At 35.2% G+C, this 144,179-nt stretch overlaps 1 protein-coding gene across 1 annotated transcript; it reads right to left on the bottom strand.

The window, feature by feature from the left end:
* Positions 1 to 49,222: 49,222 nt before the first annotated feature.
* On the bottom strand, positions 49,223 to 112,020 carry ZNF804A (zinc finger protein 804A). Its single transcript, XM_087869452.1, has 4 exons — positions 111,982 to 112,020; positions 106,285 to 106,428; positions 55,109 to 55,239; positions 49,223 to 52,859 (listed from the first exon to the last, which is right to left on the bottom strand). The coding sequence occupies exons 1-4, from the start codon at positions 112,018 to 112,020 to the stop codon at positions 49,655 to 49,657; spliced, it is 3,519 nt and encodes a 1,172-aa protein (XP_087725578.1). The 3' UTR covers positions 49,223 to 49,654.
* Positions 112,021 to 144,179: the final 32,159 nt, after the last annotated feature.

Raw genomic sequence — 144,179 nt, 5'->3', positions numbered from 1 at the left:
TTGATTCTTTGCTTAGTTTTTGCCAGGGTGTTCTGTCTATTTCTGATAGTGGAGTGTTGAGGTCCCCTACTATTAATGTATTTTTATTTATATGTCTCTTTATTCTGGTTAAGAGTTGGCTTGTGTATCTTGCTGCTCCCCTGTTGGGGGCATATATATTTATAATTGTCATATCCACTTGTTGAATACTTCCCTTAAGAATAATATAGTGCCCTTCTGCATCTCTAACTATAGTCTGTAGTTTAAAATCCAATTTATCTGATATGAGAATTGCTACCCCAGCTTTCTTTTGAGGTCCATTTGCGTGAAAGATGGTACTCCATCCCCTTACTCTCAGTCTGAATGCATCTTTGGGTTTGAAATGAGTCTCTTGTAGACAGCAAATGGATGGGTCATTTCTTTTTATCCAATCTGCAACCCTGTGGCGCTTTATGGGATGGTTCAAACCATTTACATTAAGACTGAGTACTGAGAGATATGATTTTAATGTTGCCATGTTGCCAGTAAAGTCTTTTTTGTATTGGCTGTGACTTTCTGTTCTGTATCACTCTTGGGGCCTTTTTACTTTTATAGAACCCCCCGTAATATCTCCTGTAGGGCTGGTTTCGTGGTTACAAAATTGGCTAGTGACTGGCGATTCTGAAATGTCTTTATTTCTCCATCAATTCTGAATGACAGCCTTGCTGGATAAAGGATCCTTGGCTGCATGTTTTTCTCTGAAAGAGCTTTAAATACGCTCCCCCAACCCTTTCTCTCATTCCAGGTCTGTGTAGACAGGTCTGACGTAATTCTGATGCTTTTGCCTTGGTACGTGAGAAATTTCTTTGCCCTGGCTGCTTTCAATACTGTATCCTTGCATCTAATATTTGCGAATTGCACTATGACGTGACGTGGCGTAGGTTTGTCATGGTTGAGCTTGGGAGGGGTCCTCTCTGCCTCTTGGACACGAATGTTTGTTTCCCTTGCTAGATTAGGGAAGTTTTCAGCTACAATTTGTTCAAATATCTCTTCTAGACCTCTGTTTTTCTCCACCCCCTCGGGGATGCCAATGATTCTAACATTGGATCGTTTCATTGAGTCAGTAATCTCCCGTAACCTACATTCGTGGTCGTGGATTTTTTTAAGACCATCTTCTATTTTCATTTTTTCCTCTATTAACCCATCCTCCAATTCACTAACCCGTTCCTCTGCTTCTGCGACCCTGGCCGTCAGAGCCTCTAGTTTTGCCTGCATTTGGCTCATAGAATTTTTAATTTCTGTCAGGTTCGCTCTCATTTCTGTCCTTAGGGATTCTATATTCTCAGTAACCTTTTCGTTAATAGTTTTTTCAATTCTACTCATCATTTTGACCATCGTTACTCTGAATTCCATTTCTGATAATTTGGTTACATCCATATCCGTTATTTCTGTGGCAGAGGCCACAGAATCACTGTCTTTTCTTTGCTGGGGGGGGCTTCTCCTTCTTGTCATTCTGATGAAGAGAGGTTACGGGGTTTCCAGAGCCCAAATTATTGACTGGGTCCCAGGCCGTGCCCCTTGTTTTATAGGGATCTTAGGGATGTGGGCTTCTTCTTTAAAGATTTTATTTATTTATTTATTTATGTGGCAGCCAACCAGCGAGAGAGGGAACAGAAGCAGGGGAGTGGGAGAGGAAGAAGCAGGCTCCCAGCGGAGGAGCCCGATGACGGACTCCTTTCCGGAACGCCGGGATCACGCCCTAATCCGAAGGCAGGCGCTCAATGACTGCGCCACCCAGGCGCCCGGGTTGTGGGCTTCTTGATTTTTCAGCCTGCCTTCTGGGGGAGGGGCCTGCCGCGCCGATACTCAGGCAGCCATGTTTGGGTAGAGTCTCCGTGTCCCCTGCGAGGGGGGATGGGGTTGGGCACTCTCTGAGCCGGTATTTCCAGGCTTTTGTTCTCTGGCGGCTTTCCCTGGCGGTTTGCTGTGCCTCTTCTGAGAGTCAGAGCAGCAGCGGCCAAATTTCAGCCTCTGTCACAGAACAGAGGGATTGCGGCCCGTTCTCTACTAATGTTCTGGCCACTTTAACTCTGTTTCTGTTGGTGCTGCTCAACCCTGCAGCGTCCCGGGATGTGCGCCCCACACCCGGCGTCCCAGCCCTCACTTCCAGGGCCGGCGCGTCTCTGTCCTTTGTGTTTCTAATGCCGCCAGCCGCCAGCCGCCCCGCGCCCGCTCCCGGATCTCCCGGTCTCAGTCTGGATCCAGTGAGCGCACCGGGATTCCGGTGTTCCGCGAGATGCCTGGTGGCGCGCGCACCCGGCTCACGGTCTCAGTCTGCTGTTTTGCGGGTGCCGTCCGCGAGCCCCGCCCGCTCTCCCGTGCAAGTGGCTGCTGCTTCCCGGCGCCCGAACACAGCGGCTCCCTCCCCCTTCTGTTTATCTTCCGATATCTGTGCACAGTTTCATGGCTCCCCGCTTCGTACCTCAATACTCAGCACTGGGGATGTTCATTTGTAGAGATCCAGATGCGTCTTCCTGCGTCTCGGGCTGGTTCCGTGGTTGTTTAGGCTGGTCTGGTACCTATCCAGCTCGACTCGGAGGACTGGCTGAAAACGGTGTCTCCTACTCCTCCGCCATCTTAACTCCCTCTTCAATATCCCCATATACTTTTAATCGGAAGTTCCCTTTCTTATTCAACCTGTCCGTTACCAACCTGGATCTCCCTGCCTCCCTCCCTGAAGTTGCAGTTTCAGACTTCGCTTGGGACGTTCCCAAGTGTGCAAACCAACAAATTCTCACAATCACGTTATAGGTCGGTTTTCTGCACAGTCTGCCTTGCGGTTGCGAGACAAACACCTCGCTGCTCCAGAGAAGCCTTGTGACTTTCCCGTTCTGCTCTGAACTCCTGGATGGCTGACCAAATCCTGTTTGCTTGTTTGTTTGTTTGTTTGTGGTTTCTTTCAGGGAATCAATAGCAGTTAGTAAAAAACTTCTATCTTTCTTATAATTTAATCTCCTCTTGTAGCTTTCAAAGGTTAGAGATTCTAAATAAGACCATGCATCCTCTTTTACCCGCCCTGTTTCAAATCACCATGCCAGAGAATATTACTGTCTCCTTACTACTGATAACAGTGTCTTTGGTTTTAATCTGGCTGAAAAGTGATCAAATTCCAGAACTCATTCCTGAGGCTTTGTTTCCTAGGACCACAAATGGTATCACCTGTCTTATATATGGTTTCCCCAGAAACAGAACCTGAGACGAAAAGGTAAGTGTTGGTAGTTATACAATAAAATATCGTAGAAATATTGATAGAGAATAATACATAGATTTGAATTATTAGATAGAATTGATATAGAAAGGCAAAAAATTTAGCAAAGAGTACATTATCAATCAAGTTACAGTATTTAGGAAGTAGTATGGAACAAACAGGTCAACATTCTACCAAGTGAGAGCGGAGCTGCCGAATTATGTACCAGCTCTGTCACTCACTGGTCAGGCTGATGGGGAAGCGTCTCTGTTTCCCCAATTTTTGGCTTATAGTTCACACAGGTAGTGCATTCGCCTTTGACAAGAGAAAGCCCTTATGCAAGAAGGTACAGGTCCTGACAATTGATAGACAAGCAGGCCCACGAAATTCAAAATAAAATAAACACTGTAAGTGTTTAGGAGATATGGATGGGCACCAGTACCTGTCATATTTACCTTAAAATATCATGTTGTGTATTCAACATAGTATCTGTCTATCTTTGATTACTTGGAAAGGTAAAACATGTATTTGCAATGATCAATAAGAAAGCACGATAACCACTTTTGGTAGAGTCTCTGGGACCCTTACTCGTGGCGGATGGTGCAGCGCCTACATAATGCTGAACACAGCACTGGCACGAAATAAACGCTAAAAGGAGCTAACGGGGCAGGAAGATGTACGTTACAGTTTCGATACAAGTATCAATAGGAATATGGGACAGCCGAACTCCCGTCAGCCGGGTTACTTAGGGAGTGTTTCATTCATGAAGGGGAAGTGTGGACAGTACATCACGACAGGCATTTTTTTCTAAATGAATTTCTTACTATTGGTTATATATACATGGTCATGAATTTTGATTTTTAAACTTTGATTATATATGCAGCATACCCACTAAACTTTAGTAAATCAAATAAATGTGGAAACTTTGGTCCAATAACTATGAGTTACTTATTTTGTGTTGAACCAACATCTTCATCATATATCTTGCTGGTTCTATGATCGTAATTGCCGGGAATGGCCAGCAATCTCTGTACCGACAGATGAAAGATGACTCCAAACCTTGCTGTGAAAGAGAGAAGAAGGCAAGGTGGTCAACGCTTGGAGACAAAGACCCTTTGCTCTTCCTTGCTCCCACTTTTATTGGTCCTTCAAGATAATCACAAAGCCTTATCACTGTTTCTCAAGCACGTGATGTGTGACAAGGGGTCTTAACTGAAACTAGATGGATCTGTTTATGGGAAAGATACAACATGCTAATCTGCTAAACATAGCCTAAGGGACGATGCGTACATCTCCCAGATCACAGGGCGGCTGTTTGGGCTGAGAAAGCTTCGGGGAAGGCAGCTCCCCTTAGCGTTCCTGTAGCAGAGTGGTCACGCAGGCCTCCGCATTCCAAAGGCCTTCTCCCTTCTCTGAAGCCTTCCCATCCCCCAGTGGCCTCTGTGTTACATTTTAGCAAGCCAGGTATTACGGATGATTTCAAGCTCTACATTAACCCCAACACATAATTATGATTATTTACAATTTATCCAATATTACAGTTATGCTAGGTTTTTTTTAAATTACTTAGAATATTTCTTATTTAATATTCTCAGAAAATATATTATGAAATAGTATGGTTATCTGTCTCTGAATATTTGTTGAAACTAACAAAACAGTAAATGCTTTTTATTTGGTTTCTTTGTGGCAATATTTGTACTGGTTTAATTTTTTTAGTGATTCTACAAAAGTTCAATTTTTCTATCATTTTCTAAGAAATTTTATACTTAAACCAAAACATGTAATGGCATACAGTTCATGTTCTTGTTTTTGTTTTTAACTTTGAAATCCCTTCTGCATGTTTACTAATGTCTTTTTTCATGGCGACATGGACACCAAGCAATCAGAAGGGATAACGGCTTTCAAAAACCTGTACAGATACAAAAGTGAATACTCTATTAAATGATTCCCACGGTACCGTGACTACATTAATTTTCATTTCCCTTTATCTTTTATTCTATTACTGACTCACCACTTAAGTTTTGGCCACTGTAAATTTAACCTCTCTTGTTTATAGAAACAGCTTTTTGTTTTTCCTTACTTGACAGGTGTGCCTGTGAAATTACCTTGAATAATTGATTAGTCAGATTATCTTATAAGTTGAATATTACATCTCAAAATGATGCTATCAAATTGAATGTATTCTTTTTTTTAAAAAAAGGCAGAAGTTGTGATTAGCACTATATTGATTGTTTTCCAACCCTAGAAATGTTATTTCTAGTATGCAAGACCTAATTATAATTAAATGATGGTCTTTCCTGGTTTTCACATTTTTAAGTTGGTGAAATTATTTGGTGTCCCAATAAAGTTCTAACAGGTGCTTAGATATATGAAACATATTATATATAATCAGTGGATTGAAAACCAAAAAATAAAAAATTCTATGAAGTATGAGGTTCTGGTCTAAAGTCTATGATAATATGTATCCGTGTGTATGGTTGTCTGTCATTTTAATATCTAAAGATGAGATTATACTTTTGCTATACAAATTAATTATGCTTTCATTACATCCAACATATGAAACCAAAGTATGTATATACTGCTTGTATATGGTATGAACATCAACAATAATTTCTTTCATAGTCATAATTTTGAAACAGCATAAGAGTCTGTAATAAAAATACTATCATGTGAAATCTTTGTGTTTTAATGTATTTTATTGTAATCTAGTTTTTAGAAAATTACTGATCAGTGGTTCATGTTTGTAGTAACTTCATTAAAATAAGAAGACTCTTGACAGACTGTTCCTGACCTGCCAGGGAAGACTGCTTTTACTGTACTTTGTCAAAAAGTTGTAACTGTGGCTGAAGATCTTTTAAGTGAAAGAGAGATAAGACAGGGGCACCTGGGTGGCTCAGCTGGTTGAATGTCCAGCTCTTGATTTTTAGCTCAGGTCATGATCTCAGGGTCCTGAGATTGAGCCCCAGGTCAGGCTTGCACTCAGCAGGGAGCCTCCTTCTCTCCCTCTCCCTCTGTCCATTCCCCCGCCCATGCCCCTGCTTGAGTGCCCATGTGCTGTCTCTCTCTCTCTCAAATAAATAAATAAATAAATATTTTTTAAAAAGGGGGGGAGATTGAAGACCAAAGTAGCAGATACAGTTTGTTTTACTCAGTGTGGACCGCCTGGTTCAGAGTAGGGGGTGGTCTAATTTTGGAAATAAAAACAAATAGGTAAACGAAGATATAAATTGAACTTGCCACAAATCTAGTTCTTAGAAGTTTACTAAGAAATTAGTTACGATTCCTTTCAAATGCACTCTATAAATGTTTTATTTCTATGAAATAACTTTTTGTTGCTGCACTTGTGGGATTTTTTTTAAGTTTTCCTTCACATATCATCTTTTATTTGAATTAATTCATGAAACAGTTTAAATAACTCGGCATACTTCTTAATCCTCTCAAGATGTCAAATAACTGAGATGCTTAGTGAATGGTGAGTTTCTTGAAAAGATAGAATGATTTAGATTATCCAATTCTATGCTATTACTTAATATAGCTACATGAAAATGATTGTCAAAAAGCTGAATCTTCTGAAGCAGTAATACTTAGAAACAACTGTATAAACCCATTAGACTTACAGCTCTAAGATGTAGAAAAATCGTGTAGAAAAATTGACTGAAATAAATTCTAATCAAACAGTAAATATAAATAACTGTGGGTTAAAAATTAGAGCCCAACAGATAATGCACTGTTACTGTACCTGATAATTTTAATAAGTATTATAAGATAATAATTCAAATGAAATAAATATATATTAGTTTAAATATATATATTAAAAATGAATTTCATACTCCATATTGAATATAAAGGTACTCTTTGATTATTTATACATGCCTGATTTTTAAAAATTCTAACATTATGGGAAAAATATAAAGACATTTTTAAAAAGCATCTAGAATTTTTAAAAAATCAAGTTTTGAGCAACATACCCATCAGAAAAAAAATGTTTAAAATGTCCTAAAATATAAACCTAGGTTATTATAAAACAAGGACTTGGTAGAACTGATATTATATCTATACTTTGAGCAGAGTAAACTCCAAGTTCCTTTTTTTTAAGTTCCAAGTTCTTACATAGCTGGTTGTAGTGATAGAACTCAATTCTGACTAGCAAATAAACAAAATAATGTTAATAGGAGTTAAAACAAAATTGAAATTCAAGTGATTGAACTGAGATTTGGAATTGTCTTACCACTGTAATTGTACAATAAAATTAGTTATTTGTAAGCATGAAATAATTCTGAAATGTTGTAACTCACTCTATCTGGAAACAAATATAAACATTAAGAGTCCTAACAAAAGTGATAGTTGCCTTAATAACTGCAAGAAAATGTTATGAAGAAATAGATATTATTAAAATATTAGCTATCCAAATATTATAAAGCTTGTGGTTGAAAATTGGGTAATATTTTCACATATGATAAAAAATGCACTAACAAAAGTTTAGAATTAGTCTTTTTTTTTAGCAATTCAATGACTATTTTTTTAAACCAAATCTAGTTAATCCTCAAGTACAAATAACAGGCTCTAATGACATCTAGTTGGCATGTGATCAAGTAAATACATGATTGGCTTTTAAGCAGCACTCGATTCTTCTCTTTCATCATCCTCTACTCCTCGTAAATTGCCTCTGCTCTAATTCTTTCCTGGTGAACATCAAAGGCAAAGTCTCTCCATTTTAAAATAGTAAGTGAAGAAGCCATAACCTTGATTAATTTGACTCAAGCCCATGGGTTGAACCAATTTCTTAAAAAGTAGAGATCTTGAATTTGTTACAAAGTCAGCATATATGAATAGGGTGACTTTTCTTAGGTCTCTTCCTTCCGTGTATCCAGGGTAAAAAGACGTTGGCTCAGGCTGGATTCTCTGCCGTCCAGATAGCTACTGGGGTGTACCTGCTGCCTATACTCGGTTGAAGATCAGGGCTGACATCTATTTGGAGGCATTAAAATGACCTTGCTCACTCATTCTTCCTTTAGGTCTCTGATTCCATTGCTTTGTTACTAAAATAGATATACTTGACTTTCATTGAATGAGAAGTTTCAAGTTTCATGTTTGGACTCAAAAATCTATAAACTGGGATTTGTAGTACTTTTGTTTTTAGGACATTTAAATGGGATTCAGTTAGCTAATTTAAGTAAGATTTTCCTCAAATGACCCAGAGAAGTTTATAGAGTTCTGGAATTGAATTATGAAACTAAGAACAAACCAGTAATAAAGTATTCTGTGGCTTATTTTGCCATCGTCCCCTATACTTATATTTTCATTGAAGACATCGGAAAAAGGAAGGGGTGGATGACTGGAATCATATTAGGAATATATCTTGAATTCTTGCAAATATTTGGAAATAACTGTATAAATACTTTACTAGAACACAATATATAATATTCATGGGGAAAAAGGGATATTATAGTGATTTGGTGAAATAGGTATTACTACTTTGCTACTCTTTAGCTTAGCATTGATTTTCAGATACTTATTGAGCATTTGCTACATTTTAGGTATTGTAGTAAGACGAGTAATATAAGATAAGTACTGTTTTTTGTAGATCACAATTATGAAGGTTAGTTAATAAGTAAAATAGAGTATGAGAAATGTTCACACTTACCTCTATGATCAGTACTTCATGTTCACAGCGAAGACTCAAGACCCTGAAAAATCACAAAGAATATTCTTAATCATAGAAAGATCATATAATCTTTAACATAATTTTAATATTCAGATTATTTTATGTATAGTGATGATTATTTAAATATCTTTATTCCATACAAAGAAGTAAAAACAACTCTCTATTCTCCAGAATGCCACCATTAACTGGGTTTGGAGGTTAATAATAGAGTCCACTAAAGAAAAAAGAGACAGGGCAAAAATATTGAAGGAGAAGTACCAGTGAGGCTCTGACCAAGGCTGAGCATAAAGAGAAAAGAGAATTTCTTTTCCTGCAGTAACTAAAACTTTAGCTGAGCTTTTCAGTAAGTGTTTTTATTGAACGAGACTTTATTTTAAATGATTTGTTTTCTTTTTTCATTTCCTGATATATAATCTTCTTAATTTTTTAAAAGATTTCGTTCATTTGAGAGAGAGAGAGATTGAGAGAACAAGTAGGAGGAGGGGCAGAGGGAGAAGCAGATTCCCTGCGGAGCAGGGAGCCCAATGCAGGACTCAGTCCCAGAACCCTGGGATCATGACCTGAGCCTAAGGCAGACGCCCAACCAGGTGCCCTCTTCTTAATTTGAAATTAAGATTGTTTCATGACAGCTCTTAATATTATATTATTTAAAATAAAACAAATACTGTTACTCTCTTAAGATGTTTAACTTGAAACAAAGACTTTCATTTTTTTTTCTCTCTCTCTCTTTCTCAGCAACCATAGTGGGGACAAAAGATCCTACCTCTTATATTTTAAAAAATTATTTCAAGGCACAGCATACAGTGTTTGTAACCACATGTCTGGCATACAGAATCCAGCGATCCTGCATAATCTGTGAGCCCCAGTCAGTAGAACTTTGATTTAAAACAATCAGATTAGGCCAAGGGATGTTGGATAATGAGTGGAACCAAAAAAGACTTTCTCTGTCTCATTTTCCCTGTAGTAAAATGAAGAACTTAAATTACATGTTTCCTAAAGAATGTATTGGTGAATTTCTTCTGACTGTAAGGTAGGAAGACTATGATTTCTGTTTTATCCTTTTTGCTATTACAACTATTGATAATTGGATCATACAATTCAAACTACAAATTTACCCATCTTCCTAGCTCAGTTTCTTGATTCCTATTTCTTCATGCAGTCTGAGTCCAAGCATAGGACAGAAAAACATAGTCATTTGAGCAGAAAAACCCTACTGAAAATAATTATTAGTATGAGATCGGAGTAGTGGAAAATTGGCCAAGAGCAAATAAACTGAAGAATGCCTTAGGGGTGGGTGGGGAAAGAGTCCCCAAGTAAGGAGAAATTTAGAAGAGACGAAGTCTCCCTGAGGATGGGATTCACATTGGAGAGAATATGTGTAGCCCCTGGTTGTCACAGTAGTTCACTGGATTGTTCTTGGCCAGTGGTGCTTTACAAAGGGCCAAGACTGAAGGTTCAAGAACGAACTGTTTTGAGGTCAAGGAAATGTGACTGGAAGGGAATGGAAGGGAGACAGGTTGTTTGCCATCAAACTTGATGGAAAATCACAGGAAGTGTCATGTGTTCATGAATTCAGTGGAAAGCTGTCATTGGATGCAAGTTGGAGCACTCGCAAAACTTTCCAGGTGCTCATGGGGTACAAAGGAACTCACATCTGGGAATGTGCACGAGGGGAGATGCTTAATGACAATTGCCACCAGCACTACCAACTGCATGAGGGAGAGAGACGTACTAGGATACACCCCTCTTAGCACTCCACAGTGGAGTGCAGTGGCAAAGGAAAACAAAGGAGGGGGCTGTGATATCCCTGATTTCAATATATTACTGTTATCAATGGCAAACATTATTTTAATCAGTTTTCCATTATTTCTTGTCAGAACATTAAAGGCTACTGTACTGAACAACATATGGAACAACCAGGGAGATATGGAAAATGGTTAACTCCATTAATAAGCAGTTAAAACAAAAGAATATGTACACACAGGTGTTAATTTATCCAGATCATTATGCCTTAAGTACATTATCAAATCACTAGTGTTAACTGAAGTTGGAGAAGAATCCTAAGTATTCCTGTTGACCAGTTAGTTGATCGTGTTAACCACATAGGTGTATGTTTCTGTTTTCCTTAAAATATCATAGACACACTTCATAAATACACTCTTTCCCAAGCCTATTCAACTTCACCATGAAACTTTCCCTTCAACTGAGTGTTACAATAAAAATTGTTACAAAGTTGTAAGTGTAATTTGGGAGCATATTTCCAACTGATAAGTTGCAGATTTGTAATGATTATGGACAGATCTATAGTTGAAACCCAGAAGTAACCATTGGTTTCATGTAAAACCCAAAAATCTGAAGCTGACCACAAAGATTGAAAGGCCCCAGGACAGCCCGAAACAAATGGACACAACATCCCTAGTTTTTGTGTTTACTGCATCAGATGTGCTAGACTACTTAGAGATATTCAAAACAAATAATGATGAAGAGAAGAAAACAATTCCATTTTCTCCACTTCAGGTAAAATAAAGTTAAGTTTAAAAGACTTTGTAAAGAAATTCACAAAAGCAAATGAAATACTATCATTAAATCCTGTACATTTTAATAATAACCAATATTAGATATTCTGTAGTACACTAAGGAAGGATTTTATACATATATAGATAAATTTCCCTCCAAAAAATTGCTCATAACAAGATGTTTTTAAGGCTATAATCACTATTATTTCACATTGGAAATTGGAGGAAAGTAGAACATTACTATTTTTAAACTCCAAGAGGTAAAACTATAATCTTATTCTGGTCTGTATCTATCTCTATGTACATCTATATGTGTATATTTATCAATGTGTTTTCAAAGAAAGATAAATTATTTGATCTAGTGACATAAATAACTTTTTACTTCCATGGCTGGACTCAGAGTTTATTCTATATTAGAATTTTTTTGAGGCACCTGGGTGGCTCAGTTGGTTAAGCATTCTACTCTTGATTTTGGCTCAGGTCATGATCTCAGGGTTGTGAGATGGAGCCTCCCATGGGGAGAGCTCCACACTCAACAGGGAGTCTGCTTGAGATTCTTTCCCTCTACCCCTTCCCCCACTCACAAGGGTGCATATGCTCTCTCTGTCTCTCTCTAAAATAAGTAAATAAATTTTAAATTAGAATTTTTTTATTCTAGGATTTTGTATGTTGTATGTTTCCCTTCATAGCAAAAACTTTAAGGGGAATAATTGATACAATTAATTGCAAAATAAAAAAGATGGCATGAAATTTGCAATTTTATGAAGTTATTTAGAAAAACATAAAGAGAATCCAACAGATTCTACGATTACTGCTACAAGAACCAGACATTATGGAAGATACTCTTCTGTGTAGAAACAAGAAAAATAACTTGAACAATTGATTTTCCTGATTGATTCGTTTAGTGAAACTGAAGTAATGAAAAAAGAAAGATGAAACATGGGATCTTTTAAAATAAGGAAAATAGGGGCACCTTGGTGGCTCAGTCGATTAAGTGTCTGCCTTAAGCTCAGGTCATGATCCCAGGGTCCTGGGATGGAGCCCCAAGCAGGGCTCCCTGCTCAGAGAGGAGTCTGCTTGTTCCTCTCTCTCCCCTTACTTGTGTTCTTTCTCACTCTCTCTTGCTCACTCTCTCTCAAATAAATATAAAATCTTCCAAAAAAATGAAATAAAATAAGGAAAATATTGAGCTGATCAATGGGAATTCATCTCAAAATTCTTGTTGCCAAAATTTTAGTTCACCAGGAGTCATTATTAAATGCTATCTATTACTTCTAATTGCTACCAAAATAGGAATGGGTTTAGATAAAATTAAAATAAAAACTAACACATAAAATATTCGATTAAAGAAAATGTACTTGTTAATATGTTTGATACAATATTTGTATATGTTAAAAGGTTTAGAGATGTCTGACTTCTGCTTCCTCAGTATGCCTATCTGAGACATTAAAAGAAGTCGTTTATTTTGATAAATGAATAATTACTTATTGCCACGTGGTATCAAGATCAATTTTTCCCACATAATTTCATTCCCACATTGCTCACCCTTCCCACCATTTTTGTACTGGGAATCAGTCTGTAATATGTAGATGAGATTAAATATTACACTGAGTATCTCCTGAAAACAACCAATATTGGAGTTTACAATGATAAACAAGGGCATTAGATTCTGAAGCTTAAGGATTTAGTATATGTTTGAACAGAAACAGGAAAGAATTCTCAGTGACTAATATAATGATCTACTTAAAGGCAGGCATCTTTGACCTTAAGGAAAACTATAACTTACTCAGACAATAAATATTTAAGAGGCTTTAGAAAGGGGAAAACTGGTAAAATCTGTCATAATGCATTAGTAAACCAAGTGTGCCTTAGCCAATATAATGTATTCGGTCTATGAGCAGACAAGGTATCCAAAGTAACTAATTCTAAAGAGCGTATGCCCTCTGACTTCTTGTCAGCCCGCCCTCACTTTGACTGTAATGGAGATGAAGATGAATATTCTAAATCACAAACTGTCTCATTACCAATCGATTTCAACTTCTTTGTAAGTAAAAAAGTAACTTAAAAAAATAGAGACCAATTAATCTTGCAATTAGTGACTCATTTGGTAACAGATATATCAGGAGCTGGTTCTTATTTACAAATTTCCCAACATACATGCTGTAGAAATGGTTTCACACTACCTCTTCTCTATCATGGCAGAAAAATCATAAATACATATGTCTGTTATTTGTCCTTACATTCTGATTTAAAGCTGCTAGTTAAGAAGTGTGGGTTTTTTAAACTTTTCATTTATGCCTGAACATCACCATTTTCAGAAAAGAATGACTTATGCATTTCTCTAGAAAGTCTATCCCTGACTGGACTTGTAAAAAATTACTACCATCATAGAAAGGTTCAGATTTTTCTCTTTGGAAAGAGTTATCGTTCTAGAAAAGAGAAAAATTAGAAAAATCTCATTTTTCTCTCCTTTTCACATTGATAATTAAAATGAGCATAATTAGGTTATCTAAACATTTAAATCACATGGAGATGAGTGCCTATAAATAGGTCTTTGATTAAAATGACCAAAATGAGCATGTTTGCCTAGAGTATATTCTACATATATATTGAAATGACAACGTTCGTGACCATGATGGTTCTAGCAAGCCCCAAAATAATTAACGTAGCTGCAAGGAAAACCATTAATTTTGCCATGCCATTTTTCCTCATTTTAGAAACTTAAAGCTTGCCGACTATATTAATCTGATATCCAGCTGTCAGAAGGTACATATTTGTCCCCCAGGATTTTAAGTGAATTCCATATGTTTATCCAGGTAGAGTATTTAAGAATATTTTGACTTGTTTCTGAGTTTATTGCAAATTTATTTACTCAATATTCTAGCTTGTCATAAAAATACAGGAGACCAGAACTTGAGGCCACATGGGAAGCATTAAAATACTATGAGGAGTTACTTCTGTCTCCCTTCCTCCCATAAAGCCAAGACCTAGAGAAAAAAATAAAATAAAAAGAAACAGAAAAATATATTTCTATAATTATGTGCTAAGTTGTATAGTCCAGAATGTTAGTGTTATAAAATTACTGAAAGGCACCAATACTGATGAGAACTAGAGTAGTTGGTAAAGAAAACTTGGAAACTCTAAGTGTTGGGAGGGTGAAGAAAATGGAGAAAAAAACATTCTGATTGTGGAAGCACAGAGAAGAAAACTAATTTGGTGATAGTTAAAAATAAGACAAATAAATGTAGGTTAGATGTTGGTAGGAATTAATTGTGCCTTTTTAAGCCATCAGTTGCCTGATGAATTTCCAATTTTAAGATTCTTAATATAGCCATGGAACATAGAATGAGTAGGCAGGAAAGATTCAAAATTTCTTTTCTAAATGTGTTATTGTTGAGGGCAATTCTGTAGTTGATCAGTCAAGGTTAATTCTGAGTCTACAGTTTGGTTTGTTGGAATGTATTTATTGAATATTTGAATGAATTGATGAGCGAGTGAATGCATGTGAGGAAAATATGAGGATAATTCCACTTCTGCCTAGTTTGTAGCTAGCTGAAAAGAAAGACTCATTCCTACCCTAATGATGAGAAATAAACCAGGAAAAAAATTGTAAGGAGCTTGTAAGGAACCAAGTAATTAAATCAAAGGAAGGACAGCTCCTTCCCCCAAGGAGAAATTGCATGTCTATACCTTCTCAATTACCGCCGAGCAAGAAAGGACAGGGCCAACATGTAAGCAAGTAGGATCTAATGAGCTAAAATATTAACAAATATCTGAAAGGCCAAGTGTGGGCTATTTTGACAGTATGGAGCCCATGGGAATGAGATGCAAGGGCAGTTCACCCCCATCCACAGTTTTTTTCTCTCAGAACTTCATGGTATGTTCCTGAGAGAACTGAGGATAAGCCTGCAAACCAGTGAGAGCTACCTGGTATGTTCCTGAGAGAACTGAGGATAAGGCTGAAAGCCAGTGAGAGCTACCCTCAGTGTTGCAAGCATAGGGAAAAGAAACAGGTCCCTGTAGAGAAAATGGACTGTCTCTAAAATGCATTGTACATCAAAGGGAAGGAGAGCAAACCCTGCTACCCCCAGAACACAAGGAAGGATAGAGAAGAAAGATGATGACCCATGGGGAAGGTGAGAAAACAGTCCTGAGGCAGGGATGTTATATCAAAAATGGTCTTCCCAACAAGAACCAGCAGAAACACATGGAAGAATTTTGGTTGTCTGCCATAGGGAAAATGATAGAAATGCTGAGAAAATCCCACAGTAGACCCAAGATTGAGGCTGGAACAGCCCTTCCCCATGTCCCGGGCCCTAGTAGAACCCTAGCAAGGCACAGAACTGCAATTATCAGAAATCTACCCCTGGGAAAAGGTTACACGTTTTAGGAGAGAGAGTGAGCCCTTCTGTTGTACAAGCACACATGGATAGTTGAAAATTGAGACTGGAGCACAAACACTGAGAAATGTTCTCTCAATCCCAGCTCCCTACCTAAGTACAAGGATCAGTAGACTAATTCAAAGTTTGAGTCCTGACAAGATTAATTCTGTCCCCTTGCTACTGCATGAAAAGAAGAGCACATATTTCCAGCTATAAATCCTTTTCACCTCAATTTCTTCTCTTTTACATAAGAATCCTAGTATTTAATCAAAATTTATTATACCCAAGACACTCAGACATGCAAACAAAATAAAGGAAAATGAAACAAACTCATTGTCAATAGACAAAGCAATTGGCATAATCAAATTCGGAGATGATCCAGATAGTGCAACCAACAGTGTGAATTTTAAAATAACTGGGATTTGTACATTTAGAAACTAGTGGCAGACATGGACATGTGTGAACATGGGGGAATCTTGGTATAGAGGTAAAACTTTAAGAAGTCAAATACGTTAGGGGTGCATGGGTGGCATAGTTGGTTAAGTGACAGACTCTTGGTTTCAGCTCAGGTTGTGGTGGAGATTGAGCCCCATGTGGGGCTCTGCGAAGAGCATGGAGTCTGCTGGAGTTTCTCTCTCCCTCTCCCTCTGCCTCTTCCTGCCTCTTTCTCTCTATCTCAAATAAATAAATAAATCTCAAAAAAAGGAAGCCAAATATGTTAGAAATTAAAACGTTAAAACCAGAGACGAAGAGTTATATTGATGGGCCTATCAGTAAAACTGACACAGTTGAGTAAATGATTGGTGACCTTGAAGATAGGTCAGTGGAAATCCTTCAAATGAATACACTGAGAACAAATTATGAAAAAAAAAATCACATAGCCAAGTAGCACACATATAGAAGAAAAATACTTCTGTTGATAATAAAAATTCATAGAATGCATACGTAAGTAGATACATCATGTATAAACTGATAAAGACAAAACATGAGAAACAAAATCTCGAAAGCAGCCAAAGAAAAAGATACATGACTTATAGATAGCAAAGAAACAAATACATAAGACTTCTAGTCAGAAACAACGCAAGTCAAAGACAATACAGCAATATCTTTAAGCAGGGGAAGAAAACAAAACCTGTCATTTACACCCAGTGAGGATATGTTTATAACTAAAGGTGAAATATACTTTTCCCAATAAATAATAGCTGCTAGAATTTATTTCTGGCAGACCTGTGCTTCAAAAAATGTTAAAAGAAGTTTTCAAGCACAAGGAACAATGCCAGAGAGCAACTCCCATCTACAAAAACAAATGAAGTACTCTGAAATTGGCGAAAATAAAGATAAATGTAAAAGTCATTTTGCTTATTTTTAATTTCTGTTAGAGGTGATTCATTGTTAGAGACAAAAGTGTCAAGGTATGGGGATGTATGACAACGGCTAGGAGGGAGAAACTGGAAGTATACTGTCGACTAAGATTCATAGACTATATGTGAAGTGATATTATTATCTAAAAGCAGACTGTAATAAAATACTCCAAATCTAGAGAAATTCTAAAAATTAGAAAAATAGATATGACATAAAGCCACTGATGGAAATAGAAGGTAATAATAAAATATATTCAGTTCAAAAATAGGTTGAAAAATATGGAGCAAAGAGCAGATTAGAACAATGAAAAAATAAATACAAGGTGGGAAATTAAATTCAGTCATAGCCTTACTTAAATGTAAATTGTTTCAGTATCTCAATTAAAAGCAGGAATTGTTAGACTAAATTTATAAAAGACCTTACTGTATTTTCCCTACAATAAATACACTTTATATATAAAGACGTAAAGAAGTTAAAAGTTACAAGATGAAAATAGTAATACAAAATTGACAATTAATTTTGATTAATTCTCTGAAATTAATCAAAAGAAATGTAGAACAGCTATATTAATATCAGAGAAAGTAGACTTCAGTACATGGAATATTGTCAGAGATAAAGAGAGACTTTACATGATGACCAGAATGATAAATCACCAAGAAGGTATAACAATGCTGAATGTATAAGCACCTAATGATAGAGCTTTGCAATGAAACTAACAGTAAAAGGAGAAATAGGCAAATGCAACCATTGTGTTAAGTTACCTTTTTTTATTTTCTGTATTTCTGATGTCTTTGACATTTGAAGTCTTGTTAACCCTGGAGAGACTGTGCTCTCAGAGGTAGTCAGTTCCTACAGACAGTAAATGATTTGTCTTTGAGCACACTTTTCGTATTCAAACTAACCAATCCGGAGACCTCATCCCCCACCTGCCTCCTTTATCAGGCTTTTACACTTATGGCCACTAATAACCCACCTCGGCCAGGTAGGGACAGTTCCAATCCTAGAGATCACAGAAATTATTCAAAATGGCTAATCCTTAAACCTGCTTATAGTGTGTCCCCTATTCCTTCCCACAGAAACCACAGTAAATGCTCTTGTTCCATATTTTCCCCTTGCTCCTTCTGCCTCCTGACCAACCCTGATGCTTCCCTGTGTAGCTCTGTGTGGCTTGACGTACCTTCTCTTCTTGGAAACTGTGAGGAACAAACTATCTTTTCAGTGTCAATTATCACCTGACCTATTGGCCTCACCATACCTCAATAATAGTAAAGCCTACATTTAAAAATACAACACTTGTCCATCATGAATTTCAAGAAGAAACAGAAAATCGCTAAGGATATAGAAGATGTGAATGACAAAGCACTCTACCCAAGACTAGCAGACTACACTTTCAAATACAAATGAAACATTCACCAGAAAGACCCTACACAAAGACATAAAACAAACTCAACACATTTAAGATAACTGAAATCATACAAAATATTTTCTCTGACCACAATTAAAAGTCAAATCAACAATAGAAAAATGTCTGGGAAACTTCTAAATATTTGGAAACTCAGTAATATTCTACTATCTAATCCATGAGTAAATAGAGAGTGACAAAGAAAATTAGAAAATATTTTAATTAATAAAAATAAAAACATACTATCAATATTTGTGGAATGCAAGTAAAGCAGTGCTTAGAAGGAAATTTATAGGGTGAAACGTTTACCTTACAAATACAGAAAGGACTCAAAAGAATGATTTAGAAAAAGAAGAGAAACTGAAAAATCTAAAGAAAGAAAATGATAAAGATAAGATCCTTGATAAATGAAATCCCAACCCAAAAATCAATAAAACCAAATACTAGTTCTTTGAAAAGATTGATATATTTAATAAATCTCTAGCCTGACGGATAAGAATTGAAGGGGCTCAGGACAGCACTCCTCCCCAGAATGTTCCACATTGGCATGTGAATTATCTTGAGCTAAAGGCACTTTAGACCCTCCCTTAACCACATATAAGAATCTAATTTGGGGGTCTCTCCCAGAATAAGGGTTATTAGCAGAGATAAATTTTATCTGAGTGACCCATCTATCTGTGTGGCTGGGCAAACATCTAATCACCAAATATCTGCTCTTCTTATTGCCCTATGAAAAGCATTCCTTTCCTCTGAAATCCCAGACCGCCACCCCCTTCTCCTTGGTTCAGAATGACATACGTACCTCTTTTTGCCTGTCTCTGGAATTTCCGTGTCTATGTGGGTTGCCCATATGTGCCAATTTGATTTTCTCCTATTAATCTGTCCCATGTCAATTGGATTGTTAGTTCAGCGAGAAGGACCTTTGAGGAGACAGGAATTCTTGCTCCCCACCAGAATGAAACATAAAAAACAAGAGTACCAGTATGAGTCATGAAACAAGGTCATCGCTACAAATACACTGACATTAAAAGCATAATAATAGAATATTACAAACAAGTTTATTCCAATAGATTTTACAACTTATATGAGTTGAACAAGTCTTTGAAAATCACAAACTTTCAAAAGTTGCCCAGGAAATACATGTAACATTTATTTGAAAATGTTCAGAATAAAAAGAAAAAAAAAAGTAAGTTAGATCATGTAACATCTCTGCTCAAACCCTCAATTATTCCCATTTTATTAACACTAAAATTCTGCACAAAGCCTTGTATGAATTGTTTCCTTCCCATCTTCTGTGACAATTTCTCCCACTTCCTCCATTTGTTCAACTCTGTTCCAAAAATGAGCCTCTTTGTTATTCTTCAAATGCACAAAGCACGCTCTTGTTTCAGGGCCTTTTATACTATGCACCTGCCGTGAAACATTCTTGTCCCAAGAGTTATAGGGTTTTCTCTGGTACCTCTTTCAGCAGGTCTCTGACCAAAAGATGTCTTCTCCAATTACTCTATTTAAACTAGCACGCTTCTCTCAAATCAACAATACCTATCTTGTCTTGGTTATCAGATAGTAAGTTTGTAACTTGAAAATATAGTGTGGAGTATTTCCAGTAAGTTTCAGTCATTAAGACTTTGAGACACATTTAACAGTTGAGCTGTAAACTAGTCAAATTCACCTAGATGATTCCATGTTCTTTTATATTGATGAGTCTGAAACATAACAGACATTATTCTTAGAAAAGCTACAAAGAAGAAAGAGTGGGGTTCCTCAGAGTATGACCAGGTTTTCCATGAATTTAAACATGCTTTTATATTGGGGCGCCTGGGTGGTGCAGTCATTAAGCGTCTGCCTTTGGCTCAGGGCGTGATCCCAGGATTCTGAGATCGAGCCCCACATCAGGCTTCTCGGCTAGGAGCCTGCTTCCTACTCTCCCACTCCCCCTGCTTGTGTTCCCTAATTCGCTGGCTGTCTCTCTCAGTCAAATAAATAAATAAAATCTTAAAAAAAATAATAAACATGTCTTTTATATACTAGAAATTAAATTATACAAAGTAATATATAACGTTGTTTTTGTTATCTGTAATTGATCTAAACTTCTTCATTTTCTTGAAGTCTCACTGAAAGCCTAGGACTGGAGAGGATGGGCAAGAATGGAGGGGTAGATTGAGGAGAACTTGAAAGTTACTAGCAATTTATCACCATCTCATGTAAAACAACTTTCCAGGTCTGTTTACTCTTTCCTTCACCACTGTCTCCATGCTACAAGTGTCTCAGTAGAGCAGAAATTTTAAATGTCTTCATGATAGGGGCAAAAGGATATGGCCCAGATCTATTTGTGTGTGCATGTTGTGTGTGTGTGTGTGTGTATATAAAATTCCCTAATTCCTCAACAACCTATGTTGCCATTTTTGTATCTGGTACAGTTCAAGGCATATTCTCTCCATGATGCTTCCACAGATTTTGGTCATCTCCCCAGGTTGATTAGACCCTGCTGCAATTCTTGATAGCCAGAGGTCTTTTTAAATTCTGAACATGACACACATCCAATCTCTGTGCCTTGAATTAAACCTGGAAAAAAAATCCTTCCTGGTTTTGCTTCTTTTCTTTCTTTCTTTCTTTCTTTCTTTCTTTCTTTCTTTCTTTCTTTCTTTCTTTCTTTCTTTCTTTCTTTCTTTCCTTTCTTTCTTTCTTTCTTTCTTTCTTTCTTTCTTTCTTTCTTTCTTTCTTTCTTTCTTTCTTTCTTTCCTCCTAAGACTCACATCCTGCAGGTTCAATGCCAGGATAAAAGGGCTATAAGAGAAAAGAGGAAATTAATTTTTAATTCTTTCCTCTCTTCCACTCCAAAGGATCTGCTTCTTCCCCTTTCTATCTTGGATTAACTCTGATTACTCTTTAGCTAGATATGCTACCGAGTTCTATGTATTTTCTCTTGTGTCACTAAGCCTCATATTTTATTCCAAAGGATAGGCAGAGGAAAGGGGAATGAGATTTACAATGAAGGTAAGTGAAAAATTCAAGGTTCAAATTTTCCAAAATATAATACTCACTATTCTATAAAATAACATAAGTGAGAAGAGTACTCAAATTTTTTGCAACAATTTCTGTCTTACTACTTTTTCATGTCTATACCCAAGAATAGTCATCAGTAACTACCATCCCTCGAATATACCCAGTCTTCATTTTTATAGTTAATTGATTTGTTTTTTAAACTTTAACTCCAACCTTTTTTCTTTCTTTTTTTTTTAGATTTTCTTTTCTTATTCTTAGCCTCTTTCACATACCTAAGGCCTCATATGGATTGATACCAACTTTAATCTTTGCTGCAGTTCAATAATCACACCTCTGTTAAGTCCATATAAATCCTGTCTGCTATTAACATGCCAAGAAACAGCTGCTTGTTTATCCTAAGATTCATATATTTTTATATTTGATTTTCAATCACCATCTTCTCACATTTAGTGAGTTCTGTTCAGGCACTCTTCTTTAGAGACAATCAAACTACTTCAGTAATTAGATGAACAGACAGCAAATTTAAAAAATTTTAAAATTATAACTGTGCACGTTTGATACAATGTAAGATTCCCACACTCTTTAACACTGTGTAAATTGGGAAATATAAATGCTGGTAAGCTACATGGTTTCTGAACAAGAATGATTTAAAGATAGACTCACTGTATTAGTCAGAGCTCTCCAGAGAAACAGAACCAACAGGAAGTATGTATACATAGAGATTTATTTTAAAGTATTGGCTCACACAATTATGGAGGTTCAAGTCCAAAATCTTCAGGGTACACTAGCAGTGTCGAGACCAGGGAAGAATTGCAGTCTGAGTCCAAAGGCAGTTTGTAAACAGAATTCCCTCTTGTCTGGGGGAGGTCAGACTTAGTTCTGCTAAGGCCTTCAACTGACTGAATGAGGTCCACCCACATTATGGAAAATATTCTGCTTTATTCAAAGTCTATCTATGTATATGTTAATGTCATTCAGAAAACATTTTCACAGCAACATCCAAAATAATGTTTGGCCAAATATCTGGGCAATATGACTCAGCCAAATTGATGCATAATACTTACACTGCCCTGAAACCCTTTATATATGAAATATAAACTATGTAGATTAATTGGTAAATACTACAATCATAGCTATCTACACGCATTTGTTGTTCAAGCAGTGGAAAATACAAGACATGACCAATTAGTTCATCTTTACAATCTTCAAATGACAAAGGCCCTTTGTTCACAGTCACACCTTGCAGAGAGCACGAAGATGTTTTGCAAATACCGTTCACATGTGTTAGGCGGCAGGCTATATTGGCTGTGCAGATAACAGGGAATGGCACAGGTAAGAGCCGGTAGAGAGTTACAATGCTGCCTTCTCTACCACTTCTCACGAAAATGCCCCAAACATAAACGTCTACTATTTGAAAGTTCCTCCAATGGAAGCCTAGGAGATATATACCTTTAGAATCTGCATTGTGATGGCATTTCATAAACAATTGCTACTTCGTATTTTTTCAATAGCTATCAGGATTCAGCCTAGATGAGGGTATAAGTAATAATGTGATTTGAGCAATCCAAAATAATTGATAGGAGTGGTCTCAGGTAAAACCATGACCTAGAAGTTTCAAAAAAACCAAAACACCATTTCATAATATTGCCATTTAGATATGTATTTCTTACACATTGCCATATATACCAATGTCCCAGATGATTTTTTTTAATCAACAAATTTTATTGTTGATGTCAGTGGATTTCAGTGCCTTTCAAACTTATTTCTCTCAGCACTGTAAGTTCTATGTCCCAGGAAACCATGCAGTCGTGGGCAGACCAGAGGGCTTGTCACCCTGGGACTAGTGACTGATTCGGACAATGACTCTCAATGTGGAGGGTATTTTTAAGGGTGGGGAAAATATTGAGCCGCAGCACCCAAGCTTTAAGTTTCATAGTTTTTTAAAAGAAAAAAAAAAAGATTGGGCATGGTCTTTCTTTTGAATTTTAGCACGTAAGATTACAAATACAAACAAAACCCGATACTGCTTTTACCACTACTGTTCAATAAAAGAAATCAGAGTTTAAGTTTTAAATATAGTAAAAGATGATCTCAGAATAAAAGACAATCCTTACAACTGAGAACACTGTATGTTCTCATTTTATCACAGGAGGCTACAAAGTTCCCCCACTGGCAAATTGACCTGCACTGGTGAATTCTGCCTTATTTATTTATTTTTTTATAATGATTTTTTATTATATTATGTTAGTCACCATACAGTACATCCCTGAATTCTGCCTTATTAATAAGCTCTCTCGCTCTTCCTTTCCATCATATGAGCCTGCTCCTTCCCTTAAGGACACATGCCACACCTATTTTTTTTTTTTTTTAAATACAAGTGATTCTTCTCTAATTCTAAAGGATAACAAACAAGGTGAGTGGTCCTTAATACGTGTGGCCGTGATACTTACTCTGAGGCTCCTAAATATTTTGCTGTGTGTATAATTCAAAAGAATCTACTCCTGAAAAAAATACGCACGTATGTACATACTAGAAGATACAGCCTATCATTTCAGGGACTACACAAAGCCTCGGGAGCCTGGGGTTCCTGGGATCAGAACACTTGTTCAAACACAGCTGACAAATGTTTAATTATCTTCTAGTCAAATACAATCAAATGGCTTCCTTGAGCCTCACAACAGCAGGGACGAGAAAGTGCATGTACTTCTCTGAGGTCTCCTCTGACACTTACCCCCGAGATCAGCCATATCAGATACCCCAGTGAGGAGCAACTCCTAACACCGCGGGATAAGAGTCAATGAGGCACCTGACCTGGGGAGATTTTTGTCACAGGGCAGCATTACAATGGAGGGACTTTAAGACATTTAAATTTCAAATAAATATTAGTCTTGGGCATACAGAAGCTTTATACATGGGTTAACAGAGTTCTGCTTTCTGTGGAAAAGATTCTGGTAGGTGTTTGCTATTTAAATCTTTTCAGGTAATTAGTCCCTATGGTGCCTTCCATTTCAGCCTCCAGCTGTTCATGCTAATGAGATGTTCCTTGGTGTCAGGAATTCTCATCCTCCCGCATTAAGCCGTTAACCAATAATGGGGTGCTTGAGAAGCCGCGCACAAAACACGAGGTGATGAACGACTTAAACTTAATTACCTCTGCTTTTATCCACACCCCCAAAAAAGGCAAATGAGGTCTCTAGAATTAGTATTAGTAGTAAGTCCCTCTCTGATAAAGCATATTTAAAAGAGAAGAAAAAGGGTTAACCCTTCAGCCTTAATCAGTGAAAAGCTATTTCTTTAGATACACCACCCGATTTCTGAAAATATTAAACCCACAAAAATGATCAAATGTTTGTAAAACATCACCTCTTATCTCTCCCGTTTACAATATTTACATGGAAAGTTCTAGCTGGCCAGCATGAAGAGCTGCAGAAAGGGAGTTAGGAGTTTCCCATTCTGTATTCTGTACCTTCGCAGCATTGTTGAGGCCTGACTTTGCTGAGGACTGACTGTGTCATAGTTTTAGTAACTGATCATCTGGGTGAAAGGTCTTGAATTCAACGTTTAATGTATAATTTAAAGATAATGCACTGTCACAAAAACACGTTAGTAAGTTCTAAATAGGCATACTGCAGAGCACATTCTGATCAAAACACAATAAAACTAGAGGTGAAGCTCGATTTAAAGATACATGAAAAAAATCTAATATCAATGTTCTAAAATAGTTACCAGATGAATGAATAGTACAAAATTAAAAATATGAAATGAAAGCTTCAAGTTAAAGTGCCTTAAATACAACTTAGGGATATTGTGAAAGTTGTGCTTTCATGACTAAACGGGAAAATGTACATAAATTCGTGACATTTTAAATGAAGGAAAGAAGAACAAAAATTAAAGGTTAGAAAGCTACAATACAAAAGAAAAACTAACAAATTACAGTATTTAGAAAAACTGTCAAAAGACAGACACAGCAATCCTCGAAGCTGATTGTAAAATAATAGAGATTCCATTGCAAAGTACATTACTTCTTGGAAAGCATGACCAATGAGAGGGCAAGAGAGAGAGCGGGACAGAGAGAGAAAGCAAATTTACATAAGGATAGAGAATGGGATAAAACTACATATATAGAAAAAAATAAAAGGTTTACAAAGGAATAAAAGAGAAAACTTTGTCAATAAATTTAAAAATGTAAGTTATAAAAAGGTTAATCTACAGAGCATGAAAAGATTTGTTATAAAATTAAAAATGACTGATGATTTATAGTTCAATCTACTATTAATTAAAATGCATTTTTGTGTAGAGATTGTAGATATTTATGAGTGTGTATGCCGTTAGAGATATAGATATATAGGCACAGGTTTATAGGGAGAAACGCAATAGAAAACAATCTTAAATTCCTAACAAGGTGGCAGGTTTTTTGTTTGTTTTTTTAAGGTGGTAGGTTTTGACAGGGAGAAGAATTGGCCGTCATATTTAACTTTGTATTTAAGTGAAAAATGTATTTTAAATTTAATTTTTACCTTCTTTATTTTTCATTCATTAAAAAAGCCACATTAACAAAAAAATAAATCTGAAAACATATAGCTAAATTACTCAGCTACATTTTATATGCTTGGAGGTGTTACTTCTAATTATTATTATCATCATTTTTATCATTGTATGGTTAATATTCTGCACATAAAATCAGTAACAAAGACCTTTAAAACAATTTAGAAAATCCTTACAATGACACAATATAATTAGGAAAAAGTGTGCAAGAAAATTATAGGCATTCTACTATTTCTTAAATAGCCAGAGGAAACCCCATTTCTGAATAATCAACTGTCATTTTTCTCTGTGATAAATCTGACTAATATCATAATGCTGTTTGCTATAGGTATCAGTGATTTATCAAGGTAAATTCCCCCAAATACCCCTATTCAAAACTCTTTCAAACACAAGAAAATTTGCCTGCTGGATTTAAGGCCAAGAGAAGGTATGGATTAGACATAAAGATTCGTGTCTTACAGAGAAAAAAAGAAAACAGAAAAACATTCAGATGTTAACTGTTGGATAACTGTCTTTAACTGTCCTTCTAGGGGGAAAAAAGTGGGAAATTCTGTCTTTGGGAATCCCAGCATCAATATTCGGTTTGCTTGTCCTCCTTGGGTTGTATTATAATGCAGAGGGTTTCAGTCTTCATTGTTTATTAGGATTCAGTGGGAGAGTGTAACAAGTACTTGGTCAAATGATGTAAGAATTTTACTATTTCAGAAAAATTGAATACTCATTGTCTACAATAACCAGTCAATCCTAGAAATTCCCTCGTTGCTTTTTGGTTGTTAGTTTGGGATCATTTTGAAGAGCCAGTGAGCTTCCTCAGCTAATGTACTACTATCTTCAGCTGGCAAATCACTACCAAGTAACGAACTGTAGCTTGTAGTTTTAGAAACTTGATGCGTCTTCCTAGCCAGTAAGTTACTCTGTATAGATGATCCTTTGATATTGTTTCTATTTCAGAGTGTGGTTTGTTTTTTTCTGAAAAGCCATGTTTGCTTTGGTTCTTAGCTTATCAATTTTCTAAGGCCTCTAAAAATATTTGCTCTTAAATTAGATTTTCAAGTCTGAAAATTCACATTCCAATTTATGTTTTTATTAAATATATTCTTTCTGGTCTTAATCTATTAATAAAAATAGAGAACAGTGATTCTTTTACATCAGGGGTCAAGGATACTGCAACATATATTTTGAAAGTCTTTTGAAACCGATCACTAAAATTCAGGTAGCATTCTGCAGAAAATCTTGAATAAAAGGGTGGTTCTCATATGGATTTAGGGGAGCATGGGAAGGGATGTAAGCTATATAAATAGGAGGTGAAGTTAAAGTAGGGTATAGGATTTGGAGCATAAGAATGGCGTTTTAGATGATTTCAAGGGTAGTTGTTTCTTTTCTTTGGCCTTTACCAGAAGTTCTTTGAGGGAGAAGATGATGGATTTGAATTTCATTTTAAGGCCTCAGCGTAATAATAAAAAAAGGCCAACTATTATTGCTTGATACTTCCCCTACCTTTTTTCCCTAAGGCTTCTGTTAGATGTATTGTACCTAAGATGCCAAAAGCTTCGCAGGATGGCCACTACAATTCTAAATCATCCCTGTGCCACTTGGCAAGATAATTATTGGAATCTGGCTTACAGTGAGAAACATCTCGGACTAGACAGTCTGTAGGAGTGAAAGAGTACTGTACGTTAAAGACAATCACTTTCTCTCACACACACCCATGCTCGCACACATCATGACAGCCAGTTTCTGCTAATACTTCATGAAGGAACAACTTGGATTCTTGATTATTTCTGCCAAGACTATATGACTAATAATCAAGAAACTATTAGTCCACAATATATTGGAATGGAGAAGAAAGACCTCCTATATTAAGCAAAGTAACACTGCTTTGAATAGTCAAAGCGGAGAATTATCCCAGATTTTTTTAGGGGACTTGGGCAACGTTTGTCCATAATTCATTATTAAGTATATATGTGAAGTTTGTAATTCATTATTACATATTTCATAATTTCTTTACATTGGAAACCTGTTAACATGAAAGAAATAAGCTTGTTTTTTATTTTAAAATGCTCACCAGAAGATATCTAGTTATTGAAGTGATAATAAAAGTAATGCACCGAGTGTTGTGTAAGACTGATGAATCATAGACCTGTGCCCCTGAAACAAATAATGGCATTGTATGTTAATTTTAAAAATAAAAATTAATTAATTAATTAATTTTTAAAAAGTAATGGGATGATGAAATATTCTTTTTTTTTAAAGATTTTATTTATTTATTCGACAGAGATAGAGACAGCCAGCGAGAGAGGGAACACAAGCAGGGGGAGTGGGAGAGGAAGAAGCAGGCTCATAGCGGAGGAGCCTGATGTGGGGCTCGATCCCATAACACCGGGGTCACGCCCTGAGCCGAAGGCAGACGCTTAACCGCTGTGCCACCCAGGCGCCCCGGGATGATGAAAAATTCTAAGAGCTGGTTCTTGAATACACAGTAGAAAATTGGTATAAATATAAAGGGAACAATGGCACACTTAGCAATGCCATAAAAAAATTCTCTACATATTCTATCAGTAATTAAGAAAAGGTAATTTGTGAAACTATTCAACAAAATTACTAATCATAAGAAAGAAGTTATGGAAGTTGATAAGAAATATATGATTCTCAACAGAATTGACATATGTAGGTATATACCAACATGCCAACTTTAAAAAATTTAAAGTTTCTCAAATATTTCTTCTCATGCTTACCCTTCATAAATGTTTGTGCTTAGCTATGAATAAATATTCATCAGATGCTGTGGCCATGTCTCTCCCTCTCTTTCTTTCTTTTTCTTTTTTGTGGATACGGTAGAAAGGAACAATGTTAAATATACTATCCACACAGGGAAATGGTGTTTAAAACATTTTAAAAAGTGCTAAGAAACCATCATTATGGTTAAAATATAGTAATTTTCAAGAAAAGAATGTATGAAATAAGTAATATAATATTCCTTTATATATAATCTAATAAATCCCTATGATGGTACCCTTTAAATCTGTGAGTTACACAATAATCACATTACCTTTCCCCTGAACTCATCCTTTGGGATATGCTCCATCACCATGATGTATTGTATCAATGAGGGTACAATCAGAAGACATGAACCACAAAGTAATTCAATCAGGGAGTATAATTATAGAGTTTCTATAGGGGTCTAATGAATAGCCTGGGGATGCCCTGGAGTAGTTAAGGAAGGAACAGACTTGGAAGGGCACAATTCCCAGGGCTATTATCCAGACTTCTTTGGAAAAGTGTGGTTCTTACCTACTGGAAGGCAGAAAAGCTCTCTGAGTCGCTCCAGGTAAGAGCTGGTGTGCAGTCATCAAGCAAGCAAGAAATAGCCCTCCAGGGTGCGGTTGGAGCTAAGGCCGGTTGGCAGGAAACTCATCGGAAAATAGGAAACACATTTTCAGGGTACAGGTGGGCTGAAGCTAGCATACACTTCTGGGATGCAAGTGAGCAGGAAATTATGGCTGAGAGTGGCAAGGAAAAAACCCCTTTGCAGGCTGAGGTAAGCCAAGGTTGGAGGGCAGGTGCAAGGAAGAGAGAGAAGCATCAGGAGATCATGAGCTGGCTAGCGGGCACACAGTTCAGACATGTGGTGTTGGTATAGGAATGGCTTCACTGAGGTTGTCCTGAGCCAGGGCTCTTTCTCTGCATGTAGAGCTGGGCTATCCCCAACGACACCCAATCCTGGCAATAGTGAAAAGAGCAGGAAAAATAAAAATAGAAGTGCATTAGAACCAGAAAGAGATGACCTCTTCTCCAGGTCGGTACATACATCACCCTATACTGACAAAAATTAACATCTTGCTCTTTGCAAAGGCAAAATCTTAGAGTCCAGAGCCATTATTGCAGAACAGGAAAGAAAAGAGTGGATTTGGAGTTGAGAGGTAACAAATTAACAGGTTTTTTTTTTTAAGATTTTATTTATTTATTTGACAGAGAGACAGCCAGTGAGAGAGGGAACACAAGCAGGGGGAGTGGGAGAGGAAGAAGCAGGCTCCCAGAAGAGGAGCCTGATGTGGGGCTCGATCCCAGAACGCTGGGATCACACCCTGAGCTGAAGGCAGATGCTTAACGACTGCGCCACCCAGGCGCCGCACAAATTAACAGTTTGTATGCACATGGTCCTTTTGGGATACCAAACATCATGCTTCCCCTCCTATCCCACTGCGATAGCAGAAAGAAATCCCTGAATGTGATTTTTGAGACCCTGATTCCAGTCAAGCCTGATACAGACTTGGTCCTGGGAATTCTACTCATAGGAGTAATATTAATATTTGGCTCTGCCTAAATTGAATTGTCTATTTGTCATTTGTACCTGAAAGACTCCTAATCGGTACAAAAACAAATCTCCAAACAGAAAAAAAGATGGTATTGAAGATAATTAGTAAATCTTAAGTCTAAGATTTTTTCCATGTTATTTCACGTAGAGACTTCCATTCCTTACAGGCAATTTCTTCATGAACTATTGAGTACGGTTTCATTATTCACGATTGTAACATAGCAGAGATTAAAACATCCTTTTACAGACTTTTCTAAGTCATCATATAAAGAGTTGGGAATTCATTACTCCCATCTTCACAAGCAGATAAAACTGAGCAAACCAAAAATCACTGATTTTTTTTTTTAAGGTCCTCCAGATTGTTGAGATCATAGGGCAATAGCCCCTCAGCAATCTGGAGAGACAGGCAAAGACAGACAATTATGGCCATGATCAACTTACCTGGAGCTGAAGGACCTGGAGCCAGTGATTGGTAGCAACACTTCACTGGCAATTTTGATGAATTTGTGCAGGCTGAGTGTGCACTAGTTTGACGGATAAAGACTCCTGGGCCCAGTCGTAAAGGGGTCCCTAAAATTTGATGAGTTTTACCTTCAGCAACCCTACTAGGTACTCACTGAAAGTCGGAGAAAATCTCCCTAATATTTAGGTCAGGAGGAGGAGAAAGTACCCATTTTGAAATATACTTAGAAAATAAGTAACCATTGTGAAATATGCCCACAGCTGTCTCCGTAACAGAAGTTTGCCATCCAGGGGAGACTACTTTATCAGAGCATTATCTGACCTAGAGAAGTGCAATTAGACAACTCCTGATCCCTCTAGCCATACTGTCGTATGTAAAGACAGAAAAAAAAAAGGGGGGGGGATTTTGAAATGCTTCTGAGTCACAGCCCATTGACTCAAGCTATCCAAATATTGAGATTTAACTATTGGATTTTAATATGATTCAGATTTTAGAATAAGTAGGTGGGAAATTCAAAATCACTATAGTTACTATATTAAAGGCGCTAATGCAAAAAGTGGGCAGCATGTACGAACGAATGCATCATGTAAGCAGAGAGATGTAAACTCTAAGTAAGTTTCAGAAGAACATGATATAAACCAAAGACTAACAGAAATGAAGGATGACTTTGAGGAGCACATTAGCAGGCTAGATCTGGCCAAAGGAGTATCAGTGAGCTTGAAACATGTCAGTAGAAAATTCCCAACCTGAATACCAGCAGATAAAAAATGAAAAATAGAAAAGATGATAATATCCAAGAACTGTGGGCCTATCATTAAAAAAAAAACTGCCTCTAATATCATACTTAAGGTGAGAAACTAGATGTTTTTCCCCTTAAATCAAGAAAAAGACAATGATGACCCCCTCTCTTACCACTCTTATTCTACATTGTACTGGAAGTTCTACTTATCACAATAAGGCAAAAAAACAAAACAAAACAAAAAAACAGGTATGAAGATTGGAAAAGAAGAAATAAAGCTTTTGTTTGCAGATGTAGAAAGTCCTAAACAATCAGCAAAACATTCCTGATTCTGAGTGAGTATAGCAAGGTCACAGCATGCAAGGTTAGAACACAAAAGTCAATTGTTTGTCTAAATGTCAGCTATAGATAATTCAAATTTGAAATTAAAAACACCACCACTTGCACCAGACTGCCCAGGCTGTCATAACAAAATACCACAGACTGAGTAGCTTAAACAACAGAAATTTACTTTCTCACAGTTTGGGGGCCTGGAAGTCCAAAATCAATGTGTTGGCAGGGTTGGTTTCTGGTAAGAACTCTGTGGCTCTCTGCGGTTTTCTCGCCGTGTCTTCACAGGGCCTTGTCTCTGAGTGTGCACACCCCGCGGACCTCTTCATCTTCTTATCAGACATCGGTTCTATTGGATAAGGACCCCAGCCTTACAACTTCACTTAACCTCGATTACCTTCTTAAAGGCCCCGTTGCTAAATATAGTCACACGGGGAGTTAGGACTTCAACCTAGGAGTTTTGGGGAGATACAATTCGATGTATAACAACCACTTACAGTAGGACAATAAAAAATGAAGTATGTGTAAATAAATTTAGGATTTATAGCTGGGAATTACAAAACCCAGCTGAAAGAAATCAAAGGTGGTCTAAATAAATGGAGAAATGTTTTATTTTCATGAGTAGAAAGACACACTATTATTAAGATGCCAATTTTCCCAACTTGAGCTATGGACTCAACATATTCCAATCTGAATCCCAGCAGGCTATTTTGTGAATATTGACAAACTGATTCTAAATTTTACATGGAAAGCAAAAGACCCAGAATAGCCAGCACAAACCTGAAGAAGAAAAGAGTCGGAATATGGACAATACTCAACTTTAAGACTTACTGTAAAGCTACAGTAACCAAGATAGTGGGATACAGGTGAAAGAACAGATCAATAGATCAATAGAACAAAATTAAGAACCCAGAAATAGACTCCCACAAACAACACAAAAACCCATGAATGTTTACAGCAGCTCTATTCACAATTTCCAGAAGCTGGAAGCAACCAATATGCCCTTCAATATGTGAACGAGCTGTGGCATATCCATGTAATGGCAAACATTTGAGTGTTCAAAAGAATGAGCTGTCGAGCCATAGACATAAACTAACGCAACGTAAATGCACCTGGTTTTGTGAAGAGGTCAGTTTGAAAAGCTACATACCGTATGATTCCAGTTGTACGACATTCTGGAAAAGGCAAAACTATGGAGAAAGTAAAAGATCAGTGATTGTCAGCTGCTCAGGGGAGGGATGTGGGCATCATGTACCCATCCTATACATGTTAATACTAACTCTGTGAAGGAGGACTTCAGTCAACTGAAATTCACCAAAAATAAAAAGCTCAATTTCATAAGGTACAAACAGTAAGGAAGATTTATTATTTTATACGTCCATAGGGGTTCTATGGATAAGGAGTGGTCACTTGGAAAAAACAAAACAAAACTATTGGGTAGACATCCAGGAAGTATCCTATGGTAATTTATGTCTCATCCACCATTGTGGCATTATGTAAAATATGGCCTTCTCACTATAATTTGTTTTAAAACTTGCTCAATAATGAATATATTTTTGCCTTTTCCTTGACAACTTTGTACAGTTACAATGCCTATAATGTTCTTTATTTTAATCTCCTCATTTACTTTTGCCTCAGAGAAAGAACAGTGCTTTGTTGACACACGGTTGCACCTTATTTTCAGTCACATTATTTCTGCTCTATATCTCAGTTGGGGGTGCCTGAGATTTATAGCAAAGGCATAACACTATTATTAAATCCATTCTACTTTTCTAAGAGCATCATGAGAGTGAAGTTAAAAGGAGGAAAGGCTATATTGCTTTTCTTATAAACATTTCTTTTTCTAAAGGGCTATGACCAACGCTATTAATCTCATTCATTCACAATATATTTTTATGCCCAGACTAACTGTCAGGCTAAAAATTGCTTCAGGTCAAAGTTAATAAATTAGAATTTTGGAAAACATATTTATATTTCAGATGAACAAAACCACTGTTAACTTCTATTTCTAGAATTTTTAAATTATAAAGATGAAGAGAGAATCATTTAAAATCTACTATGTATAAGTAATTAGTATAGAAAGCATCTAAGATACCTTATCTTCTGAATCCAGAGGGTGCCAGAATGTAATATGTATTATATACTAGTTACCATTCCAGACATATGTTCTCTTTTAAAAGACTTGAGCCAATTATTTTAAATTGAGTGCTATTTTGAGAATTATTATAATTTCTTATTAAGGTTTCCTGGATCAGGACATACAGTGATAGATAAAGGTATAATTTAGAACAAATAATGTAATTCCTTTTAAATTTGGTCATCTATTTCATTAAACATCATTTAACTTGGCTTCCTGATTATAATGGGGAAAAATCCTTATCACAGGAAGATACCCTTGTCAAGGATTACATTCCTAACTATTGTACAGCTAGAAAAGAAAAATTATGTTTCTGACCCACTTCCAAGTTAGTACTTTCCTATCTCCCACAAAATGAATAAATAAAACATATTGCTTTGTGGCTTATAATGGAAATTTTCAAACATCTAAACTCTCTTTGTTTATTGGTTGAGAGAATTTTAATTTACAAGGCTTTAGATCCTTCTTTCATCATTTTTTAATGTGTTACTTCCTCTTTCTGTCTATCTCTGTTTTAATTGTTGGGATTTTTAAAACGAGTAAGTTTCAATAAGTTTCTCCTTGTGTCCAATAATAAAGTGAAACTTATTCCAATAAGTTTCAAAAGTGATGATTGGGTTTATGAGGGGATCTGTACACAAGGCATTCTGGTACATCTCTGGTATCCTCTATATAGTATCGGTCACTAGGGACTTATTATCTGTATGCGTCAATACCTTTGTTGTGGCCTCAATACCTTGACACTTTGGAATTATTATGCCTGTCATCTATAAACATATAAATACAATTAAAGAAAAAAATTACATTCAACAGATAAAGTTACCATTGTAATATTTTTTCTGTTGTGAATAAACAGCATATTCTAAGACGTAGAAATAATTTTTTTTCAAATATTTTTAGGCTATCATTTCCTTTATTTTAATTGTACTTATCTTTAGGTTTATTTATTTTGGAGAGAGAGAGAGAGCATGCTCAGGAGGGACTGGCAGAGGGAGCGGGAGAGAGAGACTCTCTGGCAGATTCCCCGCTGAGTGAAGAACCCCACAGGAGCCTCCATCCCAGGACCCTGAGATCATGACCCGAGCTGAAATCAAGAGTCAGAGCAAAATCAAGAGTCAGACGGTTAACCAACTGAGCCCTCCTGGAACACCTAACTGTACTTTATTCATGGAAAAGAGAGTAAAGTCTATTAGAGGAAGTGACTAAAATTTAAAAAAAAAGAAAACAAGAATAATGTAAACCAATAATAAATGATATAAACAATATTATATGGAATCCTTTTAATCAAAAGCTTTGAAGGTTTTGAGATTTAACCTACTATAAAGGTAACAAGTTGGCCTGCTACCATTTCATGGATTCTGATAGAAGCAGGAGACTCTAAGGTTAGAGATGAAGGACAATACTTATTACTCACAGTAATGGCCTCAGTATCGGCATTTTCATGAAGCTTCTCTGAACCCCAATTCCAACAAGTCAATATGAAAAAGAACCGGATGACATCTATACATAGTTGGTTGCATTGAAAAAGAGGAATTCTGAGTCTAGAGAACCTGATATATATATATATATATATATATATATATATATATATATATATATATATATATATATATATATATTTTTTAAACAGACATTAAACATGCTTATTCTTTTCTTTAGAGAAACTATCATTCTTTCCAAGGTGTTTACTATTCAAACATTGTTGAAGATAATTCGAAACTAAAAGCAGTCAGTGTCTCACTTATAAGGCAAGCAAAAATGTGAGGGACACAAGGAGAATTATCTTTTACCTTATAAAAATATTTTCGTAAGATCACCTTTTAAGGTAAAGCAAGTTTTGGAAACTTCTGGAGATGGATAGTAGAAAAGTCAAATAAGCCCTTTTTGAAAACAAAGCAGTGTGATGATTTAAGTGAAGGAAAGTATAAAAGGAAAGTAGGAAATAAAGCCTGTGTAGCAGAGATGCTGGAATTTCTTCTACTCTTTGTGTGTGCCACTTCCCTGGCTTCTCTGTAATTGTATGTCGAAGGGCTGTACCAGCAACTCTTTTCCGAGAACTTCCCTTGGAATACTTATGCCACTCTGCCTACACTTGCAGAGAGTTGAAAGAGGCTGAGAGTTTGTGTTTCCTGAAGGCTACTCTTAGCCAATGATTGATTGGTGCTTGAATTGAAAACTCACTATACTTCTAATCAAGACAAACACTCAAGTGGAGCTTACACTTCCAAGTTTTCCCGAGGCATCAGGCTGTATTTACTTTCTGTGGAACTTTCTGGAAATAACATACTTCTTGATTTCCATTTCTTTTCTCTTTCCCCTATTACCTTTTTGCTTTCTTCTGAAAGCACTCTTTAAATAAGTCATTTTCACACAAACATTCTTATCTCAAATTCTGCTTCTCATTAACCATGAAAAAACAGGCAGGAAAGATTTTTTAAAAATGATAGTTACCACTATTGAGTGCTTACTATATGCCAGCACTGTGTAAGCACTTGACTTTATCCTTATGACAACACTGCGAGGTAGGTATTATCATTCTATTTTACTTAGGAGAAACAGAGGTCCTGAGAGATTAACCAAGCTGTCCAAATTCCACAGATAGTAAGTGGCAGAGCCCGGTGCTGGAGCCCTCACCATCTAAAGATTGCATTTCTAAATATTATACGGTGAGTTGCAAGGAAGTTGAACCTCTCTCTCTCTCCCTTTGTCTCCCCCACGCCTGTCTCTTTCTCTCTCTCTCTCTCTCTCTTTCTCCAGAATACAGGAAATCTGGTTCTACTTTTAGTCTTCTGAACTTTACTCTTAAACTAAAAGAGCAGCTCTGAATATATTTTCATGAGTCTTTTGGTTGAAATGTTAACAGTTGAAGAATATAACCCATGAAGATATTTTAGCAGTGACGGGTATACATGGACAATGTTTCCCCGAAGCTACTGACGCCACTCTATTCCATAGTCGGATCTGCCATCTAAGAGTAACTTTGTAATCAGTGTTCCTCAAATATTAAGGTGAATAAAAATAGAAGAATTCTCTCATCCACAGAGGTAGGAATTGTTGAGTCAAGCTTAGAGAAAATCCAGATCCTCTTGGTGTCAATCCTAGAGGTTTTGACTCCACAAGTCTCCAATACAGCTCAGGCAACTACAATTACTTTATGGAACTGAATTACGGAAAGTCAAAAGAGGTGAATGAGAAAATCAATTAATGTTTAAAAAGACATTAATTCATCCTAACATAGTGATATCCTAGAAAATATTTATAAATTCATTATTAATATTCCAATATGGTTCTTTTACTTATTGTTCTATTTTCTCATTGCTTTTTTCCTTTTTTACCTTATTTTCAATATAGATAACCTCAATTTGGGGGCACAAGAGCTGATTCTTAGAAAATGTTAGATTACCAAAGTGCCTGGGTGGCTCAGTTTGTTAAGCGTCTGACTTCAGGGCAGGTCATGATCCCAGGGTCCTGGGATCGAGTTCCGCATTGGGCTCCCTGCTCAGCAGGTAGTCTTTCTCCCTCTGCCTCTCCCAACACTGCTCGTGTTGTCTCTTTCTATCTCAAATAAATCTTAAAAAAGAAAAGAAAAAAAATTAGGTTACCTAACCTATGACGTTGGAAAACCACTAATGAGGTTCCCAGCTTTCCTGCATATGCTGCAACACATGTACCTCCAGTGAGCAGAGGCACCTGAGATGGGCCACTCTGAGGTGTTCAAGAACAGGCTTTGCAAGGGAAAACATATTTCTAGAAGCATCTAGATGGATATTTTGCTAAATTCTAACTCACCAGGCTGATTGACACAGAAGCAGATTTCTCGATGTGATATCTTTGTATCATCAGCAACTAACTGAAATGACTTGATTGGTCCTGAGTGAATGAATCTTATACCTGCCCTCTACTAGAGTTCAACATGAGCTTACCTTTATTCGACTGCAGTACCTGTGTGGATCAGGAAAGGAATAGAAAGCCTACAGTCCAGTCCTGATGCTCCCACTCTGCAGCGAGAAAGTTCAAAATGCTGGGTTGAATGCCACATATAACACAACTTATTTAAAATTAATATCCTTTTTTTAATAAAACCTTTACAGATGGCCTTATAAATTATAAACATGTCTTAAGTTACAGTTCACTAATTAAAGGAAAAAAGGAAAGCAGCAACGAAGACACAGGGGAAAATGGAAGTTTCACTGTGTTCTAAGAAATAATATATGAAATGAAATTATTCCAGAAGTTTGTCTTATCATTTTGATTGGTCAACAAGAGAGTAGAGGGGAAAATAAGATTATATTATTAAATATATTGGGTTACGTAATTTAAAGTTGAAAATGAAAAGAAATGGGGCGCTTGGGTGGCTCAATCATTAAGCATCTGCCTTCAGCTCAGAGCGTGATCCCGGGGTCCTGGGATTGAGCCCCACATCAGGCTCCCTGCTCTGCTGGGAAGGCTGCTCCTTCCTCTCCCACTCCCCCTGCTTGTGTTCTCTCTCTTGTTGGCTGTCTCTATCTCTGTCGAATAAATAAATAAAATCTTTAAAAAAATGAAAAGAAATGACTTCATGAAACTGATAAATTGTAAATGATTTTAATCTTTTATCTCAGTGGAAGCATGTTAAGTGACAAAGAATATGAAATATTTGATCCCTATAGTACGATATCAAGTTAAATATATTCAATACATTGAAATTTATATTCATTGTGAATTGTTAAAGAACAGATACCTCATATAAAGTTAAAATATTAGATCTTAAGAAAAAGCTATGACTTCCTTATGCCTATTTCCCGTATTGTTCAATTAATGCTTTTGGGGCTTACGAGTACCCACGATCATTTCTCATTTAGTATAGTATGTTAGTCTTATCCAGATTTTCTTATATAATGTTGTTTCCTCACATGGTTCAAATTCAACTGTGCTATATAATGATACTAAAAGAAAAGATTCAATAAATTATATTTGTTTTATCATAAAAACACCACCCCATCACTTTAATTGGATAACATCAATTAACTACATGAAACTGCTTTATAGAATTTGATCCCAGCAGATGCTCTGAACATACATTCAAATCTCTAAAACAGTATGTGAGGAATATAAGTAACCCATATTAAATTGACTAATACTTGGTTTTATATAGTCAAATTTTCCTGTATTTACAGTAGCCTTGGACATCATTATAAAAGTTAAAACTATTTTCATAGTCTTTACAATCATAGTTTCAGCTTTATTTTTTTGTCTCTTCATGATGTTCTAGGAAGTTTGTGCAAAATTCTTACACTCAATGCAATGCAATATGGCTTCTAGGCCCACTATTATTGAAATTACAGTACCAAAACTGACAAACAAAAATGACTTAGGTCACTAAATGAAAAATACAGTTCCTATTTACTTAACTACTTACCGCTAATGAGAACTCTCACACTCTTTTATTTAAAACTGTCTCTTGCATTATTTCCATGGTACTATAATTCTCCAGTTTATATTCTAGCCCTATGGAAACTTCCCTGTGTTCTCCTTAGTTTCCTTCCCCTCTTCTCAAGCTTAAATGTCGATTGTTATTTCCGGGATCCACTTCTCTCTTTATACATCTTCCCAGAGGCTAAGCTTAAACCTTCTAACACTTTAATTAAAATGATCAGGGTGATGATTTCAAAGTAATTTTCTTTAGCGTATACCTCCTTTGAACTTTAGACCTATGTAGTAGTTTTTTTCCCCCAATGATCTGTATTTCTGTCTCAGAGTGATTAAATTCTTCGTTTCGTATTTTCTATAAAACTGTGTCCCAACGAGAATATGAACCTAATAGGCTGTTCTGTAGGGTGCCACTACACTTATTTGCATTACTGTTGATAATTTTCTTGCCAAGATTCAGATTTGTTTATTCTCAAATCACTTTGTGCATGTTGCATTTATTATTATCATTATATAATTTAATTTAAGGTTAAGTAAGATGAAGAAATATGAGTGCAGGGAGATAGAGTTTATTCCTGCAACAATGAAGTTTAATGCTTTAGAAATTCTAAATTAAGGTGAGTTGCTAAATAAATTATGTCACCTATGATATGCGTATGGCAACAGGAAAAGACTGAAGAAAATAAACAGTGAAAAAATATTTTGATTTTTTTATAGTGCACATTAAGTGAACAAGTCTGAAAGTCATAGATAAATTAAGTATAGACTACATTAGAAAAGATTATCAATAACTTCAGTGGGTAAAAACATATTCAAAGAAGAGGCCTGGGCCTATAGTACAATATTGGTGAATTTAAAACACAATAAGATAATGTGACTTAATATATGATTTTAGATTGTCTCAGTGTTCATATATGATTTAATGTGTATTTTCCCACTTTAAGCAAGTAACTGACAACAAGCCAGTTCTGATGTTTCAGATAAGAGAATTTCTACTACATATTGAAGTATTTGCAAGACTGCTCTCCCTGGATATATCCTGGGTGCCTCAAATTTAATGTCTCTAAAATTGAATACAGTATTTTCCATTCCCCTAAAAGGTCTTCCCCAACTTTGTAAACTTTCTTCCCCTCCTGTCTGCTGTCTTTCCATACCTGTGAGTGACTGCATCAACCTAATTGCCCAAGACAGAAACCTAAATTCCATTTTTAAAACTTCTCTCACTCTCTTCCAAAACTCCCCCTATAAAGTCAACTAAATAGCGCCAGATTACCTAACCAGAAGGTTACCTAACCCACATTATTTCTATTTGCTTGCTGCAGGGTTAAACTGCCTTTCTTCCGGCATCCTCAACACTCCCTAGAAAATGCATCCACACTGATCCGTTCTTCCCTGTGTAATCCTAGGGAGATTTCTAATCTGCTACTCTACTACAAAGAGTTTAAAAATTGTTAATGACCATCACCCTAACTAAAAGTCCTAATGACCTGTCTTTTGCTTTATTTTTCAACCTTGCCTACCAAAATTTCCCTTTTGCTCTTTTGTTTCTTTAATTTATTATAATCTTTCTCATAACATATTGTTTATCACATTTATAATATTCCATAAACCATCTTATTAAAATTGACAGTAATCTAGCTCCTTTTTTGACTTTAAACTCATTGATTGGCTTTATTTCTTTCTCCATCTCTCCAGAGCCTACAGGTCCCTGGAACATATTGGACATAAATGATTTTAAGAGACAAGTTTGCCTAAATGAGGTATTAAATTAAAGGGGTATCTCAAAGAAGAGAATAGTATAGTCATAGCCTGAAATTATATTAGTCATAAATACTTTATTCCATCTTCTCATCACGGATCAAAACTGAGGACAACCTTGGCTGAACATTTATTCAATAATTAACTAGAGTAGTGTCATGGTATTTTTCATGGAAGAACTAAGGAAACATGAGATTTATTGACGTGAAAAAGGAAGGCATCTTACAATTCTCCAAGCAGTTAGGAACTATGTTTTTCCATCTTGGACTATATGTATCTGAGAATATATTCCACTCCACCTCTTAATAGTGACTGTGGAAAGACAGAGAGTAGCATCCTGTTAAGACAACATCCAGGAATTCCAGACAGCGACCATCAGGCAGTCTTTCGGAGGGTGCGTGTGTGTGTGTCTGTGAGTGTGTGTGCTCCATAACGGATGCCCGGAGAGACTAAAACTTTTTCTGCAGATTTGTAATACCAGTGCCATGAGCTCTGCACTCTTGTGGAATTAGGGGTGACTCCCAGCTGGGAACAGTGTGCCAGTACTCGCCCTGGATGCTAACACTAACTAAACGATTTGGGCTTCAGAAAACGTATTATTTGCTGAAGCAGTAATGGCAGTTAGTATCACTTTTTAAAGGTGATACTAAACACATGATAGATACAAGATAAAGATTTGAAGGCGAGAGAAACTGAGCACATCTGAGGACAGGCGAGCCCACTTAGATATAAAACATTACCTCTTTGTGAACGGCTGAGTTCATTGCCAGGGAAAGTTGTATGCAGTGCCTGATTTCAGCATTCACATTCTCCCTTTATAATCCCTCTGCCCCCTCAAAATGTCCCAAGACCTCAATTCAGACAATTCTACATGTGTTCTCGGAAGGCCTTATGGACAGTGAGACACAGGCGCAGTGTGGCCTTGTTTACTCAACCTCTTGCGTGTGACAGTAAGGAGAGAGAGAGAAGCATCGTCAGCGGGACCATGTAGTTCCGGGCAGTTATTAGCATGCGGTGCAATATGCACTGGGTCCCGGGGGATAGGGAGGAAGCATGCAGTACTAGAAAGCCGCTTCCAAGCTTGCAAGTAACAACTCATGAGATTTAGAACAACGACAACAAAAACACTTCCTTTCACTAAGCTCCGAGCTCACGGTTTATGGGTGGATTTAATTTAAATTTATGTATAGAAATACTATAATGTGTTATTTTTCATGTAGAGACAATTTTATTTTTCTATTCAATCTAAAACTCCATATTAAAAGTCATTTTTAAAAACATCTTTACTATTAGTAAACTCATTTTCCAGTCAAAATGCATCAGCTATTCTTGACATAGATGTGGAGGGACAGCAGCGACTTGACAGTGTAACTATAACGAGCTTTAATAGCTACCTCCAGCTTTAGCTACATTTACCAGGATACAAGTGCATTTCTAGAGAGTCCCCTCTATGTTGTCCTGTTTAGAAATTATCTATGTAAGAAAAATAATGTAATATCCTATGAATACTGGAGAAACATTTTGATTCTCAATTTCACAAATAAATCTTTGTTTAGCAATTGAAAAAAGATACTGTCAAAATAGTGTTACATATTAGCACAGCAGAAAGGCAATCATACTGGCAATCCTTGGGTATACAAAATGCAGTTAAAGTTGCTAATATCTAAAATGTATTTAAAATGTTACATTATGTTTCACTCTACTTAAGAAACAGTATGGCTTCACAAAGGTCATAGTCGGGATAGTTGAATTTCAGGACAGAAAATAGATTTCTCATCTCAGTAGAACATACTTCTATCATTTCTATCATTTTTGTTTCAGGAAAATTGTTCAGGGGATGGAAGCCTCTTAATGAAATTTATCACCAGTTTTAGTTTTATCATTTTAATGTGAAGATTAATGCCTTACAAACTTCTGTAAGTTAAAGTAATAGCCACTTGTAAAATAATTTAGATGAAAAAATACATTGAAAATGTAAGCAGACTAGTTGAAACTCAAAGCATTAATTTGAAACTTAGTTTTCAAAAGTGTGTTGTAAATTTAATATAGGCTGCAACATTTAGGTAGCTAAAATATTGTATTTTTTAAAACTCCCTGTCCTTGAGTTTAAGAGATATGATGGGAATTTGTTAAAAGGGGGGTAGTGCGTAACATACTTATAAGCATTTAGAACTGACGTAATTAACTTAGGTACAGAAGTTAGTTTCAACAAGTACAATTAGGAAGATAAAGACACAGTGTCCAGGTAGCAAGTTTCGGCAATAAAAAGAGGTTGGATCAATTGGGAACAATATAAAAGGGAGCAATACAAAAAACAATACAATTGAGAGCAATACAAACACCAGGTGGCATGTAATTTCTTCAGGACACAAAATAGTACTGACAAGAGCTTGGAAGGAGCCGAAGATCTAGTCTTGTATAAAGTGGACCTTGGACTAAGTAGGGTAACCAATGAGATTGCTTATTCATTGAGAGGGTTTGCCGGTTAGAGTCCAAATGTTGAACTAAAGCAGTGACGCAAGAGGAGATGAGCTGTTTCATACACGGACATTAGAATCTTGCCTCTAGCTCACTGAATTTTAGATCTTGTAGAGTAAAATGCAAAATCAGTTCTGGGAATAGTTCCTGGTTATAGAAATTAAATATGGAAAAGAATAGGAGAACCTCTTTGGAGAAGACTGAAGGGTAAATTTAAGTCCTGCCTTCAAAACTCCTTCACTTAATATATGGGTACCTTCCAAAGAAACAATGCGTCCTGCCTATATTACCTATACATGTATTGAAGAATAAAACAGAATTCATATTCAATGAGGGAATTAAAATAGTCTTTGAGATAATCAAAACAAAAAAGACATGGAAACAATACTAAATAAAAATTACGATTAATTCAATGGGAATGTGATGAGATCTATATTTTAAAATCTAAAATTTATTTTAAATATTTTTTAAGATTTTATTTATTTATTTGAGAGAGAGAGTGAGAGAGAGAGAGCTTGAGAGAGGGGAGGGTCAGAGGGAGAAGGAGAAGCAGACTCTCCACCGAGCAGACAGCCTGACACGGGCTCGATTGGGGAACTCCAGAATCGTGACCCTAGCCGAAGGCAGACGCTTGACTGACTGAGCCGCCCAGGGGCCCCTCAAATTTATTTTAAATAGTATGAAGATACTGAAGATACAGAAAAGATGCTCTATAAATACAACAGAGAGAAATTTATAAAAAATAAAATGCAGCAGTTAAAACCAGAATCCAGAAAAAGAAAAATATTAGTAAGATATGTAAACAATATATTCAAAATATTAGCACAAAATGATACAACTGGTAAAAATGATTAGATTGACTAAAAGTAAGATTTTAGGAGATGAAAAACAGAAGAAAAGTTTGTTATACTATTAGTTTTTTCTCTCCCAGAGCGTCCAGGTTCGAGTAGATTCCCAGCTCATGTCTCAAGTATTGAAGGCTCAGGGCAGGTGCAAGTATACACGATGCATCTATGAATAAATAAAAGGATCTTGCTCTAGGCATTTGGCTTAGTGAGCAATGGTGCCTTTGTGTGAAAACAAAACAAAACAAAATCTCTTCCTCTGTACCAATGCAGACAATGCTGGGTGGGGGAGGGGGACACAATCCATAGCGATGGCAGATGGTGGGCTAGATTTCAGGCACATTCGACACCTCAGAAGAAATTGCACAGCTTTTTACTGCTGCCTCTGATGCAGGAACCCGGGCCTCAACTGATGATATAAGTAAGCCTTAAGCCTTTATCTAATTTTATTTGTGAAAGAAAATAAACCGTTTATTGGAAAGCGTCCCTGGTGGCAACTTTCACTCTCAAGGACAGTGGTTTAGCTAGGGGAACAAAAGTAAAAACAAGAATGAGAAATGGCGACTGCCACACAGTGGGGGAAAAGGGCATCAGTGAATATAAATTCAATCCATTTTGCTTGACTGATAATGACATAGCAAACTGGAGAGCTAACTATAGGATTTCGCAGGTCTGCTCTTTTTTTTCTAGACTTGAATATCTGAGTAACAGGGTGCTTCTATTCATTTCTTTATCCCCAAAATCTAGTGTCTGACACATCATTTGTTTGATGACAAGTACTAAAAGAAAGATGAAAGATGATAGAAAGACAGACAGACAGACAGATAGATGATAGACATAGTGAAGCTTGTGCCTTCCTCCTGGGGTGGGGAAAATGGTTCAAGTCATACTCTGATTATTGAATATGGAGTTCCATTTTAAATGATTCATAGCTCCTTTAAAAGGAAGTTCTTCATGCTAAATGGTGTCTTGAAGTTGTGGTTTTTAGAGAAAAATTACGCTTTCATTTAAATGGACTTAGGAACAGTTTGGAGTAAAAATGGATAACAGTTCTGGAATTTTGTAATACAATCTGCATAGATTAATTACATTTTTTTCTAAGTCATTTTATTCCCTCACTGAACAAACTCTTACTGAGGGTTTTTTAGGAGTCACATGTTACATTGACTCAAGGAGCTCTTAATCTAGTGAGTTTGACAAACAAGGTAACATATTCAACTCTGTGTTGATAAATTTGTGCACAACATGCTATGTGAGGCTAAAGGACAGGAAGCTAACTTATCTGGGGAGAGAGGGAACCTGGGAAAGAATTCCAAAAAGAGACTTACGCTCAAGTTGAGTGTGACACATTACTAGTTACCCAAGTAAAGACAAATACAGGGAGAAAGGCATTCAGGATAACAGAACACGATCACATAAAGGCATAGATGATTGTAACGAAGCACACTAGAATGGCCCCAGAGGGCTGGCTGGATGGTCCTGAGGAGAGAGACTGGCACCTAATTCACCATAGATTTTCCATGACATTCTTAGGACTCTGATGTTCATTTTGAGAAAAGTTGAGAATTCATAATAGGTTTTAAGGTAGGAGAGTGTCATAATAAGATCGCATTTTAAAAATGTATCCCTGGTACCAGTGGGGAGGATGGATAGTAGGAATGGGAAATTGAGGAAAGAGACATTAATTTATAACAACAAGTAAGCAATTCAGCTTATGGAGTAATAGGACTAGAACTATATAGAGCGTACAGGCAGAAAAAAAAATTGAGAGGAACAAAGTAAGGAAATAGAGCCAAAATGATTCATTGATTGAGTTGACATGGGCATGACTCTCTGGCTTCTGATTTGGAAAACAGGATTTTGTTTTATTTGTTTTTTTATAATGGCATTCGCAGAGTTCGGAAACACAAGACAAAGACCAGGTTTTGGTGGTATCTATAAAGAAGGATATTGAATTTGAGTTTTGAATTCAAAACACTTGGCAGATAGATATCACATTGAGATGCCCTGTGGACAGTTTGATACTGCTGTTCAACTCATAAAAGAATTTGGAGATACATCTATATCTGTATATCCACATAGCTAGTTATATATGAAAGAGAGAGAGAGAGAGATGGCAGTTGAAGTTATGAATGAGTTCCCTTCCTGTCGTCCAATGTGAATCCTTCTGTTACTTGGCTACAGTTACTTTTCATGTTCAGATTTATTCTATATTCCAAATCATTCATCTTTACAATAACAAATACCATAGCAATGCTTGTAACTAGCAGACTAGAGATGGCGGGTAGGAGATAGTATTGGAATCATTTAAATTTCCCAATTATATAGAACGTACAATAATTTATACCTGGGTAGGATTGGAATTTCAGCTCCAGGATTTATGAACAAGCTATCCTCCAGGGCCCAAACCTACTGTCAGTGTTTGACTGTTTCACTGGCCTGACTTCTGCTACCAACAATATGTGCATGCCCGGTGGTCCTCTGACAGCCTCATTGCCTATTGAGTCCACCCTGACTTCCCCTGATTGCTTTGCTCGGTGTTGATCCTCAGTCCATCAGCCTGATTCGCTTGATCTGGGGGCAGTGTTACCAGAATATGTAACAAGTGTCTCATCATACATTCATTTTGAGTCCTCAGTGTATAACAGATGCCCCAACTGTGTAAGCAATCTCTGATCAAATATATCAGATATTCAGAAGAATTATTTATAATCAGAATGGCTTTGACATGCTTGACTATCCTTCATTTCTTCTCCAGCCGTTGAAATCCATGAGAACCAATTAATTTATCTGTCAAGTTGAGCTTCAATAGTTTTAAATGACAACTTCTCAAACTTTTCAGAAATCTCTGTTGTCTAGCTAATAACTTGATTACAAGTAATCTAGTATATTCTGTTACACTAAAGAGTTAAGCATGCCTGACCATATCGTTTAACAAAAAGAAATGTAGGAGAGCAACAGAATTGAAGAAAAAAGTAAAAGGAATAACACAGAGAAAGAAAAATGGGAGACACACATACACACAAATGATGTCTACAATGAAATTGAGAAGGAAAAAATCAAAGGAAAAAGGAATTAAAGAACAAGAGGTAAGAGATAGGTGAACAAGTTGGGATGATAGAAGATGACAAAAAGAAGAAAGAAAATCTGCATATTTTAAAGTCAAACACTTGGTTTGATTTTAAACAGCAGAAGCAATGATCCTGATCTGACAGATTAAAAACAAACTGGGTCAGTATTCCCCAGTAGATATTCCCATCTATTTTATCTTCAAAGATAGTTTCAAACATTTTGCTTGGGGTAAATTCATCTGTTCCAATTTTAGCTCCCATTTTTGGAACATGTTATCTTAGAATATTTGAAATGGAATTGCTTCCCTTACTATTTCCATCTTCTTATTTGTCAATCATAAAAAGGGCATACACAGTCTTTTGCAAACATTTGTCAGGAAAACATTGAAATCAATGATGATTATGGCAAATAATCAAGAAAGTAAACCCTTATTTCTCTATTTAAAAGAGAGTTTAATATAGATGATTCTGTGATGGGAACATGAGTGTATGCTCAATATTATTTAGGGTAACCCATTTCTACAGTAGACGCAGGAAATAGCATTTCCTCGGTAGAGTATCACTTAATGTTGCTCTCCCTTTGGAAGGACTCATGTGTCCTTTATCATTCATCATTTATCAATCCTTTATCATTCGCACTTGCTCAGGTGAGCCCTCTCTACTAGGCACTTAGACTTTGTCTTACCAAGTGGCACGGACTGGGGTTCATACATACTGGAAAGCATTCATAGTGGAAGAGTGTGATGTTCCTAGTTTTCTATTGAGTAACTATACTCAGTACATGCAGAAGCACTTGAGTGAAGGATCATGCAGAGGTCTTGAAAAATAAAGCAGAATCTGGAAGGGTGATGTGGAAATTTTCTAATTGTTCCTGGGTGCTTTGGAAATATGATACAAACATGACTACTAGAAAGATTTGCAGAAGGACGGGCTATTTATTTACTCTCCTTCCCACTTCCAGATTCTCAGTTACGAGTATATGCAGATACAGACTGTGTTTATGTCATTCTGCCCAAGATGTAATATATGGAGAGTGATTTATTAATTAAACCCATTCCTTAATCCATGCCAATATTATTATATACATATATTTCCTGCATCAATTAAAAATAAACATAATACATTTGAGAATTTTGACATACAAAAATGTTGTTAAGAATTTATATTGGTTATTTGCTATTTCTTTTTTTGTCTACTAGTGCTGCTATACAGTTCCTGAAAGAATACTATGCAGTTTGCATATTTTTGAGTTACCCCCCCCCAACACTAACATTACTTTAACAGAATTTCCATGGTTTATTGTCTAGAGGGCCAGCTGTTCAGGAAATATAGTAAACTCTGAGTATAAGCAACATTAGAACAAACAGAAAGACAAATGGGCCTGTTATACTTATTCCGAAGGATGGTATTACAGTCTAAGTATTGATAGAGCTCCAAAGGTGTTCGGTTGAGGCTCTGAGGCGCAGAGATGCCAATGTACAGAAGAAACAACGTAAATCCAAAACGTACTGTTACTATACATTCCCAGGACAGTGAAAACGAACTAAAACAAAGTTTGATTTACTTAAATACTTAACAAAAATTTATTGCAAGAGATATATTTCACCGAATTTACAGTTTCAAGGAACATGGTACAAAACGTAGTGCCATCAGCTTTGTCTAAACATTAAATAGGTGCAAATACACAAAGGTTAAAAAAAAACCAAGGAGCATACTTTACAACATAAATTACAGTACTATAAATATCTTTTATGTACATTATACATACTCTTAAGACACCATCTTAATATACAGCATATATTGTATTGATTTGCAAAGTATGCAGTGCCTTAATAATATTATATATCAGAAACTTAAGGATTTATTTGCATCATTACACTTACAGTAAATGATTTCGTATCAGTGAAGCCATATCTTGGCTAGTTTATTTCCACCATTTAAATAGGGAATTATCCACGGAGACGACCATGTACGCGGATAGCAACAGTTTTCACACGAACATTTTCTCTCCCTCGTATGGCGATGGCTAGAAGAGGGGCTGTAGTGGGATGACAGTAGGGTGTGGGGAAAGCAGGGACGGAAACAGGGCATGGGGTAAAGGTGGGAAAGCCAGGTGGCTAGGATGAAGAACTGAAGCTGGAATGATTGGCATCTGGGGAGGAGCAACAAAAGGTGGCTGACTGCCGGGACAAAGCCGTGGTCCGACCGGTCCTACTGAGACCTGAGGTAACGATGCTCTGGGGAGAGCCGGAGCTTGGGACAGAAACTGTTGGTGGGGCTGAAGCACTTTGAAGGTGCCGGCGGCCGCGGCGGCAGCGGCGGCGGCGGCGGCGGCCGCGTGCTGCTGCAGGACAGCGTGGTGGAGAGAGGTCACGGAGGTAGAACATAAGGGCTGCTGCAGCGGCAAAGGCTGCAGAGGTGTGCTAGGGGCTGGGAGCGCCGCTGCGGGAAAAGTAAATTTGACCTTGTTGGCCAGCATGCTGGGCGGTAGGATGTGCTGGTAGACCTCACACGGCAGATTCCGGAATTTCTCGTGGTGTTCTATCGGGATCAGCAGTGCCTGTTCTGGTAAAGCTAACGGAGCCAGGATCTGCTCTGTCGTTACAAAGGTGTGACCACTGACGTGGGCTTCCTTGAACGGTAACGGCGGTTGTGTGTTCAGGATTCCCGAGTTAAAACGGAGCCACTCAGTCGATGCCTCGTGCATCTTCCCTTGGGGAAGCGCCTCTGCCAGTTCATAATGGCACAGGTATGATTTCGGTTGTGACTGTCTCAAGTTCCTTTCAGGATTAGGCACCTTGAAAGGGGTCTGCTTCTCGTGCATATTTATAGCCTCACTTCTTTCTTTGTGTTCCAGCAGGGTGTTGTCAAGTTCTCCTTTCCCTGGGGCACTGGCTCCGTAGACAGATGGGGCGTGCTCACTGGCCGTGTCTGCCGATTCCCCAGAAGGGTTCTCCAGCAGGAACTGCGCCGTCTGGCCCCCGGCTTCGGGAGGAAGGGGACTGCCCAGGTGCGAAGTCGGCTTGTCTTCCACTTGCTCTGTTTGGTCTGAGGTCCCCTCAGCATGCTCACTTTCTTGCGGTTTTATGTCCCCTTTTTTGTCTTCCCTTACTAACACATCCTGGTTATTGTCTTTCCTGGGATCATCTGTGTTCTCTTTGAGTTCAAAAGCTTCAAATCCGATGTGGAATTTGCTTCTTTTTCTCCTCCGTTTCCTTTTAGGCTTACAGGGAGCAGAAGCACGTGGTGGTCTCAAACATTCTTCTGGTAAGTAATTCTGTCGATTTAAACTTTCATCTGAAGAATAAGAATATGAATGTTGTCTACGTTTTCGATGGAATCTTTCTGACTCATTAATGAGAGAATTATACCCTCTTTTAACAGCCTGGTTCTGACTCAAGCGGCTCATGTCGTTTTGAAGAACGAGGCATCTGTGATCCTGACTACAGCTGGACATTTTGGCTTTCCAACTACAGAAAGTTCTGGAGTAAGTCAAATTATGTTTCCCAGAATGTATCATTGTTGGATTGGATTGTTCATTTAAAACAACTGAGTTCTTTGTACAGTGATTTTTATACTCAGTGTTCTGGGCTTTACACATTTCTTCATTTTCACTTAAGCATTTGAACGATGATTTGGGCCTTTTATCAGGTAATTGATGTGAGTCCAATAATTGTTCTGCAGCTAGACACCGCTTTTCTGAAATTGTTTCCAGTAGATTTTTCCTAGTTATATCAGTGTAACTATTTTCTGATTCCATTTTGAAGTGAATTTCTGATTCTTTGGTTTTCTCCCCATGGTGATGCTGACATAACTTTTTTCTTTTTTTCTTCCTTCTACTTTTATGGAACCAGTGTTCATGAGTATCTTTCAACCTTATTTTGTTGTATTTCCCATCTAGAGTGTCCTGTTTCATTTGATTTTTGGTAAAATTGTATTTTTTTGCTTTTCTGATCCTACAGGAAATATTTCTATTCCTCTGACCCACAGTCTCATTTTTTCCAGAATTACAGTTATTGGAGGGACTGTCATCAACCAGAAGAGGAGTGATTTGTGTACATTCGTTTCCGCTACCTCCAAAGTCATAATCAGTGAGTCCTGCAACAGATGTGGTCTTGCATTCTGAAACTGGTCTCTTGCAAATGTCTTCTCCCTTCTGCTGAAAAGAAAGATCATTTAAGGGCGGCTTATTTTTATCCAGACTGCTGTTTAATTTGGTGGCCTTGAAGTCAAAACAGAGAGGATTACAGCTATAGGAAATTGATGGTTGAGTAGTTGTGTAAATCAGCATTTCTGATGGCCACTGAAGGATTGTGGACCCATCTTTGTTAAGTACGGGTACAAATGGCTCACATGGTCTTTTAGATAAATCTGTTTTTTTATGTAAGGTTCTATTTTCCTCTTCAGAATGTGAAGGAACCAACCTCTCAGGGCCATAATTTTTATTTGCAACTTCTACTGCAGATGCATCATTGTCCTTAACATTTTCCTCTGTGGTAGCTTGCAAAGATAGGCAATCATGAGCTAAATCAAGAACTGTGGATTTATTTCCTAACAATTCAGAACTGTTATCATTCATAGGTATGTCTTCATTAATAATAACATCTCCCAGTGTGATTTGATCTGATAATGGGACTGAATTTTGACAATTATCTGTCTCAGAAGATAAAGGCAGTTGAAACTGGCACAATGAAGGTAATAAAAATGTATCTTTTTCACTAGAAACTTCTTTCATCTCTTGAGTTTGAGCAGTTTCTTTGTCAGTGCACATTCCTTCTGGTGGATGAAAAGAGTTAGCTTTCTCCTCAGAACTCAAAAGCACATCTGTTGGTGAAGATAGTTGAAGATGACAAGCACCAGGGACAAATCTACTTTTTCTGCTAAATCCTTTTTCCACAGAGGCATCATCATTGTATTCAGAGAAGGCTGCAGCTGAGGACTCCAGCTTCACGGATGCTTTCTTTGGAAATGCAAAAGAAAAGCCAATTTTGTGTCTGTGAATTCCTTGGGCTTGATCCCCAAGTTGGTTATTTTTTGGTGTATAATTATTTGCACTTTCCAGATCTGCAGCAACAGTGGTAACATCTTTAGTATTCTCTTCACTATGAATCAAAGTATATTTGAAATCTTCCTGGTTATTAACTGAATCCACAACTCTTTGGGAAATTTCATTACAATTTTCTCTCACAGTAACAGTTGTTGACTTGAACATGGGGCCACTTCCAGGAGCACTACAAAAAGAAAAGTATGTATTAGATAGGACACTTTTGAGGAAGAATATTCAAACATTTTTATTTTAGAAATGTCATTATAAGATTTCTTTTTCAAGTTTTAAAATCTTTGTAAAAGAATTACTTTCATATAGTATAGTTCCCTTCCATAGTGCTACGACGGCATTTAGTTATTGGTTATTGTTTGAGAAAACTTGGTCATGCTGTCTTGAAGTTACTTTTATAACTATTAATAACAATGTCAAGGCCACTCCTGTGCTCTCAACCAGTTCTTCCTGACCAAGATTCTTTAGACTCATGGTTTCTTCAGTGGTATTTTGGGGTATTGTAGAATCGCTAAAATAAAATTATTTAAGCCTGCAAATATATGGAGACTATGAAGAAGGTTTAAAAAACGACTTCAGAAGGGCTGGGAATTCAGTTCAATAATTCAATTCGGCCAGTGTTCACTGAGAGTCCACCCCAGGCCAAACAGAATGCTGCAGTGCAAAATTAACTAAGAGATGATACTAACTTTAGAATTTTTTTTGACTTGCTATTCTTAATATTTAAAAATTACCCTGAAGTTATAAATAATATCATAATATATGGTAAGTATAGGGCAAAGACTATTTACTTAAGATGTAATTTCTATTTATTTGGCATTGCAGTACACCATAAATAGTGGGTTCTTAATAAAAAGAACCATACTTTCTGGCAAATAAACAAGGAGCTACCTAAATATCATCTTTCCTGGAACAGAGTCACTCTGTGCAGAGTTTTCCATTCTATTAAATTTAGTTTCTCATAAGTTATAAATGCCCCCGAATTTCTTTTAGTTGAATCTTTTCTTTATCTAATCTCTAACACAATGGGCCATTTCACTGCTCTATTTGATATTAAGAAACAATACTGCTTCTTATTTTGCACATCTTTAGAGGCCCCAAATTAATGGGAAAATTGTGTGTGTGTGTGTGTGTGTGTGTACCGTGAAATACCTACTGTTGCTGAAGAAAGTAATTTAGATAAGAAGTTCTGCTTCTTTTTTCTTTTCTTAAAGATTTTATTTATTTGAGAGAGAGAGCACAAAGCAGGGGGAGCAGCAGAAGAAGAGGGAGAAGCAGGCTCCCCACTGCACAGGGATCCCAACACAGGGCTTGATCCCGGGATCCTAGGAACATGACCCGAGCTGAAGGCAGATGCTTAACCGACTGAGCCACCCGGGTGCCCCAGTTTTGCTTCTTGTGCCTATCTTATTATTAACTCTAGTTCTCTCAATGTATTAGAATTTACATTTGCAAATGCTACTTTAGGACATTAAATTGCATAGGCCCTATGATTCTCTATAACATTAACTTGCACTTGTATAATTTTTCACTTATTACCACAGAGAGTAAAAATATCTCATTGGTATGATTGAATAGCAATTGTATGTGTTTTTAACAGTTCTCTAGAGGATTCAAAATACATTTAAAGTTTATTTTGCTTTTTCCAAACTTGACATCCCAAAGAATGTTATGATATAGCAATGTATTCCCTACCACTATATCCAGTATAAAATAGATTTACCATAAAATAGTTTCATTTTAAGGATAATAAAAGAGGCCTATTTATTTTGGGGTAGGTGGAGAGAGCACTCAAAAAAGTTGTCCTGTTTATAGCAGTTTCCTGGCCTGAATTATAAATTCTGAATTGTAACACTATAACTGTTCACTGTTAGAAGTAGGTCAAAGTTTAAGAGCTTTGAACTTCTAACAGTTGTTACTGTTTATTCACTGGAAAATTAATTTTGACTTGCCTCTGAAGTTCATAGGGTCTTCCTAACCTTTATTCTTTTTTTATAAAAGATACTTTCAAATAAAAGTTCTCCAAATTTTCAATTAAGAAGTAGTTCCTCTTAAAACTCATTTTTAAACAAAGGTTATGAGATGATGTCTTGTTCCCTTCTTCAACCGAATATTTTGAATTTCCACTAAGGAACAGAATGGCTTTCAGCTAAGTGTAAATAGCAGAGTAATGTGAAATTCATTTTTTTTGGAAAAGTAAAATTATAGGAATATTGGCTTTTTATTGAAATATGCATTAAACAGGTGTTTGCATAAATTCAAATTCAAATTACTGTCTGCAGCCCACAGAAAGCCATGAAAATGTGAGTCTCTTACTCTGGGTACAGAAATAAATAGAATTATGCCCTTTATTTCAATGCCTTTTTTTTTTTTTTTTTTGGTCATTATGTTTTAAGAAAACTTAAGATTTCATTGCACACTCACCACACAGTTTCCTTTCTTAGCTCGGCCAGCTTGTGCAGGCGTTGGAGTGCCTTTTCCTGTTTTCTTTCATCTTTCCTGGATTTAGATGCTACATTTCGAGCAAATTCCCTTTGTTTCAGTTCTTTGAGCCTCTATTAAGAAATATGGAAATGATTAATAGTATTTGGCTCTACGGCAATGTTAAAGTTACTATTATTATTGTTGGAATTTTCCAGTACATTATCTTTGACCTCATCTAAGGAAAATACATTTGTGACAACTCACTTTTATAAAAATATTTTTTGTATCTTTGGCTTGTGAAAATGCCAAAGCATGTTATTACATTATATTAAGGATATAGCTAAGCCTTAGCTAAATTGAAATTGAAAACTTTCATCTCTGCTTACTGATTCTTCTGCCAAGATTCTGTGCCTAATTCACATGGAAGTGTTGGAGTCTTATAAACCCCTAATTTTCAAACAAATTTAATAAGCTTGTATATTTCAGTTGTATATAATAAATTACATCATTTTGGTGTGCTGTATATTAGAAAGGTATCTGGGCCTTTTCATAATTTCTAAGAAGAGTAAATGTTTTATGTTAATCCATAAGGCAAATAACCTTTATAAATGTGATTTAGAACAATCCTTCCCCTCAAATATCAGGCACATTCTCCATATAATTCAAGATCTGGGAAGAAAAGTGATAGTGCTTTTTAGAAATACTTTTTACATTGGGCATATTTTTCATCTGTATTAAAGAAGCTCATTTTTGGGGTTGAAAAAGTTTTGGCCAGAAAAAGAGAATGTCAACTTGAACAGAACTGATAAATAGCCATGTATGTGGCATGACTGAAGAGACAACAAAGTGGTCCTATGCCCCAAATCTTTTCACTATAGTCTTCCACAGAGTGTATAGTTATTAAAAATAATTAGTACTATTTTTTTCTCATAAAGGCTCATGGTGTTATGCATTTGTGATATGTCAGAGTCTTTGAGTAGGACTCCAAGAGAATAAAGCATACACTAATCACATTTTTATGAAGTGATTAATAAAATCTTATTAATACCTTATACATATACGCTGGTGTATGCCAGGGGCTTACAACAATGCCTGCTTTATAAAATGCCTGCTCAATATTGTTGATTTATATGTGAATCACTTAGAGCCTCCAAATTAGGAAATTTCTCACCTCAAAAAAAGTTAGTCATACTGATGAAATAATGTCAGACTCCTGGTGATCCTGAATTACATCTACTTAATTTCACCTACATAGGACCATAGCTTAAGCTTCAAATAATCTCTAATATTTTAACTGATGGGATTTATATAAGGTGTGTGTATATACATATATATAAGATTATTCCAGAATAAAGAATAATTACTTTCAAATAATATATCACATTGATCATAAAAAAGATCTAGAATTAGAGTACAATAGGGCAAGAAAGTTTTAGCTCTAAATTTCAGGTATTCATAATCTTGGTCACCTCTATTTCCTAAAATTTTGACGTCATATCAAGACTTATTCAACAGACAATTACTGAGCCCTAGTGACAGTCACTCTGTTAAATGGCTGGGATTTTTAAAAAAGATTAAACAAGATGTCTTCACCTTTATATGGTTCTGTCTGTGTGTCTGTGAGTATGTGAGTAAGTGTATGTGAGTGTTTGTGTATATGCATTTTGCAGAAATAAGAAGAGAACACACACGGGAAGAGATAACACCAATCAGCGATTGAGGTACTTTTATTGTGCAATGTAAGGACAGAAGAGGGCTGCCTGAAAAACCCGAAGAAGGTTACCTGGGAAAAGTGACATCTGATTTGGACCTTCAAGGATATTAAAAAAAAAAAAAACCAAAAACATGAAGAAGAAGGGTTGGTTGTTGGAGGTGAGAGAATATTTCAGGGAAATTTTGTGTAAATGTAAAAATAGGAGCATGCGTGTTCTTTAAAAAAAGTGCAGTCAGAGAGAAATCCAGTTAAAGCAGATTATATGTGTAGAAGTGATGAGAATTGATGAATTACAGGGTCTACCAAACCACACCTGTCTATCACATTCTGAAATGTGACTGGGTAGTAAGGAGGGCACATATTGCATGGTGCACTGGGTGTTATACGCAACTAATGAATCATCGAACTTTACATCGGAAACCGGGGATGTACTGTATGGTGACTAACATAATATAATAAAAAAACATTAAAATTAAAAAAAAAGAAATGTGACTGAAGGAAACACTGAAGGATTTTTTTAAACAATGCAGTGCTATAACGGGATCTTCATTTTATCAAGAATCATTTGGCATCAGTATGCATGAAATTTTGCCATGGAACAAGATTAAAGACAAGGAAATGCATAAGTAGGATACTGCAGTGGTCTAGGTAAGAAACACTAAGAGCCTTTTCTAAGGCAGTTGAAGTAGGGAGAAAAAGTAGAATTGGTGACTTATTTGATATGCATAATTAAGTGGCCTAAAGAATATTACCTTTACTGAGAAACACTACCTGCCATTGCAAGAAAGAGGCATTCAGTCAAGAGAAGGTTTGGGTGCTAAGAGGAGGATGCTAAGAGAATTTGAAAGAAAATAGAAACTAAATTCTCTAAAATAAACATTTAAAAGAATCAAAGTGCCGAATGAAATAAAGGGGGAAAAAAGTTGAACAATCAATGTAAGAATTAATGTTCAAAAAATTTTTTAACTATTATTTATAAATAATGATATTTTAACAATTTGAGATAATTTATTTCCTATAAGGTCTTTCGGGACATGACAGATGACAAACAAGAAAGTTCGACTTCACTATTTTTATTAAAATCTTTAAGATACAAATTAATTTCTATTACATATCTGCATATGTGATAGTAAAAGCATAATGTTTCTAACACAAAGTGAAACTTTTCTAAAGCAAGTATATGCAATGCCAAGAATTTCACTATTTACTGTTTCAAATTAACCATTATGATTTGAATTAACTGGTTTCCGTTGACAGAGCAGTTAAAGATCAAGGAGTCCGGGTTCGGGTTCGGGTTCGAATCAAATGCCAGTGCCGTTGTGTTTCTTGTGAATAAGTGAGTGATTGATGTGGCTGAAATCAGACTCTAGATGCGCATTTAGAGAACTGTATATTTAGAACTACGTGTTGCTTTAGTCTCGTAGGGGTGGTCAAGAAACACCAAGCTACATTCAAGTGTCCCGACTGATGTCAATCTCCCTCTGTGGCCACATAATTCTCTTACCTCAGTGACAGACTACGTGATATCAAGGTAAATGAGCTTGCCTAATATTGATGGTCTATTTAGCTGCAGGGCTTATAGGCCAAACACTTTGGTTAGTTTAAGGCTAGAATTTATCAGCTTTGATATCTTTTCTTGTATTTTTCTAGAGCAAAAATAAACTCCTACATCACATTTTCTATCTAGTAGAGTAATTTTGAAAGGTAAATAATAGAAACCAAGTAAATGCTTTTGAGAATGCCAAATGGGAAGAAAACGTAAGTTCAAGCTCCACACAAAGAAATATACAAGATAATACCTGTGAGACTTATAGAAATACCAATGCTATTTCAAAAGCTTCCCAAACAATTTACTGACAGTCACTCAAAAGAAATTCTTAGTGATAAATGTCAGGACAGAGATGACAGTCAGTAAGAATCAGAAAATTAGAAGAATGTTCAAAAGGATTTGTGGGAAGATATGGTCTAGCTCCAGTATTACAAAGCAAATGACAAGGTACACTGGCATATAATTCAATATATGCTTTGGAAATAGACAAATAGAGAATGGAAAAACAAAAGAAGCAGCATCCTTTGGTAACACTATCTCAGAGGGTCTGCGCTACTTTTCCACTAATTTACTATTAGTCTATAAAGAACCAAAATGTCACAAGGGCCACACGGGTCATTGATCCTCAGATATGGTCTCAGGAAACTCATGGAGTTGGATGGGTGGGAAAGCTATGATGATCCTGGCCTCAAGTTAGTGATGGTGTTTTCAGAGACTAGCAAAGTTTTAAACAATGTGAGAAAGAGTGATAGAGAAAGAGAGAGAGGAAGAGAGAGAACCATTTAGATAACTCATCATTTTGTGCTTAGCATTTAGGTAAATTACACTGTTTTATAATTGCAAATGAAACTTTCATGAATATTCTAGTATTTTGTACACTCGTTTAATTATATCCAATATGGGTTCCACAAACAGAAATGCTGGAGGAAAAGATACCCATTTGCACTGTTTGAGGTTTTCCAAACCACTGTTCCTAACTTTAAACCATTTTTATACTCCTCCCAACAGTAAATGAGAGTATATTCATATCCAGTATTGGGTAGCATCACTCTTAATTTGTTTAATTAATAGGGAATAAATAATATACCATTAGCATTTTGCTTATACTTCTTTTGTTTCCTAGGAAAGCTGGAATATTTTTATGTACATATTAGTCACCCATATTTCATCTAGAATTGATATCGTTCCCTAAAATTTATTAAGCAATATTGCATATGTTACTTTGGTTCTGAAAATAAACATATAAGCAAACACAGTAAGCATTATGACCCATATTCAGAGAAGACAAAACTGAAGCTAAGCAGATTTTAGAGTCTGGTCCAGAATCACATCGTAGAACCAGGACTGGAATCAGGATTTCCTGGAACATTTCCTATGATTTATCTCCTATATTTACTCTGCTCTATGGTTTTCAAGCTGTGCTTTTAGGTTGGGCTGACTTGGCTGCGATGCATATATCCATTTATCTCTCAGCAAGTATTAATTGAGTGTACATTATGTGTCAGCTGTTATTCTAAGCACAGTCGATACATCTGTGACACGGAAGAAAAAAAGCCTGCTTGTTTCTTGAAATGTTCATGAGAGTTGAGAAAGACAGACATTAAGACATATAAATAAGCTAGTTGTATACTTCAGGAGATAGTGAAAATTTCGGTGGAAGAAACAAAGTTAAAATGAGAGTGCGTGCAGGATACCAATTTCAAATACAGTGATTAGGAAAGGGTTTCTATTAGGTGACTTTTCTGTTTTTGTTTAACAATGACTGTAAATGCAATAGCTTAAAACAGCAGATTTATTATCTCACGGCTTCTGTCGGTCAGTAGGACTGTACTTTGCTCCATCAAGGCGTTGGCCAGGCTCCAGTCTCATCTGCAGGCTTGTCTTGGAAAAAATCATCTGCCAAACTCCTGGAAGTTGTTGGAGGAATTCATCTCCATGTGGTGGTAGGACTGAGAGCTCTGGCTTCCGACCACCTGACAGCCAGGTCCACTCAGCAACCGGAGCTGCCAGCAGTTTCCTGCCCCATGACCCACTCGCAAGCAGTCTTACAACAGGGCAGTTTCTTCTCCATCAGCAAGGAAGAGTCTCCATTCTGCTGAGACGGAGTCTTATATAACGCAATCTGCATAAAGCAACCTAATTAATGGCGTGACATCCCACCGCATTTTTCATATTTTATCAGTTAGAAACAAAGCACAGTTTCTACCCACACTCAACAGAAGACTCACAGGGAGTCGACTCAGGGCGTGTCCCTCATAGAAGGTGTGTCTCCTCATTGAGAAGGTGATATCTGAGTAAAGATGGTGCTCTCCTCATGCAGAACAGTCAGAGTAAAAGGAGCAGTGAATTGAAGATTATTTGGTTTTCATTACTGCTCTTAGCTGCACGTTAGCACTGACGTTCCTTAGCTGCAAGTCTACAAAGGGCGGGGAAAAGAATGCTCTGAACCATAGCACTGGGCAAGTGACGGATGACAGAGGAGCAGAAAACTCAGGTCTAGTTTCCTGATGGTTCTGCACTATACACAGGCACCATCCAAAGGTGGACAGTGCAGCACTCCAGCCCTTTTCTGGGACATCCCTGAAGGAGAGTGATGAAAGGAAATCCTCCCAGTGTACAAACTTTGAATCAGTGAACCTTGCTGTTCATTTTGCTTGGGAGGGGAAATGGCCAGAAAAGATATACTGATTCATGGGCTGTGGCCCATGGGTTGGCTGGATGGTTAGAAACTTGAAAGGAACATAATTGGAAAATTAGTGACAAGGAAGTCTGGGGAAGATGTATGTGGCTAGATCCCTCTGAATGGTCTAAAAACGTGAAGCTATTTGTTTCCTGTGTGAATCTCCACAAAGAGTCACCTCAGCAGAAGAGGATTTTTATATTAATGTAGATAGGATAACATGTTCTGTGGGTATCAGACATCCTCTCTCTTCAAACACCCGTCACTGCCCAATGGGCTCATGAACAAAGTGGCCATGGGGGCAGGGATGGCAGTTGTACATGCGCTCGGCAACAAGGACTTCCACTCATCAAAGATGACTGGCCACAGCTACTGCTGAGTGTCCGATCTGCCCACAACAGAGATCAGTATTGAGCCAAAAATAAGGAGCAAAGAAAACAAAACAGAAACATACTCATAAATACAGAGCACAAACTGGTTGTCACCAGAGGGGAGGTGGAGGGGATAATGGGGAACATGGGTAAAGAAGATTAAAAGGTACAAACTTCCAGTTATAAAATAAATTAAGTCACGAGGGTATAAGTCCAACATAGGGAGTATTGTCAACAATGTTGTAGTAACTTTGTATGGTGACAGATGGTAACTAGACTTATCATGGTGATCATTTTATAATGTCAAATCATTAGGCTGTATACCTGAAACTAATATAATATTGTATGCCAACTTCAATTAAAAAATTGTAAAAGATAATTAAAGAGTAGAAGCAAAACAAATAAAACACAGCAAGCCCTCACTACGGCACCATTCCCAGGGGTCATCAGCCAGGTCCGTGGTGGCAGGTTGATTAAATTGGGACAGCTTCCTTCATGAAAATGACAGTGTTTTCTTCTTCCTAGAATACATGCTTACTTTAGATATGCACCTGTCATTCCTCCATGCAATGCTTCTGCCAAAACTACAGTCCATGGACTTACAGAATGCCTTATTTACCATCACGGTATTCCGCTCAACCTTGTTTTTGATCAAGGAACTCACTTCACAGCAAATAAAGTGTGACAATGGGCCTATGTTCATATAATTCACTGGTCTTATTGTGTTCCCCACTGTCCTGAAGTAGCTGGTTTGAAAGAATGGTGGGATGGCCTTTTGAAGACTCAGTCACAGCTCTACCTGGGTGGCAATACGTTGCAGGGCTGGAGCACCAGTATCTAGGAGGCTCTATATGCTCTGAATGTGTCCAACATACGCTGTTATTTCTCTCATAACCAGACTGAAAGGTTAAAAATCAAGGGGTACAAACAGGGATGGCCACTCTCAATATTATCCCAAGTAACGTACCAGGACATTTTTTACTTCCTGTACCCACAACCTAATGTTCTGCTGGTCTAGAAGTCTTAGCTCCAAATGGAGGCATAATTCTACGAGGAGACACATCGATGATTTCATTGAGCTGGAAATTTAATCTACTACATTGCCACTTTGGACTCCATATGCCATGAATGAATGAAGATAGTTAATATGCTGAATGAGATGATATATCCTGATTATAAATGGGAAAATGGACGGCCACTCCACCATGAAGGTAAGGAAAATTATGTCTGGAATACAGGAGACCCTTTTTGATGTCTCCTAGAATTGCCATGTCCTATGATTAGAGTCAATGGAAAGCTACAACAATCCAATTCAGGCAGGATTATTAATAGCCCACAACCTTTAGTAACGAAAGTTTGGGTCACTTCACAAAAGAAAGAACCACAACCAGCTGATGTGCTTGCTGAGGGTGAAGGGAATAGGTGGTGAAAGAAGGCAGATATAAACACCAATAATAGCCATGTGACTAGTTACAGAAATGAGGACTGTAATTGTCATGGGCATTTCCTCCACATTTTATTATGAATAAGAATGTATATTATGAATATTTATGAATATATATAACTTTTATTTTTTCCCTTCTTTATCCTCTAATTATACAACACAAGATGTATCAAATTTATACCATAGCACTTAAATATTAACTTTACATCATAGTATTAAAGTACTAGGGTATCAAGAAGAGTGAACACCACCCAACCACTTTGCATCCTCTTCTGAGGAGTGAATGTGTTTTTGGTTGTAGGCAGCATAGCTGTATCATGTTAGGAAGCATATGACCTGTCATTACCTTTACGTGGAGATTCACTATAGTTTACAGTGCGCCTATGGGTGAGAAGTTGACAAGGAGTGGACTTGTGATGGTTAAATGTATGTGTCAACCTGGCTAGGCCATAATATTTGGTCAACTATTTGGTCAATATTTGGTCAAAGCCAAGTATTTGGTCAAATGTCCTGATGTCACTGTGAAAGAACTTTTTGAAAAAGATTAATGTTTAAATCAGATGAGTAACCAGATTTACTCATTAAATCCTAGTAAAGCAGATTACCTCCCATAATTCATTCAATCAGTGAAGGCCTTAGGAGCTAAGACTAAAGTAAGTCTCTGGGGATGAAAAAATACCAGACAGCCTTTGGACTTGAGACAGTAACATCAACTCTTTCCTGGTTTTCCAGGCTGCTGGTCTGCCCTGCCAACTTTGGACTTGTCGGCCCCACAATTGTGTGAGAAAATTCTTTAAAATCTCTTCTTCTCATCTATCTATATCTATCTATCATCTATCTATCTATCTATCTATCTATCTATCTATCTATCTATCTATCATCTATCATCTATCTATCTATCATCTATCTATCTATCATCTATCTATCATCTATCTATCTATCTATCTATCTATCTATCTATCTATCTATCTATCTATCATCATCTATCTATCATCTATCTATCTATCTATCTATCTATCTATCTATCTATCTATCTATCTATCTATCATCTATCTATCTATCTATCATCTATCTATCATCTATCTATCATCTAACTATGGATCTATCTATACATCTATCTCCCCCTCCACATATATAAATGCACACCTAGTTCTATTTCTCTGGAAAACTCTGATTAATAGTTTTTCTCCAGAGAATGGGTAGTCTAGCTGTGACGTCTGTGGTACACCTTGCAAATTGCCTTCACTTTATCAATTAGAACCTTCTACCTCATTATTAACAGAATTCCAATTTGGTGGCTAAGTAAAGTACTCAACTAAAATAGTAAAAATCCCAACCTTCTTTGTAAATAAGAGTGGCAAAGTGATACAATCCTCACTAACTGAAGGGTAAGTAAATGTCTCTGAGGAGGATGTCCCTGAAAAAAAATTTAAAAAAGATAAGCCTCATTAGAAGAAAAGTTCCCTTTCTGTTTTTGTTTTTTAACCACGTCATTTGCTTCCTACTCATGTGTAATTGTGAGTCTAAGATGGGCAGGAGCCATCTTTCAATTGTGAGGCTATCAGCTTGGCAGAGAAGGTCTAAATGCCAAAGACAGCAGAGCAAAAAAAAAAAAAAAAGATTCCTGTTCCCCAATAGCTTCATTGAATTACTAGGACTGATTACTTATGTAGTTTTGGAGGAAAAAAATTCCAATTTATTTGAGTTTTCTCTTACCTGCAGCTGAATATAATCTTATGTACTCACTTAGTGTGTGACTGGTTAATTCACTTCATATTCTTAGACCTTTGCCTCTGCAGATGAAGATGCTGATGATATATAAGTTCTTTCTAGTTTTTACCTTCTAAGATCAATGTTTTCAATGCCATCATTTATGTTGGATTTAGATGATAGTAAATAACTGATATATTTAGAACAATAATTAGAATTACCTTGTTAGGTGGTCTCCCTTCTACAAGTAAATCCATTACTGCTTTGAATTACTCCAATACTCCTGTTCCTAGTTTTGTATTTCTTAGTAAGTTAATATATCACCCACTATTACTGTTTCCATGAGCTTAAAATTTCTTTTGAATTCCCCAGAGTTGTTTCTACCAAGAACTATTTTCAATGGCTTTTGAAAAACTAAGTATGATTTCTATCTTACATAGAAGTGATACCCTCAAAGAATTACAACTCAGTCACCATCTCTATTTCCTGAATCACTTTAGCTCTCCTGGAAGACACTATGCAGTGGGTACTATTAGAATATTAGCAAATACATTTCTTCAGAGAAGGTTAAGATATTCAAGTGAATGGTATCACACTTCATTGTGTAATTTCCTTCTAGTCATTATTTAATCAATGGCATTATGCTGAGTGAATCTGTGGAAGCCTCTTTTTAAAATTTCTTTTCCCATTACTATCATGAATGTGTATCATTTGGACATTTCTCATGGCAGCTTTAAAAGCATCTAATCTCTTAATGGCATATCAGATCTGAACAATATCTTTCCCCAAGGCCTCTCATTCTTTAGATTCCATTAACTCAAGTTTCTCTTTGTGGACAAAAACTCATTCTAGTTCTAATATAAAAGTCTTTGTAATCTGTATGTGTTCTGTCTAAAACTGATTTTCCAACCATTCAGTTCATTTTCTTAAGTGCTGGATCAGAAGTGTCTCGTGCATTGTAAGTGCTCATGAATGCTTGTCAAATTGAATTGGCACAGGATGGCAGTGATTAATTTCCTCGTACAATAGGAAGCTTTGAAAATTTACTAACAAAAATCTCAATAAGATCTTTGGTAGTACAAGGGAAGCAATGGAAACTCTGGTACAAAAAATATTGACACTTGTATTTAAAAATACACAAACAATTTGAGGGACCTGAAATTGAACAATAGTTAAAAATTATGGTTTAATTTTATTTTTTTATTTTTTAAAGATTTTGTTTATCCATTCGACAGAGATAGAGACAGCCAGCGAGAGAGGGAACACAAGCAGGAAGAGTGGGTAGAGGAAGAAGCAGGCTCATAGCGGAGGAGCCTGATGTGGGGCTCGATCCCATAATGCCAGGATCACGCCCTGAGCCGAAGGCAGACGCTTAACCACTGTGCCACCCAGGCGCCCCTATGGTTTAATTTTAAAAGGAAATACCATGTGGCTATTACCAATAAGAATTATAAAATATTATATTGTTGTATTATGCTATTTTTAAAAATAGCACACTAATAGTTTATAATAAAATCAAATGTATCTGCATCTGTAGAGTAAAGATGTCAGAAAATATGCCAAATGTTGATATTTCTTTTTGTAGCATAAAATCAGAAGAATCGTACTTTTACTTTTCACTGTATGGTATTTTTCCATTTTTTTCTTACTAGTATGTTTTATTTTTACTAAGGAGAGATTTTTTAATTTAAATTTGAAATACTAAAATTAGATATATTTTAAAACTGAAACAAAAATTGCCATTATGTGGATCCTCTCATCATATACTTATATCTGTGGCCTAATAAATAAATTATTCCAAATACTTCTAAGCTCTCTCAATATGCACAAGGAAATCAATACAACCCAAAAAAAAGACAAAATCAAACTCATGAATTTTTATGTACACGATTTTTAACAATATGAAATATTTGTGGATTAATATTTTTATCATCTCTTTGGTATAAATATAATGGAAAATAATATATAGGGACAATAGTCAAACTCTGTGGGAAATTCAATATTATACTACAGAGATATAGATACATTTTTTACTCTTTCTTTTTCTCTCTCTCAAAAATATTTATATATGTAATTGCAAGTGACTTATCATTTTGCATATAATGAAATTATGAGTGAAGGCTCAGCAAACATACTCTATTCTATGGAGGAATTTACTTTGAAGTAACTTTATGGCTATGGTTCTTAGACATGTAATAAAGGTGGAGTATCAGTTGTGTTATTAGGCAGTTTTGCTTATGATTAAAAATAACTTCTGTTTGGAAAATTGTGTTTGGGCTGAGAAGAATGTGAAGGATTTATGAACACTTGGTAAAAAGCCATCACTGGTGACCTCCCTGAGTGAAAACTAAATTTGTCTCTTGTCAGAACCATAGAAGTATACGCATGGAAGCCTTTGTAAGAGAGAATAATTCCTATATGTGAGATATGGCTCACCTATCTACCCATTTGGTCCCCTCTCTTGGCAACTAAATTGTAACAGAATGCCAAAGGACAGAGCTCCAGAACTTCTGGGGGAGTGTGAAGATCCCAGCTGGAGAGAAAAATACCTGGTATGATTTGATGGCCTGTGTTTTTTAAGTGAAAATGTGGAGTATCTCCAGGAAGCTGGATTTTTAGTATTTACTTGAGCACATTATTATACCAAATAAAATTGGAATTGGAGATATATCAAGAAATTGCCCAAACTCTACCATTTCTATGGTGATATCTCCTTTTTTCTTTTTTTTCTTTATTCCATTCGCTTTATTCTATTCAAGCATACTAATTTGCCAACTCAACAGAAATCTGTTTCTTCTATTACAGTGAAACAGCAGTAAATTTTGAACAGAAATACACAGCAGTAGGTCTTCTTTTTCTTTCTCAAATTATATACTAATGTACTTCATTTTTAATATTATTTTTTTATTTCAAGTTTTTATTTAAACTCTAGTTAGTTAAAATATATGGTAAAATTGGTTTCAGGTCTAGAATTTAGTGATTCATACATACATACATACTTACATCCATCCATACATACATACTTACATACAACACCCAGTGCTCATCCTAACAAGTGCTTCCCTTAGTCCCCATCACGCATTTAGCCCATCCCCTATCCACCTCCTTCCATCAACCCTCAGTTTGCTCTCTATAGTTTATTTATATATTTTTTGGCTCTTTCTTTTTCTTTTTTTTTATGTTTATTTCTTTATTTTTTATTATGTTCAATTAGCCAACATATAGTCTCTTATAGTTTGCTTCCCAGTCTCTCTCTCTCTCTCTCTCTCTCTCTTTCTTTTTTCCCCCCATCTCCAATGTTCATCTGTTTCATTTCTTAAATTCCACATATGATTCAAAGGGGCTCATGCACCCCTATGTTTATAGCAGCATTATCAACAATAGCCAAACTATGGAAAGAGCCCAAATGTCCATCAACTGATGAATGGATAAAGATGTGGTATATATATATATATATACAATGGAATATTACTTAGCCATCAAAAAGAATGACATGGATAGAGCTAGAGCATATTATGCTAAGCAAAATAAGTCAGTTAGAGAAAGACAAATGCCATATGATGATATCTTAGAATATACTTTTATCTTATATTTTAGAAAATCAATATCATATTTCATTTTTCTGAATTTTTCAATTTGACTCATATATTTGTTTTGCAGCAATGGTTCCTACAAGTATGTTTTAAGAATTTAAAAATAAATTTATAAAAAATGCATGTAATAAATATTTAATTTTGTTCATTTTTATATAAATTATTAAAAATTAATGCTTTCACTGGGTAATTATAATGGAATTAATTTGTCTTCCTATCAAGTAGTTTTCTTAAATGAAACCAATGGGATTGAGTCAATACTACTCCATTATTGCTTTCTGTTGACAATAGACTTATTCTTGATAAAACAGTACAATTGTCCTCACAAGAGTTCTAAAAAGGCATAATAAAAAAAAATAGGTTTTATAACTTAATTACCTTAAGAGTTTGGGCAGCTTCCAAAGAAACTACTATATTAAAATTTTAAATTAAAGAGTTTTAAGTGTGGCAAAGGAGTGTTGGTGATATTTCACCTCCAAACACTGAAATTAGTTATAAACTTGGTCAGAGTAACAGAACAAAGGCAAGTTATGTTTTTTGCTTTTATTTTTATAACTCCAGTGCTAATCCGACCTCTCTTTTACTGGCTATCGATTTAAAAATAATTCGCTAAAACTCAAACAACAGTGTGGCAACTTGCATTCTGTGTGAACCCAATTTTGTGTCATCATGGAAAAATTAGAAAGAGCTGCTTGTTGTTTACAGAAAATCTGTATTGTACTAGGTAAACAAAACACATTCAATAAAGTAAAATATTCTATACTAAGTTTCTACTAAGTTTCATCTTTAAGCTTAATATGTGGAAGTATTTAAATGTAGTGGTTTTAATTGAGCTGTCTTTCTAAAGTCTGCTAATCTGAATACTTAATACCTATTAATATAGTTATCCTATAGCTCTAACCATGGATACCTGTCTATGGTAGACATAATAATGGTCCCCCTAAGATTTTACCAGAATAAATTTATACCGCTAATGCCCAGAACCTGTAAATAGGTTACCCTGAATGGCAAAGAGACTATGCAGAATGTCTAACTTAAGGACCTTGAAAGAGGGGTATTTTCCTTAATTATCCAGGTGGGCCAGATATAATCACAAGCATTCATATAAATGAAAGAAGAAGGAGGATAGTCAGTCAGAGAAAGAGATGTGATAACAGAAGCAGAGGTGAGAAAGAGAGATTTTAAGTATTGCTTCACTGCTGCTGGCTTTGAAAATGGAGGAAGGGAGTTATGACCCAAGGAATGAATGTGCCTCTTAGTGCTGGAAAAAGCACGGAAATGGTTTCTCCCGTAGCTCCTGCAGAAGGATCACAGTCCCACTGACACTTTGCTTTAAGACTTCTGACATCCACACCATAAGGCAAGTTTGTGTTGTTTTAAGCCACTACATTTGTAGTAATTTGCTGCAGCAACAATGGGAAACTAATACAGTATCTAAGATACAATTATTTTCTAGTGCAAATTTACCATAACAGAACAGTACAGCATGTTTGGGGGAAAGATTAAATTTAAGCCACAAAATTGATCAAGGGTCTAGGTTTCATTAATGGTAATCTGTATGACTTCATAAATCATATCATAAAGAAGTTTGTGTCCTTATTTATTAAATGTAAGATTTCCGACTTTTTAGAATTTTTTGGAAAATCAAAATAAAACAAATTTGATTATGCTTCTCAAACTATAAAATGTGGTGTAATCATATGACATAACTTGCCATTTTTATTTTTTAGATGATAAAAACTTTCATAATTTGAACCTGCAAGCCTAAATTTCTATAAGCATTCCTTCATTAGAGTCAACAATGTGATAGTTCATATTAAAAACTAATCTCTATTTGTTTAGCTTGTTATAGTATTTGTCCCTGTAATGTCAAAATGTAATTCAACAGTATGATTTATTTCCTAGGCCTAAAGCACTATTGAAGGTATTACTGAAGCAAAGAGATGGATAAAGGAATGCCTCCAAATATCAACAACATAAAATTTGGCAGAATAAAGTATATCATATATGGGATACAAAGTGATATTTTTCAGAAGAGAAAGGTATCATATTTCAGAAGGGATTTTTAAAGAATTGTAAATGAGCTTTGGGTAATTGTTAAAAACAAAACAACAGCAATAAAAAAAACAGAAAAGAGAATAAAGGGCATCACAGGGAGTTTTTAAGTCAGAAACAATGATGTCAGGATGTAGAAAAGAATGTTTAGAGTTTAACATGACAAATGTAGAATGGTGAGAGAATGTATGAGTTTTCTATTTCTGCCTAAATAATCATCACTAACTAAATGGCTTAAAATGACACACATGTATTAGCCACAAGTTCTTCAGTCAAAAGTCAGACACAGAGCTTCTGTGTTGTGTGCTCAGGGTAGACAAACTGAAATCAGGGCGACAGTCAGACTGAGTTTTCAACTGGAAGCTCTAGGGAAAAATCTGCTTCCAAGTTAATTCTTACTGTTGGCAGAATTTAGTTCTTTGCGGTTGTAGGACTGAGACATCTGTTTCCTTGTTGGCTGTCAGCCAGAGACCTCTCCCGGCTACTAGACGCTGCTGCATTCTTCGTCGTGTAGCGCCCGCCATCTTCAAAGCCATCAACTGAGAATTTCTCATGTGTCAAATCCCCTTCATTTTCCAAATGTCTGAATTCTTAGACAAGCCAGAGAGAACTGTTTTTAAAGGGCTTATGGGATTAGGTCAAGTCCAATGAGATAATCTTAAAGTAAACTAATTTGGGATCTTAATTGCATCTGCAAATTCACTGCACAGTACAACATAGATTAATGAATAATTGAACAACTGGGAGAAGATGAGTGTACATAAGGGCCCAGGCATCTTGAGGGTCATATAGCATACTACCTACCACAAGAATAAAGCAAAGATGATATTAAAAAGGAAATGCATTACTCATAAGGGTAGAAAGGCTTGAATATTGTGTTAAAATGCTTGGATTCTGTTCTATAACTACACAACATTGGAACAATAATCCCCCTATATATTTTTTATGAAGCTTTTAGTGCTAACCCAGCAATTTCAAGTGAGTTGAAAAATGTGTGATCCAGCAAATATTTTCCTTCCCTTTCTTTTCAGTGATTGAATAAGATAAAATAGAATTAAGAAAAATAAAAATAGCAGTTCTTCAAACCAAGAAAATGAGATAGAAGTGGACCTAACTAAATGTTTGAAGAAATCTAGATTACAAAAAATCCAATGAAATGGCGGGGATAGGAAATACAGGTAAGGAACATGGCATCCCAGAACACTGAAGTTAAGTGTGGTGATTCCAGAAGGGAAAACCAGGGACTCTGCAAGCTGGACTGATAAATATAAAAACGATAAGTGGGTCTTGATGTGACTATCAGACTAATTTTACAACTGGACTTTGAACAGGTAGACCAGTGGGTCTCTTCCAGCAAAATAAAGACTTCCTACTATCACAACGAAAGAAGGGCACATCTGTTCTAGGTAGGTATTCCCCATAAAATCACCCCAGATGGAATCATGCCTCAAAACATACTGGACCTGTAAACACAAAGTCCAGAATCTGCACCACACTTGAAGGAAGAGACACATTGGAAATACATTTATAGACTCCAGCTCTCTGTTCTTAATCATCTTAGTCCTGCTGCAGAAAAAGAGTAACAGATCCCCTATACAGAAATGAGAATGAAACATAATCAGTAATGCTGAATGATAGGGAAAAATAAAAATTCAAATTTCTGAGGGAAAATTATTTGAATCCAGAATTCTATAATCAAGCAAATTTTGAGGTCAAAGAAAATATTTTTCAACCTGCCAGAGCAAAAGATTTTGTTATCTGATTACCATAAATATGATTTTTTGTCAGAATAAACCACAGCAAAAGAAAAAAGAGGAAGGATATAAGAAAAGGACAACATGAAATACAAGAATCAATGGCAGGTGAGTATTATCAAAATGAATCAAAGAAAGCTTCCAAGAAGTTAAAAGCAAGACTTTGGAATCTTAAAGGCAAGGATAGTTTTCAAGCAAGAGGATTTAGTAACAAAGGGTTACATTCCCTTCTTTATGTGTCAGTTACCAACTTGGTTCTGTGAAAACGATGACTTTATCATAATAACATGTAAAACAACACATTGAAGACTTACCTACAGTTGTAGAACAGAATGGATAGTATTCTTTAACATTTTTAAAGTATCTAACTTTAAAAACTATGAAGTAAGGGAAAAGTTAAAATGTAGGCAAAGTTCTTTATCTTTTACATCAGTGGGTCGGTATATAATTTTTAATGTTGATGGATCAAGAAATAAAGAAGAAAACATTTGAAGTTAAAAAGGAGACTACTGGGTACCGTATGGATAACAGGAGACTTAATAAAAAACATTTGGTGGATGTGGAAAAGAAAGAAAAACACTAAATTTTTCATCTTTCATAATGGGACATCAGAAATCAGGCAAAAATTAATAAGCCAATAAAAATAAATGATAATACACAATTTTCATAAGAAAAACTTTTAAAATGTTTAAATTTGGTTACCTTCTACATCTGAGAATGAGATAAAACAGGATTTTTACATATAATTCTGGGCCATTCTATAGGTTATAAGTATTTGCATATATTTTACTAACAATTTTAAACCTGTTTTACATTTAAAAATAACTCAAATATTCAAATGGTCAGGAGCAAACATTTAAAATATGGTAACAATAAACTAGAAGATATTATATGGACAGAATTTAATTATCCCTATATAATACTGTCTCTATTACCTTTAAACAGAAAATGGTTCTGTTTTAAAACCTGGTAAACATAGATGGGGTTCCATTTCTAAGTTTCAGAGAATACTAATGAACTAATATTATAAACAAGCTCTCCATCAATCCTTGCTTAGAAATAGTGCTAAGACCAAGTCATGACTCAACTAAAATTATTAAGGATGGATTAATAAGAAACTCAGGACTTAATTTTTTTTTATCCTTTTTAGAGACAGTTTCACATGATTAAAAGGTTTTAACTCCTTCTACGCTAATAAATTCCTCATTGACTCAAAGAAGTAGATTTTACACCCTTAGAAAATGTAATGCTGCAATCATGCTTGTAAATTTCAATACATACTTACTTTCAAATGCCAAGCCATGGTCAAAAAAAATAATCAACTGGTTAGCTAGTATTTACACCTCTAAATTATATAATTGGACAATGATTGATAATATAGCACTGGATTCTCACAAACTTTTGTTCTAATTCCCCATTCTACCATTTTTTAACTATTTCATCAGTTTTCCTTATTTGTAAGATGGAGATAATAGATATATCTACTTGATATAGTTGAGGTAAAAATTAAATGAACAAAAGTGTTCAAAACATTTAGCACCATTTCTGGCTTAGAGTAAGAGTGCTTAAATGTTACAAATTTTTATACAATATACCTAGTGACCCTAATGTTATAAAGGGTGGGTTTCTAGTAATTTGTATTTGATGAGCATTAAATTAGATACACACATTCCTGGGGATAGTTGAGAATAGAGACATAGATGTGGATGATAAAACTGGAGTATTACGGATCTGTATGGTTGGAAAACTGACCTACTATGGCATTAAGATTTGGCCAAACTGTGGCTGGAGACAATTTACAACTCTTTCGAGAAAATAGTCCCTAATGGCAGGAATTCCTTCTTTGTTATGCCTGAATAATATTCTGTCCTACATATGTAAACACCACATCTTTATCCTTTAATTCATCAATGGACACTTAGGTTGTTTTCATACCTTGGCTATTGTAAATAATGCTGCAATAAACATGGGGGTACAGATATCTCTTCAAAATACTGATTCAATTTTCTTTAGATATATAGCCAGAAAAGGGATTGCTGGGTCATACTGTAGTTCTAGTTTTATTTTTTTGAGGAATCTCCACACTGTTTTCCATAATGGCTGCACCAGTTTACATTGCTGCCAACAGTGCACAAGGGTTCCCTTTGCTCCACAACCTCAACAACACTTGTCATCTCTTGTCTTTTTGATAATAGTCATTCTAACAGAATGGTTTCATTTGCATTCCCTGATGATCGCACCATTTGCAAGAGCATGGATGAATCTGGGGGATATTATGCTAGTGAGGTAAGTCACATAAAGAAAGACAAATACTATTTGATCTCACTAATATGTGGGATCTAAAAAAGTGTAGCTTATAAAATCAGAGAGTAGAATGGTGGTTTCCAGGGTCTGGGGGGGTGGGGGCAATGGGGAGATGTTGATCAAAGGGTATAAACATTCAGTTATGCAGGATGAATAAGTTCTGGAGACCTCATGTATAGCAAGGTGACTCCAGTTAATAATATTATAATACTGTATTGTATACTTGAAGTTGCTAAGAAAGTAGATCTTAAATGTTCTCACCACACACAAAAACTATGTGAGATGATGGATGTGATTTATAATTAACTTGATTTGGTAATCATTTCACAATATATATGTATCAGGTTGTGCATCTTTAAAATATGCTGCGCAATCTAAATATATATAATCTGTTAGTTATGCCTCAGTACATCTGAAAAAAATTCCTAATGAAGTGGCTCTGACTTATTATTTCTAGGTTATGCTGCTCATTACAGGGGGAGCAATTAAGACATAGTCTTTTTTTTATCTGATCTGAATGATACGATGGTTTTAAACTCTGCAGTTGTGCATTCCTTAGCTGAGATTCCTGGTCAGAATAAAAGGCAGAGTGTTCACGCAAGAACAACAAAAATTATGTCAAATAAATTTCATTTACTACACAAAATTGGAATTAAGCTTATAGCCTAAGTAATGATGAAGGAAATAAGATCAGTTACAAATGTCATGGTTTCTATAAGGTAAAAATAGGAAACAAAATACTCAGAACACTCAAAACACTCAAAATAGGAACAAAACACTCAGAAGTAACAACTCAGCTGAACTGTGACCCAATAGGCATTTCCGGCTTGAACTGTCATGAAGAAGACTCTAAGTACAACAGTCAGCTACATCCTCGACACAAGGACAACAAGCAATACATTTTGAGACACTAGGTGACCAAATTTATATGAGTTGCTTTGGTATGTTTTTAAGCACATTTGGGGGGAAGAGGTAGCCAAACATGTATATAATTTGGAAATTTTTAACAAGTATATACATACATATATATATATGTATATATATATATATATACATATATATATATATCTCAAGTATATATATATGCAAGATATATATATATATGTTGGAAATATATGGGAAATATGGACAATAATGGAAAGTGTCATGCAATATTGCAAACATACACACACGGATAAATTATCTCAAATCTCACTTCTATTTTGAAAATACACCCATTATTACATAACAAGCTCTAAGATAAAGATTTGCACCTAACAAAGCATAAAAAAGAAAAAAATAAGTCAAAGAGGATGCAACTCATCACCTCTGTGATTATTCACAGGTAAAAACAGTTTTCTAGAGTTTACGATAATATTTAGAGCAAAAATATTCATTAATAGTTTATTAAATCACAAAAGTCTTTCATACCAGAACAATCTATTCATGCCCTTAGGAATTAGTACCCAGAGTGTTAACCGTGAACATTCACCATTCAAGTCTCCTGCTGAGTACAGTGTAATTGACCTATGGCCCCTGCTGGATGACTTGGGAAGAAGAATCACCACACTCAAGCAGAGGCTATGCTTGCCAGCAGCTTCTGTAAGTGTGACTGAGCATGGCATCAGTACCCATGCAGACCCATTCCTGGGAGACCTGGGGTTTCTGTAATGGCTGAATTTGACTTAAAGGTCCCACATAAGCCTAGTCAAAGTTCTCATTATGTTCTGTTCCAGTCTGAGACTATATCCACTCCAGTCTTCTTAATAGGTTTCACATTTTCACTACAGTCTGAAGGTTCCTCCTACTTTTTCTGGTTCCTTCTTCTTTATAATTTATAGTCATTTCCTCCAATAAATATCTTAAATGTCCAATCCAGCGAGCTTCATGGAAAACCTAAAGAAGCACAAGTTAGGCCAGGAGTCATCAGAGAAAACAGGTGGCAAGATGGAGTTTTGTAACTGGTTCAGCCACTGCTTGATGGGTAACCAATGTGAGGGGTATGGATACTTCTTGGCATAAATTGGGAGCTTCATTACTAAAGGTCTCCTTCCTAGTTAAGTGGAATGGCCTTGCCCTTATGATGGTTGCAGCATTTGAAGATATGGAGTGAATAATCCCTACAAGAACAGCGTCACTGGCCAATTACAACTAAGTAATATGTAAATTCCACAGAAGGATAAAGAAAAACTGAGAGCCATTTACAAGTGGTAAAGGCAATGCACAAGAACCAGAAGGCCTCTTTGTTCTACACCAAGAGGCTTTTATCTCCTACAGTGGAAGAGCTGACAAGGCTGAGCAGCGGAAGATCTGATGGATTCTACCAACCCCATCCTTCTTCCTTTTGTTCCTGTTTCTTTCACATGTGCCAGACCTGTATTACATTCTGGAAGACTTTCTCAGCCTTCTCTGATTCCATGCTCTTTATCCTTCATGGCATCCCCTACCCCGCAGTAAACATTTATTTATTCCCCCATGTTAAACATTTATTTTCATTTGGCCTTGGTGTTTGAGGACCCAAATTAATACAGCTATGATTTGAGAAAACAGCAAGTAATTATTTAAAAAGGAGGAAAAAGGTATTTGTTATTGGGTATACATTTCTGATACATATCTAGCATCTGCTTTTTTTCCTGACAAACTGGTGGATAGGAGGTTTTAATAAGATCTACCTCAGTACCTACACTCAGAGTATGCCCTCCATGGCCTAAGCCAATTAGCCTCCCCACCTCTCTTCCCATAGTTTTCCATTAACAGGTTAAACTAAGCCATGGACTTACAGCATTCCTACAATATGATGTCCAAAGTGGGCACTGGACCTAAATATAAAATTGAGACATGTTTTCTTTTTACAAGAGTAGGTATATAATGTTTCCACCAGATATGAATAAGAAAACATTCTGCAGATATGACAAACTAGCAGCAATGAAAAGACAGATTCAGAAAGAATCAGAGCTGGCGTCCTGAGCAAAGTGAACTTGAAGTTCACCCACCCACTTTGACATTTTCTCTCCTTTAAAAGTCTTTTCTCACATTCTATTTTTAAAAAGTAATTTAAGTATATTTTTCTCTCAATTCTACCCAAAAATTTCCTAAATGACCCAAACACATTTTTGTATTTACTGCCTTTATTTAAGACAGAGGTTCAAATAGCAAATATAAATAAAACATAGTTCTATTTATCTTTTTTTTTAAGATTTTATTTATTTTTTTGACAGAGAGAGGCAGCCAGCGAGAGAAGGAACACAAGCAGGGGGGGTGGGAGAGGAAGAAGCAGGCTCCCAGCAGAGGAGCCTGATGTGGGACTCAATCTCAGGGTCTGGGATCACGCCCTGAGCCGAAGGCAGACGCTTAACGACTGAGCCACCCAGGCGCCCCTATTTATCTTATAAAAATGTTCCTAAGTTTCATTTATTTATTTATTTTAGACTTATTTATTTATTTTAGAGAGAGAGAGCACGAGCAGGAGGGGCAGAGGGAGAGGGAGGGAGACTCTAAGGAGACTCCATGCTGAGTGTGGAGCCCCACATGGGGATCCATCCCATGACCCTGAGATCACAACCTGAGCCAAACCAAGAGCTGGACACCTAACTGAGTGCACCACCTATGCCCCCCCCCCCAGGATTCTTTTATTTAAAGAAAAGCCAATTTAAGCACATTGCAAAACTATCACAATCTCTGTGTACAGCTACATGCATGACTGTCATCACACCATACCATGATATCTTTATATTCACTTTAAATGGAAAAAAATACTGAAATTTTAAAAGATGTAATAAGTACCAGAGAATATTTATATTTTAAATATTACTCTGACCTTTGAAGTTATTTTTCTTAATGTATTTTTGAATGAACTAGACTGAAGTAAAAGAAAGGATTCAATATGCAGATATATTTTTCTACTTTTTAATTATAGAACATGGCTTCATCTAAAGTGCTCCAACGAATATGCTCTACTTTAAAAATATATATATATCTTTAAAAAAATTCTCCAGAACCTGTTCATCTGCATTGGGGCACCTATGAAAAATACCATGGTTTTGGAAAATAAGTGGGACTAACCATTCAGAACCTCCTTGCTTGGATTTAGCAAGAAACAAAAATAAGAATCTCACCTTTATTTTTCTCTATCTTATAAAAATAAAATTTTAGAAATAATAGATATGCTTATATGCTTCTAGAATCTGTGGGACTCATACTGATCTCAGTGAGCAATCTCTGTATACTGTATCAGTTGAAAAGCCAACATTTGATTTCTACAAATAGTCACACATACACATACACACAGACACTTAATATTGCAAGTGTAATGTTTAACCACATTTATAAACACTACTCTAATTAATTGCATTATAATTACCACTAATCATAGCCATTTGTAAAAGAGGAATGCAATCAGAACTTCAATGTCTTTCATATATGTAAAAGTATATGTTGGAAACAACAGAAATTTTACATTTATAAAACTAAAAATGACTGAACATTGGAGTATTTTCCATAAGTAATTCTTCCTTTTGGAGAAATAAGAGTTAGGTTATGAGAAGATAATAACAATTAAATGCTCCTACTTTACTTAAGAAGTTTATTCATATCCTGTATAAAAGTAAAGTATCAATTATTTTCAAATTCTCTCTTTGCATGCAATCTGAGATGAGGTGAAATAAAAACAAACTAAGCAATTTTTCCCAAGGTTTCTTCAGTCCCTTTATGTTATCTTTTACTATCTAGTAAAAGATAAGTAAGAGAGTTGCTATTGAATATGTGAGAAAGTTGCTATTGAATATGAATCCTTTATCATCTCTCCAGGCCCAGTTCAGATGTGAACTGGAAAGATAGTGAGTTTAGATAAGAAAAATTGTTACTTTGGAGCTGGTATCTTATATTCCTTGAAGAGGTGATGAGCAGATTTTCAACACAGACTTTAAACTAATAAGCTTTTGAATGGGAAAAGAGAGTAAAAATACAGAAGTTCTTCATTATCCATTGGTGTTATGTCCATTATTATTGCAGCTTCATACGTTTTGCAGATGAAAAGCGTGAGAATATAACTCACCTATATCCAAACATCATTGCAATGCATACCTAAACCAAAATTAGGGGAACTTCTAATGTTCTACCCTTCTTTATTATCTGTTCATTATTAATGCTCATTAACTTAACACAGGGTTAAGTATTTTCAAATATAAACATAGATTTTGGTATTAAATTAAAATAATAAAACATTTAAATAGCTTATGATTTGTATCTAAAATATAAAATGATGCCTGAATCTTTACATTAAGGAAACAAACAACTGAACTTAAAAATGGGTAAAAGGTATGAAAACATATCTCACAAAGGAAGAATACAGATGGCAAATAAGCATATGAAAATATGCTCAACATTTGTCATTAAGGAACTACAAAATAAAACAACAGTGAGATGCCACTACACACCAGTTAGAAAGGTTAAAATATTTTTCTAAATGACGACAATCACTCTTCTTGGTGTTTACCCAAAGTAGCTGGAACTCTCCATCATTGCTGGTGAGAATGCCTGATGGTGCAGCCACTCTGGAACACAGTTTGCAGTTTCTTAGAGCGAAACATAGTCTTACCACACAATCCAGTAATCACACTCCTAAATATTTACCAAATCAGTTGGAATATATGTCCACTCCAAAATTTGCACGTGGATGTTAAGGAGCATTATTCATAATTGCCCCAAACTAGAAGCAACCAAATGTCCTCCTCTATCTGAATGGATGAAAATTTGTATTATATCCACACAATAGAATATTATTTCACAATAAAAAGAAATGAGCCATCAGACCACTAGAAGGTAGAGAGGAAATTGAAATGAATATTGGTAAATAAAAGAAGTCAATCTGAAAAGGCTACATACTCTATGATTCCAATTATATGACACTGTATAAAGGACAAAACTAAGGAGACAGTAAAATGATCAGTGGTCACCAGGTTTCAAGGAGAGGAAGAGAGAGATGAATAGATGAAGCACAGGAGATTTTTAGCACAGTGAAACCATTCTGTGTGATACTATAGTGGTAAATACATGAAGTTATATATATATTTTTAAAGCCACAGAACTTCACAACACAAAGAGTAAACCTTAACATATGCAAATTTAAAAAAATCATTTAGGAAGTTGGGATCTTGGAATAGAATGCAGGCTGTGACAAGAAAATCTGTTATGAATGTACGAACCGACCTCATCAAAGGGGTGTGGGAAAAGGTGCTGATATTAAGTAACATTGGTAATTAATGAAGTCGACAAGTCTAAAGGTAAAAGGAATTGCATGAGTTCTATCTTCTACTTAATGGAATTCCTCCTGGAGTATGGGTTAATAATTTTCATATTGTCATACTTGTATACTAGAACAATGGAGTAAATAGACCACAGATGATGGGAGCCAGGCTTCTCACTGAAGAAGTGGGAATATAAGAAGAGGAATAGCCTACAATGACCCATATCTCAATAGACTGTAACTGGAACCATCAGTATGAATATATATTTAGCTTAATATAAATACAGATGGTTAGAAAAAGAAATAGAGTATAGAAAAGTATAGAAATTCATACTTATAGTAGTAAGCATGAGTTGCCATACACACATGTATGTATCTTCTTGCTCTATCAGTTAAAAAGGCTAGGAACATTGGCACCCAAGTGCAAAGAGCAGAACTGGAGACCAGATCTTATTTGCAATAACATTTCCCAATGAAAGTAATCAGGACCCCCTGGAACAATGAGTGATTCTAGGTCTGAAGAAAAAAAATGTAAAAGAAGATAATGGAGCATCAGAAAGTAAATGCTAAAAACAAAGAAAGAAACAAACAAAAAACAATGACAGGAGTATTGGAGTATGTCAAAGGGACACAAAAGCCAACTGAAAGAGTTCCTAATAGCCAAAGCTAGAATAATTTGAGCAAGAACATAGGCAGTATCATATTACCACCCCACAGTATAAAACAATATCTGTACTGATATAAATAAATGAACAAATAAATAAGCAAATGTGGAAGAAAGGCCCACTGTCCCATGCAGAAAAATTCCAGGATGATTCATGTAGATGCTTTCTCTCAGGGAGGTAGACCATCACACCTCATTGTTGTGTGGGCTGCACAGTGATTCCACCCAAAAAATTACAGTATGGAAAGGGAAAAAGAAGGGTAAATTTACATTGGAGAAGACTGATATATATTATCTCACCCAGGTGACCAAGTTAAAATCAATTCATCATAACTCATGGTGACAGACTGACACTTGATGTGACAAAAAAGGCAATTTTCCTCTGGTGTTTTCCTTCCCCAAAAAACATAACCCAGTGTAATCATGAAAAACTAATAACCCAGTTGAGGGGAACTGTACAAAACACCTGATCAGTATTCTTCAAAACCGTAAAAGGTCATCAGAAACAAGGAAAATCTAAGAAACTGTCACAGTAGAGATGCCTCAGAAGCCAAGGCAGTTACATGTTTTGTGCTATCTTGGATGAGATCACGGAACAGAAAAATAACATTACGGGAGAACTAAGGAAATATGAATAAACCAGGACATCTAGTGCCAAGATTTTCAGTTAATAATCATCTATTTACACTGGTTCATTAATTATAGCACATATACCATAATGATGTAAGATGTTCCTAATGGGAGATTTTGAGAGGAGTGCATGTATACGGGAACACTTCTAAACTATCTGTTCAACTGTGTTTGTGCAAATCTTAAACTGGGCTATTAATGAGATCTATTAATAACAGATAAGATTAATAATAGAAGAGAGAAAAGATAACCAGAAGAAGATCTCTCAAGTTCAGAAATTACAAAATATATAAGTCACTTGTGGGTTAAAATAATTTTATCAGAAAATATTTAGAAATGAAATAAAATATTATATGGCAAGTAGAAAAACCTACAGTATAAAACAAAAACTGGAACATAATTTTTTTTATAAGATTGTATTCATTCGACAGAGAGAGAGATAGCCAGTGAAGAGAGGGAACACAGGCAGGGGGGTGGGAGAGGAAGAAGCAGGCTCCCAATGGAAGAGCCTGATGTGGGGCTGGATCCCAGGACTCTGGGATCATGCCCTGAGCCGAAGGCAGACGCTTAACGACTGAGCCACCCAGGCACCCCCATAATTTTTAACTTAAATGTCCAAGTTAGAAACTGAGAAAGGCTAAAACTTGATATTACTAAGAAATTTCTAAGAAAGTGATTAAAAGAAGAGTAGGGGTGCCTGGGTGGCGCAGTCGTTAAGCATCTGCCTTTGGCTCAGGGCATGATCCTGGCGTTCTGGGATCAAGCCCCACATCAGCCTCCTCTGCTAGGAGCCTGCTTCTTCCTCTCCCACTCCCCCTTCCTGTGTTCCCTCTCTCGCTGTCTCTCTCTGTCAAATAAATAAATAAAAATTAAAAAAAAATTAAGAAGAGTAAATTCAAGAAAGCAAACATTAAATATGTAAGAAGAAATTAAAAATACAGAAAATAATCATATAGTGATGGGTGCAAGGGAGCTTTGTCAATGAAGCCATAATTGGTTTTTTGAAAATAGTAACAAATCGGCAAACAGGACAAGCCTGTCAAGGAGACTGAGAATGATAATACATAAGAAAAAATTTATCAGGCACCTGGGTGGCTCAGTTGGTTAAGCGTCTGCCTTCGGCTCAGGTCATGATCCTAGGGTTGTGGGATGGAGCTGGGCGTTGGGCTCTCTGCTCAGCGGGGAACCTGCTTCTCCCTCTCCTCCCTGCTTGTTGCTATTTCTGTCTCTGTCTCTCAAATAAATGGGTAAAATCTTAAACAAAAAATATGGATATCTCTATTCAAAAAAATTTAAGCTTTCTATGAAATGGACAAATTTCAGGCAAATGTTACTTACTAAAACTTACTTGAGGGCAGATAGATACTTGAACAGATCTATAACTACTAAACATATTGAGTAGGTGGTTAAAATTTCCTTCCTGCCACTCACAAAAATTAAAAACCACAAGCAAATAAAACAAAGAAGTTAATAAATGAACAGTATATTTAAAGTCCAAATATCAAAGGAACAAATACTTCCAAACTTGCACAATTATTTCAGAGTAAAGAATAAGAGGGAATATTACTCACTCCCGTCCTAAAACCTATCCTGATCCATTTTGAGGAAGGAAAATTATAGGCTAATCGTACAGATAGACATATCTGCAAATATGCTAAAAATATTTATCAGTATATATTAAAAATAATACAAAACAAAAAATTTTATTCTAGAAACTCAAGTTAGAATTAACATCATGCAATCAATTGGAAAAACTCAACTATTTAGAAATTAAGAGAAAAAATAATCACTTCAGCAAATATGAAGTTCAAATAAAATTTACCAGCCATTCCCAATAAAACTCCTAGCAAAAAAAATAATCCAAGAAAACTTTCTAAATCCGATAAAGGGTATCAAATACAAATTCATAGCAAATTATCTCTTGTAATGGTGAATGTAGATGCTTCTCCTGTATTTTATAAGGATTACTTTTATTCCATATTGTACTGTATTGACTAGCCAGTCTAGTAAGAATAAGAGTAAGTAAAAATACGGATTTGCCTCTATTTGCGATAAGGGTATGTCCCTATAAATCCATCATTAGCTGAAAATATCATAAGTCAAAAATGCATTTAAGACACCTAACTTACCGAACCTCATAGCTTAGCATCACCTAACTTCAACATGCTCAAAACCCTTACCGCTGGGCAAAATCATTTGACACACAGCCCATTTTATAATAAAGTGTTGGGTATCTCATTTAATTGACTGTATACTGTACTGAATGTGGAAATCAGCATGGCTGCATGGGTACAGAATAATTGTAATTGTATCATTGTTTGCCCCTGTGATCACATGGCCGACCGGGAGCGGTGGCTTCCTGCCTCTGCCCAGCATTACAAGACAGTAGCTTACTGAATATTGCTAGGCCAGGAAACGATCAAAATTCAAAATTCAAAGTACGGTGTCTGCTGAATGTGAATCACTTTCACACCCTTGTGAAGTCAAAAAATCATATGTTGAACCATTGTTAAGTCAGGGGCCATCTGTACAATTTTTTGTAAAGAAAAATTTACAACTATCATTGCTGGATGATGTTTTGTCAATTTTTTTTTTAAAGATTTTATTTATTTATTCGACAGAGATAGAGACAGCCAGCAAGAGAGGGAACACAAGCAGGGGTGGGAGAGGAAGAAGCAGGCTCCTAGCCGAGGAGCCTGATGTGGGGCTCGATCCCACAACGCCGGGATCACGCCCTGAGCTGAAGGCAGACGCTCAACCACTGTGCCACCTAGGCGCCCCATGTTTTGTCAATTTGATTTAAAAAACGGCTAAGTAGCAGTTTAAGAATAAAAAAGCACCGGTGACCCAGTCAAATCTCCTTACAAACATGCTAATGCATAGGTCTGGCACACAAGTTCATAGTATCTACTAGTAGAGTTCTTATTCACAGAGTACTTTCAGCAGGATACACCTGCTTATCTAATTGGTTATGACACACAAAGCAGAAATCTGCTGATCTACGTATGGGGTATGACTCTCTGGAAAATATTGGGTAAAACCTGTCATCAGATTGTAACATGATGTTTCATGACCTAAATGGCCCTTTATATGTAAGTGATAAGAATCACACACATTACTTAGGTCCTCATACATAAATTTGGGATATAGACACATCCTGATGGAAATACAGAACCTGTGTTCAAGTCCTCAGACTGCTTCATTATTCATGAAAACTTGTATCCTGAAATTATTAGGAATGTTGTATACTAGGTGAGACTGCTGTTTTGTGTGAATCTGATTTGATAATCCAATTATTTCATTATCCCATATTTACTTAACACTCAAAATCAGCAGAAAATTATGGAAATTAATGAGATATTGCAAATAGCACTGTACATGGTCCCCATGTTTCTAACAAACCATACTTTTTCAGTATTTGATCATATGTGTTTATAGTACTAATAACTCAATGCATCTTTATTTTACCATAATGCATATTTCCTATCTACCTTTATTAACTTCCTAAAGATTAGTGATTTACAGATTCAAGAAAAAGGAGGAGGGCTTATGTCTGCATAGACTAAAGTGCACAGCAAAAACAAATACATTTGGGAAGAGGATGTTTATTCGGAAGTGAACTCAAAACAGCATTTTAGATTTATTCACTTTTTCATAATCAGATCACTGAACACTTTAAAATTGGACATAGAAGAAAATAAGTTAAGTCCCATGGTGTTTCCTTGCTAGAGTTGAGAACTTCAAGCACATTTCTTTCTCCTAGTTCAGAATCATTTTAATTAAATGACCGGGGAGCCTTCCGGGAAAGATTAGGCACAGAATTAAAACTTTGTTTTAGACTAGTATTGGGTGAGAAAACGGTACAATTCCCTTTGAATGAATGTATCTTGCTGTTTATTTCTGTTTCTGTTTTAATGAGCACTTAGCTGCATGATTTTTTTTTTGGCAGGGGAGGGGTGATCTCTCTGCTTTTGTTAATGAGTCAGTATGAACAGCTCGCTGGGATGTTCAAACTTCAGACTTCTGCAAATGATTTAATAGTATTTTCAGCTCATCGTTATTGCTATGTGTCAAAACAGAGTATCTAGAAAGATTGCTTAACTCCAATTTTAATCATGTTTCTGTTTAGTTTGATGTTATTTTTAAAATTCAAAAGAAATAATACTTTATCTACATTAAGAAACTACAAAAGGAAATGTGGGAATCATTTCCCGGGACTCTGTATGAATAGGAAATTAGCTAAATCTAATATAAATTTACATGGCATCCTTTTATTTTAAAAGGCTCAGAGGTGCTCTGATAAGACAGGGAAGGAAAAATAATGATCTGAATTCTTAATGCCAGATTATTAAGATCAGAAGAAACTGGCTTTTTAAATTTTTTTTAATGGTCACCATGCTGCATATTATATCCCCAGGACTTATTTACTTTACACCTGGAAGAAACTTTTGAGATATTTAATGGTCAAGTAAATTAATGAGGAATAAGAAGTAATTAAAAACTTCATTTAAAAAATGTGAAAATAACTTGAAAGAGTTGAATTCCAAGGTTTGCAGAAACATTCTGATCAATTAATAGGTCAAAGAAAGATAAACAGTTAATACATACAATTGAATCAGCTGTTACATATTAAATGTAAGGTTCTCTTCTAGGTTAGTTGACCAGTCAGAATACTTCTCAGTGCCATGATAGAAACTAGACCCAAACATATTCCAGTAACATAAGATATCAGCTCTTGAACCAAAAACTTCTGATGACAAGCAATCTCTTGGAAGCCTGTCTTTTGTCCAAGCAGATCATCTCCTTGTCCTGTTTTGTTCCTGGGGAAATCATGGCTCTACCCTTGAATCGGGCATTGTGACCAGAGGGATGCAGTATACTATTGGTAAATTAGGCATCTATTCAGTACTGGAGAATTCTGTTAATAAAGGTAAATAAAAGAGGTATCAAATGCATCCTACCGTATTTACCACCATAAAACTTGAAAGCATTGTAAGATATGACAAGTTTTCATTTTTGAAAATTATAAATTACTGTTAGATGCTTGGTATTTTATTGTGCTTTATTCCCAAATTTTAAATTTCCATTATGTAGTCTAACTCTAAAGTAATTAATTGGCAATCACTGACATTTTAAATAAATCATATGTACATAAAATATATTTTTTAAAAATTTTATTTCCTTTTGAGTTCAATCCTTCTAAGTATATTACCAATTAGATCAAATATTTTGTATCCAATAGCTCTGGATACAAACCAGGACTCCTTCCAAATTCCTTTAGTCAGTCATGCACTTTCCAGATTTTCAAAACACTTCTACCTAATTTCCTTTATCCAACCAATGACCCAATTCTTTTCAAGTTTTCCTCCAAAATATTCCTGCTATTTGTTCCATAGCCAACCCTTTGCCAGGACCCTTAACAAGGAGTATGTTTTCCCTCACCGAAGGGTGCATACTTTTTAAAAAATATTTCTGCTTCCCAATTTCTAGAAAGCCTCCACCCTATCTCTAAAAACATGAAAACATGATACCCAAACCAATCAATCTAAAATGTTTATCATGCTATTTTCCTCCCATAACTATATATTCTGGAGTAACCAAAACTTCTCTCTTCTAGCTCCTTAAACAAATCTTACCCAAAATTCTGAGTCCAGGCCATGTGATACTTTTTCAAAGAGAACTTCTTTAATCTTTCTATTTCTTAGTAATTTGTTTTTCACCTTCTAGGATGCATGATAGATTGCTCAGGTTAAAACCTGTCCTTATAAATCTTAGAATGTTATTTTTTATTTTTACAATTATTCCCAATCAAATCTGAAAACTGGAAGGCATAGGTCTTTAACAGTTCCTTCATAATCAATTAAAGTTCTTGAATAAATGAATGACTACATGAATGAAACCAAACAAAAACAAGGTATATCCTTCTATGATAAACATTTGAATATATCTGAATTACCACTTTAAAAATTCCACACTTTTTAGTGTCTTTACAAAGGATGATTTCTTTTAGAATAAGTGTTCTTAACAAGACTAATAATCATGGTAAGCAACATGAAGATGGAGCATTTAAGACTTTTTTTAAATCCTTAATATAGTTTTGGGTTCATCTCTTCGTGCAAGTAATGAAAGTGAGAGCATGAATGATGTCTTTTATATGATCTCTAGGATTCCTGCTCAAAGACTAAATGATTATGTAGTTAAAGCAAATATACTAGGAGATATGAATCCTCATATTAATCATGATTCTAATATTATGTATATTTTTATTAATATTTTTATATTTCATAATTTTCTTGCACTATATGGTAAATAAGAGAATTCTTGTTAATGTAAAACCTTCATCCCATTTATTCATACACAAAGTAATGGACAAAATGAAAGAAAAATTGCATCCTAGGTCATAGTACTTATAGTAAATGATGCATAATTAAACACTTTTTTTTGATACTCATACTATCACTTAATGAAATGGCCTCATCTTAATGAGGGAGAGTATAACTAAGTCCTATAATCAGAGACTTTGCTGTGATCTCAACTGTGAAACAATATGTATAAAACAATCTCTCCAAACTTCAAGCTTTGGAATATTTATATTAGTTTCAGCAAGATTCTACACAGAGTACTTTTTGAATATTAAGATTTCTACTAAATAGAGAAATATAAATAGAATGATTAGCTTAACATATTGATCTCAATAAGAATGAAATACTTTAGTCTAAGAAGTGGCTAAAATGATAAACCTTCATGACAGTTTTATTTGTATAAATAAAACTTGTATATTTGATACATTTAAGATATTCTCTCCCCAATTTTTATTAAAACAAGTTCTGTTTAATCCTTAGTCCTCAGATTACATTTTGGCTAATCATTCAAGCTGTGAATGAAATAATCCAATGACTTTAACATTTTCAAATGACCAATATCATCTTTTATAAATTAGCTTTATAAAGCAATCTCTAAAATTAATTTATTAACTCATGACTTAAACAAACATGATACAATGAAGGCTTTGCAAATGTCTACTCTAACTCTGTACTTCATTTATTTGTATTTTCTAAAGCACGTTTTATGGTATGCATTGTGGGTACTGAATACTTTTCTCCCTAAATGAATGGAATAATGAATCTAGTATCTAAAATATTTTGAATTATTTTCCAAAATAAATTAATAACTTCATTTTTAATTATAATTAAATTCACCCCAAAATTTCATTAGAAACATTTTAATAGCAAAGTAAGCATAGCTACTGGCTGATAACACTAAATAATAAACATAAAGCAAAACTTAAGAGGAAGAAAGGTGGGGGAAAAGGAGGAGAGGAAAAGAGAAAGAGAAAGGAAGGAAGGGAGAAAGGAATGGAGGAAGGAAGGAAGGGAAGGAATGAAATTTTAAAGACTAGATCTTTTGGTTTAACGGAGGAATTCTATAAACACAGTATTACGGATTCTAGGTAATCATTCTGAAACTATTGTTGTTTCATTGTCAAAGATTATCTTATCTCTTGGAAATATGAAGAGTTATAGAATAACACTAACCAAGGAATAAAAAAAAACTACAATTAAGGCATCTTACAAATGACAAAAATTTATCATAATACATTAAATAATTGGTACATTCTCATTAAATGACATTTCAAAATATTATCTTCATATGTACCATACAACATGTTATCAACAATTAAACACTTTTTTTAATGGGTCATAATTCAAAGGGAATCTCAAAACATTTTATCCATCATTATTTAGTTGTTTTAAAGTAAAAATGTAATTATTATTTAAAAATATCTTAATTTTTGTATCTTTCATTGGTAAAATTTGTTCCCTCAGGGCCATTACAGGTTATGTTGGATAAAGATTTGGAAAACTGTGTAAAAAGTGTGTAAATAATTACTATGCATGTGAAAACTAACATCTGATAGATTTGGGATCTTGGAAGAGTTCTAGGATTCAAATTATCTCAGCAATTTAAAGACAATAAAAATAAATATATGATATACTTCTATACCAAAAGAAATGAATCTTCTAAGGACGTAAACTCAGTGTTTGTGAAAATTTAGTATATAAATTAAATGTTTTCAAATGATCTAAACATTCAAACAGTAACAACTAAGTATGGAAACATGTAGCAACTAATCTTGAGTACCTTATTTCCAATGTTAAAGTATTTTACACTATTATCAAATTTTTTATGTATTCTGGAACAAACACATATTATCATCAGACAAAATATGTTTATTTTTTATTTAATACTATGTTCTTAAGTTTTTAAAATGGGTAGTATTACAGTAGACGCTTTTAAGATATAATTGTTGATAATGTCTCTTGCATATTAAAGTGAAAATAAATAGGCAAATAAAGAATGAAATTTATCTTCAACTGGCTATTGGGGCACTTTTTAAAGAGTGTTTCTGGACTTTCAAATGGGTATGAAAAATTGTATTTAATTTGGCCACAGTAATCAAGACAGGGTGGTATTGGTGAAAGAATAAACAAACGGATGAACAGAACATAAGAGAGAAACTAGAAACAGAACCCATAAACCTAATCAACTGATTTTTGACAAAGGAACAATGGCAACACAATGGAACAAAGATACTCTCTTCAACAAATGTTGCTGGAACAACTGGACATCCACATGCAAAAAAGTTAATCTAGACACAGAACTTAGACCTTTCACAAAAATTAACTCAAAATGGATTATAGAAAACCTGGACTTTGGGTATAGTGCAACCTTTTTGGATACAACACCAAAGACATGATCCATGAAAGAAATAACGGATAAGCTGGATCTCGTTAAAATTAAAAACCTCTGCTCTACCAAAGACAATAGCAAGAGAATTAGGAAACAAGCCAAAGACTGGATGGAAATATTCACAAACAACACATCTGATAAAGGACTATTAACCAAAATATACAAAATATTCTTAAAGCTCAACAATAAGAAAATAAACATCTCAATTAAAAAATGGGCCAAAGACTTTAACAGACACCTCACCAAAGAAGATATGCAGATGACAAACATATGAAAAGATGCTACACATCATATGTCATTAGGGAAATATGGATTAAAACAACAATGAGATACAACTCATACCTGTTAGAATGTCCAGACCCAGAAGACTGACAACACCAAATGCTGGTGGGGATGTGGAGCAATAGGAAATCTCACACATTGCTGGTGAGAGTGCAAAATGGAACAGCCATTCTGGAAAGAAGGTTGGTGGTTTCTTACAAAATTTAACTCTTACCATATGAACTAACAATCACACTCTTTGGTATTCACTCAAAGGAGATGAAAACTTATATACACACAAAAACTGCATACAGATGTTTATAGCCACTTTACCATTATTGCAAAAACTTGAAAGTAACCAAGATGTCCTTTAGTGAGTGAATGGATAAATAAATGTACATCCAGACAATGGAATATTATTCAGAGCTAGAAAGAAATTAGCTATTAAGCCATGAAAAGACATGAAAGAAAATAATGTGTATTACTAAGTAGAGGAAGCCAATCTGAGAGGGCTTCATAATGTATGATTCCAACCACATGAAAAGACAAAAGTGTGGAGACAGTGAAAGAACCCATGGTTTCTAAAAATGGAGTGGGGAGATGTGAACAGGCAGAGCACAGGAGTTTTAGGGCAGTGGAAATACTCTATATGATAGTCTAATGATGGATATGCCATTATATTTTTTCCCAAACCCATAATATAGACAACACCAAGAGTAAACCTTAATGTATACTATGAACTCAGGCAATTATGATGTATCCACATAGGTTCATCCTTGGTAAAAAATGCACCATTCTGATGAGTGATGTTGATAACAGGAAAAGCTATGCATGGGTGGGGGCAGGGGTATATGGGAAAACTCTACCTTTCTCTCAATTTTGTGGTCAACCTAAAACTGCTCTAAGAAATAAGGTCTTAAAAATTATATTTATTCAGGAAAAGTGAAAAAAATTTGTTCAATAAGTTTGTCTCTAACCTTCCTGCTAATCATTTTTACTTTATAAAGAAACAATGAAACCACCGATATTAATTATAATACAGATAATAGTGAACTAAATATAATAAAAAATATAACCAGATGGAATTTAAGTCCCCTTTTATAAGCAGATATGTGAGACAAGAATTTCCGGGTTGCATATTTGTTTGTGTTCAGGGAGACATAATATAAGGGACACAAGGTGGAGAAAAAGAAGTCATAGGGCATCTTTCCTCTTCCGTCATTTCTCAGCTTCTCTTATTCAGTCCACACAGCCTTTGATCAACAAAGAACTGTACATTAACCTTGTCTCTCTCTGACTCTTTAACTACGGGCACGACATGTGGCCTGGATTCACTAAAATTACTGAACAAAGATCTGCGCTTTAGGAACACCTGTCCCACTAAACAATGAGAATGTGATGGAAAGTCAAGAGAAAATGCCCTTACATGTCAAACAGCAATATTCTTTGTAGTAGAGTCTTATTGGGGGAAAAAAAAAAAAAGCCTCACATTTATGTGGAAATGTTGCTTTGATTTCCAGAATTAATACTTACAAAACAAATTTTGATGAATAGAAGTAAGGAAATTCCTGCAGAGGATGACCTTCAGAAAGTTCAATCATAACCTGTCAAAGACTTTTTATTCCTCATCGTCATTTCTTTCTGTTATTTCCACAATTAGAGCAAACGTTCCAACTGTTAGCAGTTTGGGTTTTCCTAGAATTGTTTCAAATCATTTTCAAATCATTTTTAGTTTTAGAAAAAAACCACTGCAACGTGACTAAGATCTTGTCAAGGTCATACCAATTTGTAATTTTGAATTGGTGAGTTTCTAGATAACCAAAAAGATGGTACTCTACACAACAATGTATAGTGTTAATCCTGGGGAGAGTTACATCTCTGCAAATTATTAGGTATATGTAGAACCCAGACAGAACTAATAAATAAGAAAAAAAATTCCTATACATTTAGTTTCGGTATCTAGATTCTGGTTTAAAGAACATGGGGGGGGGGAAGAGGGGAAAAGAACAGAGGAAAATGCTTTTGAAATAAGAGAAAGAAAGTGAACCCTTTTCCTGAAAATAAAATAACCCAAGAAAAAAGAATAACAATTGGAGGGTCCCTACAGAGGACAATGACTTACAGACATCAGGAATAATATGTTAAATTGACATAAGGGAACTCAATCAATTTGCTGGATATCTTTACATTAATTTTTGTTTCAGTTTATGAACTAATCTGACATGGTATGGAATAATAGCTTTTCCTTGAAACCTCAGAAGAAAAAGGTGGAGATACTTAAATTGGGCTTTAACGAAGCCAGAGTGAGGTATCTTTGATAATTAAAATTGCAAATACAAATTTGAAAATAAATATTTGGAATATTTATAGTTGGAAAAAAGTGGCTTCTTGCACTCTATCCAAAGCTAGTCTAAAAAAATCTAAAACTGCGCTTAAACTTCTAAAATCTCTGTGCTTTTATTCTCTCTCTTACTGCTAATATTTTCTCCAGCACCATTCAGTTTTAAGAAGCATTTGCTTCTAAGTAGCAGAAACTGAACTCACTTTCCTTTGTACATTCCTACTTAAACCTACTATTGTCAGGCGTTTGTCTCCAACCGCTCTGCAAAACCTCTCTTGTCAAGTTGCTCACATTTCCAAATTCAAAATCAAGTATTCCTCTTTGTGACTCAATTGTTCACCCCTACTCCTTGACTATCTTGTTTTCCTTTATCCTCCTGGCCCCACTTGGTCAAGCCTCATAGCCAGATCCTTTACGTTTTCCCAACTTCTAAATGTATACTAAGGGCTCATTTCTTTTATCACACCTCTTCTCTATCTCTGCTTACTCCCTAGATGACCATCAGCTTCATGGTGAACTCCATGGATAAGCTGTATCTAGCTGCATAATCACCATTTCCATTTAGATACTTTGTAGGTATCACAAACCTGACACGGTCACAAACAAATGCCTCATTTTCACCCCAAAAACATTTGTTTTTGTCAGTTTTCTTCAACACCCAAAATCTGATTCATCAACATATCTTTTGACATTTCCATGCCACTCAAATATTCAGATTCTCACCACTTTTCACTGTGGGTACCATTATTCCCGAACTCAAGCAAATGTCATCTGTGCCCTGAATGTAGCATTAACCTCCCACTGGTCTCCTTTCTGCCATTTTTACTTCCTCCCTCCCAATCTATTCTCTACATAACAACCTGAGTGATTTTTTTTCAAAACAGCAAATCACATGATCTTACTTTCCAAATGGAACTCTTTTAATTATCCTACAGCCTTTAAAACAAATCCTATAATCTTTATTATGGCCTAAAAAAATCTACCTAATCTGGCCCCAAATTTCTTTTCCTAATTCATCTCCTATAGATTTCATCCTAGCCTATGCTTTTTGTTAGTCTCTTTGGCTTCCTTTTGTTCCTGAAAGAATCTAATTACAATCCTGCCCCTGTGTATTTTAGGAAGTGTTCCTGCAGATATCTTTATTACTTGTTTGCTCACTTTAAATTCTTGTTTAACTGCCACCTCATCAGAGAGGTCTTCACTCATTTCCTTCTCTAAAATAACAGCTATCTATCATTGAGCTACTATCTTTATTTTTCCTACAAGTTGTAAATATCTAAATTAAAATATTGAGTTGTTAGTTTGCTTCTTGACTCACCAAAATTAAGTTCTATGAAAACAAAACCTTTTCCCCCCGCTACTCACCTAGATTAGTTCCTTATGTGTATATGTGGGTGTATATTTGTATATGTATACATTTGTTGACTAAATGTGTGTGTGGTATGTGTACCTATATATGCATGTGTGCAAGTGCGCACGCACACACACACACACACACACACACACACACACACGTAGAGAGAGAATTCTGCCTGTCTTCTTTCTCTTCTTCATTGTGCATGTGTGTGTGTGTGTGTGATTTTAATATCTTTCTTTTCTTTTCTAGTCTGCTCAATGGGCTTCGGAGAGAAGAAATGAGTCAGAAGACGACAGTACTTAAACAGAAAGTTTATATTTCTTATTTCCTTCATTGTAATAAAATTTAGTCATTTCAATAAATATATTTCTTGTATTAAAATTATGTATTAGAAAGTATATACTATTTCCAATAGTTAAGACAGGAAACAACCTAAGTGTCTACTGATAGATGAATGGATAAAGAAAATGTGGTATATATGATGGAAAATTATTCAGCCATGAAAATGAAAGAAATTCTGGCATTTGCAACAGCATGGATGGAACTTCAGGGCATTATGCTAAGAGAATTTGGTTAGACAGAGAAAGACAAATACTGTATGGTTGCATTTTATATATGGGAGCTTAAAAAAACAAACTCATAGAAACAGAGAACACATTGGAGGTTGCTGTAGGCAGGGGGCATGGGCGGAGAAAACCGGCGAAAGTGGTCAAAAGGTACAAATTTCCAGTATAAATCAGCTCTGGGTGATGTGCAGCACGGTAAGTGGTATTGACAATACTGTACTGTATATTTGAAAGTTGTTAAGAGAGTAGATCTTAAAAGTTTTCATCAGAAGGAAAAAAAATGGTAACTACATGAGGTGATGGATATTAACTACACTTATTGTGGTAATCATTTCATAATATACATGCTCCTTAATTGTCTTGTACACTTTAAAAAAGAAAGAATTTGTTAAATATACTGTTCATGTCCATCTTTCTTGCATACATTCATAATCTGAACCATTTCTGATGAAATCACTGCATAGTTCCTTTTTTCCCTCTTTATAATTTCAGGAAATGCATATAATTACAATAAATGTATTACACACATGCATTGTATTTACAGTAAAATAACACCTTCCATAAAGATATAAAGTATCTTTTCCTCTCAGTCCCCAATGACAGTCTTACCATTATTATTTTTATATGAAAGAGACAATTCCCTTAATGTTTGTCGCAGCATAAAATTATAAAAGCCCAGCTTCAAGAGGAAATTTCCTGAGTTATGTAGCAGTCTTCACTACACTGGTGCTTTTGTGATATAATACGCTACTGATCTGACAGACATTGGACTTATCATGAGGGAAGAACATTGTATGAACTCACAGTGAATTTTTTCTTCAGGTACTCGAAAAGCCAAAATGTGGATGTTAATTTCAGTCATTCTTGCATTTGAAGTTATAATAAGGAATTTCTAGGACTTGGAAATAGTCAAAGGAGGTTTTCCGGTGAAGTAGTGGTCTTTGTATAAGAAACCCTCCAGGGATAATCTGAAACCACAAGGCTGGTCATCTTTGTGTTTCTACTGACTAGCCAATTTTAGAATTTAGTAAATTAAGGTGTAGTAAATGGAGAGTAATACAAATGATTATTGTCCACTGCAATGCAAATATATTTTGCCCAATAGAGATACAATTAATTCTGTGCTTTATAAAACATGACCCAAAATATTACATTTTATTGTACTATAGGGTATAAACCAATTTTAATGTATTAAAATATTTTCAGGATTCCTGACTGACTATATAGCATATGTCTATGTCCAGATCTATAGATACCTATATACATAGCAAGCATATGTAGATATATGTGAAAACTATATAGTTGTTCTTTAAACCATCCTTTTAACAAGCCTCAAGGTCTTATTGCTTTCCTAATTAAAGAACTGAATAAAATGTCTGTACATGTCATTTTATATTTTATGAAGGTCATGATTTTACCTTTTGAGGGGAAAAAAGGTAACACATACCAAACATATATACACATATATGTGCATGTATCGATTTATGTGTGACACTTTCAAAATAAAACTGTTGTAATTTTGTTTGCTAAATTCCTTTGTTTTACTCTATAAAAACACTGTGGCCAAAGATAAGCTAAATAAACACTGTGTGGTATTTTCTTTGAAATATTTTGTCCTGAAAGTTTTTAACACAACGCCATATTTTTTTTCTTTATCTTTCCCCTTATGTGAATCCATTTGGATTGTAACATCGATAAGAACACTTCTTATGGACTCAGGGGCAAAAAGAGCTTGTAGCCCACAGCAATATTTGGGGTGAAAATGAAATTGGGGTTAACATCTAGCACATCTTCTTTTTATCAAACATGTCACTTAAGCTTTTAGCACACATCTTTGTTGATACAAGACGACACAGTGACATATTTTTTACATTAAAAAAATTCACTGATCTGCTGAGAAAAGCAGTTGTTAGTATTGTGAAGAGGATTTTGTCAGCAGATTTTGTGACATGTATCATGCTTCCTTGCTTGGAAACATCATGCTGATGATTTGAACTTTACCTTTGCATTGAAGAATATCAATAAAGAGGTGTCAACTGTTTCCCCATTAATATCCCCATTTATCCTACAAATAAAAATAGTTGCCCCCAACTGAGTACACAGGCAGCATTTTCCAAATTGCTACAAATACAGCGCGGTCAAATCTGAGCAGGAGTAAGGATGTGGGAGTGTGCCATATCATATCAGAATTTCCTAAAGAGTAAAATCTGTATGAAGAAAATAATTTTAGGGTTAATATGTTTATTTTGATAGATTTTTCAATTGAATGTATTTTATATGTATTAAAGTGCCTGTTGGGTCCAATGTATTTAGTTAAGCAAGTAACTAAGAAGTAACATTAAATAGCAGTGACTATGGTTTTTCCACAAAAACAAAAACATAGACACAAACATATGTATTTGTATATATGCACCTTTAGTATATATTGATACATATCTATGTCTATATTTAAAAGTAAAAACATACATGCATGTTAACACATATCTTTAATACATAGTACCTATAATACAAACATACAAAATTACATTTATATCAAATGTTACTTCTTTTTTTTTTAAGGATTTTATTTATTTATTTAACACAGATAGAGACAGCCAGTGAGAGAGGGAACACAAGCAGGGGGAATGGGAGAGGAAGAAGCAGGCTCATAGCGGAGGAGCCTGATGCGGGGCTCGATCCCATAACGCTGGGATCACACCCTGAGCCGAAGGCAGACGCTTAACTGCTGTGCCACCCAGGTGCCCCTCAAATGTTACTTCTATTTTAGTAATTAAATCTTATATCAAATGAGTCAGGCCATATTGAAAAAAAGATTTTTTTTTTACTATGATAAAAATAAAATTGTTAAATTAAGGAAATTTTGACATGTATGACCATTTTGAAGATTATTTCTACGAAATTAGTATGTCAGGCCTCAAACAGATTGCTAGATTCTTTATAAACCATAAAATGTTGATATCTTATCTATATTTCATATTCATTTTCTAGATTATGCAAGATTGAAAATTAAGAATCTGAAGTAAGTATGGGAGCAATTAAATTATCAGAATTTATAATACTGAAGGAATCCAAATCCAGCAATAGAGAATGGTTAAGTTAGAAACAAATACTTGATGGGATTTTATGAATCCATTAAAACAATTACTGTGAAAACTCTGTATATATGGAAAAATACTATTGACAATATTAAACTGAATGTTGTAGAATACAAAATGGTACCTATCTAAAAATATAAATGCATGTGAAGAAAATTAGGGGAAAAAATCAATTGGTTATTAGGTGGGATTTCTTTTTCAGATTTCAAAATGGCTATATATATATATATATATATATATATAATTTATATATTTATTTTTAATGAAATAAAAGTGAAAAGAAGTAACAAGTCATGCAAATGTAAATAGCATCAACATTTAGTTTTTGAGCAAAAAGAATTCTATTAGAGCAACTGGATTTACAAGGAGGAACTGAGGGTAAGTACTCTGTTTTCTCCTTATATTCTATCTTTTCTGCAACTTTTTCCTTCTTGCCATAGTCTTCCAATACAAACAAACAACAATCACAAAAATGCCTGAGTTCCCAGAAACAGTGGTCTCATTTGGTAGGCAGCTGTTAGTACTTGCAGGAAGCTCCAGACTCCCTGATTCTAACACAGTGCTGTTCAAATGCAACACAGTACAGGTTCAGGTGAAATTCTTGAAAGTCTGTATACCTCATATTGGAATTAGGTGCTTATTCTCAGAATATACACCCAACAAACAGAAGAAACAGAGAATCACCAGGTGTGAGAGGGCAAGTTGCTTTAGTGAAGTAGGGGCACATGTGACCATATCCTGATAATGGATTCTGCACAGGCTCTCCGGGGGATACATATGTGGTACATTTCTTATGTGTTTGATTATCAACTGGGCAGAAGATGGAGATGAAAGGTAGGAGAGGTGGAGGTTGGAGAGAATTCATAGGTAGTTTTGTTTAAAATTCTGCTTGACTTCTCAGGGCAATTTCATCATTAATTTAATATATTACCTATCATAATGTAATGTTAAATATGGTATCTGCAAATATTCCATGGTATGTTCTATGCAAAATTATATTTATGTAGCATCAACTATTTTTAAATTGTCCTTAGGCATTTTTTTAAACACTAGGAAATAGATTTTGAGTACCACTGATTACACCCACAGAAGACAGGGCAAAGCCATGGTGAGGCATGCAGCACAGAATAAGGAATTGTTTTTAAAAAGTATAAATTGGGATGCCTGGGTGGCTCAGTCAGTTAAGCGTCTGACTTTGGCTCAGATCATGATCCCAGGGTCCTTGGATCGAGTCTCCCATGGGGCTCCTTGCTCAGCAGGGAGCCTTCTTCTCCTCTGCCTGTGACTCCCTCTGCTTGTGCTCTCTCTTGCTCTCTCTGACAAATAAATAAAAGCTTTATAAAAAAGTATAAAAAAGTTATAAAAAGTATAACTCCATATAATATAAAATATATAATAAATCTATGTTATTTATAGAAACAGATGTATTCTCATAAAATATATTTATTAAAGTATCACTATCAACATAGTACAAGAAAATAAAATAGCACAATAAATGGAGACAATTTAATTGATGCCACCAACCAAGTCATCACGTATCCTACAAGAAAAATATACTTCCACGCATTAATAAATAATCATTACAAAAAAACAAAGATACACAATAAAAGGAAAGATATACCATGCTAAAGAACTGGAAGAATTAATATTGTTAAAATGTACTGGCACTCAAAGCAATCTTCAGATTCAATGCAATCCCTAAAAAAATACCAATAATATTTTTCACAGAACTAGAACAAATAATCCTAAAATTTCCATGGAACCACAAAAGATCCCTAATAGCCAAAGCAATCTTGAGAAAGAAGAAAGCTGGAGGTACCATGATACCAGATTTCAAATTATACTACAGAGCTATTGTAATCAAAACAGTATGGTACTGTCACAAAAATAAACACATAAAACAATGAAACAGAATAGAGGCCCCAGAAATAAACCCATATTTATATGGTCAACTAATCTATGGCAAAGGGGACAAGAATATATGATGGAGAAAGGACAGTCTCTTCTATAAATGGTATTAAGAAAACTGAACAGCTATACGCAAAAGCTGGACCACTTGAAAAATAAATTCAAAATGGATTAAAGATTTAAATGAAAGACCTGAAACCATAACATTCCTAAAAGAAAACACAGGCAGTAAACTCTTGGACATCAACCTTAGAAATATATTTCTGGTTCTGTCTCCCCACACAAAGGCCATGAAAGCAAAAGCAAACAAATGGAACTGAATGAAACAGAAGATGTTCAACGGGTATATGGGAAAATGTAAATTGCTGCATCCATCACGGAAAACAGTATGAAGTTTCCTCAAAAAATTAAAAATAGAAATAACACATGGTTCAGTAATTCCACTTCTGGATATTTACCCGAAGAAAAAGAAAACACTAACTTGAAAAAACACATGAACCCCTCTGTATACTGCAGCATTATTTACAATAGCCAAGATATGAAAGCAGCCCAAGTGTCCACCGATGGATGAATGGATAAAGAAGACACGGTGTATAAATACAGAATGGAATAACAGCATAAAAAAAGGCATAAAAAAAGAATGAAATCTTGCCATTCATGACAATGTGGATGGATGTAGAGGGTATTATGCTAAGTGAAATAAGTCAGACATAGACAGAAAAATGCCCTATGATTTCACTTATATGTGGAATCTAAAAGGTAAAACAAACAAACAAACAAAACAGAAATGGATTCATTAATGCAGAGAAAAAACTGGTGGTTGCCATAGGGGAGGTGGGTAGGAGGATAGGAGAAAAAGGTAAAGGGAATTAAGAGGTACAGGCTTCTAGTTACCATGGGGAGGATAAGTACAGCACAGGGAATATAGTCAGTAATATTGTAATCACTTTGGTGACAGATGGTAACTATACTTACTGTAGTGAGCATTTTGTATTATATCTATAATTGTCAAGTCACTGTATTATACACATGAAACTAACATAATATTATATGTCAACTATACTTCAATTAAAAATAAAAGAAACACATAAATAAAGATACACCACCTGGGCTTAAAATGGTTGCCTTAGACTTGTTGTTGTTTTACAAAATGAAATTTTTAGTGGTAATAAACAAAAGGGGGTAGAGGAACATTCTTTTTAATTGGTTTACAAAGCATAATTGACAATTATGAAATGAAATCTCTAATATTAGATGCATTTCTCTACTGTAATCCAGTTTTTTAACTTTTTTTCCTCATAATTATATTTAGATAACATAGAGCAGAAACATTAAAGTTATACTATTTTTCATACACCCTCAACATTGACTGATTCAATAGATAGCCATCAACCTTATAGACTGTGGAAGGTGGAGAGGAAAGAGACTTGAACCTCACTGGGCAAGGTTTATGAAAATGGCACTGGTTGAGATACTAGAAATGATTATTTTATCCAAAGTCTGCCTCAAACTCAATAATGGACAAAAACGTCAGTTTAGTTATGGCTTTGAATGTGAAACGTCCAAACTATACAGTTCCATGATTAGCTAGACATATACGCATACCTATCCTGGGGCAGGCACTTTGGGGCAGTGGCGAGGTTCTAGAGAAGGAAACTGTATGTCCTCTCATTCTTCTCATCCTCAAAATGGCTACACAAAATAATAATGGTACGATGAGACTGAAGCACACACCAGAACAAAAATCCCAGGGAAGGTGTTCAAAATGGATTAAATCATGCATTGCTTTACCTGTACCGCATATTTTCTTACTAACCTTTAAATATTATTTTGCAGATGAAAATTAAGAGCCCAATATCAAGAAGTGATTCTTTTCTCAAGTATCAGGTTAGTGAACAGAAGTTTAAATTACTAGGAAATGTTCAAATTTGAGAATAAGTCTGCTCCATTTTTATAGCAAGATAAGTCCCTGCAGGACCAGCAAATTCCAACAACCCGGCCTGACCGTGACTTCCTCTGGAGCAGAACAAAACAGCACGCTGTAAAGCACTGAATCTTGACTTGCTGGGGAAGGTCACTTCAGTGCCTTTTGGGAGATACTCCAGCCATGCTGAAGCCACAAAAGTAAAAATCAAAATGTTTGAGGGGCAGCCGCAATAAGGCGATCATTCCCTTTTCTATCTCTTCATAACATCAGTGTGACAAATCTCTTACAGTGAAAATAACTCTGAATTGCCCATAGGCTGCCAGGTGAGAAGGCAGACACAGCGCGGCTTTAGTTTAAGGGCAGATAAATAGGTCAAAGGGTTTAGAGGAAAACCTGTTCTTTTTACCCGATGCTGAGCTTCCCCACTTAAAACAATTCTTTAAAATCTCAATGGCTAGAATTCAAAATGATATAACTTCACCGGAAACTATTCTAATCATCTTTTTGTTTAAGATTTATTTATTTATTTTAGAGAAAAAGAGAGAGTGAGAGAGCGAGAGAGGGGACGGGCGCAGGGGGAGAGGGAGAGAATCTCAAGCGGACGCCCTCTAAACACAGAGCCCCGAGCAGGGCTGGATACCAGAGCCCTGAGACCATGACCTGAGCTGAAACCTAGAGTCCGCTGCTTAACCCGCTGCTTAACCCACGGAGCCACCCAGGCGCCCCTAATTGTTATTTTTTAAACAGTATGATTGACGTACTTTTTCTACCTTTGTTTCAGGTGTACAGTATAAAGATTCAACAATTCTCTGTACTACTCAGTGCCTATCTATCTCGAAACTGTGGCTTATTACGAGATCTTAAATGCAGTTTTGACTCTATCCCTTTGATATTCATATGGGAAGCCCTGATTGGGTGTCCACGCCGCACAAGATGCTGCCCTAGAGGCCCCGAGGAATGAAGACAAAAAGGAAGCGGTCCTTGCCATTAAAGGGTCACAGTCCAACGGCTTTCAAGTTTCAAAGTTAAAAAGAAAATATTCTAAAAATGAACCCTGAATTGTGAACTATTGTGATCGCCTCTGTACACCTGTGCCTCTTCCTCTTTTTAATTCTCTGTTAGCAAGTCTTAGCGATGAGAGCTTGAGAGAGATTTTGAAGTTATCCAAAGAACACGTGGATGAGAGAAACAGATTTTTCTTTGAAGCTTAGAGTTCAAATGCAACACATAGTCTGTCATAACAGATTTGCAAAGATACATGAGGCAGGCACACTGCTCTTAGGTCACGATTACCTGGATATGTTGTAGACTTTATTAGCCTTTTTGAAGCAAAAATAGATCCTTATTGGAAGCCTAAATAAAGGCAGTCTCAAAGGCAAAGTGTCAGGGTCCCACGCATTGTAGGAGAAAAGAAATTTTTAGTAAGTAGTAATAATAAAACAAATTAAATATTGAGCTTTTACTATTTTTCAAGTACTCTGCAAAGTGTGGTCATATGCATTCTCTCATTTAATCTCCCTAATGATGAATATTTGAGTTAATTGAGCCTTTGTGCATGTTACCCAAGTCAGGTAAGTGGCAGGGTTAGGACTCATTCCACCAATAACTCCTTCTCCCTGAATCTGGTGGCCCTTGGAAACATATCTGTGTAGTGAACAAAGGCATCAGATGTGTGGCCTCTTTGCCTTCCTCTAATTCCAATCAAGAAGTATCCAAATCCACGTGGGGCTTCCTACCTGAAAGTTAAGCGCTGATAATATGGACATTGAGTATACCTGTTTCTTGTGGAGTTTTTTCTACTGGAAACCAAACAATTCTCCGCAGATAAGTTAATATTTTAGGAAGAGGGGTTTTGTTTTGTTTGGTTTGGTTTGGTTTAGTTGCAAGTAATAACTATTAAGCTAGGGTTTTGTTTTATTTTTCCTTTAAATTCATTTATTAGTGGCAAAGTGAAATACCTCTCAGAATCCAAGGATAGGGTCTACAAATAAGCTGTTGGAAGGGCTACTTTTATCTGAAAGCCATTTGAAATCAGAATTGCTATGTCCGTACTCACTTTCCTTCACTTATCACATGGCCACTTTGCATCTCATTCTTTGTGCAGTTTTGTTCTTTCTTTTTGCAAGCCAGCTTTCTCAACTTTTTGATGTACTTAGCCACAACTCAGGATTGTATCTTCAAGTGTTTGGTCCAACCAGGGTCAGACTGAAGACAGATCTATCTATATCTATCTATCTATCTATCTATCTATCTATCTATCTATCTATCTATTTTTTTTTTTTGGTATCTCAACTTTACGTTCTCAGGAGGAAAAAAAAATCTGAATCATCCACCTTCAAATTTCATCCCTCTCTACTTCATTCAAAGTTGCCAAGGTGTGGCATTATGTGGTAAGAACACTGATAGCAGTCATGGGGGTGAGGTTGTTGCTCGGAAAAGGGAGAAAATATTTTTAGATGACACATTGAAATATTTGTCACTATTCTTTGGGGAGGGGATATAGATCTTAAATATTTTCAGCTACTGTAACATTGGTTCATGCTAAATTAATCAACTAAGCCTATCTATCAGACTCTATCTATCTATCTATCTATCTATCTATCTATCTATCTATCTATCATCTATCTATCTATCTATCTATCTATCATCTATCTATCATCTATCTATGTATCATCAGACTCCACGGCCTTTCAGATAATGTATCCATCTCCAGGGCCTGACACCATCAAGCATTATCAAAAGTGGCCCCCTGGATTTTCAAAACAACAGCCCAGACCCAGCCTGAATTTCCTTGACTCATGTGTGTACTGTATATAGTATCCTAACTCTACTAAGAATATGGAAGTGGGAAGGTCCTCATGATAACTTATGTGAGTTTGATCTTCCAGGCAGTCTATGGCTGAATAAAGCATTCTTTGGCAAATGATATTAATAGCTGGTAAGATAGTCTTAAAACACATATACACATATTTCCAAATATCTAATTTACACAACAAAACATATATACAGTAACATATCTTGTGCTTTTAGATACTAAGAAAAATCAGAGGGATAACTTTCTCAGATTTAGCACATCAGGAAAAACATTCCAGAATCCTTTTATGGAATATATGTCTCTAACTGCAAAATTAAATCAATACTATTGCCTGATGGATTTTAATATTCAAATCAAGCATTGATATATGAATGTGTGTATATATTTATATTTTACATTTTTATGTAAGAAAAGGAACAATATTTGCATCAAAAGTTTTCCATTAACTAGTGTGCAAGTAGATTTGGAAGAAGAAAGGCAAGGGCAGATCATCAAGACCAGTATGCATTAATTAGTGATGTATGTAAATGAAGGCTCATGTTCTCTGTCCAACGGCCTCCTCAAGCATAGTTTTGCTGGTATGAAATAATGGAAGGATTCACAACACAAGAAAATACATACGACTGATTCATAAGCACTCAACATAATCATTTCCCCCTTTTCTTTCTTATGCTAAGTGACTCTAACGTTAATGGAAAGTTAGGGCAAATTCATGGGTTAAAAAGGTATCTTTTATTAATATCAAAATGCTACGTAGAAGATATTTGTAAGTGATGGCTAAAAAAGGGAAATATAAATTAGTGATAACTAAAACTGTTGCATCATATCAAGTCATCTAAACAACATAAGAAGTTGCTCTGATAAATGTAAAGCATATGAGAAAATGGAAACTGTATTATTAACTTCACTTCTGACGTTACTGTTTTATTAAACTCACCTTTACCCAGAGTGTTGAAAAAAATAAATCTTGGATTTACAATTGATAGCAAAATGAAAATAAACTATATCATACACATATTAAGTACTTATTTAACCAATAACTATGGGTTATTTTTACCATATTAAATCAGCTTTTTTTCATATTTTTATGGCGGTTTAAATGGGAAATGGTTTCTGTTAAGAATAAGTTAACAAAATACCACTAGTTGCTTAAAACATTTAAAAGTTAATAAATTGGAAGACATTTAGAGGATCACCGCCTGTAGAATATAATTTTTAAATTACGGCCAATCACTAAATGCAACTGACTGGAATTTCTTTGTGTTACTATTTATTTCAGATTTTACTTTCAGAGCTTTTAAAAAAAATTGTCTTTTGCTATAAGTCATCAAATGATCATCTCAGAATGGCATCTGTAAAAACTGCAGAACAAAACATAAAAATATTGTATTTATATAGTTTATGCATCTTAAATTATTACAAAAGTTCAGAAATATCAGAGTTTTTTGGACACCCATTTCTTACCTGCTTGTGAGCGTGGTCATATGAATTAATGTGATTGTCAAACTCTTGATGCTTATAGTACTGCTTGTCACAGAGTTCACAGTAAAAATTGGCCTTCAGATCTTCCAGAGCTTTTGCTATGGTGTTCTCCTTCTCAGCATAATCCTAAAAAATTAAATTTCAAGGAAGGCAGCAATTAGTTCTTCCCTGAGTTGACTTTGTTCTGACAGTTGTCATCAACTTCAGCATAATAATTAGAGTTAGAAACAGAATATAACAAAGAAAAATAAAGCAAATTGCAGAAAACTAAATCAGAGGAAACTATGAACTGAGGAGAAGAAAAGATTAACCGAAGAAGCCAAGATAAATGGAGGAAAGAACAGCAAAAACATGGAGAAGCAAACCAAACAAGGAAAATAGAAGCCCTTGCTTGAACAAGTTCCTGTGCCCTGCTGGCAAAGAAAAAAACAAAAATCATACAGTTATGTTGATTCAACTGCTGATTTCTGTCAATGGCTTAGTTAACATAAAACTTGCAAATTCTGAACAACATCTAAAATGTATCCTGCATGAAGAAGCCCATATTGGTGCACAAATATTCAAGTTTGGTATTTTTGTTCGCTTGTTTCTTTAAATATCTAGAGAGTAACTTATTCATCCCAACTAGATTTCATTTGACTAATGTTTTGATCATGACCCATATCATTTTAAGTTAGATTTTTAAAAATTCTCTACATCTTTGGAAAATGAGATTCTTTTCTGCAAGTTATTTACCTAAACTGAAAAGGATTAAACTGTATATAAGCAGATTGCTTTCATCATGCTCACAGTAAATAAAGATGGCTATAGAATCAAACCCCTGAAAACATGAAAAATGTAGTCAGTTATCATCAGCTTTCATTTACAAAACAAAATAAGCGAAATGTTTGTGGCTTTTAGGTTTTCTTAAATCTAAATTTACTTGCTGTTTCATGGTTCCTTAAATGTTAATGTTGTTAGACATAAATGAATTCTACATATTGAAGCATCGTTCAGGTCTTTTGCTGAAGTGCTGATTTGAAGACTGAATTTCAGTTGCTACCACAGAATATATTATGTTTCTAACTTACAGATTCTCTCATACTCAATTCCTTTACAATTCAGATTAACTACATATTGAGGCCTCTTATGTGCTACTATAAGAAACTAACTCTCTTAGGCACTGGGATATGGAGATGAGATGACACAGTCCTCTCGATGTCAGTGGCAATTGTCCTCTCTCTAAATACACAAGCTAAAAAGGACTCATAGTTTGAATGCTTAAATTGCTTCTACAAAATGTAAATGTGGTTCACTAACTGTAATTTAATGAATGACTAAGACTTTCCTTACTTTATTGTACTATATATTTATGCACATATCACATATCATAAAAATCATATTTGTATCTATACCTTATAATATACATTACAGTAACTGATAAATATATTTGCCATAACCTAAAAATACATAAACCTGTTTCTCACTGTAAAGACAATGATCCATTTTTCTATTAATTTTATCAACTGCACAGAGGTGGTAAGCTACAAAATCATTCAAATCATTTATATACGATTTATCAATTCGATATTTAATTTACCATTTCCCACTAGATTTATGAAATACTTCCTATTATTCTTTTTGATTCTTTCCAATATGTTGTTTTAAAAAAGCTTGTTTAAAAAGATGAAAATGAGTCATATATAACTAAACTCATTACTAAATTTTTACAAAATCTTTAAAATAATACTCTGTGGATTAGCCAATTTAAATGAAACAAAAATTAAGTACGATGATTTCATGGCTAAAGTGTGTGAAGCGGAGATAAAATTCCAATCAATATGAGTCATATTATAATGTCAATAGTTTTAGGCTCAAAAGCTGAATTAGCTCTCAAAATAATATTCTTGAACAGCAATTTCTTTGCAAACTAGTTGATTCTCCCCATTAATTATAATTATAGTTAAGCTACTTCCTCTCTCAAAATATTTCATTATTTCTTATTATTGTGTAGGTTTATTTTTTTCTAAGATTGATATTCCCTCAGAGAAGTAATAATTGTTTCTTACTTATTCTTTCCATAGAAATGGGAGAATTTTTGAGTAAAGCAAACTGAAATTTGTAGGTAAATTGCATTCTTCCAAAATGTCAGCCTTAACCTAGATATGAAGAGAAAAACAAATCTAAAAACAATAGCGAGCATCTACTCAGTGCTTGTTTAGGATCAGACACTGATTAAGAGTGTGCATGTATTAACTCACTTACTCCTGATTAAAATTATAGAGATATGTATTTTAAACATTTTCTCACTTTACAGGTGAAGGTACCAAGTACAGGAAAGTTAAATAATTAGCTCAAGGATGTATAATGAATAAATGCAGCCCATATTTGAACCAAAATAATCTGGTTTATAGCATTTTATTATTTTGAAAGTTTTAAGCACATAAAAGAAGTAGGAATAGTATAATAACCTGCACATAACCATCAGCTGGATTCAACAATTATCAGCTCAGGGTCCACCTTGTTTCAGTTTACCTATCCTATCTCATGCCCTTTACCCTTTCCTCCGCTCCAGATAATTTTTAAGGAAATTCCCAAGTTCATCTAATGTTACCTGTAAATCTTTCAGAATGTATCTCTAAAATAGGACTTTTTAGAAATATCATCACAAAACCAATATCAGACCTAAAGAAACAAAAACAATGAAGAAACCACAATCATTCCTTACTATCATCAAATATCCAGTGTGTTCAAATACCTACAATCATCTAATAGTTTAAAGTAGTTTGTTCAAAACAGATTTATTTTCTTTTGAAATTCTAAGGTTTTATTCTTTTTTAAAAACATTTCAAATAAGGTTCATGCTTTCCCATGGTCTGATATGTTTCTCATTCTCTTTTATTATAAGTCTTCCCTCTCTTCGTTTTGTTACTCATTACAATTTATTTCTCAGAAAAACTTCTAAAGTATACTTCACATTTTGAAATAATATTGAGAACAACAGATTACAAGAATATGGTAATCAACTTTTTTTTTTTTTAAAAGATTTTATTTATTCATTTTTATGAGGGAGAGGAGGAAGAAAGACAAGCAGACTTCAAGCTGAGCCCCAAGCCGGGCTCAATCCCACAACCCTGAGATCATGACCTGACCTGAAATCAAGAGACAGGCTCTTAACTGACTAAGCCACGCAGGCACCCCAAAAATAAACTGTTATATGACCTTCACTTAATTAAAATTATTGCTAATATTTTGACATATGTTTATTCTATTATCTATCTATGTATCTATCATCTATCTATCTATCTATCTATCTATCATCTATCTATCTATCTATCTATCTATCTATCTATCTATCTATCATCTATCACCTTCCTCCAAGATATTAAAAAAATATAGCACGGTTGAAGCTAAGGTTGTAACAAATTGCACAGTAAGGAACGTTTTTTACACTACACCTTTCAATTAGAAACAAAGCACAGTAAAGAGTTAGGGATGTATTCTAGAAAATGTTAGAGACTAGAAGAATTGGTTATTGTACACGCATAAGGGAAAGGAATCATATGGATTGTCATTGATTATACATTTTTTCAAATGTATGTAGATAAAATCAGTCTTTATTAGGTGACATGCTCCAACACCTCACGGCCCTTCTCCTTCATTGCAGATGATACTGAAAGAGGCACTGACTGAGATTATAAAGCACAATGACATATTCAACACAACCATTCCACTGCAGAAGGTAAGAAATACGTTTGAGTGAGATGAGAAAGGAGCACAGAGGTTCATATGGACTCAACCTCAACTTTCCCCCCTTCTATCTGGCAAACCCACTCTATTTCAAGGATGTACACAACTTCTGTAATGTCCTACCGAATGTGATGGCAGAGAGTGAAGAAGGGACAGACTTCTTATAGCTAATCAGGTCATCCAAATTCATTGCATTTTAGATATATCTCAAAAGACTAAAGTTTGAATCCTTACTTTCAGGAAAGTAGCATATAATTCCAAAGTTAGAAAGTCAAGAATGTTTTAATATGCAACCTTAGCAATTGCAGTGTAATATTTTTTGCAGATCAGAAGTTAATGGTTTATCTGTAGGCCCAGGGCCATTCCATCCACCATTTAATAAAAAATGAATAGTACCAATGTAGGACTTTGAAGGGAGAAAAGTTTCTTTTCAAAAAGGATACATCTCGTGGTGGCTTCAGAATAACACATGGTGTCAAATAATATTCAGCCTCTCTTGAAAGGCATCCACAACTTGGTGCACCTGAGTAGCCTTCCCTGCGGAATGTGAGCTCCACGGGGGGGGGGGGGGGGGGGGATTTGTAGCTGATTTATTTACTTCTCTGTCTCCAGCGGTTTTAATAGAGCCAAGCATTGGCAGACATTCAACATAGATGTAGACACTTTTGCACATATATAACAAGTAAACAAAACAGAAACTAGCAGCACTAGATATGTAATATTTTTAAAATAATTGTGCTCATGTGTGGGTTTGTGGTATCCAGTTATTTGGGGAACGCTTTTAGAGCTAATACCAAGTTATGCTGTAAATAAGTTATCATTGCTAAATAGTAGATGTAATCATATATTACATCCTAATATTTCTTCTAGGAATACTCCTTTTAAAGAAATTAAAACTACAAAGATATAAATAGATTGGGCACTGTTTATATGTAATTATTTTCAATGCTGAAAAGGAATGTTTGCATGTAATGAACAATTAAAATACTTAGGAAAATCTTCCTCCCCACCCCCCCGGTTCTGTCTGTCTCTCTGCTATTACTTCATCAAGAATAAAAGCATCCTTGTGATGTATATTCTGGATAAATTTTATCATTAGTTCTTTAAAAAGAGGAAGCAAAAACAAGTCTTTGATTAATTTTTGATTGTAATGAAAAAATTAATCAAAGAGATGGCAAAGCTGTTCTTCTCTAGAAAAATATCTAGACAGAAAACATTTCATTTGAAAGTCCGTAGTCCACAGTCTACATTCCCTGTAAAATAGTGCACATCTTCTAGGCCATGTCTCTTGTCCTTGTCATTACTTAAGTGATTGACTGTGAGATGGTCCAGCAGCTTCGCGGAGTGTCACGTGCCTGCATTTTGCCCCAGCCTATGTTGAGACATCTTCCTTTCCTGGCCAGGGCCTTCTCTGATTCATGAAATGGGAGTTTGTAGGATCTCAGCACTAAAAAATGCACAACCCAGAAGTGCTGAGGAGTTAATGCAATATAGGTCCACTCTTGACCACTGTGGAGGGTAAGAACTCCAGGATAAATTCTTTCCTCTTTTATCTATCAGGCAGCCATTTCCGAGTCTCATTTCTAAGATTCCACAGAGGGTCCCACTGAGATGGAGTGCCAGTACTTGTAATAGTGGCAATCAGTATACCCTTATATTAGTTTTCCTTATTATCTGTTGTATTTTTCTGAAACTTCATTTCTGCTTCCTGGAATAATTTCCCAAATAACTAACTGCATAGAAGGCTTTGTCCTAGGCTTGACTTTTAAGAAGAACTGGGCTAAGATTATAAGGTTGTTTTGTTTTGGTGTTTCCTATGAATGTCTTGCTTACAAGCTACATTTCCTAGAATAAGATGATATCATTCTTCAGTTCAAAACTCTCCAATAGTCCCTCATCGTCATTAGAATAAATATCCTTACAATGACCTACATACAATTCCTACTCTACCTGGTTCCTGGCTGCATCTCTGTCATCATCTTCTAGCATTCTCTCTTTCACTTTGCCTTAGTCATCCTTATTCCCTTAATGTTTCTGAAACTTTCTCAACCATACACCCACTTTCATACTTAGACTTCTTATTTATAATGCACTGAATGTTTTTACACCAAGTGTTTGTACAAAGTTGTTGTTAACTTCCAGCAGATATCTGCTAAAATGCTATTTCCTTAAAGATAAATTCTGTTATCATCATTCTAGAAGAAAAACACTTTTTATTTTCTGTCTTCTTTCCCTTTTTCTTATTATATAAGTTGAGGGGGTACAGCTTTATAATTTAACAACTGCATACAAAGTGATCACCACCACAAGTCTACTTACCATCCATCACCATATAGCTGAACCCCTTCGCTCATTCTGTATACTCCAACCCACTTCTCCTCTGGTTACCATTAGTCTGTTCCCTGTACCTGTGAATTTGTTTTTGTTTCATTTTGTTTGTTCCTTTGTTTTAGAGTCCACATATGAGTGAAATCATAGAGTATTTGTCTTTCTCCACCTGACTTATTTCACTTAGCATAATATTTCCAAGGTCCATCCATGTTGTCACTAATAGTAGGGTTTCATTCTATTTATGGCTTTTCCTCTTTTATCTTCCCCTTTAATGTGAAGAAGACAAAGTTTATTCAGGAGGAAAACAGTTATAGAGCACTTTGGTTATTGGAATCTGAAAGCTATACGAACAATGAGGAGAGACTGAGTACAAAAAAAGACATGCAGGAAAACTGATGTTAGTCTTTATCTGATTTATTTATTTTTGTTTATTTTTATACTTTTTGTTAGATTAGTCACCATACAGTATATCCCCAGTTTTTGATGCAATGTTCCATGATTCATTATTTGCGTATTACACCCAGTGCTCCATACAATATGTGCCTCCTTAATACCCATCACCGGCCTGTCCCAATCCCCCACCCCCCTCCCCTCTGAAGCCCTCAGTTTGTTTCCCAGAGTCCACAGTCTCTCATGGTTCATTCCCCTTTCTGTTTACCCCCCCTTCATTCTTCCCTTCCTTCTCCCACCTATCTTCCTATTTCTTATGTTCCATAAATGAGTGAAACCATACGAAAATTGTCTTGACTTATATCCCTTTCCTATTAGGCAAGAGGACAACCATATCTGAATGATAAAGGCTGTGCTATTGTCTCGAAATATACACCATTCTCTTCTTAAAGGCTAGGTTTTATTATTTCAAAGGCTGAAAAATGGATAACAAGATAATTTTGAAGAATATAGAAGGGACAACTAAAGGTTGAGTCAGAAAGTTACAATTTTATCCAAAGTCACAGATGTATTGAATAGAATTATAATAAAATGTATGCATTTAAATGTGAGGTTTTTTAAAAAGGATTTCACAGAAATGCAAACTCACCTATACCGCCATGAAAGGTGAAGGCAGAGACAAAATACAAAAGAAAAACAAAAAACAAAACTGTGTATTGAGTATCATATTTCTATGGACAACTCTGGTGAGCAAAATTGAGTACAACCCAACAGCAAGGACAGAGTATACTTTAATGTCCACATTTGTAACAATGGGACAAAGTTGTTTCTCAAAATTGGTAACATCTTTCAGAATTAGTTTCAAAGCAAGAGTATTCATTCATAAGGTTTTATGTATTTCTTTTCTGTTGTTTAATGATAACAACCACTGGATAATTGGCATGGTTTCTAATCATAGAACTTGTTCATGTAAAAGAAGAATGGATCCACAAGCTTTAACTATCAGGGCATATTCTGTCTACCTCACGTGGCTTGTCTCTTTGGAGGCACCTGTTTCTGTTTTCATACATGGGTCCTACAGGAAGCCCTAGCCTGTGACTAGGACTTGTTAGACCCTCTGGTTAATTTAAACAGTATTTAGTACAACTTGAGAAGGTAACAGAAAATTGAGTTACACTTTTCCCCTCATGTTTGGAAAGATCTGAGGGACAGCATGTTTTAGTGGTTGACTGAAATTTCACATTACTCTGCAGTGTCCCCATGCATAAAGTAAGGATATGGAGATCTCATTTTCAAGGCAAACCAGAAAAAATTCTATCAGGTTTTCTGAAGCTGAATGCTAGCTGAGGTGTGTAGAATTCTACTTCATATTTATAAAATATCATATGGAGATTAATGATTCCAACATGGAAATTCTGTATAAATAGAATTTGCAAAGAGTCTCAGTGTAGGCGAGTGGCAGTAATTTAAGGTACTTGTTTCACCTTAGAAATCTCTTAACTTTATAGCAGCAGGTATTGGAAAGGTATTGGAAAGGGGTGTAATGATCTGATGCATATTTGTTACTGTCTCCATTGTAACAGTAACCTAGGGTAAGACAGAAGTTTCTTTAGTAAAATGTCTCATGGGTTTTCCGGGCTTGAGTTCACCTGGAAATAGACAGTGAGACAAGCAATGGAGTTTAAGTGGTTTATTTGAGATCTCAGGAAATAGTGGCAGAAGAATGGCAAAGTGAGAAGAGAGTAGGAAGCAGATAAAAGATTTCTGGTTTCAGCTCTGACATGTACAGAGCTTGGAAGTCATTGCTTCTGTCCTTACAATAAGAACAATCCATGAAAAATGAAAATCAATTATTTTTCTCAGAACTGTGAGAGAACAAAGGTCATAGGGTGAAACCCCACTTCAAAATCTGGAGAGACAAGCACATTTAGAGATGTAGTAACAAATATCTGCTTTCTTGGATCAGAAATTGCTGGAGCTATGAATTGGTAGAACTCTTAAATGTTAACTGATGAATTCTATGAGCTGATTATGGTCTAGTGTATGAGACAGAAACTCCTGGCAGCTGAAATCTTAGAGAGACCCCAAACATTTCTGTAGGCTTTCTTTTTATGAATTCTACCAGGTTCTCATGAGGATAGGCTGAGAAAGTCCCTGATGTCCTTGGAAGATGTTTGGGAATAAAAACTATGGTAAAATAAGCCAAGAGCCTTATCCATAACTAAAACCCACTCCTAAGGGATAGGGTATTTCCTGTTTAAATTCTAGCCAGGAAAAGGATTTTACTTTCCCTATAGTCTTCCTGCCTCATTAAAGTTATGGGGTTGACATGGTCAACAAGGGTCATGGCTTTCAAAAAACAGAGTGGGAATTCTATAGCCAAAAAAATGGAGTCAGGGCTTGGGAGACAGAGAGATTAAAGAGCTATATCACAGGAGAAACAGATAGGACAGTCATAGCCCTGAGACAGAGACACATTAGAGGATTAATATTGAAAGGTAGTAAAATGCTCCTTCTCCCCACACCTTTCCAACCCAGCTATAGGGCTCCAGTATCATAGTGGATTAGAGCTGAAGGAGTTGCACATTACACACTTTTTCTGAGGAGATGTACATAGGGGAACACAAAGTTTAAAAGGCACACACAATCAAGGACACTAGATGACCTCAGTTTCTTTTTCTTTTTCTTTTTTTTTAAGATGTATTTATTTATTTGAGAGAGAGAGAGAGATAGTGAGAGAGAGTACAAGCAAAGAGGGGGAGAGGGGAGAGGGAGAAGCAGGCTCCCCGCTGAGCAGGAAGCCTGATGCAGGACTTGATCCCAGGACCCTGGGATAATGACCTGAGCCGAAGTCAGACATTTAACCGACTGAACCACCCAGGGGTCCCTGGGACCTCAGTTTCTATTACCTGATACATGTCCAGCTTTCAACCAAAAATTTAAAAGCATTTTAAAGGGTAAAAAAAAGAAACTGTTCGAAGAGAAATGATGAGTAATAGAACAAGGCTCTGAATTTAGATATTACATATGTATTGATACAATCAGAGAGGAAATTTAATACAACTATGATTGATGTGTTAAAGTCTCTAATGAAAAAAGTAGGCAAAATGCAAGAATAGATGGCTTATGTAAACAAAGAAATAACAATTTTAAGAAAGAATCATATGAAAATGATAGAAATAAAAAACAGTTTAAAATGAAGAATGCCTTCAATGGACTCGTCAGTACATGTGACACAGCTGAGAAAAAGAATCAGTAAACTTGAAGATGTATTCATAGGATCTTACCAAATTGAAATGAAGGAAGGAAGAAAACAGAACAGAAGAACATCCAGACTATAGGATAATATCAAACAGTATAACATATGTGTATTTGGAGTACCAGGAGAAGAGAGACAACATAGCAGAAAGAATATTTGAATTAATAATGGCTAAAAATTTTCCAGTTAATAACACACACCAAACCACAGATTTACGAAGCTCAGAGAACACCAAAAACAATATAAATAACAATACAACAGCATCACATAGGCATATCATATTTATACGGCAAAAAAGCTAAAGATGGAGAAAATCTTGAATTCAGATTTCAAAACGGGGGGAAAGCCTTACTTATGGAGGAAAGAGGATAATGATCACACCAGACTTTTCTTCAGAAACCATGCAAATGAGAGATGAGTGAAATGGCACTTAGAAATGTTTAAAGTGTTGGAAGAAAAACAGAACAAAACAAAAACCACATCAACCTAGAACTCTGTAGCTAGCAAAATGGTCCCTCAAAAGGGAAGCAGAACTAGACTGTCTTGGATAAACAAAACTAAATGAATTCATTGCCAACAAATATGACCCGCAAGAAATGTTAAAAGAAGTTCTTCAGAAAGAAAATTATGTAGGAAAAGAATTGGAGAAAAGTAAATTAAGGTGTATCATCAAGGTATATCTATATCTATATCTATCTAACTATCCATACATACATAGATATTCTTAATGGATCCAAAAGTTAATTTTATTTAAAACAATACTACTACAAATGAATTGGGTGATTATTGTGTATGGATAAGTAAAATGAATCACAACAATGTCAGAAAGGACTGGGGGAAGAATTAGGAATACTCTCACACAAGGTACCTACACTGCATGTGAAATGGTACAGTGTTATATTGAGGATCAGTAAATACGTATGTTGTAAACCCTAGATCAACCACTAAAAAAAAAACATTTAAAAGGAGTGTAATCTATACTCTAAGAGAGGTGATAAAGTTGAATCATAAATTGTTCAGTTAGAACCAGGGAAAGCAGGAAAGGGCAGGCAGAGAAAAAAAGAACAGATTCAACAAATTGAAAATAATTAAAAACATGGTAGCTATTGTAACAACTGGATCAACAATCGCTTTTAATGCGAATGGTCTAATTATAGCAATTAAAAGACAAAGATTGTTAGAGTAGATTACAAAAACCTAGACTAACTACATGCTGTTTACAAGAAACCCGCTTGAAATATAAAGCCTCAGATTAAAAATAAAGGAATGGAAGCCAGTGAAGATTATTACTACAGAGGCAAACGAAGCTTGCTCAGGCTAGCAACTCTGGAAACTAGTGCAGATTACAAACACAGAGCTTTTGTAGCCACGAAGCAAGGAAGCTATGCTGATTTATCCAATAAATCCCCTTAAGCATTAGTTGATGTCACCTTCCAGAGAGCATTTACACTTGGAATTCTGGGGTTTTTCATGCTCAAGAATGGAGTGGTCTCTGGTGCATGGTACAAGTTCTCAGGGAAAGAGTTCAGGCGCTAGCAGTCAGAAGCCAGGGCTGTGTGCATGAAAATGGTACCTGTTGATGGGTTATGGATGGGGCACCAAGAACATATATATATATATATTTTTCCACTATTTGATATTACATTATATAACTGTTGTAATCTCACCCCTGTAATTTCTATGAAGTCAGGATCTTTAATTGCTTTGTTCATTGCCATAGCCTTAATGCCTAAAAGAGTAACTAGAACAAACAAGTGTTTAAAATATATTTGTTCTTATAAGTGAATGAATAAACTATAACCATATTTTTGGAGGATGTACATATCATTTACTGTTTACAATCTTGAACCATGTTTTTGGTGGTATGCACTATTTAGTTGGGTGGAAAAATGTTTAAATACCCAAAATGTACACTTTTTTTTCTACTGAGATTTAGAGGCCTAATACTTATAATCCTTGCTAAGTATCTGTGCAAAATTTAATGCATTCATACAGTAATATTCTAAAGAATGCTTTTAAATACTATAATATAAATCAACACTGTCAATTCTACATGAAGTTATGACTTACTGGTTTAGTTTGCAATGGCAAGAAGAAATTATGTGCTCAGAGGTACAAATATCTGTCCATTATGATCAGCAAAAACCATGTTCATAAAGTGTAAAACATAAATCCATTCATATAATTAAAATGGAAAATAATAAAAATGAAAAAACCCATAAATCCACTCATTCAGTAATCACTTACGGGGTTCCTGTAGATATTGTGTATACTCAGAGACACTAACATGTATAAAGCTATCTCTTTTCTAGTAACACCATTGCATTGGAGATACAAAAGAAAGACAACTTTTGTTCATTATGATATATACATGTGTGTTATAATAATTTAGATCCATAAAGAAGACTAAGATGGGCATGCAATGGTGAGCAAAATTCTTCCAGTTGAGAGAATCAGTAGAGTCTTTCGAAATAATGCTTAATTCACTTAAAACTCGATAGGTGCCAGCAGGAGGAAGAAGGGAGCAGATTTTATACTCCAGGAAAATTAATTATATATAGAACTATGAAATACTACACTTTTGAAAAATCATGAGCCATATGGTGTAGCTGGAGAATGTGGTCTATGCTGTGTTGTAGGGCAAGGGACTGTTACTGGTGGCAACTGTGGAAAGGCAAGCCTGAAGTGGGATTATGAAGATGTCACTCTGTATGCTAAAGAGTCTGAATGCTTATAAAAGCTGATGGGGGAAGTCAGTAAAGACTTTTAAGCAACGATGGAAGCTGATTTGCATTTGAAAAACAGATATGGGGGGTGGGCGCTGTACCTGGGTGGCTCAGTTGGTTGACATCAGGCTCTTGATTATGGCTCACATGATAATCTCAGGGTGGTGGGATGGAGCCCAGTGTCAGGCTCTGCCCTCAGTGGGGTGGGGGTGGGGGTGTCTGCTTGAGACGCTCTCTCTCCCTCTGCCTCTGCCCCTCCCCTCCCCTGCTGGCAGGTGCACCCACACATGCATGCACTCTCTATATGTATCAAACAAATAAATAAATAAGATCTTTAAAAAACAGATATAATCACAGGGTAGAAAATGAAATAGGGATGGAGTTAAGACTGGAAGAAAAGAGTAGTTAGGATGACAGTTTCCAGGTGGAAATAAGTAAACAATCTGTAATAAAAAGAGCAACAATCAGTGTATAGGTAACAGGAAGGTACAGAAGATTAGAGAGAGCACCACAGGAGATTGTGAATAGTGAAAGGAAGGACACAGAAGACAGCAGTTTCAGCTGAATGCTGGAGACAGAGGCCAATCTCTTCCACTGTGGTGAGTGGCTCAGAGGTAAGGAGGGGCATATTCTGAGTCTCTCCCTTTTAAAGGCAAAGATATTAGCTACTCATTTCTGGGATTCCTGTTCTGTTGAATCTATGGAAGTATTCTTGAGCATTTGAAAAAGACAGATTTTCTAGAGCTTAGATATAAGTTGCTTAATATTTTCTGACTTAATTTCTGACTTAATTTTCAGATTTAATTTCATTCAATTGTAATGTCCTATACACAGTTCTTATTCTTTGTTTTTATTGTTAGATATTTATACATAACATAATATGATAAATTAAAAAGCTCCTAATTACTATTTTATTATTACATAATAATAAAATTTAAAAGACATAATAAGCATTTTAAAAGTCAAAGGACCCTGAGGCTTGATATACCCATTCAGTAAATGTATTTTCTCCCAAAGGCAGCTAGCCACGCTCCCTTGAATGACTTGAGCTGGGATGGCCCCTGACTAAATTCAGTAAGGACTACTTGGAGGCCAGGATGGTATTATGGATTCTTTTGGATTAGATGAGAAATTTGTATATTTTCAACAGCTGCATTTTGGGAATATCTAAGAAGTTTTGCATATTTGTTAGAAGATATATTCCACCAAAAGATGATCACATGGAAAAGAGGAGATAAGGGAATCTGAAAGAGAGAGAGAGAATAATGCAGATTTCAAGAAAAGGAAAAGATGCATTCTTAATGAATTTTAGACTAGTTCTACTGTATCCTAAAGTCATACGTTTCTTTTGTTTCCTTTTTTTTCTTTTTTTTTTTTTAATTTCCTGGCTACAAATGAAATTGTCTTGCTGAGAACAAAATAAGGTAAAATAACAGTCCTCAAAACTTTTAGTTTTATGCATTTTTAGAAAATATTTTCTCAAAAAGCAAGCATGACATTGTAGGTGTCACATCACATGAGCTCCCCAGATGCCTTGCAAAACTCATAATGCAACCATGGCTTCCGTAATAAGAGGAACAATATGTGGAGACCTGCTGTCCCTCCCATTAGTGGCAGCAGGATCTGCCCCTGTGGTTAATTCTGCTTTGTCTTGAACTCCAAATGGGAGCGATAGTCTGTGCATTTGATACATCGTTAGCACAGCAGGGAAAGCCCATTTGGAAATAATCATATGTTTCAGGTATCCAAACGAAAAGGGATACTTTGCAAAGAGAAGCATTTTAACTTGAAAAACTTCAAACTAAAATTTGGGTGGAGAAGACTTAATGAGGAAGGGAAAGACTAACATTTATTTATTACCACAAATGAGCACTACACTTAAATCATCCCAGCCCTGACGATGCTAATCCTCACGCGAACACTGTTGTTCCCATTTTACATGTGATGAAAACAAGACAAAAAAGATGAGGATAATTGCCCCAAGAGCTTGTACCATGCAATGGGGAGTCCGACTTTTAGTTGCTCTTGCTGGGCTACCCACCAACGCTCTTTCTATGCCTGGCTTTGCTCTCTGTCAGGAGGAATCACTAGTGGCCTAAAAGAATTTGTACAGCGAAAAGGTAAATGTGAAACACAGATTTTAAGAGAAATGAAAAGTTTAAGAATAAAGTACTTTTTGTTAAAATATATATTTAAAAAATTGAACACAAAAAGTACAAAATATTGAATCCTGTCTTTTAATTTAAATGTATGATTGCTGGTCAGCCAGTATATTTTAAGAAGGTGTCAGTTTAAACACTAATGTTTATATAAGCCTAAACAAATGTTACAATAAAACTAAACTAAGGTTAAGGAGTAGATCAGTTATTTTTAAACACTTTTTAATTAAAGTATAGTTGAAATATAGTATCAATGATGAATTTTTATCTAACAATTGTTAAGTTGTTAAAATCTGTTAAAGAATATAAATTGTAGTGGCATTAATTAGATAATGGAAACAGCATGATGATTTGAAAACATTCATAAATTTAGCCATAATTAAACATGAATTACAGTGTAATAAGAAAATATTTTGGGGCACCTGGGTGGCTCAGTCGTTAAGCGTCTACCTTCGGCTCAGGGCGTGATCCCAGTGTTCTGGGATCAAGCCCCACATCGGGCTCCCTGCTCAGCGGGAAGCCTTCTTCTCCCTCTCCCACTCTCCCTGATTGTGTTCCCTCTCTCACTGCCTCTCTCTCTCTGTCAAATAAATAAATAAACAAAAATCTTTAAAAAAAAAGAAAATATTTTAAAATATGGTTTTGAAATTCTGTTCAGTAAAAGAACAGTATTTACTGAGAACATGCTTTCTGTAGTAAAAGCAGCAATATCTTCGCACCCCACTCCCTTCCTTTGCATTCCTAGAATGGGCCAGAACGAGGAAAAGTAAGAAAATGTTTACCTGAGGAAGTTGAGATATTTCATATTTCTCTGGCTCTTGGAAAGAAAACATATAGAGATAAATGGAAAAACAAGCAAACGATATAAAAGATAGGACAGGAATTCCACCAAGATGATTAGGTGACAGGTTTCAAAGAGAAAACATATGGAGAGAAAAATCTGTATGAAAGGGAAAAACTCATACTGCATTTGCAATTCTTCACTTACAGCATTATGGTAAAGGTCTTCTCAATTTTCCCCTAATCTTTAATAAAATTCAAATAGAGACATGGTCAAGAAATGATTGTATTTTAGGGATAAAGCAAAAGAATAGATAATGATGTATGTTGGAATAGACAGGTCAGAAAAGAGAGCTGTTAGCTGTTAGGCAAAAAGCTAAGAATGCAAATTGAGAAGACAGGAAGCAAACTAAGACATAACTGGGAGAAATAAATTTCCACAGAAGACAATGGTTTATAAGACGGTGTGTGGTGTGTGTGTATTTTGAGGGGGGAATTGGTTGCTAGGTTTCCTGATATATAGGAGGGATCAGTAAACGTTTTTGTATTTTGTTGTTGTTGCTGTTGTGAAATAAATATTCTGCGACATTGGAGGACTTAAAAAACATGCAGAATTTGATACCTTAATTAGAAATGATGGTTCTAATTTAGAATACCAATTTCAATTCAATTTTAAATACGTTATTTCCTGAGCCTTGGAAACACAAAGTTTGATTTTAAGCTAATTTATGCAGAGAATAATAGGAAAATAGTTGAAATTTGAATCTCACTCTTTCTAATTTCATACGACCTAGCTTAATTCACAGATTAGACAAATAAGTTTAAATGGAGTTATGCAGAGAGTCCATCCTAACATTACAAAGATTCTTACCTGAGCACCTTAGCAATGGTGCAGGCAGACCCAGATATGAGTTCCTGGGACTCTGAAAATGTGGAAGGGGTTGGTCAGAGTTCCTCACACTCTAATTTTTTTTTCTTTGAACAAATAACCCAGGTCAGATGATTTTTTTAAAGACATTTTGTTGAAAACTGGTAAAGGCTAATTATTCCAAGATGGAAAAACCTCAAAATTCTCCAATTTTCACACAGTACAGTTTTCATTTTTTATATGTTTTGTTCTAGAATTATTTATATGTATTGAACATCCTAGGTTAGAATACATAGGACTCAATGATATCATGAGTTAATTATCCAGGATAGTAGATGCAACTACACTTTTTAAAGTATGTATTCAAGTCTAGATACTACGGTCTTTCTTTTGGTACTGCCAAAATTATCATAGATACGGTCCCTTTGGAAACATAAGTCAACTTATTTTTAGCTTCTCTGTTCTGTGAAACAGTTATAAGTCAGCTATGAGTATCCTGCTGATAAAGAAATATGATAATTTTAGACATATATTAACATTATACTTCAGAAAATACACTTTATTTTTTTATTATGTTATGTACACTTTAAATCGATAATAATATTTTAAATGTGGAAACATGTAAGTTAGCAGAAGGATCTGGATTTCAAATTATATACGAATCACTAAAAATTCATTTTTTTAAAGATTTTTTATTTATTTATTCGACAGAGATAGAGACAGCCAGTGAGAGAGGGAACACAAGCAGGGGGAGTGGGAGAGGAAGAAGCAGGCTCATAGCAGAGGAGCCTGATGTGGGGCTCGATCCCACAATGCCGGGACCACGCCATGAGCCGAAGGCAGACGCTTAACCGCTGTGCCACCCAGGCACCCCTACTAAAAATTCATTTTAAAGTGATGATTATACCCATTTAATAAATTATTCAGCTATTAAAATGATGATGTGCGTTTATTTATTGGCATGTACACATATAGCATGAATTCATTTATTTAAATTATAAGCATTTATGTATAGGTTCCCATAGTGATTTCTTTATAGTTTTTGTGCTTTGGTGTTACGACAACTTAAATTAGATTTACAATTTTCTTTGTCTTTTAAAATACTACTTAAATTATTCAGCAAGCATATATACTTTAAAAATATGAGAACACTAGTTTGGATAACAAAATGAGAATAATGTGATACTTCAATGATTGCTGCTCTGAATATTATAAGGACTGGGGAAGAAAATGACCATGAAACATACACGTAATCTTTAGTCTAAGTGGATTCATCACATCACTGCATAACATTTTATACTCTAGTGTTCTAATATAGGAAAAAAACTATGAAAAGAATGTTTATCCATATATTCAATTTCTAGGAAATATAATATGCATGTATTTTAAGAACAAATAGTAAACTGCCTAGTCAATATTGAAATTTTTCTATAAGGGAGATAAGGCCTGTTTTATATTCTTATACACTACAGAGGCTGCTAGTGTTTATGGCTGTACTTTGATAAAGGTACCCATAGGGTTTCTATTAATGCCAGGACAAACCATTTAAATAAGGCATACACAGAAAGAATATCAAATGTTACAAATTACATTTAATGAGAATATGAATTTCTAACGTCTTACATATTCTAGGATATTCTATCCTGCGACATGACTTTCTTGAAGAAAAAAATCTATTTATAAAATAGAAAAATTTCCTGGAGATTTTGGTAGAATAAATGATAACAATACTAATAACTGAATATATAACACTACATGCCAGGCTCACTTCAGAGCACTTCATGTATGAAACATCAAGTAATTCTCACAACAGCTCTACGCGGTTGGTCCTATTATCATTGCCAATTTATAGATGAGGGCACGGGGGCACAGAGTTTAAATAACCTGCACAATGTCATACAGAAACTTGCCCAAGGTCATACAGTAACTAGCCCAAGGTCATACATCTGGATTAGAACACAGGCAGTCTGGCTCCATGCTGTGTTATAATGATGACAGCTGATGACAATGAAGTAGAATAACAGAAATCACCACAATTCGTGGCCGCCCAAACTACTATGCTCTTCGTAAGGACAATAAGACGAAGTATTTGTCTTAAACTCCTACCCGTTATTTTAGTAGTTCCGACTCCCTGCAAATACCCACCATGGAGAGAATCTCGTCTGTGCTCAAATACATGGCCTTTTTCTCAGCTACCAGGTCCTGCCTCCAGCAATGTCTGCTGCCAGGGCTCCCCTGCACACTGAGCTGTGTGGCCAGCTTTTTCCTGTTCTTCCTCCTGGGCCAGGCTCCCATGGGCCCTGGTGATCATACTAAGGCTAATAACTCCAGTCATGACCAAAACCACTATGGAGGCCTCTGCTGATATGGATGAGGGCAGAAACAGATGTACCAGGCACCCCATCAATGTATAAACACTCTGACGTTTTATATAATCTGCTCAGTGAGTTTCATATGCAGCCTTTTAAACAAATGCAGAGATGACATTCAAAGAAAATTAAGTACTAAATGAAAAGCACAGAACAAAATTTTTCTTGAAACCATCTTTGTTTTTCTAATTTACAACTTTTTAGAACATTAAATCTTTCGGGTCACCTGGGTGGCTCAGTTGGTTAAGCGTCTGCCTTTGACTTAGGTCATGATCCCAGGGTCCTAGGACTGAGCAGGGAGCCTGCTTCCCCCTCTCCCCCCCCCAAATAAATAAAAATTTAAAAAAGAACATTAAATCTTTCTGTAGCAACTCGCTATCATTCTCACGTATGCCCCCATCTTTAGGAACCAATCACAACTAGGATTATAACTTTATTGCATCACTGAGTGCCACAAATGATTTTAACGTCCTCTTTTTAAATACCAAGATATAATAGACTGAAAGTTCAGAAAAGTCCGAGAAATATATGAAAAATGTGAGGTGAATGCTAGTTTTAAGAGAAAATAAACTAGCAAATCTGATGTAACCATAACAAACAGTACAAGTCAAACTAAAGGTAGAGAATATGTTATGATTTGGGGACTAAATTGGGTAATGTTTTACCTCAGAAGTTACATTATTTAGGACACAGAGACGACCGCCCAGTTCTGTGACTGACCTACTGTTCGCCAAGCATTATGCTAGATTCGGGGTTTACAAACATAAGCAGGGTTCCTAGAAAGGAGGAACAGAACAGCAAGTGAGGTAGACAGTAACATAAATCGGTGTTGTCAACCTAATAACGGAAGTGCTATGGTAAAGATTTCACAGGATTCTCTGGAGCACTTAGGGGTCAAGGGAGGCTTCTGAAGGTGACAACTGAACTGCGCTATAGAAAATCAGCAGTAATTCTCCAAGAAAAGAAATGTCTGAACAAGTTTCTAGCAAGAAGAGACACCATGTGCATAGTTACAGAGGCTTGAAAAAACTTTGGGGTCAGAGAACAGAAGCAGTGTGGTCTTGTTAGGGTTTAAAGCACAAGGTGCAGTGTGTAAGAGAGAAGGATGGAGAGAAAGGTAAAAAAAAAATGATCACAAAATATATGTCACACCAAGGAGTTTGCAGCTTTTTAGGTTATTTATTATCATTGAGAAAAGAGATTGGGGATAGGGAGGCTTGTTGAAACATTTTATAAATTGCGCAAACAAAAGATATTGGTAGTCTGTATCATAAAACCTTTATGTAAAAAAAAAAATCCCAATTCTAATCAAAAGTCACATTGATTTTAATAACACAGTTCTATGATATATTTATACTTAAATAATTTACAAAGAATGCATTTATCAAATCTTACTTTGAGGAATCTGTTTAAACAGTTCCATAGAATTAATGTCTATAATCACTGAATTTAATTATATAAACTTCGCTATAATTCAACTCGTTACTACTTTTCTCTCTAAGGTCCTGGATTTGCATCCTAGCTGTTATGAGTCATTCCCAGTATGTGTTACACTGCACAAGCCAAATCCCCCGGATTTGTGAACACAGATAGATTTCAGGCCTGCATGGCTGCCCCCGCTTAGGAAGCGCCTTGTTTTCAATAACAGGAATCAGTGAAGGACAAACTCTGACATAACTGTCCCTCATTGCCCATCGTCGGTTTCTCTCCTCAGGAGGCATTTCACTATTATTAGACCATGTAATTTTAAAGAGCAGCAACAGTGTACTAAGCACTAAGCGAGGTGTTTCTGATAAATTCTTACAACAACCCTCAAGATAGGTATTATAAACCCTAATTTATAGATTAGAGAGAAAAGGCCTAAAGAGCTCAAGTAGCTTTTCTAAATTTCAGATGTAATAAGTGACAGTATTTAAATACACACTTGTCTCAGTTTTGAAGCCATCACCAAAATTTTAGATTCCTGAAGTTAAGCAATCCAACTTAACACCAAGAAACAACTGAATACTGAGCATGTGCCAGGCACAGACTTAGGTGCTGGGAATGTAAACATGAAATCCAAATTAGTCCTCAACAAACTAACAGGATAGGAGAAGATCCAGGGAAGTGGCTATAATGCCATGTTGTAAGTATCATCAGAACACAAATGAGAGGCAAATAATTCATTTACCTCAAGTAGGCAAAGAAAATCAGGGAAAGACGAAAAGAAGATGGCCTCAAATGGAACTCTAAAGAATGAAAAGACTCCAGCCCAGGTGGAGAACATTTTTTTAAAAGAAGAGCAAGGATGAAAACATGAGTTGAAGGTTCATGGATTATTCTGGGAACAAGTTGTCTGATATTGCCTGAGAGTTTGTGAAGAACTATTCAGAAAATAAAATTGGAAAGAGATCCTGCGCTGAAGTTAAGAAAGCTTGTATATCATTGTAACACAGAAGATCTTTGTTCTATAGACAAAGGGGAGCCATCAGAAGTTTTAAACTGGAGAAAAATTGATTAGACTCATCTGGGTAGGTATTATAACTCCCTCAACATTTCTTCCTACAAGGTAGATTTTTAATGAAAATGTACCCTTAAGATAATTCAATATATATGTGAAAATCAGTTATGGAAGGTGGTTTCGGATTTAAATCATATCTACTGTCAATGGACAGAAAATGTATCATAATAATTGTGATTCAGAGAGAGAGGAAGTAACAGAGAGGAGTAAACTGCTTCCTCAACTTTAAGTTCAAGTATATCGAAATATTTTTGCAAGCAGAATAAATGAATAGCTCATATATTTAAGTTTTATTTTATTTTTATACCAATCCATCATTTAAAAAAATTGCATTATATGTTTTCCTCCATAGAACATGATTTTACAGTTTTGTTTTTAAATTTGAAGGGAAAAATAGTGAAAGGAATTTTTTGACAAAGAGTTGAATAAGTGATATTACTATTATCTGACTCAATCTCTTTATTTTTAAGAGAAAAACATTAAATCTCAAAATTTAAAAGGATTTTTCTAAGAGCATATGTCTATTTAGTTACCCAGTCACAAAGAGGTCCCAGTTCCTTATTCATTAAACAAATATTTACTAAATGCCTACCTTATGAGATGTTCTCCATCTCAACAGTGTCCCTGAAAATTGCCCAACAATTACACGTAGTAATTTCTCCTCTAAACATGAGGAAGAGAAAACCAATAAACTTTGCTTCCTGTCAATTTGTAAGAAATGTCAACAAGAACCCTGCTTTTTTCAAAGCAATATACTACACAACATAGTAGTTATAAATATGTTATAAAGAATAAAAAATACTTATAAAGAAGAAAGAAGATATGAAATGTCTGAAAATTTCCTGATGAAAGTATCTTTTTGTTTAAAAACTCTGCTAGCTTATTTGCTAGGTTTCCATTTTAGAAAAATAGGACACTTGCCCCAATATGTCCCGAGTGAGTTAAGAGAACTATGATTGTGTAACCAAAAACTCTCTATTTCTGACTTGTGTAATGGAAGCGTCAGAACTTCTCCCCATTTTGACCAAGTGCAGGGACTGAATTGCTAGGCATAGGGAACCTTTACTCTTTGCCAAGTCTTTCTTACCAATGGGCAATGAGAGCTTCAGGCCCCAAACCATTAGAGGTCTGAAAGCAGTGCTGGTGTTAATAAATATTGCTTAGTATTACATTTGTTGTTAAGAGAAGAACAATGAAGTCTTTTTATCTGTTCTTTAGTATTTTGAATTTGTCTCTTATTTCAAGGATGAACAATGGAGAAAAAGTTATACATGGTCTTTGTCTTACAAAGCTTACAATCTGTGGGGTTGGGTGAACAATAAAGAAGAAAATAAGCCCATAATTACATGGATATGAAATAATTACAAATCAAGTTATGATTTCTGAAGGAAAAAAGGCTGCAAAGGAGAAAATTGATAAGACAGAAAAGAGGAAATAGGAAAGATGAGAGCAGAATTTAGTGAACACAAAAAATAGACAAAATTAAAACAAAAATGTTGGTTCTTTGAAAAAAAATCAACAAATTTGGCAAATTTTTAGCTTGATATACCAAGAAAATGGAGAAGAGAATCAAATTACTAAAATCAGGAATGAGAGACATCACCACTTTTCTTACAGAAATAGTTTTACAAAATAATACTATAAACAACAATACACAGACATATTAGGTAACTTGGCTGAAATGGACATATCCTGTCAAGACACAAAATGCTAAAACTCACTCAAGAAAATGCATAGAAAATTTGGGTTTATATAAAACACATAAAGAGATCAATTAGTACTTTAAAAACTACCAATAAAGGAAAGCCCAGACTCAGATGGTCCCACTGGTGAATTCTACCAAACACTGAAAGAATTAACATCAATTATTCATACATTCTTCTAGAACCTAAGTGAAAACTTCCCAACTTATTCCATGAGGCTAATATTACTCTGATCTCATACCAGACAAAGATATCCAAGAAAGGTAGACCAGTATTACTTAGGAATAAAGACACAAAATTCCACAACAAACTATAAGCAAACAGAATTAAGAAACATTTAAAATGTATTAGACACCATGACCAAGTGGAATATACCTCAGAAATGCAAGATTGGTTTAATATCCTAAACCAATGTTATACAACATATTAATAGAATAAATAACAAAAAACACAAGATTATTTCAATAAATACTGAAAGAACATTTGAAAAAATTCAATACTTTTTCAGCGTAAGTACACTCCACAAGCTTAGAATAGAAGGAAACTTGCTCAACTTGACAAAATATATTTAGACAAATTTCACTGCCAATATTTTACTGATTGGTGAAATCGTGAATGCTTTCTCAAGATAACAAAGAAGTATTACTGATTTGCCTCTTCCATTCAATATTGTACTGGAAGTCTTAACCCAGTCAATTAGATAATAACAAAAAGTAAAATGCATGCAGACTGGAAAAGAATAAGTAAAACCATCTCTTTTTTTCAGATAACATGATCTTGTATAAAGAAATCCACTAAAAAAGAAAAGCTATTAGAACTAATGTATAAGTCAGCAAGTTTGTAATATATAAGATCTAAATACAAAAATCAGCTGTTTTTCTAAACACTATTTAGAAGTGCTTAAAAATGAATTTAAAAAGCAATTACATCCACGATAACATTAAAAATAATAGAATACTTAGAAACAAACATAGCAAAAGTGGAAGACCTTACATGAATAATTATAAAAGTTATTGAAATAAAGATGATCTTAATAGTTGAAAATACATCACATGTTTATGGATTGAAATACATGATTTGTTAAAATGGGAAAAGTCCCCAGATTGATCTACAGATTCAGCACAATCTCTTTCATAATTTTACCTATTTATTTTGCAGAAATTGATGAGCTAATCCTAAAATTCATATAGAAAGTCAAGAAACCATAAAGAGTAAAATAATCTTGGAAAAGAAGAGTAAAATTGGAGGAATGACATGGCCCTATTTCAAAATCTCCTACAAAGCTACAGCAATGGAGATGTGGTACTACCATGAGAACAGACACACATATTTATGTAATAATGTGGATAGTCCAAAATAAAACCTTACATTCATGATTATTTTCTACAAGGGTGTAAAGACAATGCAGTGGAGAAAAAACTCCTTTCAAGTTATGGACTAGCAGATATTCACATACAAATGAGTGAGGTCATACTCTTCTCTTATATCATATACAAGAATGATTCAAAATGGATCACAGACAATGATGTAAGAGCTACAAGTCTTAGAAGAAAACATAGGAATAAATCTCTGTGACCTTGATTAGGCACAGTCTTCTTAGATAGAACACCAAAACCTCAAGTAATAATAAAAAAAATAGGCTGGATATCATCAAAACTTTACAAAAAATACTTTTATTACACAAATGACACCTTAAATAAAAATCCGAGAAGAGAACCCAAAGAATGGAATAAAATATTTGCAAGTCATGTATCTGATAAGGAACTTACATCTGGAATATATGAAGCACTCCTACAACTCAATCATTTAAAAAATAATCCAATTAAAATTTAGGGTAAAAAATTGAGTCATTTCTCAATGACCAATAAGCATATGAAAAGATACCTTAAGTTATCAGTCACTTAGGTTATTCAAATCAAAACCCAAATGAGATATCACTTCATATCCAATCTAATGGCTTTAATTTGAAAAAAAAAACAAAAACAACCAACCAACCAAGCAAACAAATGACACTTGTTGGAAGGGATGTAAAGAAACTGGAGACCATATATTGCTGATGTAAATATGAAATGGTGCAATGACTTTGGAAAACAACTTGGCTTTCTTTAAATTATTAAACATAATTCTCACATGGCATAACAGTTTCACCCAAGAGAAATGAAAACATATGTCTATATAAAAACAGAGATGTTCATAGCAGCATTACTCATAACAGCCCAAAGAGGTGACAACCCAAATATCAGTTAACTGATCAATAGAGAAAGAAAATGTGGCATATCCAAACAATGGACTACGATTTAGCAATAAAAATGGACAAAGTGCTCATTCACGCAACATGGGTAAACACTGAAAACATTATGCTAAGCAAAATAATCCAGTCCCCCAAAAACCAATATATTGTATGAATCTATATAAAAACTCCAGAATAGGCAAACTCATAGGGAAAGAAGTGGGTTGCGGTTTTCTAGGGCTGGGTAAGTGGTGGGTGGAAATAAATGTTAATATTTTTTTGGAGGTGAATCAAAAGTTTTAAAAGTGATAGTTGTACAACTCTGTGACTATACTAAAAACCATGCATGTAAACTATAAATTCATGGATTGTATTACATATAATATATATCTCAATGAAGCTATTGAAAAATGACGATAAATCTTAAAATATCACTTTGGTTTTGCTGATAGAAACTGTATTATATAAAATGAACATTAAACGACAGTCAAATATTATCTTGGATTGTATATGAATCCAGTTTCATTCAGAGGTAGTTTATGAGTTGGTGTAAATAGAATAAGTTTATGTAAATAGAATTTCTCAATAAGAAAAAAAATTGCTGGAGAATTAAGATCAGAACCCATTTTTCTGTGAATAAGATTATCACATTATTGGGGGCAATGCTCCCACTGGAAATGAAAAAAGCCTGAATACAGCATCAAAACCTCCTCTCAAAAGCATTGCAGAGGTAAGAAGATGGTAAGAAATCTCCAGAAAAATTAGAAGTAGAACCCAAAGAGGAAATAAATGCACAAAAGCTCCTTTTGCCCTGAGGGCATTTTCAATATTTCAGGAACATGGTCTTAGTTCCTGACCCTTAATAAGTTGTAGAGGTAAAAAGGATAGCTCTGGGCGTACTCCACCGAAAGTCTCCCAGAATGCCCTCCACCCACAAAGGCTGAATTGAAACAAGTTTTACCATCAGGGTCAGAGTAAACTAGAGGTGATTCCAGCCTTGCCATCAAATCAAGGGTAATTATAAGAAAATGTTTCCCAACCAAAGAGCAGAATAAAAATTCCAAGGGAAATTTTAAAAACAAACCTGCTTTCAGATATCCTAGATTAGCAGTACCCCTAGGCTCCTCACAAAAGCAAACATAAATTTCCTTTGGAGATAGCTAACTGCACCTCGGGACTCAAGTAAGTTCTACAGATCATTTTCAAATGAAATGGAGAAACTCACATAAAAAACAATTAAGAAAATAGGGAAGACTAGACTAAACCTTCTTTTGTTGGATATTGGACTACAATATATTTACATAAACTCAGATAAAGGGGATGGAGACAGACAGAGACAGACAGAGAGAGAGAGAAAGAGAGAGAGAGAGAGAGAACATCTTCTAGCTCTGTTCTCTGAGAGGGCTTTAAGCAGACATTCCAGTAGGAAACAACATACCTAGCTCCCATATGTGTTCCTACATCAAGCACCAGGGCATCTTGGATTAATGGCTGATTCTAGGGGTAGGAGAAAAAAAGAAAAGATGAACTTAAAATATCATGTTGTGCCAGCTGGTAAGGAAATGTCTGAAGAATAATGGGACATGTCAGAAATAAATAGAAGAAGCCAGCTTGAAGAGTCATTCTCTAACCAAATCCTGGACATGTTTAGCATCAAACATGTTTAGCATGTTTACATATTTAACAATATAAAGCACTGGATAAAATAGGAATCAATAAATATGTACTAATATAAATAGGTCAATGAATAAATGGTGGAGAAGAAAAAAGCCTTTTTTCATATTATGATGTAAACTGCTAAATGAAGACACATTTTTGGAATCAAGAAAATCACCATTTCACAAACATCGTAGTAGTAATTGATTTAGTCCAGAATCATTAATCGATGCTAAAATGAGTAGGTGAAAGTTTAATGGAAAATAGGATATTATGTGGCCTCAAAATATTTCCCCACAAAATACTTCCTACTTTCAAAGAGAACAGTTTAGGGTATAGAAGCCTGGCAGACATCACTTTTACTATATGATCAAAGTTAACATAAGAAGTGATGGAACAAACTGCTATCACGTGCCTCCCGATACGATGCCTTGAAAAAGATGCATTTTATCACTCCCATGACACTCTTGTGAGTCAGGTACCTATCAGAATAGGGAATTTCTGCTTAAAAGAAAGTGATTTAAAATTAACAGATGATAAATAGAAAAAAACATTAACTAAAAACAAGGCATTTATACCTAGAACAGCAAGTTAAATATTGTAGGCCAATAGCCATATGTGGCTATATAAATTTTAGTCTAAATGAATTAAAATATATTGAGGAGAACATTTCAAGTGCTTGAAAGCCACGTATGGCTAGCAGTGACAGTACTGGAGAGTGCAGCTATGTAATATTTTCAGCACTGCAAAAATTTTTGTTGGACAGAATTGATTTACAGTTCGAGACCATACAAAGAACCACCAAACAAGAAAATATTAAGGAATCTAACGGGGAAAAAAAATCAATGGACAAAACATAATCTGCAAAAAAAGGGGGGGAGATGCCTCAATGACTAGCATGTAGTCTAATAAGTGCAAAGAACAGGAACATGGAATGATAACTTTTTAAAAAATGGATTATTCCAGCATGGTGGAAAATGTGGGAGAACAAAACTCTTGGCCATTGCTGATGTGATTATAAACTGGGCCACTCACACTAGAAAGCAATATTCCAAGAGTACTTAGTAAAATTATGTATGTATATGCTTACAACTCAGAAATCCCACTGCTATGATAATATTTCAGATAAATTCCTGCAAAAGTCCCATACAACTTTCCATACATTTTGGGATTGTTTGTGGTAGCATGAATTAGAGGCAATCTAACTGCATTCCTGGGGGAATGGATAAGTAATAAATGGATGGATGTTATTGATAATGTGCAGTGGGAAGAAATATCAGCTAGATAAACAGAAACATGTAAAAAATATAAAACAATGAAATCTGGGACAATATAATTTATAGACACTTAAAATCTTAAAAACGGGTATCAAAACTACATAGTGTATAACACTCATGAATATTTAAAAACACTTCTTTAAAAAGCTAGAATAGATGTCTTTTTGGAGTGAGGATCAAGGATAAAAAAATAGAACAAAACAAGAGAAACGTCTTACATAAACGAGTGATAACAATGTGCTATGAACTGGGAGTATGATTTACTCATCTACTGACACCTAAATCTCAAAATAAAAGAGGAAAATAACTAGGTCCAATATTTAGGGCAGAGTGATTTTAAAGATTAAACAACTTACATTTTTGTCTGCATAAACTGATTTTATTGTAATTTGTGATCATATTAAAAACAAACACAGAAGAAAGTACTTGTTTTCCTGAGAGGAATGTGCATTAAAAATAGGCACTTGAGGAACATGGTAAAACACCTTCTGGAAAGAACTTGACATTTCTCTCAACTAGTTCTAATTATAGTCTTCCTAGTGATCTTTTGTACTGTTATAGACTTAAAATAGGGTTGAATCCTAAAGGAGCCATAGGCCTGCATTTTTTAAGCACATAGCAAAGTCCTGCTGTGTCAGTAATTGCCAAAACAGGCGATCTTTGGATATCTGGGACCACCCACTGGCCAGAGTACCAGGCTGTGATAGACTTTCAATAATTTCTTACAGACTGGGGGAATGGATGTATGATTAGGATGTGGGTAACAGAGAGGGACAAATTGTATAATTAATTTGCAAAGCCCAGTATACTTTGATGGATTTTTAGGTCACTGAAATTAGAGAGGCTGCATAAAAGCCCTAAGAGCATAATGAATCCTTGATTGACTTTGCATCTTTGAAACTACTTATTTTTCTATATATGGTTAAGTTTGAAAAACTGAGGTTTCTTTCCAGCCAAACGTAGCTGTCAGTGTTAAAAGTTTAGAAAGAACTATCGACTTCTACAACAAGAAATTCAAGGTTTCGCTTCTGTTCATGGCATTATTCAGGAATCTAAAACTGATGGAATATTTTCAGTAGGAAGTAAAATTGTTACCCAAATTGTTTTCTTGCAATCCTCTCAATGTCTTGCTGTTGTCGTGGTGGTTGTGTTGTTTCGTGTTTAGTGAAGCCAACTTCACAGAGGAGGAGATTTCTTTTCTTCAGATGGAAGCACTATTAAACCATCTGGGAACTGTTTAAGTCGGTGTGTTTCAAAAAATGAATGTGCATTTGAATTACTTGTCAAGGTGCACATTCTGATTTAGTAAGGTCTGGGCTGGAGACGGAGATTCTGAATATTTAAGAAGCTCGCAAGCAACCCTAATGCTACTGGCAGGTAATCTGAGGGGAAAATTTGAATTATTCCAACATCTAAAGCTTCAAGTAGTTCAATTTTTTTCAAAAGGGCTTCAAAATAATATAAAAACATCAATTTCTTCTTCGGTTGAAACCTCTGATGGCATAACCAATAATCAGCTCCATTCAGAGAAAGAGCAATTAAATCAAATAATCAGGTGATATTTATTCTACAATTTTAAAAGTATAGCACAGTCAAAAATAAAATGAAAAAAGTACATTTAATATTAATTCTCAGGATCCAAAAGAAGGGGTTATTGCCACTCACACCAACCATTAAATTGAACAGGCTTACTTGTCAATACTGTGCATGTACAAAAAGGGAGGGGTGCAAATAGGTGGTACTGTAGATTTAAAAGAAAATCTGGATTTTTCTCCCCTCAACTTTTAAAACCAAATATCCCCTATAGTTCCTTTTCGGAGTATCTTTCAAAAATGTATGAAATATAACAGTTTTTTTCTGTCACTATATTCTGGACATTATAAAACATATTTTGCCACAGAACTTTATTCTAGCAGAGTAACTATATTTTTGCTTCTTTACCCTCTAACTTACTCTTAAAAAATTGAGGTGACAGTTAAAGAGAATTTATATTTTACTGTGTCATGGAAGTTTTTCAGGAGTACCTGGTAAAAATTATAGCCATTTGTCCACTCAATCTAGTTTCTATCATCTAGTAAAATGCTTTATTCTGATGGAAATCTTTGCAGTTTTTCAGAGAACCAATTTAGTTCTTTAAGAAAGGATGGAAGGTGACTCACCATGAAATTTTGGTATTAAAGTTTTGGCGACTCGATACTTCAAAGTGTTCTCAGTTGTATACTAACATTTTCTCTTTCTTTTTTTTATTTATTTTTAAAGATTTTATTTATTTATTTATTTACTTACTTACTTATTTTTTTATGGAGAGAGAGAGAGACAGGAAGAGAGAAACTGAAGCCCACTCCATGCTGAGCACACAGGCCGATCCCTGGACCGCAAGATCATGACCTGAGCTGAAACCGAGAGTCAGAGGTTCAACTAACTGAGCCACCCAGGCGCCCCAACAGTTTTCTTTTTAAATTCCGCTCAGCACACATGAACTCCCAGATGGATCAGTTATTCAACAATGCTGATACACAAGTCCTATCTTATCTTTCCACATCCTTGCTGCATACGAATTCCTTACTTTAATGACCTCACAAGTAAAGAAATCTGTCTCAAATGACAAACTATTCAGATAAACATCAATGTAATTACTTCTACTTTTAATCACAGTAACAATTAAAACTTGGAACCAAAACTATGTCAAAAAAATTCTCAGGCTTTGCCCCTGAAAAAAAATCTCTCTGTTAGTAAGTCTGGGAATTCAGAGTTAAGCAAAGAGATCCCATATTTCTCCAGGTAGACAATTAGTTTAGAATATTTTAAAACTTGTTTCAAGAGAGATTCTCACAGCAAATAAATCAGACAGATTTCAAAACTTATCTACTAAATAGCCACAAATCATTAACTGTCACATTTTATCAGTAAGTGGAACCTGAAAACAAATATGTATTTGTTCCACACTACAGATAATTATACTTTACATAATTAATATTTACCAAATATAAAATTTTCATCAAGTGGAGTAAAAAAGAAGTTTCTTTACTTATTTTGTAAGGTTAAAAATGAGAAAAATTTTAATGAATTGCTTCTCCAGAGATTAAAAGACAATCTATGGATAATCTAATTAAATGAGTAATTTCAGTGAAATAATGAATGTCCTCCACATATTGCTTGTCTATATAAGATATTGTTATTCTAGATTTTTTTAAACTTGGAAATTGAATGGTAGCTAACTGAAATTCTTTTGGAAACAAACCAAAAATAAGTACTATGTTTGAAAGGAGAGTATGTATTTTGTAAGGCACTGTCCCAAATGTCTCATGAAATGCCTTCTGATAGGCAGAATATGTTCCTTGAAGAAGCCAGTATGACAATTCTTATTCTTTCTTTATAATGACAATGACCATGTCAGTAGGAAATTCAAAAGGTGATTTAATATCTCTGTATCTACTAATATGAGATTTCTATGATACTTAAATCCTTGAAAATGCTACATTTTAAAATATTTTTCACATTATTTAAAATACTATGTAAAGGATTTTAATTCTATGATAGATACTTAAATTATATCACAAGGTGTGTACATACACACCTATAATCTAAAGCTAAATGAAATCGTATGTTATATGTAGATGTTATGTAGATTCAATACATATTTTATATAGAACTATAGTATATATATATTATATGCATAATTTTGTGTATAATTTATTTAGAATTAACATGTTCAAGTTTCATCTCCTCATTATTTTTGCATTCAAGTATCTATGAAAAAAATACTATCACTAGATTTTGTTTTCAAGGCTGTATATGAAGTATATTATGATGGTTAAGTACACAGGATGTACACTGATAAAATTTAAGAAAGGCAATTTCATTTGAGTTTAATATTTGCATGATTGTCCTTTAAGAAACATAGTTTTAATGACTTCAGACTGTATTTCCTACTTTGCAGATTCGTAATTTGGTTCAATAATAAATATTTTCGTAATAAAAATAATAATAAATGCTATTTATTGATAATCAACTTTTAGACTCAAATTGTAAGCAACAGATTTGTTTTAATGCTGTTGCCAAGTAGAAACATGGATTGGTGTGAAAGCATACAAGAATAAACAATCACAGCAGGCTTTGATAATACAATTTTTTTCAGGTTTTTCTGAACTTCTTCAGTTCATAGGAAAAGCTCCAAATAAATAATTAACTGGAGTTGCAAGTGCCTATTAATAAAGTTTCAAGGAGCTCTTACAAATAAAACTAAATCTCCCCCCCTAAATGAAGTCAATTAATGAAAAACAATGTCACAATTATGTCCCCCCCTTTTTTTGTTTGTGGTTTTAAAAATTAGATGGGAGGGAAGTCATGGAAACATAACAATTTAATAATTTTTTTAATGATTCCACAAATATAAGGAAAAGAGTATTTTGGTTCACTAATTTCCATATAATTTAAGGAGAAAATGTATTTTCTCACAAAGAAAGAAACTACAGGCTCACAAATCAAATTAGTGGAATATCTTAATGCCCAGCTTTAGAAAGTCCCTTGTCATAAGACAACAGGACACATTAAATATGCTTATTTAATTCTGTAATACTTAGCTATGTCTATCTTCTAAATGATACAAGTTTTCAAAGAAGAAACTGTAATATGTTAAATAAGTGTATGGTTTGAAAACATGTTGAATTGGCAGCACTCAGTTATTAAAGAAATATAGGGCAAGGATCCACACAGACACATGTGCATATGCAAACATACGTGTCCATGTATGTAACATATATCCCATCCGTTGATCTATTCTGAAAATACAAATCTGACTGGTGGCTCCCTGTCCTGACCCTTTACTCGTCCTCCAGAACGATGGTCTTAGAATATAACATTCCCTGAGTCTGAAATGAACCTCCTCTTTGCCTGACTTGCCTGGTCAAGAGTTCCTTGCTCAAAGAAGCCTTTTTACAACACCTTTGACCATTTTGAGGTATAATAATATGTCGTCTTTTTTTTTTTTTCTCCTAGAGCCCTGGTATCAAATCTGTTTGATAAATACATCAATTTTTGCATTTAAGTAAGTCTGTCCTCTTCAGCGGACTACAAGTTACAAGAAAGTAGAAAGCATGACATTTTTGTTGTTGTTATTCACCAATGGATCCCCTGTGCCTAACAAGAAAAAGAATGAAAAACAATCATCATTGCATTCTGATCTGTAAAATGCTCTCTGTTGCCATAAAAGGGTTATGAAACTGCCTATTCTGGTATTTTTACCAAGAATATTATATATCACCATGTTTTCCTCACATATAAAGACTAAATAAACTTTATCAAGGTACTCTTTTAAATTCAGTTTGACTGCCTCATTCACATTTTAGTACCATCTAAAAATTAGCCCTTTAAATGTTTAAGGAGTCAAAATTGTAACATGATTGTGATGTACAACATCTATTGTCATGCACGATGCATTCGAAATGCAAACATGTTGTGAATCTGTCCTCATTTGACAAAATTTTGTATTTAGAATTCATTTGCACTGTGGCATAGAATACAACCAGATGTGTTTCATCTTGGCCTGTCTTTTGAGTTTTGGGCTGCTACATGTTTGAAAAGAAGACAGCCACAATGTGGGGGACATCTTGACTTCCCACTGTGAGAACATTCCAGGCATGTCTGTCAATTTTCATTAAAAATGAAATCTCAAAATGGGGGGAAAAAAGAAACTTATCACATTTAAATTAAAGCTATTTCATATTTTACTTGTAAAATATACCTGTAAAAAGATAAAATGTGCTACTTATTTTTAATATTCTAATGTATTTGAAAGGTAGTTTATATAAATTTTTTTATCAGCAGGATGCAATGAAGACCATAAATAACAGAAATATAATCTTCTACCTAATTAATATACTTTTTGCATTGTTTCTAAATTTTCTTTTATTTTTTTATTGTGGAGAATAGTTTTTAAAATATGGGGAAAATTTTATTACACTGGCAGTTGTTAATGAAGCATTAATTATAACAGTATCATAAATACATTTATTGAGCATATAATATTCTAGTAGGTAGTTCATAATTAATCTATTTCTTTATGATAGCATTTAGATTTTGTCAATTCTTTCATTAATAATATAATGAATAGATATATGCATATATCTTCACCAATGTACAGGGTTTGATAACAGAATGGGACTCTCTTTTAAAAAAAAACAAGTATACATTTTTCCTTTAATAACACTCATTTGCATAATGAAACAAATGCTTATTTGTTAATGCCATATTCTTTAGCATGATTTTAATATCAATAATTTTAGTGTTGAATTACATGTCTCAAGTTAGGTCCACGTTAATACTCTTACTTTTATTAATACCTTGCTTAACCTTCCAATTATAAATCTTAGAAATTAATAAAAATAACAACATGTTATAGGAAAATGCTTCCAAGTCTACCTTAAACATGTCTTATCTTATAAGAGACATGCTTATGAGGGACTCCTTCCCTTCAAGTATGCCACCAGTGGTGAGTTTGGAAATACATACATTCAGAAGATCAAAAAACTAGTGCACCAGAGGGAAAACACAACATAGTTCCTTCCTCTCTCCCATTCTATAGCTCTTTATCTAATAACAAAAGCAAAAATATTTCATCTACAACAAAGATCCCATTTAATGCATGATATACTTATTTTGACAAAATGATTTAATAAACATTGTAATAAATCTCATTACAGACTAATGCTATTTCTGACTTCATCCTACGGATAGTTCTGGGATATAGCAACAATTCTGGGTGAGGTCTTGGGACCACTAACATCAGTATTACATGATCAGAAACTCTTTTTTTTTTTTAATTAATTAATTAATTTATTTATTTGACAGAGAGAGACAGCCAGCGAGAGAGGGAACACAAGCAGGGGGAGTGGGAGAGGAAGAAGCAGGCTTATAGCGGAGGAGCCTGATGTGGGGCTCGATCCCAGAATGCCGTGATCATGCCCTGAGCCAAAGGCAGGCGCTTAACCGCTGTGCCACCCAGGCGCCCCAACATGATCAGAAACTCTTAACATTTGAGAATCATGGCTTTTTGATCAGAGGACTTTTATGATTATTTCTATTATTTTGCTCTTTGGGGCACCTGGGTGGCTTAGTCAGTTGAGCGTCTGACTCTTGGTTTCGGTTCAGGTCATGACCTTGGGATCATGAGCCCTGAATCAGCTCCATGCTCAGCGGGGAGTCTGCTTGAGATTCTCTCTGTCCCTCTCTCTCTGTCCCTCTGCACCCTGTGCTCTTTCTCTCAAAAAAATAAACAAATCTTAAAAAAAAAATAAAAATATAGGTACTCTTCTGATATGTACTACAGAACACACACAAACACACACACACAGACCATACCACACACAATCACAATCACACTTTCTCTGGATCAAGTTGAATTATCTCAAACGATCTTTATGAATTGAGCTATTACTGTGGCTTTTGGATGATCTGAAATACAATGTTTTATGAAGCAACAATATATTTATGATAAAATGCACAAATATACCTAGTTGCTAGCTAAATATTTAGACTTGTGTATTTTATAGGATTATTAAATGTAAATTCTACTAACTAGAATTTATAGACCTTCCTTCACCCAAAGTTCTATTCCATCTTCTAAAATAGGTTTTTAAATAGAAATCTATAGGGGCGCCTGGGTAGCTCAGTCTTTGGGCATCTGTTTCAGCTCAGGGCGTGATCCCAGCGTTCTGGGATTGAGCCCCACATCAGGCTCCTCCGCTGGGAGCCTGCTTCTTCCTCTCCCACTCCCCCTGCTTGTGTTCCCTCTCTCGCTGGCTGTATCTCTCTGTCAAATAAATAAATAAAATCTTAAACATAAATAAATAAATAAATAAATAAATAAATAAATAAATAGAAATCTATAAAATCTGCAGTAGAGTTTGAGCAGGAATAAAGAGGTAATCCTAGCTATTACTCTTCCACTCTTCTCTTACTCTGATTTCATATATTCAACCTACTTAATATCTCTCCATTAAATGTCCTACTCTCCCTCCCTACTGCTAAGGCCAGCTTCTCTCTGGGATTATTGTTTTTTCCAACCTCTCCTTTCCCTTCCAAATAAGTATTTACTGTAGTGACAGTGTCTTTTCTTAACTGCAAATCTTAATTATTTACTGTTCTGCTATAATTTTTAATTATCCAAAATATTTAAGATAAATTTCAGGATCCTTAGTTTATCATAAAGATCACCCTTATAATCTCACCCATTCTGGTCTCAACCTCCCCTTTCCAAATTTAAAATTTAAATGACAAGAAAGTATTTGTGGCAAGCAAGTTGATTCAAGCACCCGTGCTGTTCCTCATTTGAGTAGAAGACTGACGGAATAGTTTTAAAAACAAAACCAAAACAAAAACCGAAAACCAAAAAACACAACTGACGGAAAGACAGCATTTTCAACAGTTGAGTAATAAAGGATAACAGGATGGAGATCTAAGGAGGGCCTGAATGATAAACTGAGACAGATTTGTGCACATTTAAATCTGGCATAAATAAATCAATTTATAGATCAAATTCTAAAGAAGCCATGAAGAACATAAACAAGAGCGTGTTTGCCAATATGCAACCATGTTAAGTGACTGTTGTACGGGAAATTGGATAATTAGAAAGTAAATCACTAGGAAAGGAGAAATTTCCTAACTTAATTTAGGAGATGGGACATTATATGCTTTCACAATCTTGCAAATACAGAACACAGTTCTCTCAAGTCTTGAAATTTTCTGATAGAGGAGCCGCCAAACAATAGCCTCAGCCCCTCTAAGGGAAGAACCATATCCCAAATTTAAGAGTAGGGCAGGGCTGATAGTCTGATTCCCTCTACAAAAGGCAATTTGGTGTTAAAAGAGATATCAAACAGTCTCTTGGGAGAATTAGGTATCATTGCCACTTAGTGACTTCCTGAATCCATCTGGGAATAATTTGCCCTGTTTTTGTTTAAGCTAATAAAGTTGTGGCCTAAAGTTGTATTCCATTAAGGAATCTCCAGAGTCTTTTATTGCCTAAGGGGACCGAGCATCAGCAGTGAGGAACATGGGACGGTGAAAGATGTTATGTTCCTGGCTCTGTGTTCACAGTGCATTTGTCAAATGACAGCTTATGTGCTGTACTTGTATATTTTAAAATGACATTTTAGAGATTTAAGGCATTTGGTGTTTATATGTATCAAAACAAGAAAAAATTGACAAGGGGCCATAAACTAACATGCTATAGTGACACAACAACAAAGTCTTTGCCTTTCTTTTATATAACACCCAGATCTCATTTCCTCATCTTGGTAAAGTCAGTGTGACAGCACTTCATTCATTGTAAGATGATGGCTCTCTGTACTATATGGTATGATAACTCGGAAGATTGTTAGATTAATTTTATATAAGAGACCCTGTTACAGTTTCTGTCCATGAAAAAAATCGTTGTATGTGGAGATTCTGGACACTAACAAATTTAAAATACATGAATAATTAATAACCGCTTTAAAATTTATAAGTAAATTAATAATTGCTTTTAAATTAGATATTAAGAAACTACCATACACTGATTTTAAACATACCTCTATTTTAGAAATATTTTTCAAAATAGGAACTGTGAAAATAAAATCAAGTAGCAATATATCATATTGTTTTTATTTTGATAACATGTTACTGCTATTATATCATAATTTATAATTATGTTTTACTCTAACATGTAAGAAAATGCATACAATTATAAACAGAGCACTGCCATTGGCCTTTTGGCTAAAGTCAAGTGTACAATTATAAACACAGCAAGATACTCTCACAATCTACTTATTTTCCTCAGGAACTCAATATTTTAAAATATGGACTACTTAGGAATATCAAACATCTTGTGTACTCTATAAAAGGATTTTATTTATAGCATAT

This window comes from Ursus americanus, chromosome 1 (assembly GCF_024610735.1).
Source record: "Ursus americanus isolate L20-20 chromosome 1, mUrsAme1.1.p, whole genome shotgun sequence".
NCBI classification, from domain to species: Eukaryota; Metazoa; Chordata; class Mammalia; order Carnivora; family Ursidae; genus Ursus; species Ursus americanus.
This window is presented reverse-complemented; position numbering and strand designations above follow the sequence as displayed.

Excerpts from the sequence above, each read along its gene's own strand:
- ZNF804A (XM_087869452.1), bottom strand. The coding sequence starts at position 112,020 with ATGCTAGAAGATGATGACAGAGATGCAGCCAGGAACCAG. Across the intron at positions 55,240-106,284 it reads ATGACCACGCTCACAAGCAG|AGGCTCAAAGAACTGAAACA; the intron begins GTAAGAAATGGG and ends ATTTCTTAATAG. Across the intron at positions 52,860-55,108 it reads CTAAGAAAGGAAACTGTGTG|TGCTCCTGGAAGTGGCCCCA; the intron begins GTGAGTGTGCAA and ends TTCTTTTTGTAG.